General features: G+C 47.1%; 1 protein-coding gene and 2 long non-coding RNA genes across 3 annotated transcripts; 2 read left to right on the top strand and 1 right to left on the bottom strand.

The window, feature by feature from the left end:
- Window positions 1-51,982: 51,982 nt before the first annotated feature.
- On the bottom strand, window positions 51,983-87,709 carry LOC142906738 (uncharacterized). Its single transcript, XR_012930469.1, has 3 exons — window positions 86,336-87,709; window positions 81,618-81,767; window positions 51,983-52,457 (listed from the first exon to the last, which is right to left on the bottom strand). It is a non-coding gene; the product is annotated as an uncharacterized LOC142906738 (long non-coding RNA).
- LOC142906736 (uncharacterized) lies at window positions 52,393-57,113 on the top strand. The gene is made up of 3 exons (XR_012930468.1): window positions 52,393-52,483; window positions 55,432-55,487; window positions 55,661-57,113. It is a non-coding gene; the product is annotated as an uncharacterized LOC142906736 (long non-coding RNA).
- Window positions 87,710-126,345: 38,636 nt separating the features above from the next.
- On the top strand, window positions 126,346-132,199 carry LOC116938806 (frizzled-8-like). The gene has a single exon (XM_032946479.2). It carries the CDS (start codon window positions 127,071-127,073, stop codon window positions 128,988-128,990), a length of 1,920 nt encoding a protein of 639 aa, XP_032802370.2. The 5' UTR covers window positions 126,346-127,070; the 3' UTR covers window positions 128,991-132,199.
- The last annotated feature ends 11,980 nt before the right edge of the window (window positions 132,200-144,179 follow it).

Here is a 144,179-nt window from a genome sequence, read left to right as displayed (position 1 = left end):
TCGTCTCTACTATCAACTCCCCCACCTACAAACTGGCTCGTTTTCTGTCTGAAATCCTGTGGCCTTTCACTTGAAAAAAACACCTCTGTGGTACAAAATTCTACTCACCTGGTAACGACAATCAAGGGTATTTCCCTGTCCCCAGACGACCTGCTTGTCAGTTTTGATGTAGTTTCCTTATTCACCAAAGTTCCTGTACCTGACACCATCACAATCATTGAAGACTTGGTTCATCAAGGACTAAATACTGAGGTACCCCCCCTGGCGAGACACTGCTTAACCAATACATACTTCACTTGGAATGGAACTTTCTACAAACAGAGGGCACCCCAATGGGCTCCCCCCTATCTCCGGTTGTAGACAACATTTTCATGGATAAATTTGAGACTGACGCCATCCAGACTGCCACTCTACGCCCAACCTTATGGAAGAGGTACGTGGATGACACTTTTGTCATCTGGCCACATGACCGGCATGCTCTAGACCAGGGGTTGGGAACATTTTTGGCTGAGAGAGCCATGAAAGCTACATATTTTAAAATAAATATCCGTGAGAGCCATATAATATTTTTTTAACACTGAATACAACTAAAGAAATGTCAGCTAAGATTTATTTGCGAGCCAGATGCAGTCATCAAAAGAGCCACATCTGGCTTGCGAGCCATAGGTTGCCGACCCCTGCTCTAGACCAATTCTTCGACCACATCAATTCCATACACACAGCCATCAGATTTACCATGGAAGTCGAACAAGATGGCAAGCTACCTTTTTTGGATGTCCTAATAAAAAAGAGACCTGATATTTCAATGAGCCACTCTGTCTACCGGAAAGCTACCCATACGGATGCTTACCTGAAACCGGATTCCCACCACCATCCATCCCAGAATAATTCCCTCATCAAGACTCTGCACCATAGAGCCCAATTCATATCCGACCAGGAACGCATAGCCAGTGAACTCAAGCACGTTCACCAAGCTCTTAAGGCTAATGGTTACTCCGACTACACAATCCGCAAAGCTATCACTCCAACCATGAAGAAGGACCCTCTTGAGGAGCCTTTCAAAACCATCACTTTACCCTACATTGCAGGGATCACAAAAAGATCTCCAAAATCTTGAATAAACAAAAGATCCAGGTCCGATTCAACACATTACATAAAATCTGTGATCTGGTTCCGTCTGTAAAATATGTGATTCCGGACATACAGTACCCTGGCGTCTACAAACTAAGTTGCCTCTGTGGTAGTAGTTACATTGGAGAAACCAAACGACATTCCTCGGACCGCATTCGTGAACACAAAGCAGACCTAAAACACGGTAGGACCAACACCTCGGCCGTGGCAGATCACTGTTATAATTCAGTAGGTTCACATGAGATTGACTTCTCTAAGACAGAGGTTCTTTGCAAGCCACCTGGCTACCATGAGAGATTCGTTCATGAGGCTATCTACATATACAAACAGAGACAATTTCAACCGAGAAGATGGATTCTGGCTTAGCAATCATTGGAAGGATTTGATAAACCATTTCGGGTCTTAATTGATTGTTCACGCTTACGGTGGCTTTCAGACCGCACCCATTATTTTCGCCTCCCCCCTCCTCTTTTCCGAACATAGATGGACTCGTCCATCTGAACAAACTGTCAAATCGCTCTCCGTGGTGCTAACGTTAAAAATAACCGCCACTTTTTTCAAATTTTCTTGCTGTGGTTTTCACACCTGATGATGATTGCTTGTGTTGCAGTCGAAACGTCGTGAGAATTTTATTGTTTTATATTTTTATTATTTTATTGTTTCCCTTCTACGTGACTTTACCGAAAGAACCAAGAATATGAAACCCTCCAGTCACGAAAAGCTTTAAATAAAAAAAAATTCCCACTTGTTGCAAATTACAATTATCCCATTGCCTGATATTTCGCAGCGAATTTCCCTTTGCAACCAATTTCACCAAATCTCCAAGACATCCATTCTCCTCTTCTGAACATTCAGCACTGCTACTGCTGTCCTTGACTGGTTCTGACTCTGCATTCTTAGAACTCCTCTTGTGTCTTTTAACTGGAGGGAATAATGTATTGCCTTCCATCTTTTATAAAGATTCACTCTTTGGAACTCCAGTATCTTCCCCACGTGTAAAATGCTCACTTCAACATTGGCCACACACATCCCAACACCAGTGCCTCCAGAATGGGAGTCTTGAAGCTTATAGTTTAGCTTACCTAGCTTAAGGGCTCTTATCGTCAGGCAAATGGATTCATCGTTGGAGTTATGCAGTGTTTCAACTGCATCTCTGGGAATTGATATACATCCCTAGGATCACAAGTGAACTCTTTTTTTACGAAACGAGGTCTGTGGCAGTTCGTTTTGAGGCATCATAATAACTGTAATATTTGTGCAGTTTTGTTGTCATTTGTGGGAAAAAAGGCTCTTGGTATTGTATAATAAATGTGTTCATATTCAGCTTTTATGAACTATTTGCAGTGTCACGAAATCATTCTCATCCCCTTTTTATCGGAAATTGTTTGGGTATCAAACTATAAACGTAAAAATGTGCAAAGAGGAATCACTGATATGTCTTCCGTGACAAAGTTCACCAAACAGAGGAGACTAAACCTCGCCCATAGCCTCGATAATATACCAGACATCACGAGGGTTCACACAGGCCACTCTTCGGGAGATAAGCGGGCAAACGTTTTTTTGTGTGCATTAGATGCACTAGAGTGCTATCATGTGAAATCAAAGTAGCTCCGAAGAGATTTATACATTTGTCTCAGCCCAGAGGTAAGAAGAGCATCAGCCTGCAAAAAGTCCACAGAGCCACCGACACTGCGCCAGGGTAGATACGCTGCAACAACAATGGTCCGTGCAGAAGCAAACAGAACGATAAACTCTGTTATTACAGATTTATATCGCACCCATTGCAGATTTAAGCGGGTCATAAGATTGATTTGAGCGGTATTAACAAGTGGTCAACTAATTCAAACCAGTTCATATGTGTGTCTTACAGATGCTGGCTGCATCCACATGGGGGTGGGCGTTATGTTATTTAATCATTGAGCTGGATGTCCCATGTTGGTCTTAGATCCTGGAAATATATATTCCAAATTCGCACAGAAGCTCTGCATGTTTTTTTTGCACCTCGCCCTACGGTCTAAATGAACGGTGAGAAAAAAATATATAAAGCCTTCTCACTCCCTCCCCCCCCCCTTTTTTTTATTAATATTATTATTTTCACCGACCGTAAATCTCAAGAGGCAATAAAAAAAAGCCTCGCGAAACGAGAGGCAAAAAAAGCAGCGCAGGAGTTTGCTGAGCGTGCAGTGGCAACTGATGCCACAGGAGGCCAATAAGCATCAATCACGGGGCGGGCAGTCAGGGTCACATAATTACAGAGTCCAACTCCGCTGCCCGGCGAGCTGAGATGTTTGGAGAACAGATATTTGCCCCCCCTCCCCTCCACCCGCCTCTCGGCCCGCTGTCCGTATGTACATTTAACTTATTTCGCACCGTACGTAGCCAACCGTACTAATCGGAGGTTTCGGAGGGGGAAGGGCATCAAACTAAACAGTAAAATCAGCTTGTTTTAAATCTAGATTTATATCAAGTGCATGCAGTGGCGGGCCGTGTATTTTACACCGAGGCCTTCAGTGCTATCCTTCCGCAATTAAACCGACTTCGAATAACCTCACCATGACGCTAGGGCTATAGGCTATTGTCAATCGACGTAACCACCCCATATTCACAGTGACAGTAACCTTTATCGAGTGTAATAAAGTGATTTAACACGAGGCTCAACACCTACTGTATGAAAGTTACAATACACTCATTGCAGAGACATGAATACATGGTGACTGAAACCATCAAGGATGTACCGCTATTACGCAGTATGGCAGGATGCAGCATCACGAATAGACATCACATTGCCCAAATCAATGTCATTAACCAAAGAAACAAGAACAAACTCACAACAACCAGTCACATTTACTCGTACGACCACCAAGCAAGCAAAAATGCCGTAAAACACAAATCACACAATCAGGATTCAACAGGCTTCCCCACAAACAAAATCTAAAGCACTAAATCTAAAAATCTAAACGTCACGAAAGAAAGTTTAAATAAATATTAGACGATGCTACGTTACGTGCAAGATAATTTTACTTCAGTTAGCTAACTGGCCCTCCGATCACGCCACAAATGCTACCGTTGGCGGCTAGGCCAGCGAGAAGGCTCCGGCGTGTCAAAGAACACGCCCACCATGGCAAACTCGAAATCTGATTGGTTAAAGAATATGACAACAACATCGTCCCCATTTGCTTCAACAGCAGCGGGGATTCACTCGACATTCTGAAGGCACAGGTGGAAAATCTGATTGCATAAAAGCTTTAATTTATGAGCTGCACTGGAAGCAACACAACTGAGGGAGAGAGGAGCAATGAAATGACGTTAATAGACTGATGGGAACGAACTTTGTAAAATACATATAGCATTAATGAAAATATATATTAAATTCTAAAAAATATATAATTGTCTGATTCTGACAATCTCTAGGCCAGCAGAGAAGGCCTTGCTGGCCTTGACGGCCCACCTCTGAGTGCATCGTTCCAGTGGCTTCCTAATATCGGAAGGAAGAGCGTTCCAGACGGCCGCAAAAGCGCATCTGAAAGCGCGCGATGCAGTGACCGCCATATTTGTTCGATGGCCAGCTGGGCTGTGCCCGTCTGTAACTTCACGCATGCAGCACAAACCGAATTTGTATTCGATTTCAGAGATTCCAAAAAAACAATGCAGATCTAAGTGTACGTATTAGTCATGCCTTGTGAAAATGTTGTTTGTACAATCCAAATATAAACGCTAAAGCGCTGTATTATTATTATTTGAAATTAATCATCAGCCATGGTCAATCCACTGCTGGATGAAGGCCTCCCATAGACAATGCCATCTCACGCGATCCTACGATGCAAACTATTTGAAATTAAAATAATGTAAAATTATATATATTTATATTTCTTCTAACTTAACATAAAAAATCATATTGGCCAGCCAAGTTAGGTTTTTGCAAATTATAAAATAAATAAAAATGTGTATTTCAGTGGCATTGTACATCACCGTCTCGTGTTACATTAGCCTCTGAGACTAATGGATATAATGATTTGATTTTACTCTCAGTCTTTCTTTTAACCCTCCATACTCTTCGGTGAAGTGGCCGCAGTGCTCCGATGGATGACTGACCCCAGGTAACCTCTCCGTTTCTGCGGTTTATCCTTTCAGATGAAACCAGGGTTTCCCACATTTCCACCACGCCACATCTTTCAAAGTTTACCAACTTACTCACCCATTCAAATGCAAACTAACTCCTTCCACGCTGCACGCACCGAATGAGTGTTGCTGTCTTGCTTTGAGCCGATTGAAATTAAGGTCGAGATCTCAGTGTGCGTGTACACGTGTGTATGTGTGTCGGGAGCGGAAGTGTAGCGGTTAACGCGCTGTGCTGCGAACTCGGCACCCCCAGTTCGACTCCTGCTCACGGCCAAAACCAGTGACGATTATCTGTATCGGTCCTGGGCCTTTCCCCAGATAGACTCAGCCTCAAATGAGCACCCCAGAGGGGTGTGTAAACATCGCCACTAGGGAAACAAAGGCGGCAGGGCCTGGTGCTGGCAACCCACCTCCTCGTGCGCCGTTTCGGCCTTCATACTCGCTAACAGCACTTGCCCCAATAATCTGTTAAGGTTATGCGGGAGAGCTTGTCTTTGTGTATGTACGCGTGTTCCGTGTGTGTTCGTGTAGACACGTGTTGGACGTGATAATTGCTTAGCGCGTCACGTGGAGAGCAAGTTGGTCAACCTTGAAAGGTGTAGCGTGGTGGGTAACGAGGATTGGAGTTTGAGACTTCAGCGTTCCTGCGAATCCACTAACCCGCCATCATCACTTCTACGGATGCGTCTAACATCTAAATGACACTGGTTTAGGTAGTAAGCAGCGTAGTAGCCCTCCTGTCATCCATCTTCTATGTTCTTACATCTCCTGCATTCAGCATTGATCCGTGCTTGTAAAAAAAAGAAGACGAGTTTGTATCATGTGGCATGCTGGTTGCCCATTTTTTTTTTTTTAACTCTTGGCCATCCAACGTCAAAAAGACCGGAGACGAATGCAGTGGAGTCTGGGTGTCCACGTTTAGTGTTTTTTTAAATGTATTTATTTTAGAGCTGCGTCGGTTCAAATGTGCCTTGAAATATCGAAAAAACACGACCGGTTTATGATTGAGCACAGGGAAGGCTTTTTTTCACGCCGGGAGATTGTTGGCCCCGGTGGATTTAATACTTCGAATACGGACACGTGGCGATGTCATCATCCTCTCAGTTTAACATTTAGTAGGCTTTCGCGACCAATATCATCCATAATAGAGGGGTTTTTTTGTGGGGGTGAGATCGCGTAAATATATAAATGTTGTGTCGTTAAAACCCACCACCACCCGGCACAGCCAACTTGTAAGGGTTGTAACGTAAACAGAACGTGGAAAATTCGTCACTAGTACAGCACACCGCTTGTGTGTTGGAGAGCCAGGCCACAACATTTACAATCTGAGTACGACGTTTTTGACAGTAATTACAACTAGCTTCATCAGGCGACAGCCACATATGTGGAGCAGTCTAACTCTAGATTTGAAGCTTTCGTGACTGCAAGGATCCATACTCTTTGGTTCTATTCGGTAAAGTCACGTAGGTAAAAAATAAAATAACAAAAATCACGACGTTTCGGCCACAACACAAGTGGCCTTCATCAGGTGAAGGGACCATGCTGTCATGAGGACAGCGTTGGAGTGAAAACAGCCAAGCCCAGGTCGCGTCCTCTAAGCTGTGTGGGAGGAAGCAAAACGCTTTGACAAAGGAATTAGCATAAAAATGAGCACGATATACGTAGGAGGTGCATGGGCCATGATGGACCAGGAGCGGGTGGGGACCATGACGAACCAGCAGCGGGGTGGGGGGGGAGTAGAGTGAGTGAGTGGAGTGAGTGAGTGGAGTGAGAGAAGTGAGTGAGTGGAGTGAGTGGAGTGAGTGAGTGAGTGGAGTGAGTGAGTGGAGTGAGTGAGTGGAGTGAGTGAGTGGAGTGAGTGGAGTGAGTGAGTGGAGTGAGTGAGTGGAGTGAGTGGAGTGAGTGGAGTGAGTGAGTGGAGAGAAATAAGCAGCTGTGAAAGTTTGGGATACCACTACTTGAAAAATGTTTACTGTACCATTGAAAATTAGTCTAATGTTGGTTTGATTTAGAACATCTTTCCAATGATTGCTTAATTTGAAACCATCCTCTCGGTTGAAATTGTGTCTGTGTTTGTAAATCTGAAAGTGCCTCGTGGACAAATCTCTGATAAAAACCCGTGGGTTTGCAGAGAACCTTGGTATCGGATAAAACTATATCGTGATCACCCACAGCGTTGTAACAGTGGTCAGCTACGGCAGAAGAATTCCTTCTGCCGTGTTTCAAATCTGATTTGTGCTCGCGAATTCGGTCAGAGACATGTCGCTTCGTCTCCCCGATATAGCAATCACCACAAGTGCAGCTCAATTTGTAAACCCCGGGGTACTGTAAGTCAGGAATGACATCCTTCACAGATGGGATCGGGTCACGGATTTTGTGTACTGTATTGAACCGGACCAGGATCTTGTGTTTGTTTAGAATTTTGGAGATCTTTTTAGTAACGCCTGCTATATATGGTAGTGTGATGGTTTTGACCGGAGTATCAAGTGGTTGTTTCTGTATGGAGGGAGAAACAGCTTGGCGGTTGGTACGGTCAGAGTATCCGTTTCTCTTGAGGGCCAGGTGTACATGTTTTAATTCACTGGTCAAGTGGTGTTGGTCCGAAATGCAATGTGCCCTGTGGTATAACGTTTTGATGAGAGAATTATTTTGAGCTGGGTGGTGGTGGGAATCAGGTTTCAAATAGGAATCTGTGTGGGTGGGTTTCCTGTAGACAGAATGCCCCAGTGAGCCATCAGGTCTCCTCTCAAACAGAATATCCAAGAATGGTAGCTTGCCATCTTTCTCCACTTCCATGGTGAATTTGATGGCGGGATGTCTAGAATTGATGTGGTGTAGGAAAAGGTTCAAAGCGGGGAGGCCATGTGGCCAAATGACGAAAGTATCATCCACATATCTCTTCCACAGGGAAGGTTTGAGGGTGGAAGTCTGGACGACGTCTGATTCAAATTTCCTCATGAAAACATTGGCTATCACTGGTGATAAGGGAGAACCCATGGGGGTACCCTCATTTTGTTTGTAGAAGGTGCCATTCCAAGCAAAGTAGGTATTGGTGAGGCAGTGTCTAATCAGCGCAGGTGTATCGGGGTCTAGTCCATGTTATCCCAAATTTTCAATTATTTCAATGGTATCAGGTACCGGGACCTTGGTGAACAGGGAGACCACATCGAAGCTGACAAGGATATCGTCAGGGGACAGTACAACGTCTTTGACTATTTTGACCAAATGAGCTGAGTTATGTACTGCTGAGGAGGTCTTGCCAGTGAAAGGTAGCAAGGTATCTGACAGAAAACGTGCTAGCTTATAGGTAGGGGAATTGATCGTGGATACGATGGGTCGTAGTGGACTGCCTTCTTTATGAATCTTGGGGAGACCATAGAATCTAGGGGGTCTTGCAGTAGAAGGTTTTAAGGAGGGACGTTTAGTTGGTTCGATTAGGGAGGTCGAACTTGTGATGATCTTGTTTTTTTTTATAGTTAAGCTAATAGTAGGGTCATTTTTAATTTTTGAGTAACTTCCATCGTTGAGTAGGTTCTGGATTTTGTTGTTGTACGAATCTTTATCCATAATTACAGTAGCGTTGCCTTTGTCGGCTGAGAGGATGACTATATCACTTCTGTTTTTTTAATTCGTGAGTTCAGAGCGTTCATTTTTGCTGATGTTGCTAATGGGTTTCTTAGCATTCTTAAGAATAGTGGCTATTAGTGGCTATTCTTAAGAGCTGAAATAGCCACTATTCTTAAGAAATTTGAATCAGACGCCATCCAGACTTCCACCCTCAGACCTTCCCTGTGGAAGAGATATGTGGGTGATACTTTCGTCATTTGGCCACATGGCCTCCCAGCTTTGAACCTTTTCCTACACCACATCAATTCTAGACATCCCGCCATCAAATTCACCATGGAAGTGGAGAAAGATGGCAAGCTGCCATTCTTGGATGTTCTGTTTGAGAGGAGACCTGATGGCTCACTGGGGCATTCTGTCTACAGGAAACCCACCCACACAGATTCCTACTTGAAACCTGATTCCCACCACCACCCAGCTCAAAAGATTTCTCTCATCAAAACGTTATACCACAGGGCACATTGCATTTCGGATCAACACCACCTGACCAGTGAATTAAAACATGTACACCTGGCCTTCAAAAGAAACGGATACTCTGACCGTACCATCCGCCAAGCTGTTTCTCCCTCCATACAGAAACAACCACTTGATACTCCGGTCAAAACCATCACACTACCATATATAGCAGGCGTTACTAAAAAGATCTCCAAAATTCTAAACAAACACAAGATCCTGGTCCGGTTCAATACAGTACACAAAATCCGTGACCTGATCCCATCCGTGAAGGATGTCGTTCCTGACTTACAGTTCCCCGGGGTTTACAAATTGAGCTGCACTTGTGGTGATTGCTATATCGGGGAGACGAAGCGACATGTCTCTGACCGAATTCGCGAGCACAAATCAGATTTGAAACACGGCAGAACGAATTATTCTGCCGTAGCTGACCACTGTTACAACGCTGTGGGTGATCACGATATAGTTTTATCCGATACCAAGGTTCTCTGCAAACCCACGGGTTTTTATCAGAGATTTGTCCACGAGGCAATTCAGATTTACAAACACAGACACAATTTCAACCGAGAAGATGGTCTCAAATTAAGCAATCATTGGAAAGATGTTCTAAATCAAACCAAACATTAAACTAATTTTCAATGGTACAGTAAAAATGTTTCAAGTAGTGGTATCCCAAACTTTCACAGCTGCTTATTTCTCTCCACTCACTCACTCCACTCACTCCACTCACTCACTCCACTCACTCCACTCACTCACTCCACTCACTCACTCCACTCACTCACTCCACTCACTCCACTCACTCACTCCACTCACTCACTCCACTCACTCACTCACTCCACTCACTCACTCCACTCACTCCACTCACTCACTCCACTCACTCACTCCACTCACTCATCCACTCACTCCACTCACTCACTCACTCCACCCACTCACTCCACGCACTCACTCACTCCACTCACTCACTCCACTCACTCACTCACTCCACTCACTCACTCCACTCACTCCACTCACTCCACTCACTCACTCCACTCACTCACCCACTCACTCCACTCACTCACTCACTCCACCCACTCACTCACTCACTCCACTCACTCCACTCACTCACTCACTCAATCCACTCACTCACTCCACTCACTCACCCACTCACTCCACTCACTCACTCACTCCACCCACTCACTCCACTCACTCACTCACTCCACTCACTCACTCCACTCACTCACTCACTCCACTCACTCACTCCACTCACTCACTCCACTCACTCACTCCACTCACTCGCTCCACTCACTCCACTCACTCCCTCCACTCACTCTCTCACTCCACTCACTCACTCACTCCACTCACTCACTCACTCCACTCACTCACTCCACTCACTCCACTCACTCACTCCACTCACTCCACTCACTCCACTCACTCACTCTACTCCCCCCCCCCCCCCCCCGCTGCTGGTCCGTCATGGCCCATGTACCTACGTATATCGTGCTCATTTCTATGCTAATTCCTTTGTCAAAGCGTTTTGCTTCCTCCCACACAGCTTAGGGGACGCGACCTGGGCTTGGCTGTCTTCACTCCAACGCTGTCCTCATGACAGCACGGTCCCTTCACCTGATGAAGGCCACTTGTGTTGTGGCCGAAACGTCGTGATTTTTGTCATTTTATTTTTTACCTACGTGACTTTACCGAATAGAACCAATGAGTGTAGCAGTCTAACCGTTTCGTTCCCTATATAGAGGCGTAGATGTGGTGACCACGTGTCTGCGCTCTTGCGCCACGTCACTCACCCACCGGCGCGATGACTTAGATGTCGTTCTGGGCTGCGCTAAAATGCATGGCGGTCTTAAGTGTTAAAGGGATCACTATACGCGATTACCATTCGTCACCCCGGGGACATATTTGCTCTTGCACTTTAGGAACAACTAACCACGCCAATGCTCTCGGGGCAACGATGACCTCGCGTCTCGGATGCGGCTCAATTTGGTCGAGCAGCGGTGGGGGGGAGGAGAGGGGGGGCTCTCAATCATCGGGTCAGAAGTTCAAATAGCGGCCCCTCGGGTTGACGCTGCCCCGTCGTTGCTGCAGCAGGGCCGGTAATCCACTTCCGGTACCCACCTGTTGAGCACCGATGAAGGAGAGCGAGCGGTGGATTTGTTCTGCGGGGAGGGAACAAAAAACCACTGGTTTGTGAAATCAGAATGTGGGATTGCATATGCCGAACGGTGGGTCAATATTGCACATCACCGCTGGCAGGTACGCATAATGTAGTTGTTCAGGTTTGCGTGCGTTGCGATGCAATGACAACGCGAGGCAAATGAGGTGTAGTAGAACGTGAAATCACCTGACCTACACAGTCAAACAGCCGTCACTGCAATCTACATACATCTCGCTGATGCAGCATTAACATAATCTATTACCGTTCTGTATATTTCAGCAGGTTTCAGGGGCCCTGCGGTGTAACCGTGGTCCCCACACATACCGCTCATGGCATTCATGGCAGTCAGCAGCTAAAACAAAACTTTTTTTTTACATTTTATTTTACCAGGTAAGGGCCACTGAACTTATACAATATAGCTTTGTTTCAGACGCGAACTGGCCACCAATGATAGCTCAACGAAGTGGCTTATCACGTGGCAATTTAAAGCAGCCAAATACTCTAAACGCATGTTTATAAATGTGGAGGGAAAAACCGGAGGACCCGGAGAAAAATCCACGCGACCCACGGGGAGAGAATACGCAAACTCCAAATATACACGCATCGTCAGGGTCGGGATCGAACCCACGACCTGTTGTATACCAGGCGAGATAATTAACATCTTGTTACCGTGGTGCCCCCATGGTTGTTTAACGTGGCTTAACAGCTGAATACTGAGAGGGAAACACAGCAGTGCCTTGGGCCTTTCTTGGATACTTGGCATAATGAGCCGTTATTCTCACGAATGAGCCATTATTCTCACGAATGAGCCATTATTCTCACGAATGAGCCGTTATTCTCACGAATGAGCCGTTATTCTCACGAATGAGCCATTATTCTCACGAATGAGCCGTTATTCTCACGAATGAGCCGTTATTCTCACGAATGAGCCATTATTCTCACGAATGAGCCGTTATTCTCACGAATGAGCCGTTATTCTCAGGAATGAGCCGTTATTCTCACGAATGAGCCATTATTCTCACGAATGAGCCATTATTCTCACGAATGAGCTGTTATTCTCACGAATGAGCCGTTATTCTCACGAATGAGCCATTATTCTCACGAATGAGCCATTGTTCTCACTAATGAGCCGTTATTCTCACGAATGAGCCGTTATTCTCACGAATGAGCTGTTATTCTCACGAATGAGCCGTTATTCTCACGAATGAGCCGTTATTCTCTCGAATGAGCCGTTATTCTCACGAATGAGCCGTTATTCTCTCGAATGAGCCGTTATTCTCACGAATGAGCCGTTATTCTCACAAATGAGCCGTTATTCTCACAAATGAGCCGGTATTCTCACGAATGAGCCGTTATTCTCACGAATGAGCCGTTATTCTCACGAATGAGCCATTATTCTCACGAATGAGCCATTATTCTCACGAATGAGCCATTATTCTCACGAATGAGCCGTTATTCTCACGAATGAGCCGTTATTCTCATGAATGAGCCGTTATTTTCCCACACATGGCATTTACTTTGGGAGGCCTTCATCCAGCAGTGGATGATGAATTTTACGTAACAATAATACGGCGCTTTAGAATTTATATTTGGATTGTAATTATTTTTTTTCAAGTAAAATTTCACAAGGCATGACTAATACGTACACTTCGATCTGCATTGTTTTATGGAATCTGTCAAATCGAATACAAATTCGTTTTGCGCCGCACGTGTAAAGTTACATAGGGTCACAGCCCAGCTGGCCATCGAACAAAGATGGTGGTCACTGCATCGCGCGCTTTCTAATGCGCTTCTGCGGCCGTCTGGAATGATCTTCCTTTCGATATTAGGAAGCCACTGGATCTATGCACTTTTAATTCTAGATTGAAAACTAATTCATTTCGAACTGCTTTTTGTGTTTAGTTTGTTGTCCTTCCCCCGCACCTCAGATTAACACAGTTGGCTACGTATAGTGCGAAACAAGTTGAACATACATACGAAGCATTCGATATTATTTCTAGAAAATTATTTGGTTCTTTCGGTAAAGTCACGTCGGTAGAAATAATAAATAAATAAATAAAATCACGACGTTTCGATCGCAACACAAGCAATCCTCATCAGGTGGAACAACCACAGTAAGAAAAAATGCTGAAGTAGGCGAGAGAGCTGCCGTGGCAAGAGGTTATATAGGTAAGAAAGGGGGGAGGAGCAAGGGGTGGGAGAGAGGGGGGGGGTAGGGGGCCTGTGTGAGCACTATGGGGAGAAGAAGTGAGGCTGGGGAGGGGAAGTAGGCGGGGCTAGAAGTGGGAAGCTGAGTGTGGGACACGGGGGGAAAGTAACTCGGAAAAATAAACGAGTACCCGGCAGGTATGATGGAAACAACCACATCAGTTAAGGCTTTACCTGGTTAATAACATCCTTCCAACGATTGGCCAATTTGTATACATCTTCTCGGTTGAAGTTATGTCTATGTTTATATATCTGGATGGCTTCATGAAAAAACCTTTGATAGTTGCCCAAAGGTTTGCAGAGTACCTGGGTCTCGGACAAAACAATATCATGCGAGCCCACAGCGTTATAACAATGGTCAGCCATGGCAGAGGTATTGGGTCTGCCGTGTTTCAGATCTGCCTTGTGTTCGCGGACACGGTCCGAGACATGTCGTTTCGTTTCCTTAATGTAACTGCTACCGCAGGTACAACTCAGTTTGTAGACTCCAGGATATCGCGTGTCAGGAATGACATCCTTCACAGATGGGATTAGATCACGGATTTTTTGTACTGTATTGAATCGGACCTGGATCTTGTGTTTGTTAAGATTTTGGAAATCTTTTTGGTAACACCTGCTATGTATGGTAACATGATGGTTTTGATTGGATTCTCAGGGGGTAGTTTCTCCATGGTTGGAGAAACAGTTTTGCAAACAATGCGGTCTGAGTATCCATTCATCTTGAGGGCCTGGTGTACGTGTTCCAGTTCACTGGCTCGGTAGTGTTGGTGGGAAATGCAGTGGGCCCTATGGTGTAGTGTTTGATGAGGGAATTCTTCTGGGCCGGATGGTGGTGGGAATCAGGTTTCAGATAGGAATCTGTGTGGGTGGCTTTCCTGTAGACAGTGTCCCAATGAGCCATCAGGTCTCTTCTCAAACAAAACATCCAGGAATGGTGGCTTGCCATCCTTCTCCACTTCCATGGTGAATTTGATGGATGTGTGTATGGAATTGATGTGGTTGAGAAATTGGTTCAATGCTGGCAGGCCATGTGGCCAAATGACGAAAGTGTCATCTACGTATCTCTTCCGCAAGGACGTAGGGTGGATGTCTGGATGGCATCTGTTTCAAATTTCTCCATGAAAACATTCGCTATCACTGGCGATAAGGGGGTACCTATGGGGGTACCTTAATTTTGTTTGTAGAAAGTACCATTCCAGGTGAAATAAGTGTTGGTAAGGCAGTGCCTAACCAAAGTTGGTACTTCAGGATTCAGTCCATGTTGGACCAAGTCTTCAATTATTGCTAAGGTGTCAGGTATCATCATAATATATAAACATGAATACAAAATCATTTTACTGTAACGAGATGTGTACATATTCGCTATTGACGACTAATGTGCAATTGTGATCGCATGACAGAAGACAAATAACGACAATCTTGCCTGATATTCCACTTTTATTCTGCGATCGGATTGCTGTTGCTTAGCATTTGTTAATCGATGGCTCTTTTTTGACTGTTAAAATAAAAAATAAGAATAGTTATTGAAATTACATTCAATTTGGTTGAGGGACCAACCCCAATTGAATGTTCTATATGTGGGGAAAATATTAAATCAGGGCAAGTTGACATTATACAGCAAATCAAGGGACATAAAAAATGTGACATTATATTCTTGGTTCTTTCGGTAAAGTCACGTAAAAGGGAAACAATAAAATAATAAAAATATATAAACAATAAAATTCTCACGACGTTTCGACTGCAACACAAGCAATCCTCATCACACCTGATTATGATTGCTTGTGCTGCAGTAGAAACGTCGTGACAATTTTATTTTTTTATATTTGTATTATTTTATTGTTTCCCTTCTACGTGACTTTACCGAAAGAACCAAGAATATGAATCCCTGCAGTCACGAAAGCTTTACATCAAAATGTGACATTAGTTGATGGGAAAGTGAATGTTATAATACGTTATCATATAGTTTGCCTGTAATGTTGTTAGCAGCGAATGTAAATGCATATACATACATTAACAATGATGGGTGGGGTTGATGGGCTCCCTCGTGGTCGGAGGGCGTGGATACTGTGCGCTCAGACTATTAAAACTATATATATTTTTTGTTATTTTTACCAGGTAAGACCCACTGAGCTATATAACTCTATTTCAGAAGCGATCTGGCCACAAACAATTTCTCAACGAAGTAGCTTATCGCGTGAACATTTCTAGCAGCCAAATACTATAAACGCATGTTTCTCAATATAAGGGAACCCAGAGAAAAATCCACGTGACCATGGGCGGAACATGCAAACTCCAAATATGCAGGCATCAGGATTGGAATCGAACCCACGACCTCCTGTTTATCAGGCGAGGTAGTTAACATTTCGCCCGGCACTCCAACTCCACGTGTTCGCGTCTCTCTCGTAGCTCCGTGTTTCTTTTCATTGTCTCACTCCATGTCTCTGTCTCCATCTATCGCTCCATGCCAGTCTCTCCGTCTCACACGGTGTTTCTGAACTCGGCCCTCCTCTCGCCTCTGTGGGTCTCAATGGAATGCCTCACTCTGCGTCTGCCTTCTGTGCCTCTCTTACCAAGTCGTTGTTTCCACATTTTATTTTGGATCACGCTCTTGGTGTCTCTCTCGAGACCGCTGTGTCTTTCTATTTATCTGTTTCTCTGAATCTGTCTTTGTGTATTTGTATACAGACAGATCTTGCGACTCCTGTCCATCTATTCATTTCTCCCCATATTTATCTTCATATCTTCGTTTGTACGCAATTATTTTTTTCTTCTAGCTTTCCTGAGCGACTGCATGTGTATCTGTGTGTGTGGTTTGTGTATCTGTCGATGCTCCCATGCATGCGTGAGTATGGCTCCTTGGGTCTGGTCATCCTCGGAGATTTTTGGGTGAACCATCAAACAAAGATGGTCACTGCATCGCGCACTTTAAGATGAGCTTCTGCGGCCGTCTGGAACGCTCTTCCTGCCGATATTAAGAAGCCACTGGAGCTATGCACTTTTAAATCTAAATTGAAAACTCATTTCTTTAGAACTGCTTTTTGTGTTTAGTTTATTGTCCTTCCCCCGCACCTCCTATTCGCGTGGTTTGCTATGTATGGTGCGAAAGGCATTCGACATACATACACTATGTGTGTCAATGTCACTCGATCGTTGTCTGTGTGGCTACGCGTGTCTCCATTGATATGCCCGTCTGTCACGATGTCCCTTCTCTGTTTCTGTGTCTATTCCTGTGGCTTTCTCTGTGTAAATCTCTCTCTCTCCCTGTATGCCTGCACATCTCTTTTCTCACGTACCCTCTGCATGTCTCTGTACAGCATTTGCTTCGGTATATATCTGTCGGTGCACGTGTGTTTACATTTCAATTCCAGTCTGTTAAGAAAAATAATTGGAATAGCATTTCCTCCATTAGATTATTTCATTCACATTCCTCTGCGTCAATGGCTCATACAGCGATGTATAAATGAATTCCCATACCAAATGTCATGGCTATGGCTTCAAGAATCCGGTAGCAATTGGAAATTCCAACTTTAAATTGTGCTATCCCCTCTCTTCGCCTTCACCCTCCACCACCCCGCCCCGCACTAATCCAAAAAATGTTCCCCACTGCAAATGACAACAAAACCTACAAGGAGAATAACACACCTAGGAGACGCAACCTTCAAATTGTCTCTCATCCCAAGTGTCGGTCTGTCACTGGGTTCAATAACAAACAAAAAAGCCTCTGCACCCCACATTATAACGGCTTTGGACAAACGCATGAACGAGTCCACGCACCGATGTGCAAGGCCCACGTGTCCATATGCAAAATCAATCTACGGCAGGAATGTAAAAGTGAGGTACGAGTGAACAATTGGTGACCTCGCGTTTAGCAAGCACCGTGCTCTAAACCCAAGCAGCCAAGGACAAGTGCTGCGGCAGAAATCAAGTCAAGGGGGCCCATGGCGAGCGGGGGGGGGGGGGGCAGGGTGGGCGCTAACACTCGTGCCTCACAGCAAACAAGCCCGCTGGGCTTCGACGCTCGACACGAACACCATTCCGTGTGGAGTTTGTATGCTGAATTGCATGGCTCCCTGTGTTCAGGAGGGGACGCAAGACTCATAGCTTTCCAAGAAGTGCATTTTATTTAACCTGATTTTATTTTTTAATGAGTACAATGTTTGGATATCTCCCCTTGAGCGGGTGTTGGGGGGGAGGCGATAATACATTTAAAATAAAAACGTTATTTGTTCTCTCTCTGTTCTGCATGGGTTTCCTATTGGTTCTTCAGTTTATTGCCATTGCGACACGTAAAATGTTACTGGGATTGGGTCAAACCATCTCAATGCTGAAACTTACTCAATTGGAATAACACAAAGCAACATCGTCCCCTACTTCTAAATAAGTATATATTCGGACTCGGCAAGGCCTTCCTGGGTAAGCCAGCTTTGTAGTGATACTAATGATAATACTAAGGGGTCCTCTGATCTTATTGTTGGGTGCACGAATCCTTTAAGCCACTTCCGCTTGTTTCAGTAAAGTCCCGTTGGCCATTCCTGGGATACCGTAGCTCACTTTTAAATGGTTAAAGGGCGCCGAGGTGGCTAGGAGATGTTAACTCCCTCGCATGGCTATGCAGGAGGTCGTGGGTTCGATCCCGACCCTGACGCCGGCTGTATATTTGGTGTTTGCGGTGTCTTTCTCCCCGTGCGCCACGTGGATTTTTCTCCTGGTCCTCCGATTTAGTTTTTTCCCCTCCACATTTAAAATGAACATCACGCGTTTAGAGTAAATTGGTTGTTATAAATGTCCACATGACAAGCCACCTCGTTGAGCTATCATTTGTGGCCAGCTCGCTTCTGAAAAAAACTACATACAGTGAGGGAAAAAAGTATTTGATCCCCTGCTGATTTTGTACATTTGCCCACTGACAAAGAAATTATCAGTCTATAATTTTAATGGTAGGTTTATTTGAACAGTGAGAGACAGCATAACAACAAAAACATCCAGAAAAACGCATGTCAAAAATGTTATAAATTGATTTGCATTTTTATGAGGGAAATAAGTGTTTGACCCCTCTGCAAAACATGACTTAGTACTTGGTGGCAAAGCCCTTGTTGGCAATCACAGAGGTCAGACGTTTCTTGTAGTTGGCCACCAGCTTTGCACACATCTCAGGAGGGATTTTGTCCCACTCCTCTTTGCAGATCTTCTCCAAGTCATTAAGGTTTCGAGGCTGACGTTTGGCAACTCGAACCCTCAGCTCCCTCCACATATTTTCTATGGGATTAAGGTCTGGAAACTGGATAGGCCACTCCAGGACCTTAATGTGCAACAAATACTTTTTTTTTCCCCTCACTGTATGTAGATCAGTGGCCCTTACCTGGTAAAATATATACTGTAGTTTCGTTTTAAGGTAAACGAGTATTTGTTGCATTTGACCTCCCAACTCGCTAAATGTTTCGTGAGGCGGGGTGGCATGGGTGTCACTTTGTGTCTTGCACACTGCGCGCCATGCCTTCACGAGGTTGGTGTTATTGTTGTCGTGGTGGTTGTTGTTGTTGTTGATGGTTTATGTGTTGTCGTTATCGTCGCCGTTGAGACATTCGAGAGAACAAATGGAAATGACATCGCGCCGACCCTGGTGCCCACCCTGTGCACTCACTCGGTAGGGAGGGGGGGGGCTGAGGGGGTGGGGGGGGGCTGACGGGGGGCTGTAAGGGAGCTGAGGGGGAGGGGTGGGAATCGGCTGTGGGGGTGGGGGGGTGGCGGCGGCTTGGGGTTGGGTTGGGGGGCTGAGGGGGTGGGGGGCAGCTGTGGGGGGCTTCTCACCCGACTCGCTTCTCCGAGGCTGGCAGACACCGCGGAGCGATTTTGTGTTCATGTGTTTTCAAATCCTTGCCAATGCCTCCCTGTCATGCGCTCTGCCGATTATCCGCGCTCGAAACAGGAATGCCCAGGAGTGGCCTCGTGGAAGCACGTACCGTAAGGCACTTCATTCTATATGGGGGGAGGAGGGGGTGGCAGGGGTCGGCTTTGTCCCTCACATTATGAATCGCGGGTGCATATTTGTACTCTTTATTGTAAACGACTGAAAGCGCAAATAAGAGGAGTCTAAACCCTGGAAGTGACGGCAGATTAATCGCAATATCCACATTGAAACGCGCTTCTCTGCGTGGGGAAAAGGAGGAAACCCTATGGATGTGCCAATGGCACGCCTTGTTTTTGGGTTGAATGAGATTAACTATGGAAGATAATTAAAGTTTACGCAAGGCAGTGGGAATATTCAACACCATAAATACTCGAGTGCTCGCGAGTGCCACAAGTTCGGCCGTCTCGAGCCAATCTTCTGTTGGATTGTGCTGTGCAACTTAACCCCTCAATGCAGGCATTCTATTTCATAGCAGTGGACGCAGTCTTGGCAGGGAGCCTCAGTATTCAAAGAACAGCCTTGGAGAGAGAGAGAGCTTTTGCACGAATTACATGATCGTGGGAAACCAATGATTGAGTTCTACATATCAGCCCAAAACTATCGGTTACCCGATTGCGTTGCTTGCCGAATCGATAGGCCACTGGACCACAACACCGTTGCAACAGCGTGCACAACGAATATAAGATGGGCACATTAAATAATAATAATAATAAAGGATACCGTGTTGCACGCTCGAATACAAGAGGGCACGGAGGCAGATTTCAGGACCGTGGATTAAGGATGGTCAAGGAGATCCTGGTTCCCGTGGATGTGTCCCCATGACCCTCGCTGCACGTTCAGTAACTCGCAGCAGCTCATGTTAGGCGACACTGTCGCACTGCAATCTCTCACAGTTACAACGAGAGGCATGGCACTTGAGCGCAACCGGATTAATGAATGTGCGCCGACATGACGGTGGTTGTAAAGGATTAATATTAAGTCTTGCGAGTCAGGCGTATGATTTCAGGGAACGTGAGTCCTGAAAACCCACCGCATGGCATGTTTGACAGCTCGTGAGAGGGTTTTTGTTTTGGCGGCACGGCTAAACCGTGTGAACACAGAACAATGTCTGATAAATGACGAATTGTCCTTTTGTAATAGACTCATACGGAGAAATGCTTGAACCAAAGTCCATACGTGTAGCTTCTGTATCAGCTCTAGACAAAGCCATGTCGGGGTTAAGAGCCAGAGGTTTTGCTCTGGCAGCTTAGTCAAGGAAGATCAACTCCCCCTCTAAGCTGAGGTTATAACTTACAGGTTGTTACAACGGCGCTATATGATTTATTGAGTAATTAGCCTCACACCCTGCACAATTGCTCAAGTTAAAGGCACCTGCAGAATTACCGTCGTAACATTATCCAGGCATTCAGCCACATCTCTTTATTTTAAGACTGCAAAAATTATTCCGCCAGGTGCAAAAAAAAAGGCAATATTACCTACGGTTTAAATATTTATTTAAAATGGTGTAATGTGACATCTGAAGTGTAATGGCAATGTGATTGTAATACTACATCTCCAGTGTCATACATCTGTTTTAGCTTGGTCATGGCCCCGTTAACCATTAAAGCTTACGGGCAGCAAGGTGTCACAGTTTTAACGCTTGCACCTCAGAGGAAAGAGTACCTGAGTCTGATTTCCGACTGGGGCAAAGTATATTCCACTCCTGTTCTACATGGTTTTCCTCCGAGCTGTCTGATTCCCTCCCATAACTAATGTGAGTGTGGCACTGGCCAGGCATCCTAATGATGGAAATTACCTGAAAAAAGTTTTCATTTGAAGCTTTCGTGGCTACAGGAATCCACACTCTCTGGTTCTTTCGGTAATGTCACGTAGATAGAAAATAATAATAAAAGAAACACGACGTTTCGGTCGCAACACAAGTGTCCGTCATCAGGTGAGGACATTATCTGCTGTTGTGGCTTTATGCAGTTACTAATTCAAGCTCATTGACATGCTAATTTCTCCAGCCCCACTCGTCCCTGCACGCCACAAACCCTCCCCCATCTCCCCCGTTGAACTCCTGCAGCCACGACGCGACAAAACTCATCCCCCCCTCCACCCCCCCCCCCGTGCCTACATAAAGCCACGTGACTTTACCGAAAGAGCCAGCGAGTGCCTGAAAATAGATAATTTATGGGATTACCCAAATATCAAGAGACTGGGCAAGGATCCACTTGAAAAGTATTGAGACACAGTGAGGCTTTCCTAGGTAAACAAGGGTAAACACAATCCAGTAATAATAATAATACACGCAATATTTCCCACCCCTAAGTTACGGTGCCTATCCCTACCTTATTTCATTGTTTCTTATGGGAGAAGTTGCCCCGCTTTGCGTCGCATAGTCAATATTTACGTTCTTGCGGTCCCTATCTCCCCGTCATTAACATGTATTACTATGCGGGGAAAGTACCCGTTACATGTCGTTTTGTTATAAGTCGCAACTTTCCGGCCCCTAACCCCGACGTATATTGTGAACACCCTGCAATAATAAGCACGACCAGTTCTGTTGATGCCGGCACAATTTGCCTTCACATTTTCATCACTTTCTCCCCCCATCGTCACTCAATGTTCTTTTATGATGTTTCTTTCTCCAACCTCTAAACTTGACCACCCCCCTAACCACATCCTCCTCCACTACTGCTACCGCGCAACTCTCCGAGTGGTCTTGGAACGATCGCAGGTAAACTTCTGACCAGAATCTTTAACTCAATCTAAGCATCTCATACACATGCATAGACACACACGCAAACAAGTTTTACTTAATCACTTAATTAAACAGAGAGGGGGGGGGGCAGAAAGAGAGGTTGCTCTGCCCCAGCAGAGGTGGGTCTCTCTCTGCCCCCCCCCCTCTCTCTCTATTTAAGGTCTCGACACAGAGGCATTGGGTCTCTGTGTGTCTATGTTGTGTCTCTCTCTATGTGTCTGTGTTGTCTCTCTCTGTGTGTCTCTGTGTTGTCTCTCTCTGCTTGTGTGTCCGTCTGTGTGTCTCCGTGTCTGTGTTTCGTCTCTCTCTCTCAAATTTAGTTCTACCTGATGACGGTTGCTTGTGTTGCAATCGAAACGTCGTACTCTATTATTTAATTTATTTTCTTTCTACGTGACTTTACCGAAAGAACCAAAGAGTAATTAATTCCTGCAGTCACGAAAGCTTCAAATTAAGTTTTCACTTAAGTAAATTATAAACTAAACTATTAAAACTGTTTTTTTTACCAGGTAAGGCCCACTGAGCTACATAGCTCTTTTGCAGAAGCTGCCTGACCACACAATGAATAGCTCAACGAAGTTGGCTTATCATGTTGAAAATGATAGCTGCCAATTATTCTAAACGCATGTTTCTAAATATGGAGAGAAAAACCCCGGAGGACAGCGAGAAAAATCCACGCAACCACGGGGGGGGGGGGAGGGGGGACATGAAAACTCCAATTACACAGGCGTCAGGGTCGAGATTGAACCCACGACCACCTGTGTACCAGGCAAGGGAGTTAATATCTCAAGTTTTCATTTGCAAAATGCGACGGTGTCTGCTTGAACACGTGACTTCAAATGTTGTCATCGCATCCACGATTTTTTCCGGAACCACAACGGAAATTTCGCACCAAGCTGCGCACACTGAGGCCAAAGTGGGTGCTGTGAAAGGACGGTCTTGAGATCGCTTCATCAGAAATCCTAACAGCGATAACAATGACTCACACACGAGTGACATTATTAGTTTCTATTGTGAGGCACGTTATTGATTTGTCACTGCGCTAATTCCAATCAATTTCTCCTGACGTCTTTTTGTCACCAATTTGAGAATAACTTGCAGGCAGTTCTATTTCCTGGCAATGCAATATATTAAAATCATCCACTATATGTACACTGTTTTTAAACATATATATTTTACGAGGACTACGGCACTTTTCGAATTGGTTGTTTTTGTTGCCACGTTATCAAGGTAAATATTGGAACACTTTGGTTCTTTAAGCATGTGATTGAACGCAAAAGGGGTTTCCTAAAGATAAGGGAGCAGAACGGTCGGACTTTGGTGGCAGTGCTGCGCAAACAGTGTGCTTAATGCACCAACCTCCTCCATGTTAAAATGCTGTCACGTGAATGCTTTTTAATGGTGCCCTTTCGAGAGTAATTGATATGCACTTTCAGAAGATGCCTTTGGGGGCCTTGGCAAATGTCGTCTGAATCGGGAGCCCAGGCCCAGGGAGCCAAATGTAGAGAATGACAGTCATATTTCATGATTTACAAGCAGACGGAATAAACTGGTTCAAGTATAATGGAATTTGTAGACGAGCGATGCGTCGTCCATTGTCATTTAACTCCTTCAGGAATGTAAACATTCAAATAGCAAAACCAGTTTGTTTGTTCATTCTGTTGCACGCCTAGTGCACTCACTGCTCATTGGAAGACGTTGCAGAATATACCGATGCAGCGGTCACATAATAATACGTCGAGTAGATTTTCAAATGCCAATGAGCGCAGGCTACAGTACTTCAGGGCGACGTGAACATGACGCCGCCGAATTGCAATACACCGATTCGGTAAATAAAGTAGATTGGATTTCTCTTTGGTGAACTTGTCATATTTTGACAGGCGGTATGTATGGAAGTCAAGTGAAAAAAAGTAAAAATAAATAAATATATGCATCCGAGAACCCTTTACAATCCTCGCGTGCGCATCAGCATCGCCCAGAGTACAGGACGCACGCAATTACACGTGATTTGTCGTGCATCGGCACGGCGTTCTCAATTTTATAAATGTATCGTCATCGCTGCAGGGGGAGAAAGCGCAGCATCTCCATTAGAATGATTGCTCGTGCGGGGTCCTGCATTTATAAACACCAGCCAACAAGACTGGGCCCCGCTGTGGAAGAGATGCATTTGTTTTAAATGATAGAGACGTGATACCCTCTCTACATCTCCACACCACACACGCACACATCCCTCTGTGCCCCCACCATCCGTGGGGGTTATTTCCCCGTTTGTCTGTGAGGACAGCGGTGGGGGGTAGTGGTGGTGGGAGTGGTGGGGTGGGGTGGGGGGGCAGGTAAGTTCAGCAGAATAAGCAGAAACAGAGCAGCCAAAGGAAATCAATCACCAGGTCGCAGACGTGCACACGCACAGGGCCAGACGCGACATGGCTCAAGCAATCAATAAGGCCCTCGGGTACGTGACCAGACAAAATTGTCACTAAAAGCATGCGGGGATCCGGAGATGGCTTCTCCCTTTTTTTTTTTACTCCATAAATGAGTGTTATTTTTCATACGCATGCTGATAAAAAGGCTTTTAAGGGACCATTTAAGAGCACTTGGAACGGAGAACATTTTTCACCCGGAGTGTTTCACCCGATCGCATACGGAATAAGGCTCACGTCCTCCTGGAGATTAACATTAGCATTATGCTGATGACCTATAGGCTCGTCTCGAACGGAGGCGTTACATTACGCTACGCACACACTGCATCACGGTGGATCCGCAGCATGGCATATCTTGTACGTGTCACGTCACATCGCAACAATATCAATCACACTATGTCCACATTATGATTCTACTAATCCAACATCGTTAATGCCCAATCTGGAAATACTGACGCGAGACAGCGATGGCAATCTAAGGGGGCCAGGAATTGCTTCCGTATATTATGTTTGTGTTATCTCTCCTGGTTCTTCTTTTTTTTTTAAGCACGCCATAAATGTGTGTACTACACTGAAACAAGAGTATAGCTCATGTTAAATCTCTGGAATAGCGTGCCGCTATAAATTTCAGTAATGCTTCCATCCCCCGCCTGCAACACGCACACTCACCGCAGTCATTGCAGTCGCGGTGGGGGGTGGGGGGAAGCGGCGCACGTAATACAATAATATTTATGCTGTACATTAATGCAAACATAAAATGCGTTTGCATTTAAATGCTGGCAATAAAGAATTAATTTAGTGCTCTGGTGTGCCTATCCCAGTTTGTTTATTGATTATCGCCAGAGTGAATATGAGCAGGGGTGAATGATTATGCTAAGACTGAAAATAAAATGTATGATTTACTTCCTACTCACTTTCCGCAATTGTCGATAATTGCAAAGGGCAATATACTGTTTAAGCATTTGACGCTTTCATGAATTATGCAAATATTAAAATGGAAATTCACATACTGCTCCCAATGCGGACGAACGTAATTCATGATCTCAAATTTGAATTTGGGCTAATGGGACAACCCAAATATTATCTGAACGCGTTTAATTTGCACAAGTGTACCTCATGTAACGCAATACGCCGTATGACGAAGCACCGGACACATTCGTCAATAGCACTACGGCCTTAAAGGGAAAAGTATAATCGTCGACTTTGCGTGCAACGGTCCTTATTTCCGTACACGCACTTGCGTACTGTAAGCGTGTATAACATACTATTTATTTAATTTTATTTTACCAGGTAAGGTCCACTGAGTGATACAGCTCGTGTTTCAGATGTAGCCTGGCCACGAATGACAGCGCAACGAAATGGCCCATCGTGCTGGAAATGCAGAACAGCCGAATTCTGGAAACGTGGAGAGAAAAAAACGGAGGACCCGGAGAAAAAAAACCCAACACGACCACGGGGAGAGAGACACGCAAACTCCAAATATACAGCAGCAGCAGCAGGCGTCAGGGTTGGGATCGAACCCACGACCTCCTGTATACCAGGCGAGGTAGTTAACATCTCCTAGCCACCGTGATGATGATGATGATGATTGAGAGAGAGACACGCAAACTCCAAATATACAGCAGCAGGCGTCAGGGTTGGGATCGAACCCACGACCTCCTGTATACCAGGCGAGGTAGTTAACATCTCCTAGCCACCGTGATGATGATGATGATTGAGAGAGAGAGACACGCAAACTCCAAATATACAGCAGCAGGCGTCAGTGTTGGGATCGAACCCACGACCTCCTGTACACCAGGCGAGGTAGTTAACATCTCCTAGCCACCGTGATGATGATGATGATGATTGAGAGAGAGACACGCAAACTCCAAATATACAGCAGCAGGCGTCAGGGTTGGGATTAAACCCACGACCTCCTGTATACCAGGCGAGGTAGTTAACATCTCCTAGCCACCGTGATGATGATGATGATGATTGAGAGAGAGACACGCAAACTCCAAATATACAGCAGGCGTCAGGGTCGCGATCGAACCCACGACCTCCTGTATACCAGGCGAGGTAGTTAACATCTCCTAGCCACCGTGATGATGATGATGATGATTGAGAGAGAGACACGCAAACTCCAAACATACAGCAGGCGTCAGGGTCGCGATCGAACCCACGACCTCTTGTATACCTGGCGAGGTAGTTAACATCTCCTAGCCACCGTGATGATGATGATGATGATTGAGAGAGAGACACGCAAACTCCAAACATACAGCAGGCGTCAGGGTCGCGATCGAACCCACGACCTCCTGTATACCAGGCGAGGTGGTTAACATCTCATAGCCACCGTGATGATGATGATGATTGAGAGAGAAACACGCAAACTCCAAACATACAGCAGGCGTCAGGGTCGCGATCGAACCCACGACCTCCTGTATACCAGGCGAGGTGGTTAACACCTCGCAACAGTGGAGACATGCAGCTCACTCAATTGTATTGTACAATTGCAAAGGCGCAATGGGCACATCCAAAGGTACTACAGGCGCCGAATAGTGATTCAGTAAACAAGGGAACAGGAGTAATCACGTGTGTAGAATCGCTAGTGAAAATAAAAATTCAAGTAAACACGTGCCGACGAAAGCAACGCTTGACGGGCTCAATTGCGCAATGCAACGGAGAATTTGAACACTTGTCGGATTCGGAACTGCGAATTATGTTTTTCACTTTGCTAAAACACAGCTCTACTCTGAATTTAGGTGATACAGTGAGTCGAATACAAAAGATTAAGTGGCTGTTTTAATAAGTAAATAAAAAAAGCCACTCGTCATTTCGCGCACTGCGATACATTTGTATTGACATCGCGCAAACCGAACACCGCCAGCATCCACAGTCAACCTCCCGCTCTAGTCAAGTGTTTCATTTCCCTGGTTATTCCTGGAGAGCTCGCATCAAAAAGTCCAAGAGAGAGACTTTATTAAAATCGTGAAAACGCTGACACAAATGTTTCTGCAAGCTTAGAGTATAGGATGCACAGTGTAACACGACTCATAACCGGCGCAGTCGCCACTGATGCAACATAGTTCTCTTTGCAACATACCGAATGTGAGCTTTGGTGGCAAAGCACACGGGTGTCAAGCTGTGATACTCTGGAGGGGTGGCCAGGTGGCTCAGAGGTCAGAGAGCTGAGCTGGCATCTTTGGGATCTGAAATTCAAACCTGAATCCGAGAAATAAACTAAACTTAAACTATTTTTTTTTATTTTACCAGGTAAGGCCCACTGATTTACGTAGCTCTCTTTTAGAAGCGACCTGACCGCAAATGATGGCCCAACAAATTGGTTTATCACCTGTAAATTTATAGCAGCAAAATAGCATAAACGGAGGACCCAGAGAAATATCCACGCGACCGCTGGGAGAGAACACGCAAACTCGCAACAGGCGTCAGGGTCGGGATCGAACCTACGGCCTCCTGCAGACCAGGCGAGGTAATTAACATCTCGCCACCGGTCTCTCAAGTGTCGTGAGTTGACGGTCTCAGCTCAGTCCTCACCGACTCAGACGTGAAAAAACCCCCCCGGTTATAGTAAATTTGGTTTTGCCCTTCGTTTGGCTAAATTCCAGCTCTTACAATCAAAAACACCACTATGTCACGTGATGAATACTATTATTACGTTGCAGAGACGGTGGGGAAAGCAGTACCCCTTAGTTTGGATAAAAAGTTACTTGAAGAGCTTTCAGAAGCTCTTCCCTGTCATCCGTTCTGGCAGGCCTCTCCTCTGACACCTTTCTCTGTCACTTCTCTGCGAGAGGCCCCGTCATGGATTATCCGCCTCACGATGTGAAGCCGTGGAGCACGATCAGGATGACATTGGAGAGAAGAACAGCATATATATATATTTATCTGTATATAAATCATAGCTAATTTTTTTTTCTCAGTAGGAACGGATCAACAAAGACATGAAAAGGAGGCCGGCCGTGTCACTTGCCAAGCGGCGGGGGTTGCGATAAGGGATCGGGTGACGAGTCGTCATGGTGCATGCCCCATCTTGTGCGATCGGCTCACTAACCATGCGCCCTCTTCCTTTCATCGCCAAAAAGCAGAGGGAACCATCCCCTCTTCGCGGCTCGCGTATAAACACATCCCACTTTATCTTCAGCGTGGGCTGGATCTGCTCAAACACACGCGGGTCGATTCTTTAAATTATCCGCGTTTTTTTTTATTTATTTCGCGCAATAACACGGGGGATGATGTTGTCACGCGTGACACTGTTCGCGTGCATATTGGGACTATCGCAGATATTGGGATCGAGTTCACCGTCCGCCTGCGACCACAGCCAGAAAGTGGTCGCTTACTCTGTGTGCCGTGAGCATGGACGAGGCCTGTTTGAAGGAATGGCAGCCAAAGGAGATAGGTGCACCTGGCAGGATGACCACCATGCAGGCGAAGCAACCCAGTGGACATGGAGCGTTGGGCCAAGATTAGTCCAACGGTTCTAACCACAGGCCAACGTGGGCCCAACGTCGCGTGTCTCCCGTAAATGAGACCTGCGTGCTGTAACTAGATAAAGACAGAGTACTCAATTAAAGTCTCGTTCGACAGACGTTATGCAATTTCCCCATTATACAACAGTGATTGCATGTCATCTGGCTCTTGCCTGGTTTGAAGGAGAAATTACTACCATTTATTGATCGGAAAGTAGGCAAGTCACGTGCAAGGAAAAGTGCAATATATGTTCATATAGGGTACTACAGTTCATCACAGTACCGTACAGGACTTATATAAAACAAATACGCAAAACTTCACACATTTATCCATGACGCTGCCCCGAAAGGAAAATACACGTAATACATAACGGGTGACTTTTGTGGCAGTGACCCTGTTCAGGCAAAGATTACGGAGGGTTTTGCTTTCCATTGTAAGGCAGCGTTATTGATGAATGCGGAGATTTTGTTTGTTTTGTTATTTGTGCTCGCGCACCACGGCCAACGCGGTATCACGATTTAATAAAAACAAATGATGATGAATGGAAACGACTGCAGTTGAAGAATGTAACCAGGACAGTGCTGCCATCTATTGCTGCAAGTCTGCAGAGGGCAGTTTCAGGAAGGCATTATGCTGGTACGTCATTATTATTATTAAATACGGTTGCTAAACGGTAACCGCTGTTGTTGTTTTTTTTTATTGTAGAATACATTACCGGCCCAGAAAGCCATGAAGCAGTAACCATTTCCAGAGGAATTTCAGTGGGAAGAATTGGGCGAACCCAACACTTTACCCCACCACATGGGAACCTGCTGCTGATCCATTTAGCTGTGGCCAAGTCATTGATATCTCTGGGCGGACAGAGGTAGTAGGGTGGAGGTGTGGTGGTGGTGGGGGGGGGGGAGATTTAGGAAACCAGCCCCACCGTTTCAACTGCCGCGCCCGGGGAGATGGAATCGAACCGGCGAGCTCCGGGTTTGTAACTCTTAGTGGGCTAACCGTTAAAAATTATTCCTAAAACACACAAACATACACACACACACATCACTCCATAGATAGGCAAGAGGTAGCTGACTGCTGCCCCAGGGAGATTCACAATAAAGACGGCCTCACTCGGCGCGTGCTATTTTATTTTGAGGTTCTGGTTCGGTAAATCTCTGCACCTCCCCCTCACCTCCCCTCATCTTCCCCTCCCCTAGATTTTCCACGCTTTCGAACGTTGCCCCTACGTGAGTGGTAGGGCAGTGAGCCCAACCACCTTCCCTTTACCCTGCCCTGAGGGCACCTGGCCTCCTGGTTGTCATCCGCAGAATATCCGTACACCCCTCTCCCCGTCGCTCGCTCGCGCTTTGTACCGGGCTCTTGTTCAATATATATATATTTATATCTATGCAATTTATTCATAAAACAAATAATCACGTACGTATCCACGTGTGGACAACACTGGAAAAAATCCATATAGAGCTATGCTGGAGATACTGTAAATCAAATTGTTGTTGTCATTTCTGAGGTGCAGATAATAACAACGGTAATCAGGCAGTCAGATTGTGAGTTGGAAACCCACAGTGAATCAGACGTGGTAATGTTGCTTGTTTAACCGAGTAATCGGTGGAGACTGATTACATGTCAAAAGTGACGCTCACAGCACTGGCATCAGCCGTAGGAATGTGGAATTTATATAACCGACTCAGGGTCACTTCCAGAGGATGAAGAATGCCCTCCGCACACACTCAAGTTTGTGTAGGGATAGATTGATTTGACGAACAAAATCCCTGAGCAATGTGTAAAGGGGAAGGGCATGAAATGGGAATGTTTCACACACACACACTGTATTTGGATCCATACAGAAAAAAACGCACTATTGTTACTGCAGAGTAAACACATTTGATTTAAGGCATACACCACAAGGCATCATCAATCAGAAAAAAATATATCACTATGTTGACAATATCTTCAAGTGCGCAACTAAGAGCGACTTTAAAGTCCCAAACTGGCAGGAAAAACTAAACTAAAAGTTCTGTGCTCTTGGGCACAATGTATTTACGACTGCAACAACAACAGCCACCATTCACTACTCCGTAGTGGTGACGTTAATACAGCGCATGTGCCAAGCTAGGTGCACTTTTAGGCCACGTGAAGTGTCGAAGGCCTGCTGACAGATCACGGGACAAATCCAGGTGCCATGGGCTGTCTGACTGAGATGCACCGTCTGTGCTCCCTACTGTGCCAACTTGCTTCCTTTTATCTGCCCGGCACTCCGCTCGTTGTTGTGAGCGTCGCTCCTCTGCCCTCTGCTGTTGTTAGAGGGCGACTTCCTCCAACTGCCCAGTAGCGTTCTTCACGAGCCGCCTCCACAGTGATTGATCTTTTTTTTATGTTTCTATTATATAGATACCAATCTTGATGCCGCTGGTACCAGTCAATATCAAGTTCGCTCAGCTCCACATTCTCTTATACCACATTAGTCCATCTCTTCTCCAGCCCGTGCCGCACCCGTTTAGCTCCCTCTATCCGGCAAAACAGAAGCTACTTGGCCATGCGGTGGCTGGGTATGCGGGCTACATGACCCAACCAATGCAGCCTCGCCTGTCGGAAGAGCTCACTGATGGGATTGTATCCAGTTATTTTAGGGATCTCACTGATGGGACTGTATCCAGTTCTTTTAAGGATCCGTGAGCCGCAGTTATGCCCAGCCTGGGCATAACTGCGGCTGAGAAGACCCGAAGCTTTGTTCAGAGTGACAGGCCAGGTAGCTTACACACGGCATTACGCAGCATATGAAACGATAATGCCGCTCGACTGGTTCAGAGTGAGCCCTCCGCTACCAAACCGGAGCTGGTCATAAGCACACTGCGTGGTACGGAATCTTCTCCACTCTCTCTCTCTGCAACTGCCCCATCGCTCATGGGGAGTTTCGGGGAAGGGGCATTTGATGACATGAAATACTCAGGAAGGCGCTTAATATTAGTGGGGCTGTCGGTAAGTCCCCATCTCTTAGTGGCACGTTCCAGGTTCAGCAACAACGTGTCCAACTCCTTATCAGAGTAAACAGCAATTACCAGATCATCAGCATACATGACATGGTTGATCAATAGGGAACAATCCCTTGACAGCACCTGGGCATCAATCAGCTTCCCATTGTGAGCTGTACCAGATGGAAATTCGTATGGCACAGCCATGGAAAGCTTTTGAAACTACGTGATCGAAAACTTTGATAAATAATGTAGGAGCCAGAGGACATCTCTGTTCCACCCCAAGGTGAACATGGAATGGATCTGACTCTTTCTAATCACTCCAGCTCAGGTGCCTGCGTCATGACCCATTCGGGCATTAGAGTCACGCAAAGGGATGACCCTATCCTAAGGGGCCACTTTAGCCGGCACCTGCATCCCTCCACTGATGTCCATCTTTGGTGGCGACGACGTCAGCCACCAACATTCCTCACCTCCTGTTGATGGGGAGGCGAGCCCCACAATAGCCTGGGACTCTTCCCACATCTCGCTGCCACGCTCCCACACCCTCCTTCATTTCCTTTTGGTCAAAAGAAGAGCTTAGTTTGTTATTTTCTCTGTGGATTTTGCGGTGATTGAATTGAAGGTGGTGGAGTTAACAGCCCCTCGGCACCCCTTCCAGAGCCCCCGTTGGTCACTGTAGTGGCCGCGAGCGCCATGAAGAAGGGGACAGCCTATTAGGGGCCATCCATTTAGTAGGTACGCAAAAAATCTGTCAACACTCGGCCCCTGCCCTCCTCTCTGTACGCACGCGTACTTTTTACACCCCCCCCCCCCACCTGCGTACGTACGCTTGACGACCCCCCCCCCCCCTTGAATCCTATTGAACGGCCGATATTTAATCCACGCAGAAACGATCAACGTGTTTAAGCAAACAGATAGTCCACCGCCGGCTGCATTATTATTATTATCGAGGCTTCACCCCAATGGCATTGCTCACAGCCACCGCAGCGTTTCCGTTTCCGAGCGGCAACCACCGCGGAGGTGCGGCTTGTTTTTTTTTACTGTAAGTAACAAAGATAAAGATCCCCCGTGTAGCCCGTAACAGATTGTTGGGGCAAGTGCTGTTAGCGAGCACCTATGAAGGCCGGCCCGGCGCACGACGGGGTCGGTGGCCAACACCACGCCCGTGTGGCGATGTTTTTACACACCACACCAAGAGCTCATTTTAGGCTGAGTCGACCTGGGTGTTTTGCCGTGAGCGGGAATCGAACTCGAGTGGTCGGGTTCGTAGCGCAGCGCCCTAACCTCTACGCCACCGCTCCCCGCCGGCTTTTGGCTCCCCGCACACACCTTTATTATGCAGACAGCCCTGACACCTCGCTCATTCTAGAAGTCTGGCCACGTTGTTTGCGCGTGTAAAACACATCCATACCGATTCACAATTAGTTTCCTGGGTTTAGATCGCGTGTGGGTGGAATGTCATTTAGAGAGAGAGAGAGACAAATCAAGTTGGCACCTGGACAAAAGGGCCCCAAATTATGTTGTTTTTCAGCAAAAAAAACCGGCTATGTTGTAAAAAGCAAACGAGAGGGGTCTGAGCTCTTGCCAACAACGGACGACGCTGAGGTGCAAATTCTAGCAAAATGCCGCGCAAGATTGTCACGTGCTTGCTTGCTTTTCAACGTAAACCACTTTGCTGAACGACAAAACGAATTGGCGCGCGCGCGAGCGAGCAGGCGAACGCGCGTGTCCTCGTCTCATCCAGGCACCTTAATTTGTTTGGCCGCGTCAAGCAGAGGAAGGTACGTCGCCATAATTGACACCATTATACCCAAACGACGTTACCCAATGGCGAGTCGTGTGAATCGTCACACCGGGCCATGAAAGCTCACGAATTGGAATTGTCCGACCGTGCTGCTCGCCTGCAATGTCAGAAACGTGCATAATAAATGGAGCCGTTTCCCATGAAGGGTTTTGTTGTTGTTGTTATTGTCTGTATGCAGTCTTTGGCCGGATGAGCAGCAACCACCAAACCTGCGAAATATTATTTGTTTATGTTTTCGGTTGAGTCCAGCTAGCAGTCTTTCATATGAAGCCCCCAGTGTTTCTGACACGGGCATTGCAACAATCGTTAAATCAAGTCAGCTACCACCTCCCCGCCCCACAAGATGACATTTTGGTAATTTAAATGGAGAACAGTATTGAACCCAAGTCCTGGAATTCCCCCAAGCCAACCTAATTCAGGGATTTCCTCAATAATTGAAGCAATGACCTGTGGCAGAAGTCCCGGTAGCCGCCGCACTTTTTTTTAATCTGTCAATTACATGCTTCATTAAGCCCCCTTCCCCACCCGCGTTTAACCCCGCCCCTCCCCCCCCCATAGTGCCTAACACCATTCATCTTTTCCAAGTACTGCGCTGTGTAAGCCATTCACACGCAGCCCTTGGACACACTGTAACCTGGTGGTAATATTGCACCACTCCTTATCCACGTCCAGGGGCCCCCGGGGCGTAGTAAGTCAGGTTTTGGAGCAGTGGGACAGTGGTGCGGAATGGCACGTGTTGGCTACGTACGGTGCGCGACAGAAGTGCTGCGGACATACACCGAGCTAGTAAGCTGGGTCCTTGAGTGAGATTCTCGGCCACGGCTGTGGCATCGTCAGCGGTGAATGATGTCTGAAACGGTCTGAAGCCTCGCCCATTTTTTTTTATAAACCCCTACGGGACCTTTTTTTTGTTGCAAGTTAATTACTCGACCCGAGCTAAACGTGTTCCGATATCGAAATTGTTGACCTTTTGGCCTTCTCTGGCCTAACACTGGTGAGACAAGGCCATGCAGAAGGCTGTCTCCGGTGTAGGCCAATGAGTTTCAAAGACAATCCCTATATTATTATTATCAGAGCGTGTTTGTTTGCATGTTTTGCCACATGTACGTGTGGGTAATGGGGACTTGTTGCCTTGCAGAAGGTATCCATTTGGTATTCTTTGGGTCTTTCGGTAAAGTCACGTAGATAGGTTCAAAGAAAATAACAAAAAAATAACAAAAAACGACGACGTTTGGATCACAACACAAGCGATCGCCATTCCTCCTGATGACGGTCGCTTGTGTTGCGATCGAAACGTCGTAGTTTTCTGTTATTTTCTTTGAACCTATCTACGTGACTTTACCGAAAGACCCAAAGAATAGGAATTCCTGCAGTCACGAAAGCTTCAAGTGAAGATTTATCTAATTGATGTTTGAACATCTTAACGCCTCCTGTTTAATTGTCAGAAAGGGTGAAACCTTTATTCTTATAAAATAACCACAGTTTACCGTCAACGGTTGTCGGCGTTTGGAGACCCTCCACCCATTCGCGGATTGACGCGAGTCAGTGTCATGTGTTGCTTATACCAGAACTGTGCTTTTATACGGTGCGCTTCTATATATCTTACATTATGAAAGGATGAATTTGCCACCAACTCCTCTTATCCAAGCTCAATATCGTGGATAGGAGAATGTGCTCGTTATTTTAACACGTAGGCTTTCGCGACCAATATTATTCATAATAAAAGTTTTTGGGTTAGATCGCGTTATTTATAAATGTGTCGTAACCCTCCACCACCCGGCACGGTGGCAGCAATGCCTTCTGGGTGATTCCTACCCACGGGTAAGAAACAAAAAAACCCCGTTAAGTTGCCATCATCACCATCCCCACCTCCGACTAGCTCGGTTAGCTACGTACGGGTGTGAAAGAAGTTCAACATCGTTGCCATCATCATCACGGTCAACGTTATCGCCACCAGAAGGTGGAAGACATAATTTACGATGAGTGACTCATTGGTGATGATGTGCTTCTTGCCCTGGGAGTGTGGGGAGGGAGGGGGGGGATTTATCCTCAGGTGCGGAAAAGCGCGGACGACAGGAAGCATCATCCACAGGCAACTATTATAACACGATTTTTGTTCCTGGGTGGTAAATGTTACTTTTTTATGTATTGCTTATGCCTAAAAAGTATCGAAAATGGCTATTATTATTCCCCACAAACTTTGCCTTTGTGACCAGGACTTTATGTGAAGGAAAGGCACAAATGCACACCACGTTTTCTCATTGAAAATCGGTAAATTTCAAAATATCACTGTCCTGATCACAAAAACAATGTTTGTGGGGAAGAATATCCATTTTCTGTACCTTTGAGGCATAAGCAATCAGGAAATCACACTTACTACCCAGGGACACATTTTTATTTATTTGTTGTTGTTACGCAGTGTTATTTTCGGTTGACATTCATTGTTGACCGGACATCTCACGCCATAGAGAGGTTGCTGCCACCTGTGACTCGCACACCGACTCCCTGCACGCGACACTGCGTGTGGCAGAGGCAATAACTCACGGGTGTAGCCTCTGGCTGTGTCTGGCACAGGCACTGGCCCCATTATCCACCCAGTCACCTCGCATTTTTCCAATGTTGATCTTATCCCGACTGCATTGCACCACTCAACGTCTGCAGACCCACGCGCGCGGCATGCATTGCTTCACGCGCGCGGCATGCATTGCTTCACGCTCGCGCAGACTTTTCTATCACCTCTGGTGCTGTTATTAAAAAAAAGTACAATTGTTCCTATCGCTCTTATCCTGATGAAAACCTCTCTCTCTCTCGACGCTCGAGCTCGTTTTCAAACCATCACACCTCTTCCCCCCTCTATCCCCATCAACCGTCTCAGGTACATCCTGAAGGGTAACTACATCACAGGGTGATTACATCACATATCACAACGCGCTTAGTAAATCCGCGACATTAGCACCCAGCGCAGTCCGGTTTCCGTTCAGTAATACCCCGATTTGTGTCTCCCCCTTTTTAACGTCGTTTCGCACGTACGTCGTCCCTTTGTTATTAGCACCGCTACCTGAGTTGCGTCGCCTCGACCACACACACACACACATATATTCTTGGTTACTTCGGTAAAGTCACCACGTAGAAGGGAAACAATAAAATAATAAAAATAATAGACAATAAAATTCTCACGACGTTTCGACTGCAACACAAGCAATCATCATCAGGTGTGCAAACCACAACAAGAAATTTTCTTGTTGTCAATCATCATCAGGTGTGAAAACCACAACAAGAAAATTTCTTGCTGTGGTTTTCACACCTGATGATGATTGCTTGTGTTGCAGTCGAAACGTCGTGATAATTTTATTGTTTATTATTGTTATTATTTTATTGCTTCGCTTCTACGTGGTGACTTTATCGAAAGAACCAAGAATATGAATCCCTGCAGTCACGAAAGCTTTAAATCACACACACACACATACAGTTGCGTCGCTGACAGCATCGTCGTCCTCCCTTTCTCGTTATCCGTCGCCTCCTCTCCGCCTGCACCATCACCTACTACCCCGTAAGTGGCTTTGATTTCACCTCGTCTCGACATTAGTTGTCGCGTCTTTCAGGAACGCAACTCACCCCCCCCCAACCCCCAGACGCAAACCCCGGGGCATCACCGTACCGCCGAGGAGACCGCTCTCCTCCCCTGCGTTGCAAGATGTCCCGCTCCGTCTCCCTCTCTAATCGTGGCTCTTCCTCACCCCTTATCTGCTTTGACCTCATTGCTGCGTTGGCCACCGACGGTCGTGCTATCGCGCACTCCCATCTCTTAGCGCCCTGTTGGTGGCTCCGTTTACCCTTCTTGCCCTTGTTGTGTTTCGCACTCCGAAGCCTCGCGTTTCTTCTTCTCTCAACCCGACTCTTTAAATTCTGCAAAACTCATCTCGTGCTCTCGAATCGACCACTCACTTCGACACCGATGCAAGTCAGCTTTGTTTATTTCTTTAACCTGGCTAGATAACGGCTGGGACAGGGGTGGGGGGGGGGTGGGGAATGGAAGCTTAATGTTACGTGATTACATCACGAGGTTCGAGTAATGATCATAGTGTCGTCGCGAAATCGCCCAATGCTTTTGTTCAATAGCAATCGAGGTGCAGTGGTGGTGCTTGGCGTAGCGGCGAGGCTAATTGGGGTGGTTGTGTTGCTGCTGGGGGTGGTGGTGGTGTAAAACGCACAGGGGAGCGGTGGTGCAGCGGTTAGCGTGCCACGCTACGAACCCTGGCGACCCGGGTTCGATTCCGGCTCTCACGGCCACCAACACCACCAGTGATGATTAACTGATTTGGTCCTGGGCTTGCCCTAGGTCTACTCAGCCTCAAATGAGTACCTGGCGCGATGTGCAAACATCGCCACTGGGGAGACAAAGGCGGCCCGGCCATGGGGCGGGCGACCAACCCCTTTGTGTGCCGTAGCGGCCTCAAGAGGTGCTCGCTCACAGCACTTACAACAACAACAGTCTGTTGCAGCCTACACGTGGGATCTTTGTCTCAGATAATGGACATAGCGGTGTAAGCTGTGGTTCAAATGGTTGCAATTATGATGGTGGTGATACAGTGAGGGAAAAAAGTTTTTGATCCCCTGCTGATTTTGTACGTTTGCCCACTGACAAAGAAATGATCAGTCTATCATTTTAATGGTAGGTTTATTTGAACAGTGAGAGACAGAATAACAACAACAAAATCCAGAAAAACGCATGCCAAAAATGTTATAAATTGATTTGCATTTTAATGAGGGAAATAAATATTTGACCCCTCTGCAAAACATGACTTAGTACTTGGTGGCAAAACCCTTGTTGGCAATCACAGAGGTCAGACATTTCTTGTAGTTGGCCACCAGGTTTGCACACATCTCAGGAGGGATTTTGTCCCACTCCTCTTTGCAGATCTTCTCCAAGTCATTTAGGTTTCGAGGCTGACGTTTGGCAACTCGAACCTTCAGCTCCCTCCACAGATTTTCTATGAGATTAAGGTCTGGAGACTGGTTAGGCCACTCCAGGACCTTAATGTGCTTCTTCTTGAGCCACTCCTTTGTTGCCTTGGCCGTGTGTTTTGGGTCATTGTCATGCTGGAATACCCATCCACGACCCATTTTCAATGCCCTGGCTGAGGGAAGGAGGTTCTCACCCAAGATTTACGGTACATAGCCCCGTCCATCGTCCCTTTAATGCGGTGAAGTTGTCCTGTCCCCTTAGCAGAAAAACACCCCCAAAGCATAATGTTTCCACCTCCATGTTTGACGGTGGGCATGGTGTTCTTGGGGTCATAGGCAGCATTCCTCCTTCTCCAAACACGGCGAGTTGAGTTGATGTCAAAGAGCTCCATTTTGGTATCATCTGACCACAACACTTTCACCCAGTTATCCTAAAAATCATTCAGATGTTCATTGGCAAACTTCAGACGGGCATGTATATGTGCTTTCTTGAGCAGGGGGACCTTGCGGGCGCTGCAGGATTTCAGTCCTTCACGGCGTAGTGTGTTACCAATTGTTTTCTTGGTGACGATGGTCCCAGCTGCCTTGAGATCATTGACAAGATCATCCCATGTAGTTCTGGGATGATTCCTCACCGTTCTCATGATCATTGCAACTCGACGAGGTGAGATTTTGCATGGAGCCCCAGGCCGAGGGAGATTTACAGTTATTTTGTGTTTCTTCCATTTGCAAATAATCGCACCAACTGTTGTCACCTTCTCACCAAGCTGCTTGGCAATGGTCTTGTAGCCCATTCCAGCCTTGTGTAGGTCTACAATCTTGTCCCTGACATCCTTGGAGAGCTCTTTGGTCTTGGCCATGGTGGAGAGTTTGGAATCTGATTGATTGATTGCTTCCGTGGACAGGTGTCTTTTATACAGGTAACTTGCTGAGATTAGGAGCACTACCTGTATAAAAGACACCTGGGAACCAAAAATCTTTCTGATTGAGAGGGGGTCAAATACTTTATCCCTCATTAAAATGCAAATGAATTTATAACATTTTTGCGTTTTTCAGGATTTTATTGTTGTTATTCTGTCCCTCACTGCTCAAATAAACCTACCATTAAAATTATAGACTGCTCATCTCTTTGTCAGTGGGCAAACGTACAAAATCAGCAGGGGATCAAATACTTTTTTCCCTCACTGTAGACCCAGAGCGAGAGGCACAGACCGACATAGAGACGGAGGACACACGGACATGTTTACACAGTGAGACACCGCAACAGTATATTTCGAGGACATTGTGTGTACAATGTACTCCAAATATGCGGATTGGCAACAGCATCATCGCCATCAGCAGCAGCAGCAGCATCAGACACGGCATCATCGTGCAAGGGTTGGTGGAGCTCCTCCCCTGTGGGCGTCTAGGACGAACAGTGACCCTGTATTTGCCAGAAGGTGATACAGCAAGTGGACTAATCCCCATTTCATATCTGTCAACTCCTTATCAGTGCCCTACCTTATTAAAAGAACAATTCAGACCTTATTGGTCACCCCGTGCCCTTATAAATCGCAACGTTCATCCTACAAAGTCCCATCACAACAAGGGAGACACACAAACAAATAAACACAATGTGTGTTGTTGTTGTCCGTATTGAAACGGATGTATGCCGTATGGACCTGAAAACTCAATTTCACTGTACACGAATACGAGTAACCCGTATTGGTTGACAGGTTTGGTATCTGTCCCTTCTGGAATATTTTTTTTAAAAATGAAACCCAATGTAAGACCCTCTTCAAAAAGAGTAAGCTTTCGTGTTATTATTCATGTTAAACTCGGCGTGGCCGTCCTGGGTAAATGAGCAATTTTAGTAGTATCATATGTAACACGATTTTTGTTCCTGGGTAGTAAGTGTTATTTTATTATTGCTTATGCCTCAAAAGTATAGAAAATGGCTATTATTATTCACCACAAACTTTGCGATTGTGACCAGGACTTTATGTGAAGGAATGACACAAATGCACACCACGTTTTCTCATCGAAAATAGGCAAATTTCAAAATATCACTGTCCTGTTCACTAAAGTTCTTGCTGAATAATAGCCCTTTTCTGTACTTTTGAGGAATAAGCAATCATAAAATAACACTTACTACCCAGGAACAAAAGATAAAAAAAATTGTTACACAGTGTAATTAATGGAGTGGATTATTAACTTTGCTTTTGTGTCCTGGTCACAAAAGCAAAGTTCGTGGGGAATAATAGCCATTTTCTGTACTTTTGAGGCATAATCAATTAAAAAATAACACTTACTACCCAGGTATAAAATTAAATATATGTTTTATGTTTTTATCATCGTAGCAGCAATGTGCAGCTACAGATTCAGCTTCTGCGGCTCCTGCAGCCTCTGAACGTGGCGGCGGCGGAAGCAGCTGAGCCAATTACCCAGGCACACCACCCCCACCCCCCTGGGTAATGAATTCCCTCTCCCACTCATCATGTGAACATTGTTGTTATTAATGTATCATGCCCCTCCCCGCCGCCTCCCCCAGTGCGATGGGATGCGCCTGCTCGCAGACGGTCAATCATATACAAAAGGCTTCGAGATTACAAAAACCGACACCTATTTGTTATTTTTATTTATTTTACCAGGTAAGGCCCACTGAGCTATATAGCTCTTTTTCAAAAGCGACCTGGCAATCACAAATGATAGCTCAACGCAGTGGCTTATCATCACGTGGAAATTTATAGCAGTAGCCAAATACTCGAAGCGCTAAATGTGGAGGGAAAACCGAGGGACCCGGAGAAAAATCCACACGACCACAGTGAGAACACGCAAACTCCAAATATACAGGCGTCAGGCTCTGAATCGAACCCATGACCTCCTGCATATTTGGCGAGGGAGTTAACATCTCGCCATCACGGCAGGGCCCAGGGCAAAAACCCAATGTGTGGGTCCCCCAACGCCTTCAAACCAAACCAGACCTCCCCCCCCCCAAAGCTCGGGCCCAGGGCGGTCGCCCCGATTCGTCGTACCCTAGGGACAGCTCTGCCTACCGGTTCTCTTCACAACAGAACCAGTGATACTGGCCTATTTGTTTTAACTAAGGCCATAATGACATCATAGAACCGAACAACTCAACACATTGATCAATAAGGCTGTGGCCTTAAAAGTACAAAAAAGTCGACGGTTAGGGTAATGCCCCCTCTGCAGCGCACATAAAGAGAGAGAGAGAGGGAGGCCAGAGAAATGGAGTGAATAGTTGCAAAGTGCACTTTACACCATGGGGCCGGATAGGAATACTATTTAAAACACATTTCCTGATGAGCAGTTACGATTTGGCAGATTAATAGCTTCCCCTAACGCCACGTAACCATTGTGCTGTCAAACACGACTACAAATGTCAAGACTCATTTAATTGGTAATAGCCACGACTCGTTGTGTGTCTCGCGTTGTTTGCTTCAATATTTTGGCAGGAAAAATACATTTAGAAACAGAGTCGTCAAACGAGCAACGATAATCGCCATATCCTGATATTTCACAAAACGGACTAAACGATTATCGCAGGGCGTATCGTACGATGACATATCGGGGATATATCGCCATATGAGGGGGTTAACAAAAAAACCCTCGACAGAGCGGGCGATCCATAACTTTGTAACTCACAGTATTTGTCGTTTCGTATTTTGACAGCAGAGGGCACTAGAGACCTTGAAAGAGCGACGGTCAGGTGCGCGGACACGTACGGCGAGTTTGTCAATCCACTGCTGGATGAGGGCCACCCCACACATGTGTGGGTCGCCGTGGGGTGGTGGCGGTGGCGGTGGTGGGGTTATTTGACCATACTTCACCACGGTGGCTAGTGCGGGGTGATAAAGGTGGGAGAAATGCAGAACAACAATGCGTTGTGTTGCCCTGCTATGCACCTCCCGTTCTCGCTCGTACGTCCTTGTTCTTCACAGGTGGTGGGTGACGAGCCATACACTCACTATCCAGGCTCAAACCCGCTTACCTTTGGAGATCTGACACATTCTGGAGTGATTTGGGTGCTGTGCTGTGTATATATATACACACACACACACGGTAAATTGTCCGTGAAGGTGAATGCACGCTCACGGACATTAACTTGTTGTAATCATAACACCGTTGCAGGCGCCACCGTAAGATGTGTCCTGTGGGGCTGAACACCACACACGGATCATTTGTGTGGAACATGCCACAAGGTACAAAGGTTTGTGCTGTGTTGTAAGTGGAGTACTTTTCCGAGTATACCAATTTATCAGGCACCGCTCCAATTTCTTTCCCACAAACTCAGAACATTCTAGAATTCCACGAGACATGGATGGGAAAGGGGGGAGGGGTGTAGTGATGGGACGATGAGTGAAATGTGAGATACATATATATTTTTTAAATGCAATACATAATGTTCTATGTAGCATTTAAGCAGTCACAGATGGGATGCTATAATACCACGCTTTTTTTATTGGAACATTACAAATTTCCTTTACGTCAAGACTCAATTTGTAAACTCACGGTACGAGCTGCAAAATATTAAAATACGTTTACTGCCATGTCTGCAAACACATTTCTGAATGGCTTTAAATTACCAGCACGACCATAAAAAAAGGACACGTAACTCGTGTATCGTGCCTGTATAAGAAGAAAGCTGCCTCATCCCGAGTTTGCATGTCGGCTAATGTTACGCACATTGAGAGGCTTTATCCTCCAGGCCGGTGGTGTGGGGTCGCAGCGGGCCTTCATCACCGCCCACTGCTGAACGTGTCGCGGGAGGGAGGGAGGGTGGGTGGGGTTGGTGCACCCCCGGGCGGCTTGGCCTCCCGTTCATCTTCCAACGTCAACTCAGCGCTCGGCCGACGCAAATGGGGCCCGACGCCAGTGCGCCACTTAGCACGCTGCCTGCCTAAGATAAGGGCTTGCCGCCGACTGACCACCCCGGCTGCGGTGGACCATGGCCAGGATTCAGGTCGAGAGGCTATTTGGCCTCTCGTGTGCGTTTGGGTCATAACCTATTCTTGGCAATATCCCCCCCCCACCCCCCCACAAGGACGTTATTCAGTTAGACGCTGGACCTGCGAAGTAAAACACTAAGTGGATCGCATGCGTTCTGGGCTGGTCCATATTTCGCGCAGTATGTTGAGGCATTTTCATTATGTATTACTTCAGTTGCATGCTCATGGGAATTACCAGTACATGATAAAACACTGCTACCGCAATAGCTCATACCCAGAGTTGAGTTAGTGTGTCTTTATGGTCCAACAAGTGTTGGACAGTAATACTTTCTAATGGAAGCGCTGAACCAGTGGTGTAAGTTCCACATTCCTATAGCGGTAGGCCAGGATCTCCATTGTACAATCACTTTTGACTGCAAGTACAAATCATATGCAGTCCACACAGTGACATTTCCCCTACAGCAATGAGATGTTTCTGAGCCCGCACTAAATTAAGTCGCGTTTATTATGACAGCTGCCGTTTCAAAAATTCTGGGCATCCTAATCATCGGCTCCGTCGCTAATGACTAACAAGCCAATGAGTACGCTGTACGTGTATGCCCGTCCTCTATACAGTACTGCGTGTCTGTGTGTGCGTGCATAGTGTGGAGCGTGCATGTTTGCTATTACCACATCGGAGTTTAAAAATAACTTTTTTTTCCGCAAAGACACTTTGGCACACTGGCCAAGACGACCCCAAAAGACTGGGCGCTGTCTGCTGAAGCCAACCAAAAGTGCATGGGAAAGAGAGGGGGGCCTCTGGGTGGGGGGGGGGGGCACAAGTTTGATTTGCTCGTTGCGGCGCAAGTCGGGACACTCCGAGAATCCATTTGGCTCTCAAAACAACGTCGGCCAGCCCCTGGCTAAGTCAGCAAGGGCAGTCTCCGCTTAAACACACTGCGTGAGTCTGCAGCTTTCACTGTTTGTTGGTTCCGTTCTCGTGCAGAAATAACTACTGCGTTTCATTTGGCTTAAATCATAAGCCCAACACACACACACACGTACAACGCTTAAGACCTTGAGACTCTTTTTTTGAAAAGATCTCTCAAGAATCTTATGCTTTAATTCGGGCCCACCATGAATGGATTTTTGAGTGTTATCCCCTCTTCTGTGCAGGGGTTTCACTCGGTACTCTGGTACTCTCCCACTAGCAAAACATTTCTGAATGAATCTGACAAACATCCGATTGCAGATCCCTCCTGTGAAAAAGCATAAATAATCTTGAGATTGTGCGAAGCTTTCCTGCATACATAACGTATCACGGTCATTACCCCCCACGCTCACAGCAGAAAGTTGGGAATGCCCCTGCAGTCTGCGGGTGTTTTTTTGCTCAAATTTCCATCCTGGGTAAATACAACCAGCGCAATGTTGTGGGAAATCAACGGTTGATTTCCCCGGAAGACAAACCACGCCAGTGTGGAAGTCTTATGACATGCTTGGGACATGAGCACCGCAAAATGCTTAATTTAGCAGTGAGACAATTGAACTGCAAACAACAAGAACAAAAATGTCCTCCAATCCAGGGGGCCCCAACCCCCGGGCGGTGGACCGGTACCGGTCCGTGGCCTGTTAGGAACCCGGGCCGCACAGCAGCAGCAGGAGGTGAGAGCGGTGAGTCCGCGTTGTGGCCCGCCCACATTATTTTATTATTTACCACTTCCCTCCGCGCCTCTTTCCCGCACTGCGCACTTGTCTCAGTCACGTGGTGTTGGTAAGCCCACAAGCTCTAACCCCCTAGTAGCCAAAATGAGTTAAAAAAAACACGTCGCTGGAGAACTTCTTTGAAAAGGGGGAAAGACCCAATGATGGAACCCCCCACCCCACCAAACTCCGGTCCGTGACAAAATTGTCTTCCACGAAACCGGTCCCTGGTGCCACAAAGGTTGGGGGCCGCTGCCCTAACCCACGGATGACAAACGCGTGTCCGCTGTCGAGCACAAGTGCGGTGGATGCGTTCGCTCACGCCGGCGCGCAGCGTTGGTGCCAAGGGGTCTGTCACGACCCGGCTTCTCCGGGCCTAATAGTTGCGCAGTTGAGTGCTGTTTGCCTCGTGCGTTCACGGGTAGGATCCGGTAAGCGTGTTGTTGTGTCGCAGTGTGAAGCGGTTTTGTTTTTTTGTGCGCACGGCGTCGGCTGGGCGAGTTAGATGAACGAGCAGTGAGAGTACAACAGGACTCGCAGTCATTCTCGATTGCGCACATTGCTTCGACCAGTGGTTCTTCTTCTTAACCTGGGGTGCGTCATGCCCCCACCCCCCCGGGGGGTTACGAGATGATGCCCTTTCGGGGGGGGGGGGTTGCTAGACATGGGCCGATTTATTTTGAGAAGGTAAATCATCGAAACACCAATTAAGCACCGGCGCTTACGTACAACTATTTTGCCTCAGCACACCTATGCGTTTATTAACAAAAACAACGTGCGATCGAGAACCTAAACGGGCGGTGGGTGGTGGTGGTGGTGGTGCAAGGTTGCTGTGTAAAGGTTAAGAACCACTGACTTTGACGATTAAAACATAAAGCGCCCCACCCCCCCCCCCCCAAAAAAAAAATGAATCCAGAAGTTTTGTTCACCGTTGACGGAGGCTGAACGCGATCCGCACCTGCCCGCAACGCCGTCCCCTTTCCTAACCCCGCGTGGGAGAGACTCTTTCATTCCATGTCGTCGTCACCAATCTTTCGCGACCTCACACTCGGCTGCGCTTCCCCACCCACCCCCTCTCTCTTGCTTTCTTATTCCCCATCAACTTCTTCTTCTCCTTCTTCCCGTGGACACTCAAATTGCAGGTTAGGTAGCGGTTGCAGATTCTAGACACGGCCCGCGCCACAAACACGGGGAGCGATCTTCGGATCGCACTTCGTGCTTTAGGCTGCTTCCCCTGAGAATCTTTAAGACGCCAAAACAAAAACAAATCAACCTTCACGTAGACTTTCGACTGACCTTTGTGTGCGAGCCTCCACGTTCATCGACGTCGCGCACGACGCGTCCGCTGACACGTCCGCAGCTTCTTCCAACACAACCGGCTAATCGCAATTGTTTTAGTCGACAACGCGGAGGAATCAAGAGCGCGCTCCGTGTGTCTCGACTGACAGATGGTGCAACTCGACGAACGATGTCCCAAACCTGTGGCCTCAGCCGTTGACGCCCGTTGCGTTGTGCACGGATGTAAGTCATTGATTGCTTCTGGAGTGCAAGAAGAGCTCTCAGACTCTGACATGAAATTTGTCCACGTGGGGGTTTTTTTTTTCGTCCCAACACCCATTCCCCCAAAGGCTGACATTGTCGTACAACTGTTAGGTATGAATATAAAACATAGCGAGGTCTGGCGCCGTTGAAAACAACAACAAAGTTACTCGGAACAACTTACGGTTAGTCAAATGGAATGTGTGCTTACAGGGCCCCTAAATGCTGTGCGGCCTTTACTGAACACGCGGAGCTTGTGAAAATAATCTGAATAATGTACTGTTTATTCTCCAATAATTGTTGTTCATTATTAACAGTGACCATCCTGTGGAGAGATTACACCCACCATGGCAATGTGGATTCCATGCATATGCTTGACTTTTCTTCCTTGTTCACATCTACGGGGAAACCATGACATACTCTTTGGTTCTATTCGGTAAAGTCACGTAGGTAAAAATAATAATAGGGTTTTCCCCCTTTTTTCTGGCAACAAAACTGAAACCTTTTTACAAGGATTCATGTCTGCATTAACCACAATACTTGCAGTCAAAATGCAAACAAAAAACACACTCTGATAATATATTGGCATTGTCCTTGAAACTGATTGGTCCACACCAGAGACAGCTTTGTTTAGAGCCTCATCTCAATTGGTGCGAGACCAGATGACGCCTTTTGGCGCCTTTTGGCGTCCTCTGGTCTAGCACCAATTGAGACGAGGCTCAAAAGAAAGCTGTCTCTGGTGTGGACCAATCAGTTTCAAGGACAATGCCAATATATTATCATAGTATGTTTTTTTTGTTTGCATGTTGACTGCAAGTATTGTGGTTAATGCAGACATGAATCCTTGTAAAAAAAAAAGGTTTCAGTTTTGTTGCCAGAAAAAAAGGGGACAAACCCTATCATTATATTTTGGTACTGGCGAAGGAGGTCCAATGATGTATTGTACTGCCCCGTGATTCCCTGCACTGTAACCGGTAACGGCGTACATTGCCATGGGAATACCACAATGCAATGTTGATTGTTTCTCAAACATGAGAAGGTCAATGCTCACGTGGCGGTGGCCTGAGCCAGCAGGTGGAAGTTACACATTCCCGTAGCAGAGGCAAGTCTCTCTATAAGATAAATGACTTTTCCCACAATGTTGTAAGTAGAATGGCAGTCTCTTCGATAAACAAAGGAATACATTTTGCATTGGCGAGTTTATCCATGAGCATACAAATATCCATGACAGAGTTTTTTTGGGTTAGATTACGTAAATATAAATGTGTCGTTAGACCCGCCACCACACGACACAGCCAATTAGTAAGGTTTGTCACGTAAACAGAACGTGCCAATTCGTTTCTGGTACACAACACCGGTGTGTTGGAGAGCAAATCCACAGCATTTACAATCTGAGTACAAAAATAAGTTACGTAATTTACAAACATGGCAATTATGTTACGAAAATTAATGAATCATTAGTTATGGGTTTTGTCTTTAAAATACCCAAATATGCATCATTCTGTCTAAAAAAGCCTTGTGGTAGAGTGCCTCACTTTCAGCAAATGCCCGCAAAAGCTTTCAGAAACCAAGCTTCCTCTGATTCCAAGGCAATAGAAAATGCTTCAGCAGCAGCTAAAAAATACCAAATCGTAGCGTTGGATCAACAGTAGTGAGGAAATGTCCCAATAAAACAGACGCGTAGCGTGCTACTGCTAGAAAGTGGTCTGTCAATACAATCAGCAAACAGAACAGTGCCTTTCAAAGCTGTAAAAAAACACACACACACACATGAGGGCAGTGGCACGGTCACGGCGAGCGAGTAGATTGTATTTAATATATCGAGTGAAGCGAAGAGTTCCACGACTGAATTTCATTGTCATTGCGTGTAGGAAATATATCGATCACCAAATACTCAACAACACACATTGTTAGTTTAACACGGAGGCTTTCGCGACCGCTATCCATCCATGATAGAGGTCTTTTTGAAGCTAGTTGTAATTACTGGCGAAACGTCGTACACAGATTGTAAATGTTGTGGCTTGGCTCTCCAACACACCGGTGTGCTGTACTAGTGACGAATTGGCCACGTTCTGTTTACGCGACAACCCTTACTAGTTAGCTGTGTCGGGTGGTGGCGGGTATTAACTACACATTTATATATTTACGCTACATAACCCAACAAAACTTCTGTTATGAACACACATTGTTGTAGCGTCATGTATCCGTCGTGTAGTTATCTATCTATAAAAGCCACACGTGAGTCCAAATTATATATATATATTTTTTTACAGGATGGTCCCACTTTGGGATGTGTGGAACAACACCGATGACATCGCAACGTCTCAAGTTACGGGAGGAAACTGGAGGGACCCAGAGGGAAAAACCCGTGCAGAAGAGGGGGAGAACGTATAAACCCTCACGCGGTGAGGTGCCCGAGTCAGGAATCGAACCCAGGTTCCTCCACCCTGCCGGCCAAGTTAACATTCGCGGACTTTACCGACGTCGCGTTTCACGCGGTGTTCACTTCACACATCACTAATTAAGCCCTGACCATTCATTAAACGAGAAGCGAATGGCGGCAGAGTGCTACTATAAATAATTGAAACCCGTCATTATTTATAGCAACACTGTGTCAGGACCAGGGAGCACACACACACACGTACCCGAGTGTGCTTGCGTGCGAGCGAGTTTGCTCAAAATATGATTTATGGCACCGATAGCCCTTGTCTGCCGCAGTTGTACAGACCAAGGACTATTGACAGAACGGTTAATTTATAACCCCTGACACCGGTTTCCTTGTGCCACCTGATAATTTTCTAATCTGGCATGCGTGATATGACACATTGACCCCAATGGTTCTACTTTGTGTTTGCAGAATTCGTGGAGGCACTCCTGCAATGTCTGCAGACGTTAAACGACAAAGGGCACCGCAGGGGCAGTCATGAATACATAACAACAATAACCATACGGGGATACAAATGTATACAAGGTAAAGGCGCTGCCCTGCAATTGTTCGCTCATACCACTGCTGGCAGAGGGTCCTCCACCAGAGGGAGCTCCACATTGAGAATCACGCATTGAGATTCTTTAGGTTATTTTTGATGCTGTAAATATCCAAATGATAAGCCACTTTGTTGAGCTATCATTTGTGGCCAGGTCGCTTCTGAAAAAAATAAGTCAATACCTCAGCGGGCTTTGCCTGGACGGGTGGGCATAGTTTCGCGTTATATTTCTACGTGTTTGGGTCATTTGTTTACCTTTCTTGTACCTTTGCACTGCTATCAAGTTGTTGAAATGCGTGTTGTTGTAACGTTCTTACCTGCCGTTACTGGACATCTGTGAAAAATAACTTTAAAAGCTCATCGGATTCCTCCAGTTTACAATCCCTTACAGTGCCACGATGCCACAATCCATTTCCATAGTACGCAAGAACTGATCGCATCGCTCCATCTCCACAGTAGTTGCCTTCAAAAACGCAGTGCCATTCCATCAGCACTTTCATCCATCTTTCGTTATCCACCGCTAGCCTACCATTTTTTACGCGCCTCCGATTAGCACGGTTGGCTACGTATGGCGCGAAAAAAGGTTCAACATGCAGTGCATACATTGCATCCTTCCCGATCCCGCTCACGTTTATGGACGGCCAATATGTTGTCGCTGATAGTCATTTGTTCCCTTACGTGTGTCCCTTTTACCGTCTTTCCATGTCATTCCCAGCATGACCCTCCCCATGCTTCGTTGTGCACTTGTAGTGACATCGCGGATATCACGGTGGTGTGGGTGTAATACCGGACCTAAAGGGGCCCAGTGAGCGCTGAATGATAGCGCTAGGTGGCACCACGCTTTGGGTGCAGTGCCGACCCTACAGGACAGGGTGTGTGGGTGAAGGATGAGGTTACTCGAGGCCATGGCACTCTGGTTGACCCGGGAGGACACGTGACCAGTTAAGTCTACAAAGGGGCCCCAGGAGGGGGCTGGGGGTGGTCACGTGATTGGGACCCAGATCCTTCCCGACGATTCTAGAAGGTGGCCGTGGCCAAGGGCGGAGTCGGCCAAGCCGCAGATAATATAAGCCGGGTACCGAGAGGGACCGGCGTTGTTCATCCTGAAGAAACCTTCGTCAACGTTCTACGTTCTCCGAGTCTCCAACATGTGGACCTGGACGCAAGCTGTGGTCCCGGCCTGTAGTAGCAGTTACGTTGTAATCAGTGTAGTTAGCCTGGTGGTCACCACCTGGTTAACTACACCAGTTACGTTGTAATCAGTGTAGTTAGCCTGGTGGTCACCACCTGGCTAACTACACAAGTTATGTTGTAACTAGTGTAGTTAGCCTGGTGGTCACCACCATAGGTTGTCATTCTGTTAAGGGAAAGTTACCCCGTGTGTTGGAGTTGAATAAATCTGTTGCCTCCAAGTCTACGTCTGCAACTCAGTTGAACTTACTACACACTGAATCAGTTTTTCCCCCATGGCATTTGTCATCGTGTGTGTTTCTGATTCAAGTCATCACTGGGAATATGAACCGATTAAAACAAATAGATTTGCTCTAGTACATCAGTAACTCCTATTTTTCATTATCAATTAAGAGTTCCAAAAATCAATGAGGCCCTCTCTCGTTCACCTCTTAAATCACATCGTTTTGCTCAAGATCAAGCTTGTAATGATGTGCCTGCAACATTTATTGGTAAACTTGTTGTCCGTGACATTTGTTTTGCCCTTAGCTTGCGTGTGTGCGTCTGTTACCCGCGAAGTTCTTCAATGAAATATCCCGTTACCGATTGCTGTATTCGCTTCTTTTTGGTGACTGCCAATACAAGTGGGAGGGAGGGAGGGGAGGGAGGGGGTGGGGAGGGAGGGAGGGGAGGGAGGGAGGGGAAGGAGGGCTCGGGGTGTGTTTGCTTGCGAGCGCGTGAAAGGGGGCCTCGTGTCACAGGCGCACAGGCGCAAAGAGGCCTTCTTCAGCCCCCTGCACAACGTCGTTGGCAACAACAACAACAACAACTGGCAACAACAACTGGCACTAGCCCAATTGCTCCCGCGCCCCCCCCCCCATCCCTAATTTCTGCATTACAATTTTCAACAGGAATCTAACTCGCATCATCCGCTGCACACACCGTGGCAGATGCGGATAGCCAAATGCACAAATGTAAAATAACAACAAAACAAAACAACTCTCCAAGCAGTGTGCGACTACGGTGGGTCATCCAGAACACACCGTACAACCTATAGCGACGCAATGCCCCCGATCCACAAACACGAAGGTGGACACCGTCGCGCTGATGCACGCCGCTGCTCCGGACGCGGCCATCTGGCTTGGCCGCGTGAACGTAACGTTGCTCTGCGTCTGCATCAGCCATACGAAAGAAGAAGGTGAGAATACTTTAATTTCGTATAGCGTCATTCATTCTCATGGCATCGCCAAACCGCTGCACGTTGCTGCTGTGATTATATATGAGGGCCAAATCCCATGTACAGCCACTAACAAGCAAGTGCAAAACCCGGCTGCTGAGAAAAATAAAACAAAGCAATCTTGCTGACAGCATCACTGACTCCTCGTTTATATTTGTCCTCTACCATTCCCATCGAACGGCGGTGGTAGATGAAGGCGCACACCACGACTCGTGTCAACTCTTACTTAAAAAAAAGTGTATTCTTTGGGTCTTTCGGTAAAGCCACGTAGATAGAAAAAAAAATAATCAAAATAATAACAATATCACGACGTTGCGATCGCAACACAGGCGATCGTCTTCGGGTGAAAAACGAGTGGGAAATCTGTCGAGGCAGGCTGTTTATAAAGGTTTAGAGATGGGCGGTGCAGCTAATGTTGGAGAGGTCTCCGTAACCTGCAGTATGTCTGCACCTATCAAAGAGCTGTTTTTTTGTTTGCCTCGGCAGATTTACCCCTCTTTTTTCACCTGAAGACGATCGCTTGTGTTGCGATCGAAACGTCGTTATATTGTTATTATTTTGATTATTTTTTTATATCTACGTGGTTTTACCGAAAGAACCCAAGAATATGAATGCTTGCAGTCACGAAAGTTTTGAGTCAAGATTTAAAAAAAAATTTGTTTATCCATTGACGTCGTGCTGCGCACGATGGTTCCAACAAATAACGAATTGGAGGTGAATCCACAGCTCAAGAATCAGAATTGGCAAATCTTTATTTCGTACCGCAGGGAAAAAAAAAATCCGGATGAGAATTTAAAGCTCTTGTATCGCAGATGTCCATTATGGGCTGCTCGGCAAGTTACAGCCCCGCAGAGTCGTTGCGTCGCGATGAGAGGAAGGGGCTTTTGGAGCCGCGAGTGCCGCCAAACGCCGAGTCCCCCAAACTCTCAAATCCACACCGGTATCAAACTCCCACGATCGCTCGCCCCGTCCCTCTCCCTGTCACCGCACTGCGCTAAGTTTCAGTCACACCTCGCCCCGCTTACTCTCCTCACTTCTGCCACACTCTTTAACTCGTCGCCTCCTCGACACCTATGTTGAACTTCTTTCACACAACCAACCGTGTTAATCCTCCTCATCCTCCTCGCCCCCAGTCTCCTCTCTATCTGTCACCCGCTACCTGCGGCCTTCATCTGTACCACCGGTGTCGCTTACATGACCCTCTCTACGCCCTTCGCGGACCGTTCACCATCCTCGTACATACGACAATCCTTACCCTCAGTGCCGGATTCTCCTAGTAGCAAAAGTAGCTACATATGTAGCTACGGGTCCCGCACTTTCAAGGGCCCCGTGCTAAATGCTTTCAAGCTATCTCTATTACTATAGTCCTATACCGCCTTCAACTTTTATGAACGACTGGGTGTTTAAGGTTAGCGATTTGTCGTATCATCTGGCTATATAGCAAATGAAAAAAATACAATAACTTTACTATGCAAGTTCCAAATATGTGCGTTTTATATTGATGTGTTTTTTCATTTAATTTAGGGCCCCTTCATAACATATGCTACAGGCCCCGCACTAGCTTAATCCGGCACTGCTTACCCTTATCCTCACAATTGTTTCCCAGTACCTCTCTGACTCCTCCCTGCTTCCCCCCTGCATTGAGGCCTATCTCTCGGCCCTTTTAAGGTCATCACACAGTCTCAACGGACAGGTCCCTTGGTACATCCTTCATAATAACTTGTGGATTTTTTTTTTATGAACGACGCCTCCATATGCGACTGCTTCAGAATAGCGCCTCTGAATGGCAACAGCCAAGCATTTGGAGCACATTTGTCTTTCCACAATCAGATAAATTTCCACGTGTGTGGTCAAATCATTCCTATGTTCCCCTTGCTCAAGTGGTTTATAAGCTTCTAAAATGTACATTATTAATTTCTCTATGATCTGCAAGGACAGTTTATATATTTGTGTATGAAAGAATCTCGTGGGTCTGTATTTCTTAAAATCTGTTTCCTTTTGAATAGAAGGAAGCTGGAGGGGTAATTCGCCGGTTGAGGTATTTCCTTTCTGCGTAAACTTGACAGGATTATGGCAGGAGTGGACGTTTACTTAAAGGACTTTAAAGTAATTCGTCTTCCTCCTTGAAGTATAGTCTGTTGTTCTCCTATAACGTGGTTGTAGTTGCGTGCCTGAAGAACACCGCGTTATGAAAAAGTCGCGTTATAATAAATAATATATCATTTAGGGTGTAACGCACAGTCCGCGATAACACGTGGAGATGCGTATGTAGGCTGGAGAAAGACTTGAGGCGTGTGGGTAGCGTCTAGAAGCATCCAGCAGCATCCCACCTCGTGTGATGCTATGCTGAGGCAGCCGCACAACCACTTATTCCTCCTCGCGTGACGTTGTTCTGTTCACTCCATCGCGTTATATCCAATTTGTATCCGCGTTATATATAAAAAAATGTGTTCCCTATAATAATATCCATTGCGTTATATTCAATTCGCGTTATGAAAACAACACGCGTTATAGTAGAACAGACTGTATATAAAAGCACAAAAACAACGTTACAATAATGTAAAATCCAATTACAAAGTTATGGGAATGTGATATCATGAGAATTGACATTTCATGACATGTAATATCGTATAGTATAATAGAGAAAACATGATATTGCACCTCGAGTGAGTATATTAGAAGATTGATATGTGGTAAACCACACTTTATGGAGCATGAAGGAGTGATCTAGAGTTGGTTAAAGGAAACCCAGTGAAGCAACGGAAGATTTCGTTTGACGAGGCCCAATCCATGAAACCCTTTTTAGCTATCATTTCATAACATTTTGACAAAATAGTGCCCCTTTATAGAGAAGGCAGGGCCAATTTTTTTCCGTTTTCCTGCCACCTGCCGACCCCAATGCACTACAGGACACGGAGTGGAATGGTCCGCGTGGTGACATCTGACATGTGGAAACCGCGGCCAGGTATGTGGCATTACGATGGCATCTTGATGTCGATTTGTACACCGGGTGCACATGCGGTCAGCCGTTTTGGCTCCGCTATTTGCAGAGCTATTTGCCCAATGTGCACAACCATTCCACAAAGTGCACACACGCGCACACACACCTACACGTGTGTGTTTGTGTTTGTGTTTCAGAGCACTGGAGCTTCATTGGCCAGCCCCGTCTGTGGGTGGGATTATGTCATTACGTCAAGGCACTGTGGCAGAATCTCTTCGTCGCATCCGTAACTTGTGAATGGCACTCAGCGTGTGCGGATGGTTGAACGGGATGGCTGTTGCACAAAGCCAGACAGTGCTCCATTCACGAATTGGCCCCACGAAGAGTCGTCTTCTGGAAACATTCAAACACAGGATGTAGTCATCATAGCAGATGCACTGAGAGAATGTCGTCTCAGATCGATGTTCAGATGTTGACATTGCTGGTTAGCTTATCTTGGATGTGCACATTGGCCATTCGGGAAGCCGACGTGCGTAGCTAAACAACTGTAGCATTACGAGCCAAACAGACTGGGATCACTCGGTTGCTCCTCTCTCCTTTGCTGCGTTGATTTGGAACGTGCCGAGATTCCGTCGAAAATTCCTTCCTGACATGCACTGCTCCCGAACCAGGCACTCCACAAGGAGGTGGAACACAATTTGGGGTTGTCCTTAAACGTGTCCTTGTATCGCAGTGTCTGCCCGCCGCATTTGTGATTGCCTTTATCCAACCTACCGGACGTAACAGCATTTGGGGAGTCTGCTTTCAATTATTCCGTGGACCTGACCTAATGCAGCGCAGCACAGCTTTGGTCGCTACGTTATTCCACGCGGTGCGCAGCAATGCCATTCGATTTGTGATGCAGGTACAGAGGTAGGGAGGGAGGGGGTGGAAGGGGGGGGGGGGGCATGAACGCAGCACAGCGAGGTGACATTGGCGTTTGGTGGCATCGCATAACGGCTCGTTGCGTCAACGTCTCTGGAGTCCATGAAGCTATAAGCGGTGCTCCCACTGGCTTCATGGCACGATCGCTGATGTCGGTGTCGGCGACAATAGGGGAGGTCACAGTGCACTTCCTATGTGTGGGGAAACGCCGGGCCACTTTAAATGCCGAGTCGTACATCCGTATCCACGCGCAGGTCCTTTAATAGGCTGGTTTCTTGAATCGCCTCCCGTTTTCGTTACAGATGGTGATTTTTGTTGCAGTTTGCGGAGACATTTAGAGAAGAAAAAAAAAACATAATCTTTTCCCGCATCACAGTTTCTTGAGTGTGCAATTAAAACACAGTCAATATGCGTGATGTATTTTTGCAAGTTATCTTGTGTTTGTTTACTTGGTCTTAGGTTACGCGGTATCAAAACTAACCCGTCGTCGGTTCAGAACTGCACGCAGATATTCCAAACTCCCGTTGATGCTTCTTTCAGCACAGCTCTGAAGAATAAGCCGGAGAGAATCGTAGCCGGGGAACACGACTTGGCAACGGAAAGACAGGTCAAATAGAAACTGGCTCAGATCATGTTTACTTTGAAGCTATTCCATATTTGTCACACACATCGGGACTGCTGCATTGTGTTTAATTGACCCAGACATAAACCAAAGTCTGGTATATAACCAAGTATTTACTGTTAATAAACACAGTGCAATTAACTATCTCGTAGTCCCTTGTATTTTTTGGAATGAATTACCCACTGCAGATTGAACTACTTGGGAATGTATTAAAATGCATTCGTAATTGGAAAGATTTAGTTTCCATGCGTTCTATCTAAAATTGTACATTTCACTTTTAATACATCATGTTTATAGGATATGAAACCAGCCAAAACAAATGCATTTATAAAAAAAAAAAACAGAAAACCCTTTTGCTATCTCACTGTAAGTTTGCCAACTCAGAAATATTTAAAGAAATGAAGTGGCTCAAATCAATATCTCTATGATCAATTTACACATTACAAAATTACCATTTATGCTTCAATGGACAATAACATATGTAAATATGTTAATGGTAATTATAATGATGTTCATAATCCTAACAATGAATGAGGCTATACAATGCACATGCTAGACATGTGGTCACTGGGCCTGCTGCAATTAAGCATGGCAGTTCCCCAGCTGTTGAGTCTGGAGGCCTGGGAATGCAGGCATCTGTCTAGGTTATGAACAAGCTATCAGACCCCTTGCCCACACTCAAGCCAGGTCCAAGCACTCGCTGTGGGAACCATCTGCATCACATCTATGTGGCCATTTCTCTGCCAAATCCAATTAGGGGGCCTCATTTGTAGAGAACTCGGGCCTTTGTCTGCGCCCTATTAATTGTGAGCCATCGGCACAAAAGGACACAGGATTTAATTATGAGCCATTGTGCTCCTCTAGGAGAAGATGGGGGGGGGGGGGGGTAATTGTGAAAAGCTAGATTTCGGTGGGGAAGCACAGGGACACACCTGAGTATTACGGAAGATTTTCCCAAGAAGACTGGGGACCGCTGCGAAATAAAAGAAATTGGATGGCGTGTAAGGTTTCAGCTTGGAAGATTTATCTAACCCAACTCATTACCCTTTGTCACGGGGGGGGGGGGTCTCTTTGATGGCTCTTTAGTGTTAACAAAAGGCAGCCAATTTATTTAATGGGCCACCTGTACGCAGCAAAGTGAGAGCGCTATTTCAGCCACACCACAAACTGGCAGGTAGACAGTTGCGGAGCACAGTTTAATGCCACGGTTTATGTGAATGCCTATTGGGTTACTCCACTAATTAGCTCCACAAAGTTACTTCATAGCCAAGGCTCTAAGGCCTATTTCGGTCAAATTTGAAGGCACAATACTTAAACACTTATCTAGCCACGTGAATCTCAGTTTGGTTTTTACTTACTGAACACTTTCAATCTTTGCACTATATTCAGATATTGCAGTGGTATTCTTGAGTATGAGTGCATCTATCAATATGCACCGTAAGATACTGCATACTGATATGCACATCCAAGTGCCTTTTCCCTAAAACACTAAAAAGTGTGCGTGTGTTTTGTTTAAATATACTCTCACTTTCACATGAGCACACCTGGTTAAACTACACTCACACTTCTGTGTAGCTTATTTCACAAGCACAGTTCAGTGTAGAATAAATGAACGTCAAATATCGGTCCTGACCCATCAACTGCCCACAGTCAGTTCAGTATTTGTGTGCGGGGTAACATTCACTTTCCTCGGATGTTCGCTTATCTGACCGTTTCACATATCCACCTATCCCCAAGTCTCTACGACATGTGACGTTTCACCGCAGTTATTGACGTACAACACACATCTTAGCGTGTATCTGTTTGGAGGATAACCACGCACATCCCGTTCAGGGAGCGGGTGAGTAATTTACATGTTCACATCTCATCAGAATGTTTTTTTTTGTTGTTAAAATGTTACCACGTAAGGCCCACTGAGCTACATAGCTATTTTTTCTGGAAGAAACCTGGCCACACAATATAACAGCGAAGTTCGCTTTTCGCGTGGACATTTCAAGCAGCCAAATACGTTAAACGCATCCGGAATACCCGGAGAAAAATCCACACACCCGCAGAGAGAACATGTAAACTCCAAATATACAGCAGGCGTCGGGGTCGAGAATGAACACACGACCTCCTGCATACCAGGCAACGGAGTTAACATCTCGCCAATGTGGTGCCCTGTCTATCCACGAGCATTAAAAACGTTTCAGTTTTTAGTTTCATTTATTAGGTATAGCCCTGTGAGCCATGCGGCTCTTGAATCGGCTGCAACCGCAACAAACAAAAACATGAACAAGGAACATCTTAAAGTGACTACACGCAACAGAAAAATTCAGGAAATAACAGCAAAGTCTTGCGTAACATTTGTGATCGTGAGTCATGGTAAAATGAGCAATGGAATAGAGAATTCTGGGACGGCCGGCTGATCCACAAGGCGTTGTCCATCGTCTGCCCTCCCTGGTGGTCCCCAGTGGAATGTTGTCTCGGATGATTAGGGCATTTTGACGTGAGCTCCTCCTTCATGGAGATGCTCTTGCCGTGTTCCCATTGGCCGACCTCTTGTTCTTTCTGAATGACTTCGTTTCTGTTCCATGTAAGAAGTTGGTAAGTGCGCTTAACTTCCTTTACAGTCTTTTGTATCCTGGGATGAATTTCTCGCTGAATATTTTCTGGGTCGCTGTTAGACCGGAGCAGGCACCTGACTGGTAACCGCAGTCATACCGAGAGGTATTCTGGATATGGTGTTTCGGGTAAAGAAATACTTTACGGGCCACTCACCCGGACAGACAATTATACCCTCGTTGTGTTGCATTGTTGGTATTGTTACCACTTAGGTCCATTTATATCCGAATGATTTCTCGTTTATTTTTCCAGGGTGTTGCATTGCGTCACTTCCCCGAACCCTAATTTGCACATTGGCTGTGAAGAACAATGGCCCAGCTATAGGCTGGGTCTTGAGCCATTCCAGGAACCAAAGTATGCCGGCCAAGAACCCTCGCCAAAGCAACATCTGAGTCTTGAACCCTTCTCTCCTAGTCATCATGGGCAACAGATGTTTTGCTATGCATTAGCATGGTTGGCTACGTACGGTGCGAAAGAAGTTCAACATACATACAATTAAGACCGAAATAAAATCGTCCAGCCAGCAGGCTGCAAAAATAGACAAGGTTGTCCAGTCTCTGCAGCAAAGTAAGCCAGTTATCGAAGGCTGACAATCCGTCAATGCTACGTTTTCACACCCCATTAGAAATCGGGGCACACATCTCGGGAAAGTTGCCAACCATCTAACAGCTGATCTGATGTTTCCGGAGGCATATTTACATTGCCGGAGACTGCAATCAAATCCCTACAAGCAATTTCCACCTGAACAATCATGCAGCAGATGCCGCCCTCGATGTGCCCTTCTGTGGGAACTCAGCACGCTATGACTCCACTCCATAATATCTAGGGGTCATCATGGACAGAGGCATGACCTTCAAACCCTCGCATTAAACATATCTGTGAAAAGACCAAATCAAGGATCGCCTTGGCACAGAAACTTGCAGGAACGACCTGGGACGCCTCTGCCACTGATCTACGCAGTGGCAGAGTTACTGCACTCCATGCTGGTCTGGGAGCTCGTTCACACCACTGCTAGATGCACAATTAAAATAACACGTGGCCATGCAACTCAAACTATGGAACACTGTAGTCTGCGTTCCTTAAATTCAGCAGGGACAGCAGAACTACACGAACTCTCTCCTGAATCCCTCTCGTAGGCTTCGACATTGGCATTTAGTTCCCAAACATATTGCCATCATACGCAATAATACACTAGAATTTACATGTTATACAAGCTATAAAATGTTAACGTTACATTTATGCCAATTAAGCCGATAAAACTGTGCAAATTGGACAGCAAAAAAGACAGATATAAATGAAGCAGTAAACATTTAACAGAAACTTGGCTTTGAATTGTAATCCCAAACCGTGACAATCAAATGTCATGGGGGAATGAGATGTAACATATGCCTAATGAAGCATGCCCAGTATACTGCGAGTTCCACAGAAGCTGTGTATGGTGAAACGAAGGCAAATCTATCCACGAGCATTACAAACGTATCAGTTTGGTATACAAAATAAAGCCATGATCCCCGGCTTCCACTATAACTAATCACCAACATAATTGTCAATTTCTCAAGCTAGTCAAAATAACGGAACGGAACGATCTGGAATGCTCATTCATACGCAATACGTGTGCAGACACTTATGCAAGAAGAGGTTTTTTTTTTTTAAACAGTTTCCAACGCAATTAAATAAATTTCAACTAAAGCCAACAATCATGATTTGAAATCATGCCAGTTTTTTTTTCTTTCTGTTTTCACCCACTCTGCCAGCGAATTCCTCACATTCCTGCCCTGGCCCCTGCCTAATCTCATTATCCCTTGAGCATGTGTTAAATTAATTGTCCATCTTGCAAATGGATGCGCGGCAGGATTCCCGCACCCGGCTCAAATCGACGACGATGCACCAGTTGTCTCAGTGCGTCCAAACCCAGCAGGCGACAGAGGCCTGCCGGGCCTGGGCGAGCTTGGGCAGCGGCCGGGGGGCAGCAGTGTGGTGGGCAGCACGCTCCCGAGCACCGCACCGCACCGCACGCCTTTGGCGTGGTCCCATTGTCCCTGCGAATCTGGCGCCGTGCCGTAATTGCTGCGTTGCACAGCCTTTCGCCCATTCACCAGCCCACACAATTAGGCAGTAATTCATTGGTCGCTCCATTCAGGCAGCCGGCAGCCCTCTGATGGCCCTACCATTGCTTGGTCACCATCGTTTTCCCATCTTACACCACGCTTCACAAAAGGCACCTTCCCATCACCCCCCCCCCCACCACCACCACCCCTGCCCACCACAACCCCTCAGCTCAGGATGTTTAGAGTGCGGCAAGCCACACTCATATACTCTTAGAGGCAGTGTTTAGTGCCCCTGTTTTGAATAGAATTACTTCATAGGGGTTCCTCTGGGGTTGAAATTGGATTCGAACCCAGGACCTTCCTGCTGCAAGGCTTAACTATATAATTGTTTTATTTTTTTGGCCAGGTAAGGCCGACCTAGCTATACTGTATACCTCTTTTCAGAAGCGACCTGGCCACAAATGATAGCTCAACAAAGTTGACTCATCACGTGGAATGTTATCGCAGCCAAGTACTCTAAACGCGTGTTTCTAAATGTGGAGGCAAACCCCAGAGAAGCAGTAGAAACATCCACGTGACCACGGGGAGAAAGAGAGACGCGCAAACTCCAAATATACAGCAGGCGCCAGGGCCGGGATCGAACCCACCACCGCCTGTATACTCGGCGAGGGAGTCAACATCTCGCCACAAGTATAACTAACCACTGCGCCACCCTGTCATCCAAATACACACACGACTCTTCGACACAGTTTCAGTTTTCAGTTTCAGTTTATTTATTTTGGTGTAGCCCTGTGAGCCATTCGGCTCTTGAATCGGGTGCTACCACAACAAACAAAAAAAACAAAAACACGAACAAGAAAACATCTTAAAGTGACTATGTGGTGACTGTGCAAACAGAAAATCCATAGAAAAAAAAACCAGCAAAATATTCCTGAAAAAAAGCACCGCACACCAACGCTGTGTTGCAAAAAATCCCAGTGGGATGCAAAGTCAAACAACAACATACAACAACAACCACAAGGAAACTTAGATTAAGGCCATCAGTCTAACTCCGCACTACAACAAAAACACAAACATGGTCCAAACCAAAAAAAAAAGTTTTTTCGACACGAGTCTATTAAGAGTGTCAAGGTGAGTTGTAAATCAGACAGCGCATGTCTTGCTCAACAAGAGCCAGCGTGCTCGCCCCTGTGACGACTGCGTTGGCGTCATTGTTTGTGCTGTCGCACACCGCCTGGCTCTGGGTGGCCACGAGCAATGCGGTTCGGCCATTTGGGATTACAAATACCTCCCCACCACCCCCAGCCCTGTGTAGCCTGTAATAACAGACTGTTGGGGCAAGAGGCCGTCCATAAATGACGTCACGCGATTTTGGACGATTTTTTACCCCCCCCCCCCACATCTTCGTCACACGGCGTCACAAAAAGTCAGACCCCCCCCTCAAATATGACGTCACAAAGCTCTGCTCCCCCCGTCCCCCCCCCCAAAAAATAAAATAAAACTTTCTTCAAATCGTTCTAGATTTGAAGTTTCAAATCGCTTCAAAGTATTGTCATTGTAGTGCGTTATTTAATGTGGCGCTGCACTCTTATGTTGTAGGAGAAAACATTTATTAAAAAGTCTATTTAATTAAGTTAGAACGTGTTGTTTATATTTATTTAAAGTTGCGCATTTTGATGTGACGTCACATTTCTCAACCCCCCCCACCCTCGTCACACATCGTCACAAATGTCTGACCCCCCCCCCCCCTCTCTAGGTGCGTGACGTCATTTATGGACGCCCCCCTCCCCCCCCTAGCGCTGTTAGCGAGCACCTACGAAGGCCGGCAAGGCACGCGAGCGGGTGGGCGGCCCGCACGACACATCGTCTCCCCGGCGACGATGTGGGGCTGAGTCGACCCAGGGGAGGCCGATGGGCCAGCTCAGATAATCGTCACTGGTGGTGATGGCCCTCAGTGGGACTCGAACTCGGCTCGTCGGGTTCCTTCGTCGCAGTGCGCTAGGCGCTTAGGCGCAACGCAACCGCTTCCCCCCCCCTACTACGTGCACACAACCGCGCACGTGTTGCTGCTGCTCCTGCAGCAGCATCGTCGCTCGGTGCCAATAATGAACACAGTGGCACTTATTTTCCACATGAGCTCACGCCGGCTCTCTTAATCGGCCCTGCATGGTAGCCCGCCTCGAACCACAGTTGCTACTTCGCACCTTTTGTGCAGCTTTGAGAAAAGCTCGCACGCTGCGTGTGCTAACTTCTTGTTAAGCGGGGGGGGGGGGGGGGGGGGAGGGGGGTGGGGGGTAGCTTTTATTGCACAAACATGGCAACTTGCCTTATTCTCAGTATTGATTCCCGTCTTTCGGTAACAAAACAGATATGCGGACAATACGTCCACTTCATAAATATATATCTGTCCCTTCACGTAAACAAAAATAGACATGGCCTTCCGGGAGTACGTACTTTCACCAAAATTAATTTCGCACATGCACAACTCTGGACCGGTTTCAGCATACAGGGTCTCATCCGCAGGGTTAGCCTTGCTTCAATCAGTGCTGGTGAGCTGCCAGATATAGCAGGCAAGGCCCCCTGTATTTAACATATGAGTCACAGTTCGACAGGATATTATATTCTGTAATACTGTTCAATATCTTGCCGCGGTGGTAAAATGTTGACCCCCTCGCCTAGTATACAGGAGGTCGTGGGTTCAATCCTGACCCTGACGCCTTTACGTTTGGCGTTTGCGTGTTCCCCTCGTGGTTGTGTGGATTATTCCCCGGGTCTTCTGGTTTTTCCCTCCACATTTAGAAACATCGATTAGAGTATTTGGCTGCTATAAATCTTCACACGTTGATAAGCCACTTGGCTGAGAGATCCTTTGTGGCCAGGCCGCTTCTGAAAAAAAGCAATATAAAATGAAAAATAGATCCGTTCGTATCATTAGACCTCTTTTGCCAGTACCAAAATATAATAAGGTTTTTCCCCTTTTTTCTGGCAACAAAACTGAAACCTTTTTACAAGGATTCATGTCTGCATTAACCACAATACCTGCAGTCAAAATGCAAACGATAAACATACTATGATAATATATGCATTGTCCTTGAAACTGATTGGTCCACACCAAGGGACGGCTTTCTCTTGAGCCTCGACCCAATTGGTGCTCGACCAGATGACGCCAAAAGGCGTCACACAGCTCAAAGACAATGCACTATCAAAGTAATGAGGGCTCGGGGTGAGCATCTACATCATTAGACCTCCTTTGCCAGTACCAAAATATAATAATAGGGTTTTAAAAATATATTATCATAGTATGTTTTTTGTATGCATTTTGACTGCAGGTATTGTGGTTAATGCAGACATGAATCCTTGTAAAAAGGTTTAAGTTTTGTTGCCAGAAAAAAAGGGGAAAACCCCTATTATTAGATCCGTTCGTAGTTTTCACTTTTTTTTATTTAGTTTTATCACACAACGTAATCATTAACGTGGTCATGTAGAATGTACTTATATTCTCGACAGTGACCCTCATGAGTATTCTGTCTTTGGAAAGCAACTGTGGTGCATTTTATGCACGTAAAACATGGGTGTGTTTAACCTTTGCTAATGTTTTCACTCTTAATTTGACAACATTTTCACGGCACATTTTGACTTTAAAAAAATCCGTGAAAAATGGGGTAGATGTCTTATTGGGCTGCTTAATGTAAACGATTTAAATGTGTCATTGTGTTGGGTTAGTTATACTGTATATATTTAGATGTAATTTTGACTCAAATAAAGCATGACCGGCACATGGAAAATATGACCGAGTGTCAGTACCTTGTTTTATTTCCCGTTGCTCACTGTATACAACCACTCGCACCAAAATAAACATTCTAATGGCAAGTTTAAACAAAACAAAATATTAAATGGATGCCGTGCAAGGCTACAGAGTTGGGTCACAATGTTCTCTTGGCACAACATAAACGTTGGGTGGTGCGTTTTGTCCTCAGTCGTGGCCCTGAGTGCTGCAAATGCCACGCTCCTATGGCAAGGGCCAGTTTATCCATGGATAAACCACCGCCGGCTATTCCCAAACAAAGATGTACTTTATTCTTGGTTCTTTCGGTAAAGTCACGTAGAAGGGAAACAATAAAATAATACAAATATATTGAAAAAAATTGTTTCCCTTCTACGTGGTGACTTTACCGAAAGAACCAAGAATATGAATCCCTGCAGTCACGAAAGCTTTAAATCAACATTTAAAGCTGTACTATGTTTCACTAAATATACGTGCACCAAACCGTGGCCCATAAAAAACAAAGACTTCGCACTGCCCCTATAATACACTCGAAAGTAGTGGCAGCTCTCAGACAAAGCGATTGAATGGCTAAACCATTTGAACTGAATATATAATAGTTGCCCTCCTTTGGTAATCATCGCCATCGCTATACGTGTGTGTATGTGAAGGTGGATTGGTGGTGCAGTGAATTGCGCACTGCGCCACATAACTGGCGACCTGAATTCAACTCCGAGCCACGGCTCACGTGAGTGGTGACTGATATATTGAACCGGCCCTGGTTTTCTCGCCCTCACCAACCCACACTGATTAGCTCAGAGAAGTGTGATTGGCACAGCATGGGGAGGCCTTCATCTAGCAGTGGACTGACAAACGTCTGTTACAGACTCGGGTGCCTGTATATGGAATACATCAGAATCAGACTCTTTATTTATCCTGGAGATACCCGATGAGCTATGAAGCTCTTTTTCACGGATACCCAGTTGGGTCGGGTCAGAAAGTTACAACAACAAACAGCACAAAAATAAAACGATCGGAGTGCAAAGTAGAGGAAAGGTAAGCAAATCACTCAAATACATACACGTAAAATAGATAACGTCTAAAAGTTCAAATTGCTCAAGCAAATCAATTCCCAGGCTTGGGCAAGGCAGCAAAACAACAGCAAGAAGAGTCCCAGACCACACCGATACAACAGAGAACCCCTCAATATAATTCCACATTAAACGGACACATTCTAACTAAACGTCGCTTGTCTTACACGTCGCCCCGTTTATTGCTTAAACTGACGTCTGTAGGCGACAAAGCGTTTCCACCAGTGTTCCACTCCGAGGCATTGTGATTAAACACATACTGTATTCCCGAAACCTTTCCGCCTCTACTTAAAGCGCCCAATTAAGCGTGCAACTATTTGTAAAGCTTACAACTCCCTCACCCTCCCCCTCCTACCATTCCATCACTTCTCTCACACGCCCCGAATCAGACTCAAAAACACCTCCCAAACGCTCCCCCCCCACCCCACCTACCTCTCCTTTGTTGCAACTGGACACGGGCCGGTGAAACAAACGACCAAAAAAACAACAGGCGCTTCATTCTGGGCTTAAGCGCCCACTAATAGGCGAGGCGCCCCATTCAACGATTGTGCCCGCCGCTCAAATTACCACTGCTTCTCCTCTCAATCCCTGCACCAACACAAGCTGCGTTTTTTTGTTTGTTTGCGAGGGCTTGCCATGGCTTGGGCTTAGTATTCGAGGTGATTCAGCGCACCAGTGATGGGGAGGGCTCTTCGGGCCTCCCTCCTCCTCCTCATCCTTTAGCATTTGGAATTGACTGGCAAGGCTGGCGTGCTTTGTGAGTAGCAAGATGTCTCTTTTAGTGGGGAGCGCGGTGGTGTAGTGGTTGGCGCTGCGCCGCGCTGCGAACCCGGCGACCCCCGAGTTCGATTTTACCGCTCGCGGCCACCGACACCGATTATCTGAACCGGTCCTGGGCCTCCCCTAGGTCGACTCGGCCTCAAATGGGTACCCAGTGTGGTGCGTAAACAACGCCACTGAGAAGACAAAGGCGGCCGTGCGTGGTGCTGGCCACCCACCTTTCCATAGGTGCTGCTCGCTAGCAGCAATTGCCCCAACGGTATGTCAAGGCTATAGGGGAATATTTTGTCTTTACCAGTTCGCTACTCTCGACACTGATGCAACCACTTTGTGTAAATGTCGAAGGAGCTCATCAGACAGGACGGTGAGCGCAAGGCCCCAAGTTGGTCCCCATCCTGCGTGCGGGACACACGCAGTACGGTGACAGTAGTGAATCAGAATATTTACTCATCCTGGAGGAATCTGATGAGCTATGAAGCTCTTTTTCACGGATGTCCAGTAATTTCGATTTAAAGCTTTCGTGACTGCAAGGATTCATCTTCTTGATTCTTTCGGTAAAGTCAGCACGTAGAATGAGAAAGAACCAGGAAGATGTCCAGTAAGTTACGACGACAAACAATACAATGACGCGATAGGAGTGCAGTGGTAATAATTGTGCTTCGCAGGAATAAGTGTCTGGCTTTGGTTTCCGACTCGGGTGCCTTTCTGGATATCTGTGGGGAAAAATAGCTTCATAGCTCATCGGATTCCTCAAGAATAATAAAGAATCTTTAAAAAATGTTTTTTTAAACACGCTTTAATGAAATGTACTAGTAATAGAGGAACTCCACGACTACAGGAAGTGGCCCCGAAGCTTGCCATAACGTAAGGGGACCGTGGGCAATTACAGCCACCGTCAGTTGAGCGTGGACAATTAGACCCAAGCAGAAACAAAACATATGAAAAATAATGTTTAAATAGATATTTTTTTATAATAGCATATAGTATTGTCATCATTATGACATAGGTATACCAATTTTGCATTGGGAAGTGGGTTAAAATTGAGTTACAAGATTTGAGGATACAACAACAGACAGAGTGAGTTAAATGAAAGCGTGGAATAATAAATAAATGTAATGATTATGATTTCTGCGTGGAGTTTGTACATTCTCTCATCACCATGCTCTGTGCGGCTTTCCTCCGTGTGCTCGGGGTTTTCGCCCGTAACTTAAAAAGACGCACAGTGGAACTGGAATTGACCCAACATCCCAAAGCTGAAAAATCACCCGTAGATCACTCAATTGGAATTGTAACACAACGACATCCTGGCAGGACCCTCTCGAGAAAAAAGAGGCTTGAGACGCAGTGAGGCTTGAGGGAACAAGCGTCGTGTGGACAAGAACAATCAATAATAATGTGAGGCGTGATGGGAGGACCGATCCTGTGGTTGCAGTCACACGCGACTCCTGTGTACCCAAAGATAAAACAGGTTACATTTGTACTTCAAACTTTCGTGACTGCAGGAATTCATGTTCTTTGGTTCTTTCGGTAAAGTCACGTAGATAGGAAAATAATAATACAAATAAAGTGAATAAAAACTAAAAATGAAGTGAATAAAAAAATCACTTTATTTTTATTATTTTTCTATCTACGTGACTTTACCAAAAAAAGCACAGAATATAAACAGGTACGTTTAATGAGCCTAAATTAGCCACACTTAGAATGACGAATTTAATTCCGTTACGTTACGGAAATATACACGTTGTACGTAAGTGTTTGAATTATTTAGCACGCGCAGCCATCCATAAAATATATGTACTATCTATTAAAATGTTTTAAGTGTCTCCCTGAGCAAATGAGCATGGCAGGGACGGTTGTTCCCACATGTGCACGTGCACATACAGTGAGGAAAAAAATATTTGATCCCCTGCTGATTTTGTACGTTTGCCCACTGACGAAAGAAATGATCAGTCTATAATTTTAATGGTAGGTTTATTTGAACAGTGAGAGACATAATAACAACAACAAATTCCGGAAAAACGCATGTCAAAAATGTTATACATTGATTTGCATTTTAATGAGGGAAATAAGTATTTGACCCCCTCTCAATCAGAAAGATTTCTGGCTCCCAGGTGTCTATTATACAGGTAACGAGCTGAGATCAGGAGCACACTCTTAAAGGGAGTGCTCCTAATCTCAGCTTGTTACCTGTATAAAAGACACCTGTCCACAGAAGCAAGCAATCAATCAGATTCCAAACTCTCCACCATGGCCAAGACCAAAGAGCTCTCCAAGGATGTCAGGGACAAGACTGTAGACCTACACAAGGCTGGAATGGGCTACAAGACCATTGCCAAGCAGCTTGGTGAGAAGGTGACAACAGTTGGTGCGATTATTCGCAAATGGAAGAAACACAAGAGAACTGTCAATCTCCCTCGGCCTGGGGCTCCATGCAAAATCTCACCTCGTGGAGTTGCAATAATCATGAGAACGGTGAGGAATCAGCTCAGAACTACACGGGATGATCTTGTCAATGATCTCAAGGCAGCTGGGACCATAGTCACCAAGAAAACAATTGGTAACACACTACGCCGTGAAGGACTGAAATCCTCCAGCGCCCGCAAGGTCCCCCTGCTCAAGAAAGCACATATACATGCCAGTTTGAAGTTTACCAATAAACATTTGAATGATTCAGAGGACAACTGGATGAAAATGTTGTGGTCAGATGAGACCAAAATGGAGCTCTTTGGTATCAACTCAACTCGCCGTGTTTGGAGGAGAAGGAATGCTGCCTATGACCCCAAGAACACCATCCCCACCGTCTAACATGGAGGTGGAAACATTATGCCCTGGGGGTGTTTTTCTGCTAAGGGAACAGGACAACTTCACCGCATCAAAGGGACGATGGATCGGGTCATGTACCGTCAAATAATGGGTGAGAACCTCCTTCCCTCAGCCAGGGCATTGGAAATGGGTCGTGGATGGGTATTCCAGCATGACAATGACCCAAAGCACACGGCCAAGGCAACAAAGGAGTGGCTCAAGAAGAAGCACATTAAGGTCCTGGAGTGGCCTAGCCAGTCTCCAGACCTTAATCCCATAGAAAATCTGTGGAGGGAGCTGAAGGTTCGAGTTGCCAAACGTCAGCCTCGAAACCTTAATGACTTGGAGAAGATTTGCAAAGAGGAGTGGGACAAAATCCCTCCTGAGATGTGTGCAAACCTGGTGGCCAACTACAAGAAACGTCTGACCTCTGTGATTGCCAACAAGGGTTTTGCCACCAAGTACTAAGTCATGTTTTGCAGAGGGGTCACATACTTATTTCCCTCATTAAAATGCAAATCAATGTATAACATTTTTGACATGCGTTTTTCTTGATTTTGTTGTTGTTATTCTGTCTCTCACTGTTCAAATAAACCTACCATTAAAATTATAGACTGATCATTTCTTTGTCAGTGGGCAAACGTACAAAATCAGCAGGGGATCAAATACTTTTTTCCCTCACTGTACTTTACTTTAATAATACAACAACGTATGATTGCGTTCCGTTACATTTTTAACTGCCAAATTATGTTTAGCGAAAAATAAAACTGCGCGCGTGTGTTTGTAAATCTACGCTATGTGTGTTTACTTTCACCAACATATCTTGTCCCACGGTGACCTTCAAAAAGAGCAAATGAGCACTCCGTTTGCATCAAAACATATTCTAAAAGGCTAATGCACTAATGTGAGCAGACAAGCAAGAGCCTTTGTTCGGGAGCTGACGCTCGTGTAAAATAAAGGCCGCCTTCCTTCATTAGGGGAATTGTCATTATTTCGCGAGTAATTGCGGAAAGCGGGCAGGGGGAAGGAGATCTTATAAACAAGCGGCCACTTGTTTGTTGCTTGGCAGGCAGAGGATGTGGCCAAGGGGAGGGTGAGGGGGTGATGGGTGGGTGGAGGGGGGGGGCAGGTGGAATGGAGACTCAGGCTAAAATACAACACCAGTAGGCATTGATTTTTAAGATCATTCAATCGGGCATTTAGGCACCCACGTCCATCCCCTTCGGGCGCCTCTCCCCCCTTTAATTTTTGCTTCTCCCTCCCCCTCCATAAGCACCTCGTCCTTCCCCTTAGAGGAGGAGTGGTCGGCAAATCTGCGGCTCCGGTGTCGCGTGCGGCCCTTTAAGGGACTGCCGCTTTGTGGCGTTGTCTATTAAGGACCCGCCGTCTCATGCATTGCTGATCGACACTTTTCTTTTTGCCTTTTTACCGAATTGGAAAAAAGTTGCCTCTTTTTTTTATATAGTGTAAGTTGCCGACCCCTGCCCTAGGTGGTTATCCGAGTTGAGGAAGCAGATGCCAGGGATGTAGAGTTCACTGACACACACGGCATAGACAGTTTCAAAATGTGCAACGTTGATAATTAATTATCTTATTATTTGCATATATTATCAGAGTATGTTTTTTGTGTGCATTCTGACCACAAGCATTGTGGTTAAAGCAGACATGATTCCTTGTTGAAGGTTTCAGTTTGGTGTTTTAACATCTTAACACCTGTTTTGTTTCCAGATAAAAGGGGAAAAAACTATGATCATATCTAATTATTATATCTAATTATCTAATTATAATAATTATCATTGTACTTCGCATTGTGTCTATACTGGTGTCAATTCCCGCACATGCCCTCTGTGTGTTTCCTGAATCGTTCGTTCGGTAAAATACTTTCGGAAGAAACAAAATCAAAACGCAACTCACGCAGAGACGGAGGTGCACTGGAGGGACTGAGCCGGAGGGATGGGGAGAGCGTGGTGTGCCGTGAGCTACTGAGGTGTGCTCCCTGGGGGACACGCTGGACACACTTGTTGTGCAGTAGAAGTCACACCAAGACTCGTTCTCTACGTGCTCAGCCCCGCTTGGATACAAAAGTGCTCACCGTAAACTGGAAGCAATTCAAAGAGCGAGTAAAGCATTCATCAGTTGTGTTGTCTTCTTGCCGCGATTGATAACAGTGCTCGATGTAATATTTCACAGGTTTGGCGAAGTACAAAGAACAATTGTTAATGCATGTCATTAAACAGTTACAAATATATATTTGTCATTACTTTTAGTTTCTTATTTACATTGTGTTAGAGTTCATTAGTTTAATATCCCAGGCAATTTTTGCGATGAATATATCTTTTTTATACTCTTTGGTTCTTTCGGTAAAGTCAATGTAGGTATAAAATAAAATACCCACGTGACTTTACGTGAGCAAAGAGTATGGATTCCTGCAGTCACGAAAACTTCAAAGCAAGATATCTCTGTTTTGCTTTGCTGGTGTTGCATGCACAGTTGACTAGTATTATATAAGCTGTCTCCTTATGTAAAGAATATTAATATAGTCTGTTAAATTTAAGAAACTCGCCTCTACTACAAAGTGTATTTTTCCCAGAAGAAGACTGGCCAAATTCAACTTTACTTTTGAGAATTACTTTTGAGAATTATAATTTCATATTTACGTTTCGACGGTCCCACCAAATGAGAACTTTAAATCCCTTTCAGCCTCTGCTCCCTCTCACTTTGTTATTTCTCAAACGTTACGTCTCCTTTTTAAAATCCACAGTTGTTACAGGGGCCGTCCATAAATGACGTCACGCACCTGGGGGGGGGGGGGTCAGACATTTGTGACGATGTGTGACGAGGGATGGGGGGGGGGGGTGAGAAATGTGACGTCACATCAAAAATGCGCAACTTTAAATAAATATAGACAACACGTTCTACTTCATTAAATAGACTTTTTAATAAATGTTTCCTCCTACAACATCAGAGTGCAGCGGCACATTAAATACGCACTACAATGACAATAGTTTAAAGCCATTTTAAGCATGTTTTATATATTTTGGGGGGGGGGGGGGGGGGGCAGAGCTTTGTGACGTCATATTTGAGGGGGGTCTGACTTTTTGTGACGCCGTGTGACGATGGGGGGTGGGGGTCAAAAATCGCGTGACGTCATTTATGGACGGCCCCACAGCTGATAATTAGTATCGATATTTCCTTCCGCATTCTCCACCCAGAGTTGTCAGTTTGTTTTCGGTGTTGATTCATCATCGGCTCATTGTAAATAACCTTTGTTATTTTAGCTGCAATGTCTGTATTTTTACTGGCGTGTACACTCCCTTAAGATTTTCAAAGACATTGCAAATATATAGCATTTCAGTCGTGTTTTTGCTACAAACCAATTATACAACTACACGCAGCAAAAACATTGCCAAATCAGCAGACAATATCCACGATTGAAAATTTGCCACCAAATATCAGCCTAAACGTTCAACAAATACATTAACTGACAAACACCATTCACCTTAAATGTGCCTAAACCTCAGCAAATTGGAAGCAAAGCAGATTTAGTCAAAGTTCGCACTTTGACGATGGGGGGGGGGGAGACTTCCAGGTCTACTACACTAGAATTCAGATACAATAATAATAATGATCATTTGAACTTAAACACGCACAATATTCACTCACTCTCCAAGATGGACAACAACTAAGAGGTGTGAGGAACCACACACACACACGAGCGGGAAAGGCAGCCACGCAGGGTGAGCCGGTGAAAACGTATTCCCACGAGCTCTGCGATCAACTATGTATGTGGGTGTCGTCGATCAATTAACCCCTTCCCGTTCTGAGATGTCTGCAAGTTGCAGGGGATGGATGTCCCGCTCACCGCTGAATCTCGGAACGTGCAAGCGGCCCAGGGTTTATTTTATTTAGAGAGGCGTGGTAGCGCCGTCGTTTTTTCAAGATTGCACTCATCGCAAAGAACTGTAGCGACACGACCGCACTCTGCGTTAGCTGGCACCAAGCTGCGGCACTCGCCCTCTCGCATGGCCTTGTGGGAGCCTCGCTAACGATGAAGTGACTTCATTTAAGTTTTTCTTTCCCGAAAGAAAAACTGATGACGCACACGTAAGTCATCGGAATGGGAAAGGGATAACGAGTGTTTACATGTGGGAGGAAACCGGAGCGCCCGGAGGAAAAGCCACCCGTGCGAGGGAGCAACACTCTATCACATGCAAGTGTTGTGTCAGCGAGTTCGGAGACGAGGTCTGCTGAGGCACCTTCTTTGTTGAGGTACACACGCCATCTCGCCTGCCACACTCTGCAGTCGCCTGCCGAAACACAACACGAGCCGTCTAACACCGACGGCGCTCACGGAGACAGCCAACAACTTTCTAGCAGCGCAATGTCGAGCGAAGACGGCCGTGACGACGAGACGACAGCAACGCCTTTGTCTCCCCAGTGGCGACGTTTACACACCACGCTGCGTACTAATTTGACGCTGAGTCAACCTAGGGGAGGCCCATGACCTGTTCAGATAATCGTCACTGGCGTTGGCTGTGATCGGGAATCGAACCTGGGTCGCAGGGTTCGTAGCGCAGCGGGCTGACCGCTCCCCACGACATTCAGACGTACACGAGGCAAAGATATCCTGATTTTATGCCCCTGTACCCTTCCCGCTCTGCTGTAATGTGCACTGACGCGTACTTTGTTGAGGGCGATATTAGCACGTAAGATAAAGATTGATTGATGATAACCAACACCTCGCAGCAAGGACTGGGTGCTGCCGGGGCTGGCCAGGAGACTGCAGAGCAGAGAGTCACCTCCGCGTGTGCATTGGTGGGTTTTCCCTGGCTTTTCCAGTTTTGTCTCAAAATTCAGTTCAGTTTCATTTATTTGGAATAACCCTGTGAGCCATTCGGCTCTTGATTCGGGTGCAACCGCAACAAACAATAAAGTTACAAGATACATTTATAATCTGCTGTACACAAATTGAGAAATTCCCTACAAAAACAGTCAAATCTTCCAGAAAAAAGCACCATTTTTGCTAACATTGGCTAAACATTCCAATGTAGGGCCTCCCGAAAAGCCTCACTCTGTCTCAAATCTGAATTGTGTCTTGAGACTTCGTGAGGCTTTCCTGTGTAAATAATGTGTGGTTATCATTGTTATAATTCGGCCTGCACTTTTTATATTGTCACCGGTGAGACTGAAAACAGATTAATTAAATTTGTCGCAGTGTTCCTTGCATAGCAACAAAAGGTTAATTCTACAGTCTACAGTACCTCATTCACGTAACTTATTTATTTTAACAGAGCTGACTTTGTTAGAACAATATAACGTTGCGATATTAATTATACCGTTGCAATTTTTTTTAAAAGCTGCATATAAAGTACGTTTAACACAAACACCAAAGCCTACATTTGCGTTCATAAAAAACCCTACTCCTTCATGCTGCAGACGTATAGCGGTATATACAGTAGATTGTAAATTTTTCATAACCTGATTACCATGATAGCATTACGTAAATTACATATATTTGCAGACGGGTGAGAAACCCACCAGCACTTCACGTTGCTCCAGTTTGGTGGTCTCTCTCTCTATGATTGAGGGGCTATATATGTGTTGAACCCCAAAAGTGTTGGGGTGTACAACACAAGACATCGTGCACCCTATGCCTGTCGGATAAGCATTGTGTGATGGACATTCAATGCAATTAGTAAGGACGTGTTATCCAATCCGGTGTAGTGACTATGTTTAAGCACATTGGTGACGAGATATTAACTACCTCGCCTGATATGCAGGGAATCGTGGGTTCGATCAGAACCCTGACGCCTGCTGTATATTTGGAGTTTGTGTGTTTTCTCTCCCCACGGTCGTGAATTTGTGTCCGGGTCCATCGGGTTTTCCCTCCATATTTAGAAACATGCGTTTCGAGTATTTGGCTGCTATAAACGTCCACGTGGTAAGCCACTTCATTGAGCTATCACATGTGGCCAGGTCACTTCTGGAAAAGAGCTACATAGCTCAGTGGGCTTTATCTGGTAAAATAAAAATATAAATAGGTTACTCAGTCTATTTCGTGGTTTAAAGTTATCTCTTTGAGATGAATACATTTTTGTTGTCGTTTGAGGAATATCGTTGTCACTTGGTTTAAACATTTGTCCCACTTAAAATCACTGTTGATAACACGAATAAATATGCATTGAGAAAGAGACGACGGTAGTAGACATCGCAAAGCCACCACCCCCTCTTATCCTCGCCACCCCCTGCTTCCCTCAACCCCTCACCCCCACCTCCAACATGACAAAGATGTGTTCTTTAAAATCCTAGTATAGATGTAGGACTTTGGAGCATTCATTTGTCAATCTCAGACAAAAAAAAATCAGCTGGTGTAGCCAAATCTTGTGTTTAGTGACCCGTTTAAGCAGCAGTTGAAGCATAGAAGTTAACAAAAAGTCAGTGTTAAAGTCAGGATTCATGAAGGTGTGCATAGTAAATTCTAATACCATCAGATCAAGAAGATTGTGGCTAAACTGTTTGTCATGTTAAATTTCTCAGTGGCTGCCTTAAATCAGCAGAGATCCATCCCTCTTACAGCACCTCTTGGCTTCACACACATTACTCAGAATAATACAAATCGGCAGAACTGATGATAGCCGGCACGCATTGTCGGATCTCCAAAGTTGTGATTTCCTGAGCCCTATGAAAGAGGAGAGAGATACAAAACGGACACGCTCGCAAAAGCCCTTTCGGAGCCCTGTACCGGTTTGCAAAGTGAGGGTGTCTCGTGTTTCAGGAAACGAGACATGTTCAGCCCCCCCCCCCCCCCAAAAAAAAACAGCTTGGCACAAACACAAGGTCTTGTGCAAATAGCGGTGGCGGCCGAGGGAAATTCACTCCGTCATACAGTTTGCTCACCGTGAACAAAAAAAAAGATGTCATGAGGATTGCAAGATGGTCGAAGTGTATGCAGCCTGTGTGTTTTTATATTGTTTTTTTAGTTTTCACACGGAAACAAGTCTTTTGTTGTTGTCGTAAGGTCACGGATTCCGCTCACCGCGAGCCAAATGGGAAAGTACAGTAGTTGGTTACGATCGTGCGGCCAATCGCTTTAATTACGGTGTAGCAAATGGCTTTTGTTGTTGTTAAGCACTGTATGATTGGGGTAGTGAAATCTAATTTCTGTGACACTGCGGGAGAGGGATCCATTAATTCGCAGAATGACCACAAGTTGAAAATCCCAGTCCAGGGTACCTGCCTACTCAGCCCATTATCCTTGTGGGCATCGATACAAGAGGCATCAGGGTTTGGGAGATCAGCATTGAGTGTTGTATGGAGGGACTGGCCGCCGCCATACAAAATACGGTGATTAACCCCCTTAACGGTCCAGGGTCACCATCCTCATTTAAGGCCATTAAATATGGGCCCGGTAAACGTGGCAACATTGGGCCAACGTTTGGCCAACTTTTCGGTCCAAAGGTTTTCGACCACATGCGTTAGCTAAACGTTGGCATGCTTACTTGGGGGGGGTGGGTACATGGACTTTATTTGTTGTTCTGAAAATCAAGAGTAATGTGCAGTATTTAACCAAAAATAAACGAAGTAATTATAATTATTTCAGCTTGCATTTGCATAAATATAATGCGTCACTTCATTTGAACTATTAATTGTAATCTACTCGTATAAGATCAAGCTGTTAACGACTTTCATGTTGCATATGAGCATCACGTGTGGACATGGCCATTCAAGCTTTGTCCACAATTTAATAATGCAGTACAGTATATGAACATAAAAGTACAGAATGTGAATATAATAGCATGGTGCGCTTGTACAGTGTATGAATGACAGGGGCCCTTTTTTATGGTGTTTGGACTTCTCAACAAAAAAAGAAACCCCAATTCTAAAGATGGCAGGAGGGGCGTAAAAAGTTGCCGCTCCGTAGCTGGAAAAAATTTGCGCCCCTTTTTCACAGAACCTGAACAACCCCAAAACCGCCTCCGATAAAAAAAAAGAGAAATGCCAAAAAAAAGAAAACAAGATGAGAAGGGAGAGAGAGAGAGAGACCCTCACCACCACCACCACACACACACACTGTAGGCACAATGCCCATTAAACTACCCACCTTTATTTCAGCTGCCACCTCATTTTGACAGAGCCATTGAAGGCTGGCCACGTTGCCATGGAGACACCACACTGGAGCACCATGGGTCACGGGCAGCTGGGGATAATGGCATGTGGCAGCAGATTGTCCGGCGCGTGAGTCGGGGGGGGGAGGGGGCCCACAGGTGTAGCAACGGGCAGAGGTTGGCGACGTACCGGATGCGAAAGAAGTCCAACATTCATACATTCAATGCAGTTGGGTTTCACGGTTTTTGCATGGTTGTCAAAGGACAAAGGTTTATGCTTTATATGCTGTATAAACATTGAAAGGGTTATGGAGCTGCACATGAGGGTAATTTAAAGAATGGGCAGACGCTACGTTAAATTAAAATTAACCCATGCTGCATTACCACACAATTGAACAACATAAAGTTTAAAGTACAGTCAAACTCCTTTTTACCTGGGGTAAATGACAGGAGGGGTACCACGGTTACTAATATCCGGGGCCCCACCCGGGAACTCTGGATAATTGTAAGAATTTGCCGAATAACTAAATCTATCCGTGGAAGAGACAACCGGGTTACGCCAACTCCGGATAAACGAATTCACGGATAATCGTGTCACGGATTAACGAAGTTTGACAGTTGTGTCAAAATACTCTAAACGTGAATCTTTGTTGTCCAGCCAGGATGGAACGAGTGCGTGTACAGGACAATCCATTTAGAGAGGTCCCACTAAAACAAGTCAAAAAAGCGATGTACCGCTGCTCAAATGAGCATTGAGGCAGTGCTCAGCTCCCGTTCACAGCCCTAAGACAGTCGTGGAAATTCCAAATGCCTATGACGGGGGTGGGTATATCTATAGAACGACCACTGTTGACTTTTTTAAAAAGTGGTGATAACTATTTTTATTGACCCCAATGCGGGATTTGAACTCGCAGCCTTTCAAAGCCTCTACGCGTCTCCCGTCAATCTTAACACTCCCCCATGAAGCACGTTAACAATCTCCCGTGTAAGATATCGAGCTATTGCTTTCACGAGGAAGAGGGTCATTAGAAATCGGTGAGGTATCTGTAGGTTGACCACCGTGTATAAGGAGGAACAATTGGCTGTGTTACACCAAAGGACTCACACTACGCTCACATTTGAGATGTATGCATAATGCATTATTGTATGTATGCATTGTCATATTACAACACAGGCATCACTCAATTTACAAAAGGGATGCGTTCTTTAAAAAAATGTGTAAAACGACATTTCGTCAATCGGAACGGCTGTTACCATTAATTGAACACGAAACGTGCGGGATGTGTTTCGGACAGTCATCCCAACTCTACTCCAAACCTACAAATATACACACCTACATCACTTTTACCAAAAACTAAAATAATAAGGTAGTAAATATTAAAACGATTCAATAATAACTCAATAAGAAGAATCACCTTTTTAAGGAACTCAACAAAATATCTGCTGCATGTTGGCATGACTGGAAGGGTGAGATGTAGGCGCCGCTACTGTTGCACTGCAGGGATACCGTGACGCTGTCGCGGACGGATGAGGCCGCCTCCCTGGTGAAAGGTAACGCAGAAATTCCATTTCGTTCATGGAAAGGTGTCCATAATTTGCCAATTGCGTGAATGCAAAATTTCGTAAACTGTACGTTCGTAAATAGAGGGATACCTGTGTAGAGTATAGGTTGTATACCGTACTGTATATTGATTTACCCAGGTCAGTCTACTGGGGTTGTCAATCCCTCTGGAGTCAATACAATTAATACCGTTATGCAGGAAATCACATTTTTTTAAATATTGTGGATGTCCTGGCTCCTACCACATAAATGTGGAATTTCCATCAGTGGGTCAGGACTGCCAACAGAAATGAGCATTGCCTCATTGCTTGTGCGTACAATGTAGAACTGACCGCACTGATGTGGCATAAAAAAAGTAATATTTAAAAAAATACTTTTTTACTCCAGGAAGTGGCCCCAAGCTTGCCATAATGTAAGAAGGGGCCGTGGTGATTTACAGCCAACGTCAGTTGAGCGTGGACAATTAGACCCAAGCCGAACATTAGATGTAAAAAAATGTAAAAAAATATTTTTTATGATAGAATATAGTATTGTCATCAGTATGACATAAGTATACCAAGTTTGCGGTCGATACCACATTGGGAAGTGGGTTACAATTGAGTTACAAGATTTGAGGATACAACAACAACAACGACAACAACAGACACAGTGAGTTAAATAAAAGCGTCTAAAAAAGAGATAACATATCCCAGAATAGCAGCTTATACTTGCAAGCAAACTGCTAAGTAACTGACAAAGCAATGTGAGTTCATGTTAATGCCATATTGTACTATTCATCGCAATTACATAGCATGCATTGCTATGTCATAGTAGTATTCATTACAATGTGAAGGCGTTCATTTTGATAGCATGCCAGTATGTATCGCCTTGCAGTCTTTCTGCTCGTTATCATACAACACCAGTAATTACCGTGCTTAAATAGTCTAAAGGCATTGTTTGACAAATGCATTTATGTCGCAAAGCACTGAACGCAAGAAAAGTTAAAAATTAATACTGTCATTATGATGCGTGTTCTGGGTGTCCCGGAGAAGTGAAACTTCCCGGTATGTGCTAAGTGTATACAAGTTATGGTGCATAGTAAGCATTGGCACCATTGGATGTGACATTACAACTATTGTACAATGGGGACATTGGTGATTTTCAAATGCGTTGAGTAGCACATCCCTTCATTAGTGTTCTTGAGGCAGTGGTTAAAATGTTCACAATTCACTGCGTTGTGAGGTGACCAAAAACATTTGTCGTAGGTGACGTTTTGGGCAATGACCCTTCATCATAGCACACAAACGGCCTTGGAATGTGAGTGTATGATTTCCTGTGTCACATGTGCAGTCATACTGTGTGCGTTAAGTCTCGATTGAACACTCATTTCTTTAGACCTGATTTTCTTGTCTGTTTAGTTTGATCTCCTTCCTCCCGCACCTCCGATTAACACGGTTGGCTACGTAACGGTGCGACAGACGTTCAACATGCATACATACATGTGTATCCACACAGCGTAGCGTGCGTGTCTCTCATCGCTGTGAGTTTCGTAACGTTTCAACAACCACGCCATCAACATGCATCGGATGCACGCTTGCACGGACGTCATTTCGTCTCAGAGTACTTCGAACACCCTCGACGGCCGGCTACAATTGCAAGCACCGGGAGACATTGTGTCACCGAGGGCCCAGTATTTCAATGCGGCTTATTCCAACAAACACATCGGTCACTATCTAGGTCGCCTCGAGAGGTGAACAGCTTGGAAGAACACACAACAGTGACAACAATCCTGTGCACGTACGACCACTTGCCCCGCGTGAACTCCCCCGCGCCCGCTGAAGCTCCTCAGTTTTCTAAGATGCGTTTGTATCCTACCTTTTGTGTTGGTCCGAGAGCGCCGTGAAGGTCCAGACGGTGCTCTGTGCATCCCCCGGCTATGCTGTGATCGTTCTCGCGCGAGATTTGCGGCAACTTGAGCCGTCGGAGTGTCAGCGGGTAAGATTTCTGCTCTCCGCGCACCCATTGCTGTGAAAATAAATATTTTTCATTGGCACGTATGCACACTGAACTTCTTTCGCACCGGACGTAGCCAACCGTGCTAACCGGAGGTGCGGCGGGGGGGGGGGGGGGGGGAAGGGCAACAAACTAAACACAAAAAAGCAGTTCTAAAGGAATGAGTTTGTCTATCTGGATGACTTAAACGCGCATCGCTCCAGTCAGTGGCTTCCTAACATCGGCAGCAAGAGCGTTCCAGACGGCCGCAGCAGCGCGTCTGAAAGCGCGCGACGCGGTGACCGCCGCAGTCTTTGTCCGACGGTGGGCCCGAAAACCGCCGCTGCGAGGGTGACCATAGTTGGCGTGGTGGTTTAGCGAGCATACTGGTGACCTGAGTTCGAATCCCTGCCTCGTTATGCAGCCGCATTGACCAGTATGGTGAAGTATGGCCAAACAACACCATGACTGTCGTGATATGCGGAGGCCATCATAACGGCAGGATACTGACAGTGGGCTGTAAATTAGTATTATTAATATGATTGTGGAGATCTTCTACCTTTCACCATGCGAGAGGTGAACAATGTCATTAAATGTTCATTTAAACTTTCACGTCATAACCGATTTACGTGGCGCGGCACAGCTGCTGCCGCGTGATACATTTGTACGCTTGAACAATCTTCGCCCCGGTAACAACACTGTTTATCGGGGAGGGGAAAGCCTCAATCGCTTTCGAGAAATTCCCATTAGAATAACACGAATTTTGGATGGCTGATTTCCCATGCCTCGCCTCACAAAGGCATAATAGACCACAACTGCCCGTCAGCAAAGCACGACCTCAACCAGAGCCGCACACAATCTTCCAACCATCTCCACCCCCACCCCCCCTCATTCAATTAGCACCCCCCCCCTCCTTCGACTGCTAATGAGGCACTAATGAGCCTTCAATGGGGCGGCCACAATGTACGTCTCCGGCAACGGGCAGGTTCTCGCTAATTATGAGCGACCCATTTAGAGGCCGACAAAGGCCTTTTTGGCAGTGAGTGGGCTGTGTGTGGTGGTGGTGGTGGTGGGGGGGGGGGGGGTGAGCGAGGCGGTGGGGGGGTGGGGGGTTGGCTCGATCAGCGGTGCGCTCGCTCGTGTGCGATGAATGGGGGGGGGGACCGTGAGGGGGGGGGGGAATGGGACCCGTGAGAGGGGGGGGGAATGGGACCTGTGAGGGGGGGGAATGGGACCTGTGAGGGGGGGGAATGGGACCGTGAGAGGGGGGGGGAATGGGACCCGTGAGAGGGGGGGGGGGAATGGGACCCGTGAGAGGGGGGGGGGAATGGGACCTGTGAGGGGGGGGAATGGGACCTGTGAGGGGGGGGGAATGGGACCGTGAGAGGGGGGGGGAATGGGACCGTGAGAGGGGGGGGGGAATGGGACCTGTGAGGGGGGGGGGGAATGGGACCTGTGAGGGGGGGGGAATGGGACCGTGAGAGGGGGGAGGGGAATGGGACCTGTGAGGGGGGGGGGAATGGGACCCGTGAGGGGGGGGGGAATGGGACCGTGAGAGGGGGGAGGGGAATGGGACCCGTGAGAGGGGGGGGGGAATGGGACCTGTGAGGGGGGGGGGAATGGGACCGTGAAAGGGGGGGGGGAATGGGACCCGTGAGAGGGGGGGGGGGAATGGGCCCCGTGAGAGGGGGGGGGGGAATGGGACCTGTGAGGGGGGGGAATGGGACCTGTGAGGGGGGGGAATGGGACCTGTGAGGGGGGGGAATGGGACCGTGAGAGGGGGGGGGAATGGGACCTGTGAGGGGGGGGAATGGGACCTGTGAGGGGGGGGGAATGGGACCGTGAGAGGGGGGGGGAATGGGACCCGTGAGAGGGGGGGGGGGAATGGGCCCCGTGAGAGGGGGGGGGGGAATGGGACCTGTGAGGGGGGGGGAATGGGACCGTGAGAGGGGGGGGGGGAATGGGACCCGTGAGAGGGGGGGGGGGAATGGGACCCGTGAGAGGGGGGGGGGGAATGGGACCTGTGAGGGGGGGGGAATGGGACCGTGAGAGGGGGGGGGAATGGGACCTGTGAGGGGGGGGGGGAATGGGACCCGTGAGGGGGGGGGGAATGGGACCGTGAGAGGGGGGAGGGGAATGGGACCCGTGAGAGGGGGGGGGGGAATGGGACCTGTGAGGGGGGGAATGGGACCGTGAGAGGGGGGGGGAATGGGACCCGTGAGAGGGGGGGGGGGAATGGGACCCGTGAGAGGGGGGGGGGGAATGGGACCTGTGAGGGGGGGGAATGGGACCGTGAGAGGGGGGGGGAATGGGACCGTGAGAGGGGGGGGGAATGGGACCCGTGAGGGGGGGGGGAATGGGACCGTGAGAGGGGGGGGGGAATGGGACCTGTGAGGGGGGGGGGAATGGGACCCGTGAGGGGGGGGGAATGGGACCGTGAGAGGGGGGAGGGGAATGGGACCCGTGAGGGGGGGGGGAATGGGACCCGTGAGGGGGGGGGAATGGGACCCGTGAGGGGGGGGGGGACCGTGAGAGGGGGGGGGAATGGCACCGTGAGGGGGGGGGAATGGGACCCGTGAGGGGGGGGGGACTGTGAGGGGGGGGAATGGGACCCGTGAGGGGGGGGACCCGTGAGGGGGGGGGGAATGGGACCCGTGAGGGGGGGGGAATGGGACCCGTGAGGGGGGGGGGGACCGTGAGAGGGGGGGGAATGGGACCCGTGAGGGGGGGGGGGAATGGGACCCGTGAGGGGGGGGGAACCGTGAGAGGGGGGGGGGAATGGGACTCATGAGGGGGGGGGAATGGAACCCGTGAGAGGGGGGGGGGACCGTGAGGGGGGGGGGGATGAGGACATCAGGAATGGCAGGGAGGTGTTGTGGACGAAAGGTGGCGGACGGGGTAGTTACCGGTACCCACTTGGCCCCCATTTTTACTCTCTCCCCTTTTATTCTCCCAAGCTGCAGTTACTATTCGCGGTGAAACGACTGCGGCGGGGGGCGGGGGGGGGGTGGTGAAACGGAGGTATTTATTTTGTGCAGGGGTACGTGGCGGCTTCTGGAAGTTACCACTGGGAGCTAGGCACTTTTAAATCTACCACAGTGTTCTTCACGACATTTTCAGAGGTGGTTGGGTGGCTGGCTGGGTGGCTGGGTGGGGGGGCAATTTCCCCTATAAGTCATCATCGGTGCGAGTGAGGGGCCACTACACATTTGAAACAATTGGGGTGTTTGATGATGATGATGATGGGGGTGTTGTCACGTGGTTGGCTACGTACGGTGCGAAAGAAAAGGTCGGCATACGTACAGCACATCTCAGTGAACGTGCAACGTTTGGTTAAAGTAGGAACCGGTAGCCAATCGTTGGTCCAACGTTCCATGTTCACTGGGAAAGCATTTAAGACCTGGGCAAATAAAACACACGCCGAATTACCAGTGCACAGGCGGTGCATTTAATTTCCCTGAAGGCAGTCTGCCGTTGTTTACAAATGCTAAGCCCGCTTTTAATTGGTCGCTGATAACGATGTAGAAGGTGTCAAATCACCCATGCGATGGGCAGCAGCAGCATTGTGATTTTAGAAGAATTCCAGATTATGGGCCCATGAAGATAAGACCTCCAATTCACACCTCGCTGTGCTTCCTGTTTACCAGTCAATTCTGCTGATAATCTGATGTTTTAGGGGTTAAGGGGCTTTATCAGGCATTTACAAGCCGCTCGAACTGCCAGTACATTCCAAAACAGTTTATAAAGCTCCCTGGGTTTTAGACTTTTCTTTCCCCCTTTGGCAAATTTCCAATTTTCTTGGCAGACTCCAGGTCCGTGACATGTTCTGGTATTTGGCGGTGTCGCTGCTTTTTTTTTAAATGAGTATTCAAACTGGTAAAAATGGTATTATTAATCTTACATGCTTACGTTAACAGTCGATTACAGATCGTCTTTGTGGATGTAACCACTTTGCATCGTTGGTCATTCAATGGCAGATTGGCAACTTGGGTGCGAGTGTTTTCCATCATTGTAAAATGTAATGTACTCGTACAGTACCATTTACATCAGGTGATAAACGACATTTCTATGAAACAACACGTGAAGGTATACTCACAGCAATAAGGCGACAACAATCCTATAAGGTCTTTCCCAGAGGCGTATAACAATAACACGAATTAAACACTTTCTGTAAATTAAAATAAAACTCATCGCGACAGGACAAGGCTGACAGCACTGTGCATACCATATAATGATCACATGACCCATACATGCAAGGCCTGACGGGACGCGTGCCTTCCTGCTGTGAGCACACGGATGACAAAAATTGACCGTATTTATTAAGGCACTTTAGTTGTCCATGATTTATGATAACATTCGTAAGAGGTAAAGGTGCAGCGCCGACATTGCACGCTCATGCCACTGCTGGCAGAAGGGCCTCAACTGGAGAGGGCTCTGGAGACCAACTCATGAGGGCATTTTGGGGCTACTCTTCTACATTGCCCAGAGCTCATGAAAGAGGGGGGTAGCCCATAAATTCGCCCCACCAGACGTGACCTGCCGATAAACTGCTTCTGGATGTACAAAGAGGCGCCGCCGTGGCGAGATGTTAACTACCTCACCTGGTATGCAGGAGGTAATGGGTTCAGATCCCAACCCTGATGCCTGTATATTTGAAGTTTGCATGTTCTCCCCTTGGTTGCACAGATGTTTTCTACGGGTCTTCTGTTTTCCTACACATTAAGAAACATGCGTTTAGAGGATTTGGCTGCCGCTTTAAATGTCCACGTGACAAGCCATTTCCTCGAACTATCATTTGTGCCCAGATCGCTGTTAACAAAAGAGCTATATAGCTCAGCGAGTCTTACCTGGTAAAATAAAAAATAAAATAGTAGTTTAAACTCCCGCACCAGGAGATGACCTCGGACCAACAACCTCGAGGTCTCTGACAATTACCCCGCAACAGCATCCTGATAATATTAACAATAAATAAAGAGTAATCCTACGTTCATATTACATATACAGTTTTAATACAAGCGATAAAGTTACGAATAAGTACGCAATTGCCCTGTCACCATTCAAAAGTCGCATGTAGAAATAAAATTGCCACCTCAGAAAGTCCCCGTTTTCCATATACAGTCATCACAAAGACCTCGATATATAATCTAATTACTCGCACATATTCTCTGCCGCATGAGGGTACTTTTTTTGTTTAAAATGCATCTCCATCTGCAGTCAAGAGTGTTTGCCAGCGTCTACAATAAGCCACTTCAATCTGATGACATTGCTGCTTACCCATTTGCAGGCATTGCCTTCCCAGTTTGGCCGCTCTGTGTGTGTTCCATTAACGCCGACGCTGCCAGGAGTTAATTCCTTAATATGACTCCCCCCCCCCCCCTCCTTTTCCAGCGCATGCAAATCCAAAGTGTCAAGCATAGCTTAGCAGATTTCCTGTGTGCAGCGAGCGCCACGCAGTTGCGGTGATTAAGTACATGCCACAGGGGCTGGTCCAACTACGCAGAGGCCTGCTTCCCTAAACCCCCTTCACACTCAAGCGCCAACCAACAAAAGAGCTGCCTTATTAAATGCCCTAACATACACATTCCAGCCCTAATGCTGTAAGAGTAGTAGTAATAATACTAATAATACAGTCATATATTCAGGGTAATTTTTTTTGCGTGTGGAAAGGAAGCTAAATCGCCCAGGGGAAGAAGGAAACAAACAAACGCACCCGGGTGTAATATGGCACCAGACACAACAGCCATATTTGTGGCCTAGCCTCACCAGTGCCAGAACAGAGAACGCAAAAAGGCGAACGAACAGCACAAGGACAATGCACGTATCAGAGCATGCATAGCTCGGGGTGAGCAACTATATCATGGGACCTTTTTTGTTTTGTTGCCAGAATCAAAGCATGAAAAATAAGATTAGGTTTTACCATGTCTAGCAATAAAACAGGTGCTAAGAGTTTGGCTTAAAGCTTTCGTGACTGCAGGGATTCATATTCTTGGTTCTATCGGTAAAGTCACGTAGAAGTGAAACAATAAAATAATACAAATATAAAACAATAAAATTCTCACGACGTTTCGACTGCAACACAAGCAACCATCATCAGGTGTGAAAACCACAAAACCAATTTTCTTGCTGTGGTTTTCACACCTGATGATGATTGCTTGTGTTGCAGTCGAAACGTCGTGATAATTTTATTGTTTTATATTTTTGTTATTTTATTGTTTCCCTTCTACGTGACTTTACCGAATGAACCAAGAATAGGTGCTAAGATGTGCAAACAACCAAATGGGTGTAAGCCAATCAGTTTCAAAGACAATGCATATATTATCAGAGCATTGTTTGCATGTTCACCACAAGTACGTGTGGTTAATGCAGCACTTGATTCCTCGCAAAAGGTTTATATTTGGCGTGCACACTGCGCAGTGCGAGTGTTCACATTAACGCGGCGTAGTACAGGATTCAACGAAACCGCAGGAAAAAAAAACATCCTTTATGTTTATCTTATTGCGTTGGCCATCGAGTAAACGAACATCACACATTGTCAACAGAGAGCTCGTATAAGACTTACCACATGGCACTCTTGGCAGACCTTACCACCAATGCACTCTGCTGTGTAACGGCAATGCATTGTAATAATAATGTTATTAATAAATATTGCACAGTCCTATGTCGAGCCATTGCTGGATGAACGCCTTCCAGCACTGCGTTGGTTGTGGTGGTGGTTTGATCAGACTTTGATCTGCTGGCAAGCGTGGGGTGGTCACAGGGGTGAGACGACGAAACCCTGTTCAGATATCATTTATAAACGAGGAGTATTTATTATTTTACCGGGTAAGGCCCACCGAGCTGTATAGCTGGGTTTTTTTTAGAAGCGACCTGGCGCTCACAAATGATTGCTCAACGATGTGGCTTATCGTGTGGAAAGTTATAGCAGCAGCCAAATGCTCTAAACGCCCGTTGATTCTAAATGTGTGTGCCACAAATGATAGCTCAGCGAAGTGGCGTTTCACGTGGACATTTATAGCAGCCAAATACTCTCAAAGCACGTTTCTAAGTGTGGAAGGAAAGCTGGAGGACCCGGAGAAAAATCCACGCGACCACGGGGAGAACAAGCAAACTGGATGGGATCGAACCCACGACCTCCTGCATACCAGACGAGGTAGTTAACATCTCGACAACTCGGCGCCCCAAATTTGCCACTAATGTCAGCCATGGCTGGGAATGAAACTCGAATAGTCGTCGCCGTGTTCACAGCGCAGTGTGCTTACCAGTCCACCACTGTTCACGTCACGAGTAACTTCAGCATGTGTTAATACTGACTTCACATTCACATTTTCGTAATGTATCCATTCATATTTCAAGATCTTAAATACAGACGGAAGGGCAATGAATAAAACACGTTAATATCGTTTGGTACGTGCCACGATCCATCCAGTTCTGAGCAATGTGAGTCAGCCAACTTCGTTTTTTCCCCTGATGGCATGGGGGATGCCTTCATCCAGAAGTGTATCGATCATGGCTGCTGATGACGATGATGTTGATGATAGAAACTAGAATACCCGGATAAAACCATTCTCACGAATGGATTGCAATATATAAAATACTAGCTGTACTACCCGGCTTCGCCCGGGACTTGGATTCACCACACCCGGCCGCCTTTGTCTCCCCAGTGGCGATGTTGACAGACCACAGCAGTTACTCGTTTGATGCTGAGTCGACCTAGGGGAGGCCCAGGACCGATAAAAATAATCGTCACCGGTGGTGGCCATGCGCAGGAATCGAACTCGGGTCGCCGGGCTCGTAGCGCGGCGCGCTAACCACTACACTACAATGCGTTACGCTTCCACACACACAGACAGACACACACACACAGACACACACAGACAAACACACACAGACACACAGACACATACACAGCGCGCTAACCACTACACTACAATGCGTTACGCTTCCACGTGCGCAGGTCACATGACAGATTTGACGTCACAGCTCACTTGCCGTGCAAAAAATATACGCATTATTGAGCTCCCCCCCCAAAAAAGTATATTTTTTATAATTTTTGCATGGTGTACAGTCTGGAAAGTACCCACATGGCAAATTTCAAGTTTGTTGCATGTCGGGAAGTACGCTAAACATTTTGAACAGACACACACACACATTCACACCTTTGCCTTCTATATATATGGAGATAAACACGCTCTACAGGTAGGTCATCAGCCTATGGGCTGTTCCGCCACCTGCTCGACATCTCTCAGGCGCTCGCAGCGCGTGATGAACGCTGCGGCTCACGAAGCGAAGGCGCAACCGATTCTCCACGGTGCCGGATCGCAGGGTGCTCACCTGCAACGCCACCGCGACTCTCCGGCTGATCGCGATGACTGTCGCCTTCGTACGCTGGATGAGATCGGAGCTTGCTCTTTCCCATCTATACATTGCGCTCACATTAATGAGCTAATTTTGACCTCAATGGCCTCACTCCGCCCCCCGACCCGTGGATATCCGTCACTGTCATCATCCACAGTCGACGTTCAAGCCATGAAGTCACGTGTTTGCAAGTGCAGAGTGACCGCATGGGGTTTTCGAGGCAGCGATTTCCCAAAAGTGACGTCAGGCCAGCAGATGTTCAGACTTTGTGAGCTGCCCTCCTTGCTACTGGCCTGCACAGAATACCTCCCCTGTTGATAAATATTAGCAAAGTAATGGCTGGCTTGCCGCTATCATGATAGTCGCACACTGCTTAGTACAGATTCATATTGTTGGAATCAGTGCTTGTGAAATACAGCTTACTGAAAGCCTTACAAGAACGCTCTCATCTTGTTCATCTCGGTATACCTGCCAGGACGTGGCTTTAATATTCGACCAATATTATCCGTAAAAATGTTTTGTTTGGGTTAGATCGTGTAAATATAAATGTGTCGTTAACCCACCACCACCCGACAGCCAATGAGTTACTACTCCAGCACACCGTAATGAACAACATTTACAAACATTTTTTTCAAATTATATATTCTTTAGCTTCCTAAGCTTCTTCTTATTATTATTCGTATGGTTGGGGAAGCAGTTATAGTTTCATCTTGAGATTAGCAATCCAGTCAACGGCTTCAGGTGAGGCACGGTTGGCTATGTACGGTGTGAAAGAAGTTCAACATACATATACAATGGTTTGTCAATGGATCTCTCAGGGCAGGCTATGTTGTCCCTGAGTTAATCTATTTCCCAGTGGGCATTTACTGCTTCGACCGGGAGCTCGAATGCCGGTGTTCGATCGCCTTCGTGTCAGCAATGAGTTTGCAGGGGGTTCCAATTGGCAATAACAACCGGCTTTAACAGCAGGGCCACGTGAAGGTTGCGACTACTTCAAGCCACGGGTATTTGTCTACGAAAATATGATCAATCTTGCAACGCACTTCAGATCCCAGCCGCGAACAGTATTTTCGTAAATGATGTTAACTACCTCACCTGGGATACATATATATATATAAAAAACACAAGTAAAAATTGCATTGTTACAATTCCAATTTTGTGAAAAAATGTGAGAGAGTTAATATTGTCTCCCTTTATATATACGTGCCTTTATTTCTCCATTCATCTCTTTTTTTACATCTTCTAATGTAGCTGTGAACAGGTTTGGCGACAGCGTGCCTCGTTGTCTGACTCCACTTCTAACGTGAATTTTGCTACTTCACTCAAACTCTCAGCGTAGTGAGAGATGGTGGCGGCTCGGGGTGGCCTTCAAACGAGCAGCGGCTTGAGACAGAGACCGAGGTCTAATTCAAGGATCCGAACATTTTGAAACCCAACGGCAGAGAACACTGAAGAGATAAAGCGGGCGTGGTGGAAACAGCACGACGCAGCAGGCCAACTTACTGATGCACCCCACCACTCTTTCTGTCGATCCCAGATTGGTCTCTTCAGCCATCGACAGACCCACAGATATATTATCCAACTTTTCTATGGAAGACGGTCATCGTCGATTGCCAGGGATAGCCTACGATAATGATGATGATGATGACGACGCTGGATAGATAAACGTCGAAGATGATGATGATAGACGATAACGATGACGCGCAATTGGAAAGAATACAGACAAGAAATTAAAATTACGGCTTCCAAACGCTGAATGTGATTGGTAGGAGGGAAAGGGCGCATGTGGAAAATCGCAATCCAGCCAGAGTGCACGGATCTTCTTTCAGTGACGCCACAAGTGCCTTCCCCTACGACCACAAGTCAAGGCTGGGCCACGGCGTAATCTGAAAGATATTCATTGTTGTGCTTCACATCCTGCATTCTATAACATCATTTTTGGGGGTGCCGTGGTGGCATGGATGTTAACTACCTCGCCTGGTATGCAGGAGGCCGTGGGTTCACTCCCAACTCTGACGCCTGCTGCTGTATATTTATGGAGTTTGCATATTCTCCACGTGGTCACGTGAATTTTTCTCCGGGTCTATCCATATTTTTCCCTCCACAAATAGAAACACTGCGCTTAAATTATATGGCTGCTAGAAATGTACACATGATGAGCCACTTTGTTGCGAGGGAGCATTTGAGATAGCCAGGTCGCTTCTGAATAAAGAGCCGTATAGCTCAGTGGGCTTTACCCGGTAAAATGAAAAAAAAAGTATATAATTTAGTTTACTATTCTGTTTTCTTTGAACTTGGGGACACGCTTACAAAACAATGTTTTAATGTTTGTTTTTTAAGTGTTCGCCACTCAGGTCTTCGTGTCTATCTCAGCTGCTGGAGAGTTCACTCTTTTAGCACGACAGCAGCCACCTTTGCACGGCGCCAGAGGTCCAACTTTGACCCTTCCCAGGGAGGTCACCGCCTCATAAATGCGACTCAAAAGTTTGTGGACGTGAATTCACTTTCCTGTGCCTGCAAACAATCTGGTCGCCATAACGCCATTCTCATCCATTTTACACCGCCACTAGGTGCGGCATTTCGAACGGGCAAATGGGTTCATAGAGCAAGCGTCACACAGTGAGTGTCTCTCCAATAAGAATACTCACAATAAATATTTGGTGCCCATCTTGATCCGTTATGGATACAAGTGTCCATCTCTGAGCTAAGGTGATGCATGAAGACATACTTATGGTAAACGCCTGCTTTGTATTGTGTTAACTTCAAATGCTAACCCAAGGATGATACATAACACAACGCGAGTCACGAGTGTCATTGCGGATGATATAACTAACACAATAAGCAAGAAATAAATACACTTCCCTCGAATTTATGTCCGTCCACGTGAATAAAAAAAGTATGATACTTCATCATTGTGCCACACCAGAGTAAACAGCTCCACAATTCATCTCAATATAATGTTTCCAAGAACCAGAGCATTTAAAGTCGCATCACCCAAGTGCTCCTTGAGATGATTACATAAAACAGCATGCTTAGTTGCATAACAACACATTTATTTATTGATAATTCTTAACCGTACGCCATCAAAAGGCATTTTTTGTTACGGACTTTAAAAAGCAACCGTTATAACAGAGGAGTGAAAACAAACCTCACGATTGTGCACACAAGTGACATTCTGAATGTGTCAATCTGTTGTGTCAGTGCGTAATTACGACCGGGTCGGCTGGTGACACATCTCTAAATGTAAACAAACATTTCATCGGGTAACAATCTGAGAGCAACTTTTTCAGGTCAGCCTTGCATTGATAGATGAAAGGTAAACTCCTCACCCAAGCAGAGTCAGATAGCATCGACGCGGCTTCGCTGGTAATTGTCGCGCAGTTTGCCAACCCCCTCCAAGAGAAACGTTTCGTGCTACCGGGATGATTTTTTATTTTATTTTTTCCCGCGAATATAAACTGACACGATTTATTTTCAGTTGTTTGTCCTCCTGTAAATACCAGTGGATCGAATTATTATTTCACAGTGCCACTTAATTTACTTAAAACATCAAGGTAATTTTTTCCCTAATGGCACACGCAGTACCACCATTTTTAGAACTGTTAGAAACGAATGCCAAATATAGAAGCCACTGCCATACCCTCTTGGCATTAAAATATATTTATTGAAATGTGTATTTATTTCCTAAATGCCGGCAGGTTTGGTATTTATTTTTCATAATAAAAAATAAACGTGACCACTTTCGTTTGCAGATTCAATATATTTGTTGTTATGCATCTGCCTATTAAGCACCTAATTTAATTTCTATCACCATAATTGTAATTTTTTTACTTAAAACTTTGTGTGAATGCAGAAATTAATATTCTTTGGTTCTTTCGGTAATGTCACGTAGATAAAAAAAGTGAATACAAATATCACGACGTTTCGATCGCAACACAAGCGGTCGTCATCAAGAAAAGGAGTTAGCCTCTAAAGGCAAACTGTTTATGAAGGTTTTCGAGATGGGCGTAGCCCACGTGTATCAGCAGCACCAGGAGCATGGGCGGTGCAGCAGGGCCAATGCAGCAGCAATGCCAATGCAGCAACAATGCCAATGCAGCAACAATGTCAATGCAGCAACAATGCCAATGCAGCAGCAATGCCAATGCAGCAACAATGCCACAATGCAGCAACAATGCCAATGCAGCAGCAATGCCAATGCAGCAGCAATGCCAATGCAGCAAAGGGCCGCCAGAAAATCCCTGCACCCCGCTCCACACACCAGACTGCTGACGGTGGAGGTTGATTGACAAGAAAACACAAGTCAAGTCATGACCCAAAGTGGTTGATGACATCTTTCCAATGATTGCTGAGTCTAGAACCTTCCTCTCGGTTGAAATTGGGTCTGTGTCTGTATATATGGATGGCTTCATGAACGAATTTTGTTGATAGCAGCCAGTAGGCTTGCAAAGTACCATCGTCTTAGAGAAATACATTTCGTGTGAGCCAGCTGCATTAAAATAACGATCAGCCACGAACATAAGGCAGATTTGAAACACGGTAGGACCAATACTTCTGCCGTGGCTGATCATTATCTGCCGTTGCTGATCATTATTTTTAATGTGGCTGGCTTACACGACATTGATTTCTCTAAGACGATGGTACTTTTCAAGCCTACTTGCTGCTATCAATAAAGATATTTTAGTTTACACATCCTATCGGCCATAGAGCCTTCTGGGAGTGCGAAATTTCAACAGTATTGGTCCAACATAAACAACCTCTGGACCGGTTTAAATAATTCAGTGTACACACGTAAATCATTCAACCCACGATGATCGGTGACAAGAAGAGTAAGACCGCCGTCCCACTCGGATGCCCAATGTCAAACACCGGACGGGATGGACGATATCCGAGTCGCATTTCCGTACTCAGCAATGGACAGACAGAAGTGGAGAGATCACTTCAAGGAGCTATCGGATAAGGAACCAGTCCCGGTGGCATTTAGAGGATTTGGCTGCTATAAATGTCCACACTATGAGCCACTACTTAGTTCAGCTATCATTCGTCGCTTTTGGAAAGAGCTATATAGCTCAGTGGGACTTACTCGGTAAGATAAAAATAGTAAAAAAAAACATAATTTTAGTCATGGAGGCCTTGGGAAAGAGAAGACAGGAAATTTACAGGAAGGCTAGGAGAGAGATTGTACGGATTGGACATGGAGACCAAACGATGAGTATAAATTGCTTTCTCTAATAATTATATGATGTGCTGCAGTTGAAATAGTTGAGATGTTATTAAATTGGAGATGAACAAGGAGCATATGTGTTGTTTCATTCCAACTTTTGCACGACAATGAGGTCGCAAATGCACGCGAAGAAGTGCATTTAATTCGTGTGTAACGACCACAGCCACTCGTACAAAGTAGAGTTACCTACGAGAGAGATTCGTCATGCCGGCACACAGCCCAGTATTGTCCACCACCCTTTCCCCACGCTGTTGAATACTCGCCCAATATTTGCTTAAAAGTAAACATCAGCTAAAATTCTGCCAACGGTTTGAAAAAAAAAACCAACGTAAAAATTTGCACCACAGAAATTTGAACTCTACCCAATGTGCAGTTAACCCAGCCATTCAGTCTATATATGAACTTCAATTTGCGCAAAATAATGTTTGCACTGGACCAGTCCATCATGTGTGGTCTCGGGAATTACGGTGCAGTACATTAGACGTAACAACCTTCCAGCCGCTTGGATAAGGTTGCCTTTCATCAGGCTGTTTTTTTTTTTCTGCTGGCACGGGGTTCAACACAACCCAAGACTCCAAAGTGTTCTCTCTGCCGACGCAGTCTTGTCCCCTACTCCTATTCTTCCATGCCTTGGCACATGCCCTTAATGTCACATGATGAACCGGTTCTTCCAAGGGGACACCTGGACGGGGTTTTTTTTGTTATTGCAAATTCTCAAATAATAGGAAGCATTGTTCGGCGTACCCACTTACTTACTCATGGGAAGTGCATTGTGCGTGAGAAGTTTCTACACCGCGCACTCGAAGCAGGCTATATTTATAAAGCGAAACAAAGCAATGACATATGCTGAATAAAGTTCCAGAAAGAAAAAAAAATGTTCTTTCAGCTCATTTATATATATATAAAGGCCCCGTCTGTGGGTTTCATTGGCCCATTATTGTATGCCCAAATGTCAGCGTGGTAGATGGGGTTTTGCCTACGTAACGGCTGTACACGTAGCACTCCCCACGCTTGGCAAAAACACAATGTTATTATATATTTTAAAAACTACTGTAATCAAAATTGTTTATTTAAGATACCTTTCAATGTTTCCATTTCCCACAAAATGCAAAGAACAAAACCCCTACACCGGTGGGAAAACGTACCGCTGGATATGCATTAAATAATGTTATCTTAAATCAATGGCTGAGATAGTTTAAATATTTACAAACAATAATAGTATTTCAAGCTAAATCAGAGATTTGATAGATACGTTTTGCTCATGCAGTGCAATTCATGTCATGAATTGCACTTTCATTGGCGTTTGTTGGTTGCTCTATACAGTGCTGAATGTGTTTCTTTTAAAATCAGGCACAGGGCAACACTACGTCCCATTGCATGTTGGACAAGTGTGAACATTTGCTCAAAGAGAGGCAAAGATATTTAATGCAATTAACATTCTTAGCACTTAAATCCTTTTCATTGCTTTGTGTGGATGGCAGAATGAACCCGATAAATGGCTACAAGGCGCGATGGTCCAATGGTTGCCAAAAGAGACAAACCGTGCCCCGCTTGTATAAGCATTACAAATGATGCATGGTCGTCGACAAACTCGTCACAAACAGGTCAGAATAATGGCAATATCAAACGCGGGATCTTCCGCTTTTGAAACATCGTTTCTGAAGCGTTTCACCTCCGCACTCCCTCTCGTTCATGATGTGTTTTTCTCTCTCTCTCTCTCGCGACAATGCGTCTGATTAAATGGGAAGTATGTGCACGATTCGATGAAAGCAGTAGCCGGGGTTTCACCGCGGTGTTTTCTTATTATTCATTTTTTTTTGTTTCAACCCAGGCTCCCAGTGCCTATCTTCAGCTCCACGCACGCACGCACACAATAGTGTCAACACAGACAAAGCAAGGCCTCTGGCTTTGAAGTTGCGGAATTTCATGCCTACGCAGCAAATGTCATTCCAAGTACCCATTCACGGCCTTGATGTCTTTGCAATGGCACTGATTATATATATAAAAAAAAAACCTCTAGTGGAAGTGCCTCTGGGGTTTGTTCGGGCACTCGCGGGGAGGCACCGTCCCGTACCCGTGGCTCCCAGTGTGCGAGCCACTTGCACAACTGCGCCTGACTTGGGGGGAATTCATTTGTGAGCTCCACTGAAGTAATACAATGCCCATCCAAAGGGCCCTTTCTTCAGCGCGAGTCATTGTATTAATGGCTCTAATTGCATTTACGTGCGACTTTGATTGCGCGCGCGTGCGTGTGCGTGCAACGGGCCTAAACTGCGCCTTGCCATACGTCGGGTGTTGTATGAAAATGAAGAGGCGATGCTATTTACGAGAACTTCGTTACCAGCAAATCTGAGACGGTTATTATTTTGTTCTGCCTTTGTTTCTCCAAGAATTTTTTTTTTATATATATATAGAATATCTCCCAGTGGTGCTGTGAATTACTTTCGTGAAAGTGTCTCCCTGTCTGACTTCCTTCATACGCATCGTGGTGCTTTCTTCGTCTAGCAGTGAATAGAGCATGCCTTCTTATGATGATGATGAAGATGATGATGAAGAAGATGATGATGATGATGGTACTCTTGGTCTGAACAAGGCCTGCCGTAATGTAGAATCAAATAATGTGGAGATGCTGCCGCGTTGGTAGTGGTGCACAAACAAAATAAACACACAACATAATCGTTGATGTCACTGCCTTGAAAGGAAAACAAACAATAACAGGTGACATTTTAGACAATGGCCCTGTATAGCACGTGATGGTATTGACGGATGTGCTTTTATGACGTAGGACGAGGCCTTATGTGACTAAATACACGAACTTGAACCACCGTGTTGAGTAATGATGACTTATCAATGCGTGCAACGGCTTTGCTATTTTGAACCACACGTTTGTGACGACTGCAATTCGAATCCCAGTTGGCAGCCAGTGATGTCTCTGGTGAGGGAAAGTGATCCATCCTCGTCCTTCCTCTGCCCATACATTACACCCTCCGTCTGTGATACCTTGAGTGGTCCCTTGTACACCACACTTTGTGGTCTGCAATCATTGGCGAATGCTTGAGTCTCCCTGAACCCATCCTTATAACTCGGCCAGAATCAAAGGCATTCCACCTTTACATTTTTTACATACATTTCCACTGCAGTTCCAGAAAGGCATATTTTTTTACATTAACTATAGTGACTAATAATTGGAAATTAGCCTATATTCCATCCACTGTATGAAGGTGAAAAACTTAACAGGGCCTGGAAATTTAATCCAAAATACTGTATCCTCCCTGGAGTAAAATTCATCCTAAACTCTAATAAATCCTTTCGGTCGATTCACAGTACAGTATCAGCGACTACGACAGTTTTAAATTAGATAACATTTGTAAATTTGTACAGACTTCACACTCTTTAAGACGTAGGCCTTTGCGACCAATATCATCCATGATACAGGTGTTTTTTTTTGGGGGGGGGGGGTTAGATCGCGTAAATATATAAATGTGTCGTTAAACCCGCCACCACCTGGCACAGCCAATGAGTAAGATTTGTCACGTAAAGAGAACTGTACTAGTTGCGAATTGGCATGCTCTGTTTGCATGACAAACCTTACTCGCAGCAGCTTTTGGCGAGGGGCACATGTATATATTTATGCGATCTAACCCAACAAAAACCTGTATGATGGAAGACTTCACTCTGATCTGCAAGAGCATTCCTCCATGTCCCCGTGCTCTCGTTCTGAAGTGACCAAAGCAAAGTTGACCAAATCAAAAACACAATTTCTATGCCCCCTGCTTCATCAGTAAACAAAAACAAGAATGCGTGCCAAATTGTGACTGGATTTCAAAAACCAAATTCAAAAGGACATGAATTCTCGAAAAGCCCCATTCAATGCAAGTGTTTCTTTAAAATGTTTGAGTTCGTAATGAAACATTTGTAATGATGATGATAATAATGTAAACATTTTACATATCGCCGAGCTGCATTAGCTTCCCGTTGCCGAACGAAGACATTGTGAGGTCAACACTAATTGCACATGAAGTGCTTGGCACGAATTAACCACAACACCTTGCTAATCTCGTCAAGAAGCATAAACCGTCACGCAAACTCCGATCAGCCTCGCAGCAGCGTTAAGTTAGTGCGGCCGCTTCATCGCGCGCTTTCAGATGCGCTTCTGCGGCCGTCTGGAACGCTCTTCCTGCCGATATGAGGAAGCCACTAGAGCTATGTACTTTATCATCTAAATTGAAAACTAATTTCTTCGTAACTTCTTTTTGTGTTGAGTTTGTTGTCCTTCCCCTCCCCCCACCCCGCACCTCCGATTAGCATGGTTGGCTACGCACAGTGCGAAGGAAGTTAAACATGCGTACATACATACACGTGTAGTGACATCACGGATGTCACTGTGTAATGCCGGCCCGAGAGAGGCATGGCGTTTGATGTATTAACATCACAGTGAAGATTATCAGCAGGCTGCATGCGATGGGGTAAAATGTGGGTACCCCCTCTGCCACCCCCCCCCCCCCCCCCACACACACTTCTTCCAAGATATCTTACCAGCGGAGAAGTAGGCCAAATATACCCACTACTAGACGAAGGGCGCTCTCTTCTAGTGGAGGTCATTCTGTCAGCAGTTGAAAGAGGAATTAATTACGGGGCTACGGCTTTACCTGCTATCTACAATTAGGACTGTAAGGATGTTACAATCGCCTACGCAATGTAAAACAACAACAACAACCTTGACTGTTACTATCACTTAAGCCGGGCCGATGAAAGGAAGGCGGTTCCGGTCGGCACAGTCAAAATACAACGTGAGCATAAACTACATGGTGCGTATATTGTGTTACGCGTTTCCCCCAATAAATACATATTGGTGTTGTACACGGGGCAAAGGTCGGTTGTGAATGTCAGCTCGACAAATTCGACGGGGAACTTTCTCCGACGAGCTGCGTGTCGTTCGTTAGAATCGGGCCAGGGCTTCACGAAGAAGCAACTCCGTAGCGCTGGGATTCGACGTGGGCCGTTGTGTGCTGGCGTCAGGGGTCCACCTTTGTCGAGTCCTGGCTTTCTCCTGGGTGGCTCAGGTGCTAATGCAGGAGGTCGCCGGTTCGAACCCGACCACTGACGCCTGCTGCTGTATGTTTGGAGTTTGCGGTGTCTCTCTACCCAGTGGTCGCGTGGATTTGTCTCCGGGTTTTCGGGGTTTTTTTTTGTGTGGAAAAACACGCGTTTCAGTATTGTTGCCGCTATAAACTTCCACGTGATAAGCCACTTCATTGAGCTATCATTTGTGGCCAGGTCGCTTCTGAAGACGAGCTATATAGCTCAGTGGGCCTTACCTGGTAAAATAAAATACTGTATATCTATGGGACATTTTTGCCAGTATCAAAGTGTTCGTCCAGTACTTGCTTTGTAAGGGTTTGAATCGTAAGCATGTATGTATGTTGAACTTATTTTGCACTTAAATTTTGATTTAAAGCTTTCGTGACTGAAGTAATTCATATTCCCTTCAACGTTATTTTGCACTGTACGTAGCCAACCATGCTAATCGGAGGTGTGGGAGGACAACAACCTAAACACAAAAAGCAGTTCTAAAGAAATTAGTTTGCAATCTATATTTAAAAGTGCATCGCTCCAGTGGCCTCCTAACGTCGGAAGGAAGAGCGTTCCAGACGGCCGCAGAAGCGCATCTTAAAGCGCGCGACGAAGTGACCGTCTTTTGTTCGATGGCCAGTCCAAAAGTTGCTGCGAGGATTAACTCGGTTCGCGTGATGGTTGATGCTCATTGGTTGAGCCTAATTGGACATGATGGATTAGCGATTGCTTTGGCCACCCCATTGCTCCTTTGAACAGAGAGGTAACACATTTAGAGGGGAGCGAGCGGTGGCGCAGTGCTCAAAATGCTGCACCATAAACCCAACGACCGTTGTTCAATTCCTGACCATGGCTAATAGTGGCAAGTGATAGCAAACCGCTCCCGGCCCTCCTCCCTTCATCAGCCTGCACTGACCATCGCAATATGGTCAAACAATCCCATGACTGACATGGCGTGGGGGAGACATTCATCCAGCAGTGTATTTGCAAAGGCCTGTACATCATGATGATGAGTGAATTCAAATTGACTTAGCACTGAATTATACCGCTGAGTTTCCATGAAGCAATAATTATTGTATTCACCGAAGAGGAATGATGAACTGAAATATGGCCATTCCCTGAGCTAACTCTTGTCCACGATCCAGAATGAAGTTCTCTGGAGAAGTGCTTTCAAAAGCAGCCAAGACAGTCAAGTTCAAAAGTCCCTGAAGAAATCTGCCTGACCAAAAAATAAACTTTCACCTGTACGTTTAAACTCCCAGGTTCGTCAACGTATCAACGCACGCTTTTCACGCGAACACAATGGGAAAACGCCAACAACCACACCAACAAAGCACTGCTGCTGTGTGAACATGCTAACCGCCTCAAACACTCTGCAAACATTGGCGTGAATAACAGCCGGGTAATAGCAATAAATCACCTTCCCCTGTGCTGCGTTCTAGCGATCGATATCGTGGCAGTTTTACCTTGGCATGCGTGACACAGCAGCCACCAACGTGGCTTAGTCAAACAGACCTCCGACCAGCAGAATGCTTAAATATAAAACTCTGCTGATGTGCCGTGCCCTTGGACCAAAGTCGTCAGCGGTTGCACCACCTTGGAAATACACAGGGTGGAAAACAGTGCCCGTTTTAAATGAGCGCCACCCGTCAAAACATCGTTACCAATAACTAAAAAAATCTGTCAATAAATAATTGCCCTTCAGTTCTGTGTTTGACGTGCATATTGTGAAGTTTGAACCGGTTCAATAAATGTGGTCAATTATCAATTCGCACCGCAGGGAATATAATATTTAGCTTTTTTTATTTAACGTTGATATATGATCGCGATACATTCGACACCTCGTGTGATGCAGTTTTTTTTACTCTTGCAAAACCCGAGACTGTACCCTGGCCTCTTACGTTCTCAGCACCTGGTTCAACAAAATGAACGTGAAACTACGTCCCCAGGGGCGTGCAGTGGTGGTCTGTTGGTTAGGTCACTCACCGGATTATGAACCTGTAACTCTGAACTCAGTTCCTGGGCACAGAGCCAACATCAGCGGTGAGGATTATCCGAACTGGTCCTGGGTCTCCTCCAAATTCACAACAACCGCCATCCACCACTAAGTGGCGGTGACGTCACCACAGTGTTTGTGCCAGGCTACGTGCACTTGAATGCTACGCGAAGTGTCGAAGGCTCGCTGGCAGGAAGGTCATGGGGCAGACGCAGGTGCCATGGGTTGACTGACTGAGATGACTGGCAGATCACCCACCTGTGCCCCCTACTATGCCAACTTGCTGTGGTTTAGTCGTTCGGCGCTCCGCTCGTTGTTGTGAGCGTTGTTCCTCTGCCCTCTGTTGTTGCTGGAGGGCGACTGCCTCCAACTACCCAGTGGCAGCATCTTTCACGAGCCTCCTTCACAGAAGCCGATCTTGACATTGCTGGTACGAGTTATTAGCAAGTTCACTCAGCTCCATATCCTCTCGCACCACATCACTCCATCTCTTCTCTAACCCGTGCTGCACGTGTCTAGCCCCTTCTATCTGGCTAAACAAAAGCTGTTTAGGCATGCGGGCTACATTGGCCCAGCCAACGCAGCCTTGCCTGCCGGAGGAGCTCACCAATTGGACTGCCCAGATATTTCGAGGATTTGTGAGCTCCTCACACAATGCATCCTGGTCAAACCCAGGATGTATTGTAGGCAGACCAGCCTGATGTTTCCAACCAGCGAAAATGTTCCATTAGGGGGGGGGTCCACGTTTCGCAAGAATAGAGAAGACAGGGCATCACTATGACAGAGATGAACCGAAGGTTTGTGTGGAGCGACAGACCAGGTAGCTTCCACACAGCGTTATGCAATCGATTAAAAGATAATGCTGCTCGAATGATCCAGCTGGTCACAAGCACATTGCCCAGGTATGGAAACCTTTCCACTCTCTCCACAACCACCCCACCAATGTGGAGTTCAGGGGGTGGAGTGTTTGATGACACAACATACCCAGGCAGGTGCTTCGTTTTGGAGCGGCTGATGGTAAGGCCCTACCTCTTGGTAGCACGCTCCAGGTTCAGCAGCAGCGCCTCCGATAATCAGTGGGTAGATCAGCTCCACGGTAGGTCCTGATGTTAAGAACATGGACCCGTACCCACTGTTCCATCACGATAAAGTCCAAAGATGCTCTTGCTTGGACCCGGCGTACATCCATGATGTTGTGTGGATGCGCCAATGCCAGAACAGTGTTTTGGTAATTACAAGCCAATGGGCTGCTCAGAAGTCTAGCAGCCTCCTACCGTCATGCTCCCACGCCCCCTTAATTATTTTATTCAGAAGAAGAGCCACTCCCTGTTGTTTAACAGTCTCCTGCCCCGAGTAGAGCACTGTCCACCCCTCATAGCGTCTGGAACCAGAGCTGGTCCACTGGACCTCCTGAATGTCAAAGAGATCCAGGTGGTACTGGTCCAGCTCCCGACAGAGGAGTGGCAGCCTCTCCTCCGCAGTGAGCGTTCGAACATTCCACGTGGCCACTCGCAGTGTTTTTTTTTACGTTTCTGGAGGAACCCCGAGGGTGCGGGTTCAGTCTCCTGGCTCCACCACATGGGGGTTTGGCTAGGAGGCGTGATAGATACCTGTCCCCCCGGGGCCTCCTGGACAAACTTAGAATTTTTCCACGTCGTTTAGTGGTACATAGGTTTGAAGGTGGAATGGGTTACCAGCCCCTCACACCCATCCAGAGCCCCCATTGAACCGCTGTGATGGCTACAAATGCCATGAGGGGAATATTCAATTGAAAATGGCCTTCCCCCTCCCCCCCCCCCCCCATGGCATTGCTTACTGCAGCGTTACCGTCTGGCACCACCGAGGAGGCAGGACATTGTTTTATTGGCCACGCTGAGCAGCCCAGGGAAGCATGATCCAACAACCCCCCGTGATTGGGATGGCACGGGAAGGCCTCATTCATCCAGCAGTGGATTGACAAAGGTTGAAAACAATCTTCTGACGTGGGTTTGCGAAACATAAAGGCCTATCTCAACGGTGAAGTATATTCACAAACTGAAAACGCTGATTCACCTGGCCACCCAACATCATATTCATCTATTCTAGATTTAAAGCTTTCGTGACTGCTAGGATCCATACTCTTTGGTTCTATTGGGTAAAGTCACGTAGGTAAAATCACGTAGGTATTTTTTTTTACCTACGTGACTTTACCCAATAGAACCAAAGAGTATGGATCATATTCATCATTACCACTCGCAAAATACGGTAATGTAAATATCCAACCTGCCCTCCGCTCGGAAGAAAATCCATCGCCACTAATGCTGGTCTCCTGGATATGTCTGTGAGAGAGTTCGAATGACAAATTTGTCGCACTTTAAAATGTATTCATGCATTACAAATTTGGAATATCCACGGAGCAATCGTCACCCCCTGTTGCGCAAACTTGGCAGGACCTTCCCGAATAAAAGTCATGGCTCAGTGAGGCCTTCCTGGGTGAACAAGCGTAATCTTCTTCCTTCGTACGGCTGACGTAAATGCAGAGCGACAATTATAATTTCACAGGTAACCGCATCAGGATCAGCGTCGTGTATCGCTGCAATGTCTCCTTCGTGTTTGTGCATCGGGCATAATTATAATTATCATGATCATAACGACAATGGTGGTGTTTTACTTTCCTCAAGTTCATCAATTTCGGTCTGCAAATTTAACCGGTATCTTTTGGCAGCATCTAAATCAGCACCCACAAGACAACACCGATGCTGAAGTTGTTGTGTTTTTGGGTTTTTTTTTCCATTCCAGCCAGGAACTGCGCTTGTGGCCAAGGCACTAGCTGCCACGGTGTTTACGTTGTTCAAGATGGAAAATAATCTCGAGTAAACAGACATCACCGATTCGGGCCTGGGTTCCATCAGCTCCATGGGGGATTAGCTGTATAAGGTTTGCTACAGAAAATAAAGGTGCATGCCATCGTAATTACTGGAATGAATTTGCCTGGCTAGAGCGCACGTGTAGCCAAATCCATGTAAATATATGTGTATATATGCCGCTGTGTTATGTTCCTATCCATTATTCATTTTGTTTACGCAAACAGCATACAACAGCGGGTTCGTCGCATCATAAATAAAGCAAGCAGGCTGTTCGATTTTAGATGGGTTTTTTTTGGAAATTTAGTGTCCAGATGTGAGGTCTATGTCACAAATGATAGCTCAACGAAGTGGCGTATCACGTGGACATTTATAGCAGCTAAATACTCTCAAAGCACGCGTCTGAATGTGGATGGAAAAGCTGCAGGACCCGAAGAAAAATCCACGCGACCACGGGGAGAACATGCAAACTCCAAATATACAGGCATCGTCATGGTCGGGATGGAACCCACGACCTCCTGTATATCACGTGAGGTAGTTAGCACCACGCCATCCATGGCCCCTCTATCATGTTCCTATGCAGTATTAATTTTGTTTACGCAAACAGCACACAGCAGTGGGTTAGTCGCAACACAAAGAAAACAAACACGCTGTTCGATTTTAGACGCTTTTTAGGAAATCTAATGTCCAGCTGTGAGGTCCGTGCCGTGATTAATAATCCTATCTGCAGCAGGGGCAATCAAGTCTCGCGATTTTCCACAACCCTTTTCAATGGCCCAAATTTGCCAAACGTCAAAATTACTCGCAAAGGACTAATTTGGAATGCACACCTCAAAGCATCGCTCCGTCCTGCTAAAAACTCGACAGGAATCTCCTGAAAACCAGTCCAGAGACTCGGTGAGGCGTTTCGCTATTAATAAGCACCAATACTAGTAATGTTAATAAAGTCACGTAGGTAGAAAAATAATAAAATAAAACAAAACTAATACATCACGACGTTTCGATCGCAACACAAGCGGTCGTCCTCAGGCGGAAAAAAATAATCCAGCAGTGGAACTGCTGAACAAGGCTGGTTCCAGGAGTGGAACAGCAGTGGAACAGCTGAATCAGCTGGTTCAGCAGTGGAACAGCAGTGGAACAGCTGGTTCCAGCAGTGGAACAGCAGTGGAACAGCTGAACCAGCTGGTTTCAGCAATGGAACAGCAGTGGAACAGCTGAACCAGCTGGTTCCAGCAATGGAACAGCAGTGGAACAGCTGAACCAGCTGGTTCCAGCAATGGAACAGCAGTGGAACAGCTGAACCAGCTGGTTCCAGCAATGGAACAGCAGTGGAACAGCTGAACCAGCTGGTTCCAGCAGTGGAACAGCAGTGGAACAGCTGAACCAGCTGGTTCCAGCAATGGAACAGCAGTGGAACAGCTGAACCAGCTGGTTCCAGCAATGGAACAGCAGTGGAACAGCTGAACCAGCTGGTTCCAGGAGTGGAACAGCAGTGGAACAGCTGAACCAGCTGGTTCCAGGAGTGGAACAGCAGTGGAACAGCTGAACCAGCTGGTTCCAGCAATGGAACAGCAGTGGAACAGCTGAACCAGCTGGTTCCAGGAGTGGAACAGCAGTGGAACAGCTGAACCAGCTGGTTCAGCAGTGGAACAGCTGAACCAGCTGGTTCAGCAGTTCCACTGCTGGATTATTTTTCTCCGCCTGAGGGCGACCGCTTGTGTTGCGATCGAAACGTCGTCATATATTACTTTTTGTTTTATTTTATGATTTTTCTACCTACGTGCCTTTGCCGAAAGAACCAAAGAGCATGGATTCCTGCAGTCACGAAAGCTTCAAAGCAAGAATGTTAATAAAACAACGGTACAGCACGGAGTAACAAATAAAACATGAACACATCTCGAGACGCAGCAGACGAACAGGGACATGCTCATTAGACGGTCATTTGGAAGAGGAGGAATTTTATTTCAGAACATTGAGGACGGAGGGCATGGGGGAGGACTGCGCGTGTTGAGTGAGAATACCATTCTCGGATTGATGGCAACGTTGAGTCATAGGAACGAGAAGATAATTGATATCCATCGTGGACTCGAACAGTGGGGACTGAATCAGCTGGACGGATGGCTCAGAGCGGCAAGTGGAGAGCGGCAGAGGTTGATCGTGCATTTTGAAAGCTTTGCAATGAGCGTAGAGATGAAATGGGAGACTTAATAAGGGAGCTGGGCGAGTCCAACGAAAGGATTTTGAAGACAGTGCGGACGATCTCGTAGTTGATGTGAACGCTTGTGTTACGAGGCGTCGTCCGTGCGTGGTGCGATGGGGAAGTCTGACTGCTTCCCCTATGGAGCGTTGAGGCGGGAGTCACAAGTGTCAGGAGGTTGAGTTGGTGAAAGGCATGGACACGGATCGGCGGGTAAAAGATGTGGCGAAGGAGATGTCACGCAGCTGGAGGAAATAAATTCCGTGCTCTCTGCTGAAGATCTCTGCGGTCAGCAGACCGCGACATTGTAAGTATGTAGATATGCTGCACTTCTTTTGCACCATACACAGCCGACCGGGCTGATCGGTGGTGCCGGGAAGGACAACAAACGAAACACAAAAAGCAGTTCTAAAGAAATGGCATTGCCAATGGCTCCTGAACATATTGCCCTGCGCAAGGATTTAAACAGTGGAGAGATGCAAGGCGAGACGGACAGCTCCAGGTTGTTGACGGCATATGGGGATTCTGATGTCCCTGATGTCTGGAAGTAGAACAGCTCTGTTGTTATTCAACGTTACATAATTATTGCCACTCACCAAGGTAACTGCTGAGTCGTGCTTGCCGATTAAGGATGGATGGATAACCATAGTTCACGTTGTTTATTTTTTGTTGTTGAAAAAATGGAATGCCGTGGAAAGTCATCCGTGCGTCATTAGTGGATTTGAATAGTTTGCAGTGTTAACATAAATCAGAATGCGTTGCCACTAAAGCCCAGCACTTTGTTATATTATGAATGTTGAGCTGCAGACAATGTAAATATGGTGCCTCTGATCACCCAGCTTTGTTCTCGCAGTGTGCGAGACATTAAGCCTGAGCGAGAAAGAGATCCAGGCTGTGTGTTTGCTGTTTACAACATTTGTGACACGCTCTTCCACATTAGCGTAACCTTATGGGATTTGGCAATGTTAGGCCACGATACTTGTGACACGTGCGTCTATACGCTTCGCTTGTGCTCAGCAAGTCAGCATGTCTATTAACTCTCCCGCACATGGATGAATAATGGCAAAATAATCTCGTGCGAGGAGGGTTTTATTGATTAACCTGTTTGCAGTAGAAGGCATACGGTGCCACGTGCAATGTCAATATCTCTCTATGGTCTTTACATTTTTTTTAAAAGATGCCGATTTTTTTTCAGTCAACAAATCCGCTGCCAAGGGATTTAAACATGAAAGCTTTTCAACATATTTCACTCTCCGCTCCACTTTTACATCGATCTTACAATGTGGAACAATGTGGATGTTTTTTTTCCTAAAGCCTATAAATGTGTGAACACATCTCGAGACGCTGCACGAAGTCAGTCGCGATATTTATTTTACGGGGAACAAAACGAGACACCAGTAGGCAGAGGAGAAGATATTGAGCCTGGGTTTGACAAGGGGCAGGGGAGTCGACTGGGGAACGGCGTTCCGTACAATGGGGTCGCAGAGGAGAATGATCGAACACCCACTGAGCCAAGTACGACTGGAGGCTTCGAGAGAAAGCAATGCTTACTGGAGTGGGGATTGCGTGCAGCATAAGGTGAGTTGAGAGGGGAGAGGTAAGCAAGGGAGAACCCATGGTGATGACGTGCTACTAAAAAACTAAACTATTTTTTTTATTTTCCTAGGTAAGGCCCACTGTGCTATATAGCTCTTTTTCAGAAGCGACCTGGCCGCTAATGGAAGCTCAACGAAGTGGCTTATCAAGTGGTAATTTATAGCAGCCAAATACTCGAAACGCGCGTCAATTCAGAATGTGGAGGAAAAACGGAGTACCGGAGAAAAATCCACACAACCACGGGGAGAGATAGAGAGAGAGAGACACGCAAACTCTAAATATACAACATACCAGGCGAGGGAGACAATCTATCACCGCCGCAGCGAGATATTTAAAATCGCGTGATCTAGAAACGTATCCAGGACTGGATTGGGAGCCAATGGGGGGAGTTAGAGTTGATGTGGTGTCAGGTGGAGCGCCACGGTGGCGAGATGTCAACCCCCTCCTCTGGTACACAGGAGGTCATGGGTTCGATCCCGACCCTGACTGTACCTGTATATTTGGAGTTTGAATGTTCACCCTGTGGTCGCGTACATTTTTCTCCAGGTCCTCCGGTTTTTACCCTCCACTTTGAAAAACATTGCGTTTGGAGTATTTGGCTTCTATAAATTTACACGTGATCAGCTATTTCGTTGAGCTATCATTTGTGGCCAGGTCGTTTCTGACAAAAAAAGCTATATAGCTCAGTAGGCCTTGCCTGGTAAAAAAAAAGATGGTAAATAGGTGATAAATCTAGCAGAGGCGCGCTTTGAATCATACGAAATTCAGAAATGAGGGATTTGAGGGGAATTAACTCAGCTGATGGGTATGTTGTAACAGAGTGGTTGAAATGAAATGCAGTCGCAACTAAAGATCCCCACTTTCAAACCATGTTACTGTACACATGTTTTGATTTAAAGCTTTCGTGACTGCAGTAATTCATATTCTTAGTATTTTCGGTAAAGTCACGTTGAAGAGAAACAACAAAATAACAAAATATATATTTCACACCTGAAGATGACCGTTTGAGTTATGGTCGAAACGTCGTGAGAATGTTTTTATTGTTTTATATATATTTTATTATTTTGTTGTTGCTCTTCAACGTGACTTTACCGAAAATACTACGAATATGTACACATGTTGTGAACTTCTTTTGCACCCTACGTAGCCAACCGTGCTAATCGGAGGTGCGGGATAGGGACAGCAAATGAAACACAAAAAGCAGTTCTCGTCAATGTCGACAATTTAAAAGTGCATAGCTCCAGTGGCTTCCTAACATCGGAAGGAAGAGCGTTCCAGACGGCCGCAGAAGCGCATCTGAAAGCGCGTGACGCTGTGACCGCCTCAGCCTTTGTTCGATGGGCAGCCGAAAGCCGCTGGTGCGAGGATGACCAAGCAAGCTTGCGACACAACCAAGGGACAAGAGCCTGCGTTTAAGGTAAGAAGCAATCAAGAATAAAATGCAGGCACACGTGACCTGCACGCAGAGCGCGTGAGACACCTGTATGCGTAAGAGGGAGAACGCCGCGCAAAGCAAGGGCTTTGTGAGGGTCGCATTCATTACGCGCAAAGTGCTCGCCACGAACGAATCGCAATAACTTTGCTGATCTCGTCAGCAAGGCATCACTAAAACTCCGGTTACCATCGAACAAAGACTGCGGCGGTCACCGCATCGCGCGCTTTCAGATGCGCTTCTGCGGCCGCCTGGAACGCTCCTCCTTCCGATGTGAGGAAGCCACTGGGAGCTGAGCACTTTCAAATCAACTAGATGAACGAACTCATTTTCTTCAGAACTGTCTTTTGTGTGTTCGTAACCTCCGATTAGCACGGTTGGCTACGCACGGTGCGAAAGAAGTTCAACACGCACACATCCATTTTTTCTGTGACAGGCCCTCGCACGTGTCGCTCATGAGAAACGAACGGTGGCCGATAGATTCGAACGCAGCTCGTTGGACGTAGACTTCCCGGCGCTCTCTCTCTCTCATGCACGAGTGGTAAGGTGAACGGGTGATCCTGTCGCAGGAGGGAGGAGGGGGGGGGAACTTACGGACTTTTTTTTCCAAATCGACATCCGTCTTCACAAAACGAACTCTTGCTGTTAGTCGCCTCACAAACAGCCCCGGCGCTCGGCCTTGCGATCGCAAATAACAGCGCGGCACTTGGAGGCGCGCTCGGAATAACCCTTCAAAAGGGGGCTTAGCTTGCCCGTGCCAATTGATCATCACCTCTAATGATTAAAAACACGAATTTTACAACTCAATGCAGTTCAACACGGAGGCTTTCGCGACCAATATCATCCATAATAAAGGTTTTTTTTTGGTGGGGGGGGTGGGGGGGTTAGACCACGTAAATATATAAATGTGTCGTTAAAACCCGCCACCACCCGACACAGCCAACAAGTAAGGGTTGTCACGTAAACAGAACGTGGCCAATTCGTCACTAGTACAGCACTAACCGGTTGTGTGTTTGGAGAGCCAAGCCACAACATTTACAATCTGTGTACGACGTTCCGCCAGTAATTACAACCAGCTTCATCAGGCGACAGCCACACTTGCAGTCACCGCTCGGGCGCTATCCCCCGCCCTTTGAAGGCACCCCGGCGGCTGCATGTGGCGGCGTTCGCGCGTCGTCTGTGTACCATCTTGTGGTTTATTAGTCTTGCCGGGGTCCTGCCAGTTAGTGATTGATGAGGTGGTCGCCGGCCGCTTTGTCTATTCTTACCCCGACAAATCTCGCGCAGGCTGCGCGCTAAAGCGATGGCCACGCGGCTCAGTTTGCGCGTGCTCATTACGCCGTCCGTGACCAACGTTGACCCCCAAGAGCTGAGAAAATAAATATTTGCTAGCGGTGAAAGGAAGTGTCTGTGCAAATATCAGCGGGCTGCCCGGAGTTGGAACCTTCCTCGCGATAATGACCGCTACCAATTTACGCCGTAGTACACGTTTTCCATGTGTCGGGCCACCAACTGGAAATCCAGTATTGTGCAATGTCGTCATATACCGTGCAGTGAGAGTAAAACAAAAGCATTCCCATTCCATCAATGTACGGCTTGACATACACTGCGCTGCGCATCCACAAATAATAAAGAAGGCTTGCATCGGAGTTCATGTCTCAAACAACAATTGTTGAACTCGTTGGCAAAAGGTTGGTTTTCTCTAGTCGAGAATAGTTTTCAGTAAAAAAAAAAATCCGTCAAAGGTTTCATTACATCAACTTCTTAACGTCTACCGCTTCGCTTGCTCGTATTTGTTTTGGTGTTAATTCGCCTTTCCCATCACGCTGGAGGCTGCGTCGATGGAGCGTGCGGAGATCAATCGCGTGCCGTGAAACTCTGAACATGCTGAGATGAAATAAGCCCCTTAAAATGGCAGTACAGCAAACAGGTTCACAAGGTGTCTGTGTGGACATGCATGCGTGCCATCCCCTGGATACTTAAGACTCCCGCGTTCAAAGACCCAAACGCGGCCAAACAATTTCACTGCAGTCCCCAAGTGAAAGTCTCGAGATGCAATGGGACTTCATGGTTACACAAGGACATGGTAATTCTTACTTCGAGATCTGTTGACCAAAATACAAGAACTTCACATTTGAAAAAGCATCACATTTAATGCACTTGTAAATCTCAATTGAAAACGAATTTCTTTAGAACCATATTCTTGGTTCTCTCGGTAAAGTCACGTAGAATATACCGAAAGAACCAAGAATATGAATCCCTGCAGTCACGAAAGCTTTAAATCAAAATTTCTTTCGAACTGTTTTGTTGTGTTTAGTTTGCTGTCCTTGCTCCGCACCTCCGATTAGCACGGTTGGCTACGTACGGTGTGAAAGAAGTTCAACATACACACATTGCAGTTACTAAAGAAGATCCCTGAGTTTGATCTTCCACGGAGCTCATGGTCCACCCTAAACCGCATCCACCGCACAAACCGTGGCAAAATGCGGATACCTGATGATGCACAAATGGAAAGTTTAAAACGTTTCCAGTGTGCGACCGTGGTCATCCAGAACAAACCGTGAAACATTACAGCGACGCAATGCCCCGATCCACAGATAGGAAGAAGGCGACGTCGTCACAGCCATTCACTCAGCTGCTCCTGACGCGGTCCGTCTGGCTTGACCACCCGAACATGACATCGTAGTCCTTGCTCTGCATCTGCATGTGGAGGAAGACTAAAGCAGCAGGACGTGAGGTATGCGAATTTGCATGTGCATATACGGACAGAGAACTTTGGGGTTGAGCAGCGGTGCATTTGGTGCAGTGGTTAGCAGACGGAGGCGCGAAGCAAGCGGCCTGAGTGAGATTCCCCATCGTGCCCCACAAAACCGTGGCAACATTTACATCTGAACAAGTCTGAGACCCTTCCGCCCCTTTCACCAATGCCCATTGACCAGCGTGTCAAACCAGGGGGTCATACAATCGCATGGGCAAGGTCAAACAGCTGCTCACGGACAGGCCTTCATCCAGCAGTGGAGTGACGCAGAGTGGGCCGGCTGAGGTGTACTTTTAACGTGGAATTCAGAAGAGATTTTCTCTTAAATGTAAAAGTGAGATCACGACAGATGGGATGTCCAAGGTTGTTGCAGCGGGGGGGAGGGGGGGGTTGACCACATTCCACACAATGGATAAGTACGCAGGTGGTTTTGGAATTGCTAGTGCAGACGCGCGTGAACGACCCCAGTGGGTTCATACCCCGGCTGTCTGGAGCCCCGAGAGATGTCACGAATCACCACACAAGTTGCGCAATCGCCGACTCTGTGAAGTATGACTGCGCTAGCCATTTGCTTGGTAACTCGTCATTCATAAAGCTAATAGCCTTGAGTTGATCACTACTCACAGCCCAACATTTAGTATCTAATCGTAAAAAAACAATTACAATTACAACTAAAAAAATATACAATCTGCATGTCTAAGACACAACAATAGAAGCACTTGAAGGCAGCCTAAAAAAAAGCACCCAGGATATCTGGATCACTTTTTAAAATAATCAAACCGACTTGGCAGGATGTTGCCAGAAGGATATATCTTGATGGGCACTGTATTCTGATTGACAGTTGAGAGCGATTGTGCCCTCGAGGTTGCTCCACCAGGGGAAGTGGCAGCTACAACACCCGGGCACGCGTAGAGAACCAATCGCACAGAGCGATCGCTGGGTATGGTGGCAGCATCGTTGAGAGATCTTCATCCAGCAGTTCGATTTGTGAATGGACCGCGACGGTGATGATGACGATGATGACGATGTCTGCGTATGGAAAAAGACAGCGAGGCAACGTTTCCATCAGCCGCGGTCATTCACAAAATGGCTAGGCCTTCGAGGCGTGCAAATAAACAAGTTGAAGTTAACTCAAAGATAATAAATATGCACGTGGCCTAGACTGTAATTTCCCAGCATTGCGTTGCCGGCGGGGAGGGCACTAAGCTGCGTTATGGGTAGCACCGAAATCTACTCCAGATATACATTCCCATGCTGAGTGCAGACATTTAGAATACCCTACGAGTTCGTAGCCGTTTGTTTACAGAAAAATCCATTCAATGTTATTCAACGTTCGTACATACACAGAGGTGGTCTTTTTCCTGTCGGAGGTTTCTAGAGTTTGAAAGTCACCTTGTATGTGGCGTGGTGGCTCAGTGGGTTACCTTTAAGGCTCACAGCAATAAAAAAGGGTGCTAGTTCGATTCCCGACTAGGGTGCCTTTACCTTTGAAATGTGTATGTTTGCTCCCTGGTCAGTTGAACGTGTAGGCTTTCGCGACCAATATTATTCGTGATAAAAGGTTTTTGGGTTGCCCCCTCGTCTGCATGAGTTGCCTCCGGGTTCTCTGTTCCCCCTCCCCGCCATAGCTAAAGAAGTATAAACATACAATACAATTTAACTGGATTCGGTGGAAATCTTTTGGCTAGTCGTCGAACCTCTTGGCCTGCCATTGAGGAAAGAGGGCCACCGCATCGCCCGCTTCCAGATGCGTTTCTGCTACCGCCTGGAGCGCTCTTGCGTCCGATGTTAGAAAGCCACTGGAGCGATGCACCTGGTAAGCAGGAGGTTCGTGGGTTCGATCCCGACCCTGGCGCCTGCTGTAACATTTGGAGTTTGGGTGTCTCTCTCCCCCATGGAATCAACATCGCGCGCTTAGAGCATTTTACTGCTGTAGATATCCACACGACGACGATGATGTAAGCCACTTCGTTGAGCTATAATTTGTGGCGAGGTCCCTTCTGAAAAAAAAGCTACGTTTAGCTCAGTGGGCCTTATCCGGCAAAATAAAAAAAAAGTTTTAGTTTAATTCTCCTCTCCCGCTCCATCGATCGAGGCAGAACAAACTCACACAGAGGCGCGCGCTCCTATGCAACTCGTCTCCCACGCCTTGTTTTTTTTTCTTTCGCCACAATGTTCCTATGCATCAGCCGTCTCTAAAATCGTGTTGCGTCTGCCGCTTGCCTCTTGACACGCTCTTGTTATCGGTCCGCTCTCACCACCCTAGTTCTTTACTGTGGCAGTAAACGCCCGTTTAATGGCGTCCACGCTCTTCTAATCTGCCCCAACGCGCCGTTTTAGATGCTCTTTTTGTGTAAAGGTTAGTGGTAGGATCTGGGTTTACCGGGGACTGACTCATCTGGCTACGCTCTGTCTCCGCACACGTTCAGCTTTTAGTCAACCTACCGCTAGATAAAGGGAGTTTCCGCACGCCACGTCGCTCTCTCGAGGGTCGGGTTGATCACACTTCACCGCGCTGATCAGTGCAGGTTGACTTAGGGTGGGAGGAGGGGACTGGTTCCGATATCGCTGTCCACTGACGACCGTTGGCCACGGATTTTGTTCCGTGGAGTGCAGTGCGCTCACCACTGCTCTAGCGATCCACCATCCAAAAAATGTCACACACACACACACACGTGTATGTGTGTGTGTTTTACACGTGTGTGTGTGTATTTACACGTGTGTGTGTATTTACACGTGTGTGTGTGTGACATTGCATCGATGCTTTGTGTTCCGGGCCGAATAACAGCACAGACATTTTGTACCAATGTCTGTGTATTGCGACACTAATAATAATAATACGAATCCTTGTAATAAGCGCAGAAATGTTAGTATTTTTTTTATTTAAAGCTTTCGTGACTGCAGTGATTCATATTCTTGGTTCTTTCGGTAAAGTCACGTTGAAGGGAAACAGTAAAATAATAAAATATATTGTTTTATATATTTTTATAATTATTTTTTAGTTTCCCTTCAACGTGACTTTACCGAAAGAACCAAGAATATAAGGGCAGTAATGTTCGATCCAAAGCTCTCGCAGCGTGACTCGACCGAGGTGCAGGGTGAGTGGAGGGGGGGGCACCCCACAGGCGTGGAGGTGAAGCCAACCACTAGGCTGTCTGAGCCCCTCGCCACTCGAAGACTTCGCCTAGGTTGACGCTCGTACCCCCAGTTCGTAATGCCCCCTTTACTTCTCCCCTCTCTCCTCCCCTCTTCCCCCCATACCACCCCCGTGTTCTCACCTTTGTGAGAAAACTGTAACAACATGTTTTTTGTTCCTGGGTAGTAAGTGTTAGTTTCTTATTGCTTATGCCTCAAGAGTACATAAAATGTATATTATTATTATTATTCCACACAAAGTTTGCTTTTGTGACCAGGACACAAACGCAAAGTTAATAATCCGCTCCATTAATAACACTGTGTAACTGTGTAAGAAATTGATTTATTTTTGTTCCTCGGTAGTAAGTGTTATTTCCTAATTGCTTATGCCTCAAAAGTACGTAAATTGGGTATTATTCCCCACGAACGTTTTATTTTGTGACCAGGACAGTGATATTTTTAAATGTACCTATTTTCAATGAGAAAACGTGGTGTGCATTTGTGTCATTCCTTCACGTAAAGTCCTGGTCACAAAAGCAAAGTGTGTGGGGAATAATAATATCCATCTTCTATACTTTTGAGGCATACGCAATTAGAAAAGAACACATACTACCCAAGAACAAAAATCGTGTTACAAATATTTTGATTTAAATCTTTCGTGACTGCAAAGGATTGATATTCTTGGTTCTTTCGGTAAAGTCACCACGTAGAAGGGAAACAATAAAATAATAAAAATATAAAACAATAAAAGTCTCACGACGTTTCGACTGCTTGTGTCGCAGTTGAAACGTCGTGAGAATTTAATTGTTTTATATTTGTATTATTTTATCGTGTTACATAGTGGAAATCAACGCTGCGGTGCTTCTTATTCTCACGCGACGAACAGCTGGAGCCGGGCACGCAGTGGAATGCGATTATTGATCAGCGGTCGGGAATTACTGCGACCCATGCGTTATTTAGATCATGATTATTTGGCTGCTGTACATTTGCGCGTGACAAGCCACTTCGTTGAGCTATCGCTTGTGGCCAGGCGGCGAATAACTCAGTCGGCGTTACCTGGTATAATAAAAAAAATAGTTTACTTTTACTTGTACTGTTTTTATGATTTGCTCACCTTACTTATATACTTTGCACTCCTAACGTGGCTTTGTATTGTTTGTTTGTTTTTGTAACGTTCCGACCCCGTGCCCCTACTGGACATCTATGGGGGGGAAAAAAAAAACTTAATAAGCTCATCGGATTTCTCCAGTATACATACGTATTGTGATTATGTTTCTTCTGAATGAGAGGCGCCTTGTCTATTAATATCATCATTGCATCTGGCCGTTCACCATCATTGCTTCAAGCAAGCCTGGCCCTGCTGATGAGTCACTTTATGTCGAGAGCGGTCTACAGTTTTCTTGCATTGAACCAATGCTGCTGAAATTATATGCACTCTCAGAAGACAGCGTGGCCGCTTGGATGCGTAAGAATATACCTTCATTTGTTTACGTGCAGAGACGGATCTACGGAGGAGGCGCATATTCTGATAATTATCGATGTTGTCAGGATGTATGATGGGCGCAGATCGACAAACACCTCGCCACTCTCTTGCACCTGCACAGAGATCTTCACCAACCCGCACTGAGCAGCCTGACAAAGGGGCGCCGCGATGGCTAGGAGATGTTAACTCCCTCGCCTGATATACAGGAGGTCGTGGGTTCGATCCCGAGCCTGACGCCTGCTGCTGCTGTATATTTGGAGTATGTGTTTCTCGCTCTCATCACCATCACCACGGTGGCTAGGAGATGTTAACTCCCTCGCCCTGGTATACAGGAAGTCGTGGGTTCCATCCCGAGCCTGACGCATGCTGCTGTATATTTGGAGTTTGTGTGTCTCGCTCTCATGATCATCATCACGGTGGCGAGGAAATGTCAACATCCCTCGCCTGGAATACAGGAGGTCGTGGGTTCAATCCCGACCCTGACACATGTTGCATATTTGTAGTTTGCATGTCTCTCTCTCCCCGTGGTCGTGTGGATTTTTATCCGGGTCCTCCGCATTCAGAATCAACATGCGTTTAGTGTATTTGGCTACTGCGACAAATGTCCACGTGATAAGCCACTCAATAGGGGCTATCATTTGTGGCCAGGTCGCTTTCGAAAAAGAGCTCTCTAACTCAGTGGCCTTTGCCTAGAAAAATAATATTTTTAAAAAGTTTAGTTTCAAATATGGCCAAGCGAAACACAACCCGCCACATACAAGCATTGGGATTGGGGAGGCCCTCATCCAGCAGTGGACTATGCACGCACGCGCACTCATAGGGCCAGGCGCGAGGTCTCGTGAGACTCACTGTTAAGCTGCGCAACGCGAATTGAGTAAGTGGGGCATGCCGAGTGGCCAAAGCGCCACGCAATTAGAGACTTATTTCACTGGGCCACAACAGGTGCTCGCTAACAGCACTTGCCCCAACATAATGTTAAGGCTACACGGGGGATCTTTGTCTTTGTTGCGTGTGGCCGTCGGTAGTTGTAGCGGTCAGCGCGCTGCGCTACAAACCCGGCGACCCGAGTTTCGATTCCCGCTCACGGCCAACACCAGTGACGATTATCTGAACCGGTCCTGAGCCTCCCTTAGATCGACTCAGCCTCAAATTAGTGTGGGGGGAGGCGGGGGTGGGTTGTGATGAGGCTTACACCCTCTCTGCGGTGGCCTGTTGTTTCAACGAATACGAGGAATAAACAGCGGCTCATCCCTCCTCCTTCCCCTCCTCCCTCCCACTACCGCAAGGCTCCCTCCACCCTCCCCCAGTCAATCCCTCCACTTCTCCACCCCCTAATCCAGCGCCACCACCACCGTCGCCGCCTAATGGGGCGCTAATTGCGAACGGGCAGTGGGGTGGGGATTATTACTTAGGAGTCCCCGTCTCTTCCACCCCCTCCGCGCACCCACAGGCGACGGGGATGCGTGGGACGCGTCAGGACCCGACTGTGGCACGTTGCTCGAGCATGCGAGCGCCTCTCGAAACGCAGTTGTCATTTGTCACTCGTGACAACATAGCAGTGGATTAACGTGTGTCTGTGGGTGTGTCTGTGTGTGTGGGTGTGTGTGTGGTTGTGTCTGTGTGTGTCTCTTCTCCTCTCAGCCACGGTCATTCCCTCCCTTCTCTACGCTTGCGAAACGTGGACCCCCTTAATGGAGCATCTTCGCCGGTTGGAAACATTTAGGCTGGCCTACCTACGATCCATCCTGGGTTTAACCAGGCTGGATTGTGTGAGGAGCTAAAAAATCCTTGAAAGATCTGGGCAAGGTCCCATCGGTGAGCTCCTCCGGCAGGCAAGGCTGCGTTGGCTGGGTCATGTAGCCCGCATGCCCAGCCACCGCATGCCGAAACAGCTTTTGTTCGGCCGGATCGAGGGGGCTAAACGGGCGCGGCACGGCTAGAGAAGAGATGGAGTGATGTTGTACGGAAGGACGTGGAGCTGAGTGGACTTGCCGATGACTGGTACCAGCGGTGTCAAGATCGGCCTCTGTGGAGGAGGCTCGTGAAGTACGCTATTGGGCAGTTGGAGGCAGTCGCCCTCCAACAATAACGGAGGGCGGAGGAGCGACGCTCACAACAACGAGCGGAGCGCCCGGTGGCTAAAGCACAGCAGGTTGGCACAGGGGGCACAGGTGGTGCACCAGCCAGTCATCTCAGTCATCTCAGTCAGTCGACCCGTGGCACCTGGGTCTGCCCCGTGACCTCCTGCCCACGGGCGTTCGACACTTCACGTGGCCTCAAGGTGCACATGACCTGGCACAAGCGTCGTGGTGACGTCACCGCCACTTAGTGGCGAATGGCGGTTGTTGTTGTGGTCTGTGTGTGTGTCTGTGTCTGTCTGTGTGTGGCCGTCGGTAGTTGTAGTGGCCAGTGCCCTGCACGACGAACCTGGCGACCCGAGTTCGATTCCCGCTCACGGCCAACACCAGTGACAATTATCTGAACCGGTCCTGGACCTCCCTTAGATCGACTCAGCCTCAAATTAGCACCTGGTTGCGGTGTGTAAACATCGCCACAAGGGAGACAAAGGCGGACGGGCGTGGTGCTGTCCACCCACCCGCTTGTGTGCCTCGTCGGTCTTCATAGGTGGTCGCTAACCGCACTTGCTCCAACAGACTGTTTTTTCAAGGCTATACGAGGGATCTTTGTCTTTGCGAGTGTGTGGTCGTCGCGGGGAGCGGTAGTGCAGTCGTCAGCGCGCGGCACCACGAACCCGGCCACCCGAGTTCGAGTCCCGCTCACGGCCACCAACAGTAGTGACGATTTTCTGAGTTAAATGGAAAGGATAAAGGATAGTTCTGGATTTGAAGCTTTCGTGACTGCAAGGATCCATACTCTTTGGTTCTGTTTTTTTTACCTACGTGACTTTACCGAATAGAACCAAAGGATGAAGGATAGCATTAGTGTTCTGCATACTCGCTTGCCGTTGTTAATCCACTACTGGAAATTTAACCTTTTTCCACGCCTTTTCGGTCACAGTAGTTGTCGGCCATTTGACCATACTTCACCATGCTGGTCAGCGAATGTTAGTCAAGGCGAGCAATCGAGTTCAGGTCGCCGGGTTCATAGCACGCGTCCGCTAACCACTGCTGTGCACCCCAAATGTATCATCAGCTGGCTGTTTTTTTGTTCGTTTTACACTGGTAACAAAAAATAATAACCCTTGTTGAAAAAACTGTACTGTAGTGAATGCGTAAACACGGGCATTGTCAACTGCACGGACGGTGATTGCAACAACAATGCAATGCCCGGGGCAGGACACACGTGGATTGCAAGCAACGATCATCTCCCAATCACGTGACGCAGGGGACAACGTCGTCGATCGTCTCCGAATCACGTGACGCCGGGGACAACGTCGTCGACCGTCTCCGAATCACGTGACGCCGGGGACAACGTCGTCGACCGTCTCCGAATCACGTGACACGGGAGACAACGTCGTCGACCGTCTCCGAATCACGTGACGCCGGGGACAACGTCGTCGATCGTCTCCGAATCACGTGACGCAGGGGACAACGTCGTCGATCGTCTCCGAATCACGTGACGCCGGGGACAACGTCGTCGACCGTCTCCGAATCACGTGACGCCGGGGACAACGTCGTCGACCGTCTCCGAATCACGTGACGCCGGGGACAACGTCGTCGTGCCGGGTGACGCGTCGCGTGAACGTTGCATCGCTGTGGCGCAAGTGGCGCGTACACCACGTGGCCGCCACGATTGACAGGCGTAGATGTTAACTACCTCGCCGGGTACACAGGAGGTCGTGGGTTCGATTCCGAGCCTAATGAGATGTTAACTACCTCGCCTGGTACACAGGAGGTCGTGGGTTCGATTCCGAGCCTAATGAGATGTTAACTACCTCGCCTGGTACAAAGGAAGTCGTGGGTTCGATTCCGAGCCTGATGAGATGTTAACTACCTCGCCTGGTACACAGGAGGTCGTGGGTTCGATTCCGAGCCTGATGAGATGTTAACTACCTCGCCTGGTACACACAGGAGGTCGTGGGTTCGATTCCGAGCCTGATGAGATGTTAACTACCTCGCTTGGTACACAGGAGGTCGTGGGTTCGATTCCGAGCCTGACGCCTGCTGCTGCTGCTGTATATTTGGAGTTTGTGTGTCTCGCTCGCATCATCATCATCGCCACGGTGGCTAGGAGATGTTAACGTCCGTCGCCTGGTGTACAGGAGGTCGTGGATTCGATCCCGAGCTTGCTCTATATTTGGAGTGTGCGTGTCTCTCTCTCTCCCCCCGGTGATCGCGTAGATTTTCATCCGAGTCCTCTGGTTCCCCCCCACCCCCTCCTCCGCATTTAGAATCAACGTCACGCGTTCAGAGTATTTGGCTGCTACACACTTCCACATGATCAGCCGCTTCGTTCTCACTTGTGATAGCCAGGTCGCTTCTGAAATAAATAAAAAAAGAAGCTGTATTGCTCAGTGGGCTTTACCCGGTAAAAATAAACAAAGGTTCATAGTTTATGGACAGCGCGAGTTCTACTCGTGGGGAGCGACGCACGCAGAGCGCGGGGGTTGGTGGATCACCGACAGATGCTGTTGTGAAACCCCCCCCCCCCTTCCCCCAGGTGCCGTACCCTGGCCTTGGCAGGAGAAGGCGGTATGGTAACAAAATGCCGACTCCATCCTGTTCCACCTGTACGGGGCAGAGTGCGCGGTGTTTCCTCTGTGCGCTCCACTTGCCTCCCACACGTAAACACTCATTGAATGACCGAGAACACCGTTGTATATAGAGGACCGCAGAGCTTTGGGGGCGGGGGGGAGGGGGGGTTGGTGCCGGCTCATACCACGTGGACGCTGCAGCGGTTCCTCCCCGCGCCTCCGAGTCGTCCTCTCTTTTCGAGAGTGATCAGATAGTGTGCGCCGGATCGTTACAAGTTGACATTATTAATGTTACTACTACCACCTTAATAATCATAGTAGTAAGAATGAACTCGACCTATAACGCGCACGGCATCTGCGCAGCGAGTTCTCTTGCCGGCCGCGGATAGCAACAGCGGTGTTCTCTGGGTTCCCCCAAAGCCTTCACGAAACCACGCAGGGAGGCGTTCGTAGCAGCGGTGGATAGACTTCAGGTTGTTCTATTCTTTTATTTCAGCAGCGCAGCTCCACGCTGATGCGCGCGCGTGCGTGTGTGCGTGTAGACTCGGGCAGTGGGGAGCGATAGTGTAGCGGTTAGCGCGCTGCGCTATGAACCTGGCGACCCGGGTTCGATTCCCGCTCACGGCCAACACCAGTGACGATTATCTGAACCGGTCCCGGGCCTCCCCTAGGTCGACTCAGCCTCAAATGAGTACCTGGTGTGGTGTGTAAACATCGCCACTGGGTAGACACAAGGCGGTCGGGCGTGGTGCTGGCCACCCACCCCCTCGTGTACCGTTCCGGCCTTCATAGGTGCTCGCTAACAGCACTTGCCCCTACAGTCTGTTAAGGCTATATGGGGGATCTTTGTCTTTGTAGACTCGGGCAGTGGGGAGCGGTAGTGTAGCGGTTAGCGCGCTGTGCTATGAATCCGGCCATCCGGGTTCGATTCCCGCTCACGGCCAACACCCAGTGACGATTATCTGAACCGGTCCTGGGCATCCCCTAGGTCGACTCAGCCTAAAATGAGTAGCCGGTGTGGTGTGTAAACATCGCCACTGGGGAGACAAAGGCGGTCGGGCGTGGTGCTGGCCACCCACTCCCTCGTGTGCCGTTCCGGTCTTCATCGGTGCTCGCTAACAGCACTTGCCCCTACAGTCTGTTACAGGCTACAGGGGGGGATCTTTGTCTTTGTCGACTCTGGCAGAGAGATTGCTCGTGGATGCGTGCGTGACGATGCAGGGGCGAGTGTCGACGTCACTCGACGTCACCGGGCGCGCGGACACTGCCCGTGATAACCGTGCCAGCCACACGCGGCTTGTTCGAGCGTCTCACAAGCCACGGGCGGGATACACTTGCTCCGTATTATGCAATGGGGCAGCTATTGACGTCAACAGGGTAGAGTCGTTTCTTTGTTTACTGTCTATTGTTGACTCGTTTTAATGCCGTTTCAACCGGCCTTGGCACTGCACGCTCGGGGCTTCATTTCAGCATAAGCAAAAGTCTCTCTTCCCGGAATGTCTTCGTGTCAATATATATTTTTACTTAAAAAAACAAAACCTCGTGCATGCATCTATCGAGATACAGGGCAGTGGTTCTTAACCTAACAACAAATCGTTAAAAAAGAAGTGTAATGTTAATAAATACATAGGTTTGATGAAGCAAAGTAGTTGAACTTAAGTTGTATGATTTACCTTCTACAACAATCTGGCCATGTCTCGCACCCTCAGAAAGAAAGGGCATCTCGCGATGATTGGGCCCAAGGGCCACTGATGTAACGTGTGTTATTACGGACAGCCGTACCTTGTACGCTTCTGGTATTAGTAGTTGCCTTTGGGCCCAATCATCGCTAACTCCAAAGCCAACTCCGAGCAGAACTTCGGGAAAACATCGACAGTGAGAAATTCATCCCCGAGTACGGGAGCAGCCCACATAACGTAACAATGGTATTAAGTTGCGTGTTAAACAACCCCTATCTGTGCCTGGAAGTGCGGTATAGTAACAACACGAATGCACTGCAAACGTATGGAATTGAATGAAGTCTACGCATTGATTGTTCAACTCTCCCCCCCCCTCCTCCTCCATTTAAACAATGTTTCCATGCAGCGCTACATTACGGCCAGGTTAATTCCACGCCTAATTATCTCGGTGGCGGAGCAGCTATAAACACCTGCGGGACATCTGAACCGACCCTGTGCCTTGCCCCCTTAGGTTCACGAACACGCACACGACAGCTTGGTGGAGTATGGCCAAACCACAGTGGCGCGGTGGTGAAGCTTTCATCCAACGGTGGATCGCAAATGTGCCGTAAGTTGCTAGGGGCCGTCCATAAATGACGTCACGCGATTATTGACGATTTTCGATCCCCCCCCCCTTCGTCACACGGCGTCACAAAAAGTCAGACCCCCCCTCCTCAAATATGACGTCACAAAGCTCTGCCCCCCCCCCCCCCCCCAAATTAAACATGCTTCAAATCGCTTTAAACTATTGGTCATTGTAGTGCGGATTTAATGTGGTGCTGCACTCTGATGTTGTAGGAGAAAACATTTATTAAAAAGTCTATTTAATTAAGTAGAACGTGTTGTCTGTATTTATTTAAAGTTGCGCATTTTGATGTGACGTCACATTGCTCAACTCCCCCCCCCCCCCCTCGTCACAAATGTCTGACCCCCCCCCCCAGGTGCGTGACGTCATTTATGGACGGCCCCCTACAACATATTACAGCAGACCTAATGCACCGAATGTGGATTTGCTATGCTGTACATACGCGCATGCCACTGCCATTTGCCCATGAGTAGAGTTCGATCCCGACCCTGACGCCCGCTGTATATTTGGAGTTTGCGTCTCTCTCTCCCTCTCCCTCCCCGTGGTCGAGTGGAATTGTTTTTTTCCCGGGTCCTCCCGTTTTTCCCTCCACATTTCGAAACATGCGTTTGGATTATCTGGCTGCTATACATTTGCACGTGATGAGCCACTTCGTCGAGCTCTCATTTGTGGCCAGTATAAGAGCTACGTAGCTCAATGGGCCTTCCCTGATAGTTTTAGCTCCAGCCTGTACTCTCACTAGGCATGAGAATCAAATAGAAAGAAACAAAAAGCGCATTGAGTTGCTAAACAAATTCTCATATCCTGACAAATTCATCTTGCCCTGCAGAAGTTTAGTTGTGCAAGCCGTCGTCATCATTGAGCAACGCGTTCACCGTCTAGAAAAAAAATTCGTGCAGTTTATTGGAACAAAGGTTAAGTTTTTTTCACATCAACAGGATGGAATAGACGGGTACAGTACTTCCTTGCAAAGACTGAGTCGTACTTGCGAGCAGGGTGAAACAAATTTACATCTCGTATTGGGTGAAGAAACTGCGATTTGAACTTCGGTGAATGAACTGTAGGTCAGCCGCACGCGATAAGTGTCACCCAGTGGGTGTCAAATTATATTTAAAAAAATCTTGCCTATACTTGGCACTCCTATCGTGCTTTTTGTATTGTTTGTTGTTATAACGTTCTGACCTGGCGCTCAACTGTACGTCTGTAGAAAAAAAGCGCTTTATATATCATCGGATTCCTCCAGTATTAATAAATATTCTGATTCTGATATAATAAAAAAGCAACCACCCCAAACGACGTTAGAGAGGAACCGATCACACATTGGGGATGAGTGAAAGTTCCTCGGCTTATTCTGCGTAGTTATCATTGTGAGCACTCACCCGAGTTTCACCAAATACCTCACTGTTAGCCACCTCGTGAAAGAGATTACAAACGGTCATCTCTCATTGCTATATGCACGACGTCTCAATTCCGAAACGTAGAAATCGTTTGACCAAACCCAGGGGGTCAGCAAACCGAAAAAAAGAGCTATTTTTTTATTCGATATATATTAAAAAAAACGGAACCCCACTCCCCCCCTCCACTTAAAATGCACGTGGTGCCTACGAGACGGTGGTGGTCCTTAACAAACAACGGTCACGAAGCACTCCTTAAAGAGCCACATGCGGCTCAGGAGCAGCAGGCTGCCGACCCCCCCACCCCCGTGACTAAACACAAAGCGTTATCTCGCTCGCCTGACGATAAGCATATCGCAAACAGCGTCGTATCGTGCGCGGCAAAAATATCGGCGTGACATCGCGCTCACCCAGTGGTGGGCGGACCCCGACGCAGGCGCCTCCCCGCACGGCCTCGCTACTAAAACCCCGCGGGCGAGACGCGAACCCGGCAAACCCAACATGCGGGCGCCCCGCGCGCGACTCCTCGCCGGCCTCTCCCCGCCGCTCTCCCCCAGGGGCTAAGAGTCTGCGTAGCTTCGCCTCAATAAGCGTCTGGCACGCCGCGTATTACAGCCACCCTCCCACCCGCCGCCCCTCGCCACTCCCCACCCCACAACTGCCGGGGCCACTTCGTTCCGTGCGCGAAGTTCCGTCGATTGCTACGCCGGAGACGTTTACTGCGAAGTTTCTGACGCGTCCGCGGTGCTGTTCTCCTTCCTCCTCCTCCTCCTGCCGCCTCCTGCCGCGTGAGTCGGGGCCGGGCGCTCCTCACGGCGTTGGCGTCCGGGCGGGGTGGAGGAGGCGGAACGCGCTGTGGCCACGCGCGAACCCGGGGAAGAGCGACGCCGGGATGGGAGCGCGGAGGAGACCCCGAGGAGGAGGAGGAGCCGCCGCCGCCGCCGCCGCCGCTCCATCGCTCGGGTCGCTGCCGCTCGTGGCGCTCCTCGTCGTCGCCATGTGCAGGAGCGTCTCGTGTCGGGAGATGCTGTGCCAGAACATCACGGTGCCCATGTGCCGGGGCATCGGCTACAACCACACGTACATGCCCAACGACTTCAACCACGACTCGCAGGACGAGGCGGGCCTCGAGGTGCACCAGTTCTGGCCTCTCGTCGAGATCAAGTGCTCGCCGGACCTTCGCTTCTTCCTGTGCAGCATGTACACTCCGATCTGCCTGGAGGACTACAAGCAGCCGCTGCCGCCGTGCCGCTCGGTGTGCGAGAGGGCCCGCGCCGGCTGCGCGCCGCTCATGCGCCAGTACGGATTCGCGTGGCCCGACCGCATGCGCTGCGACCGCCTGCCAGTCCTGGGTGACCAGAACCGCCTGTGCATGGACTACAACAAGAGCGACACCACGCCGCAGCCGCCCGAGGTGAAGCCCACGGCGCCGGTCAGGTCCTTCAACCCGAGCAAGAACAGGGCGACCACCAGAGTTGGTGGTGGTGGTGGCGGCGGCGGGAGCGGAGAGGCTTGCGAGTCCGGCTGCGCGTGTAGGGCCCCCATGGTGGCCATCGGCAGTGACAGGCACCCGCTGTACAACCGCGTGCGCACCGGCTCCGTGCTGAACTGCGCAATGCCGTGCCACGACCCTTACTTCACGCAGGACGAGCGCACCTTCGCCTCCTTCTGGATCGGCCTGTGGTCCATCCTGTGCTTCGTGTCCACCTTCACCACGGTGGTCACCTTCCTCATCGACATGGAGCGCTTCAAGTACCCGGAGCGGCCCATCATCTTCCTGTCGGCGTGCTACGCCTTCGTGTCCATGGGCTACATCGTGAGGTTGGTGGTGGGTCACGACGGGGTGATCTGCAACCAGGAGCACAGGCACGTCCACTACGAGACCACGGGCCCCGCGCTCTGCACCGTGGTATTCCTCCTCACCTACTTCTTCGGCATGGCCAGCTCCATCTGGTGGGTCATCCTCTCCCTCACCTGGTTCATGGCTGCCGGCATGAAGTGGAGCAGCGAGGCCATCGCGGGCTACTCGCAGTACTACCACCTGGCCGCGTGGCTCCTGCCCAGCGTGCAGTCGGTGGCCGTGCTGGCCACGAGCTCCGTGGACGCCGACCCTCTGGCCGGCATATGCTCGGTGGGCGCCCAGAGCCTGGAGAATCTGCGCGGCTTCGTCCTCGTGCCGCTCACCGTCTACCTGTGCGTGGGCGCCGTCTTCCTGCTGGCCGGATTCACGTCGCTCGTGCGGATACGCAACGCCATCAAGCAGCAGGGCGGCACCAAGACGGACAAGCTGGAGAAGCTCATGGTGCGAATCGGCATCTTCAGCATGCTGTACACGGTGCCAGCGATCGCCGTGGTGGCCTGCTACTTCTACGAGGAGCGCTCCCGCGACGGCTGGGCCAGAGCCCTCATCTGCCCCTCGTGCCAAGGTGACGAGGAGCCGGGCTCGCAGCAGCAGCAGCAGCGACCCGACTACGGCATCTTCATGCTCAAGTATTTCATGTGCCTCGTGGTGGGCATCACCTCGGGCGTGTGGATATGGTCGGGCAAGACCGTGGACACGTGGAAAAGGCTCTGCTGCCGGTGCTGCGGTCTGGGTGGCAAATCGTCGGGAGCCGCGGTATACAGCGAGGTGCACGGCGGCAGTGGTGGTGGAGGAGGAGGAGGAGGAGGGCACCATCACCATCACCACCACCATCATCACCTGGGCACGGCGAGCGGTGGGCCCGGGACGGCTGCTGGGGCGGCGCGGGCCGCCAGCAGCGTCGCGAGCTCCGTGTCCTGCCACAAGCCGGCGCCTCTGTCGCTCGTCTGAGGAACGCCGTTTTGTTGCCAGCGACACCACTCTGCTGCCCGGGGTCTCCCACCGCGTGGGGTTTTAAATTTAAAGTGCAACTCGGCGTCACTCGCCACCGCCACACGCACGGCACACAGCGGACTCTCGGTGTGTGTGTGTGCGTGACGCCGACGACTCCCCCTGAAGCACAACCACCAACCAGCAGCAACAAGCCATGTTTGTTGAATTTCGATCGCAGAGATATACGTGTCTTGTGTAGAGTTTCTAAAGGAAAACAATTGGACATTTGTTCTTTTCGAAAGGATGCACGAAGGTGGGGGAATCGATGCGCTCCTGGATGCGATGTGCACTCAAACGTTTACCGATAACTTGTAACTGTTTGTGAAACTAAGTGGCTGCTGGAGCTCGTGGTGCGCCTTGGTGAAGCGACAAGCGGACGGGCGGGCGGGTCCCGCTGGTGCAGGAGGAGGAGGAGGTGGAGGGTTCTGAGCGTAGCCTCATTCCTGCTGCAGACGTAGCTGTCAACGCCGAGTTGCCTGTAACAACCAGCACGAGCACGCCACACTTCGTCTCGCGTGTGTCTGTGTGTGCGTGCGTCTGTGTGTGCGTGCGTCTGTGTGTGTCTGTGTGTGCGTGCGTCTGTGTGTGCGTGTCTGTGTGTGCGTGCGTCTGTGTGCGCGTGCGTCTGTGTGCGTCTGTGTGTGCGTGCGTCTGTGTGTGCGTGCGTCTGTGTGTGTCTGTGTGTGCGTGCGTCTGTGTGTGCGTGTCTGTGTGTGCGTGCGTCTGTGTGCGTCTGTGTGTGCGTGCGTCTGTATGTGTCTGTGTGTGCGTGCGTCTGTGTGTGCGTGTCTGTGTGTGCGTGTGTCTGTGTGTGCGTGCGTCTGTGTGTGCGTGCGTCTGTGTGTGTCTGTGTGTGCGTGCGTCTGTGTGTGCGTGCGTCTGTGTGTGTCTGTGTGTGCGTGCGTCTGTGTGTGTCTGTGTGTGCGTGCGTCTGTGTGTGCGTGCGTCTTGGGGAGCGGTAGTGTAGCGGTTAGCGCTGCGCTGCGCTACGAACCCGGCGACCCGGGTTCGAATCCCGCTCACGGCCAACACCAGCAGTGACGTTTATCTGTGCCGGTCCTGGTCATGCCCTAGGTCGACTCAGCCTCAAATGAGTACCTGGTGCGGTGTGTAAACATCGCCACTCGGGAGACAAAGGCGGACGGGCGTGGTGTTGGCCACCCACCTCCTCGTGTGCCGTGCCGGCCTTCATAGGTGCTCGCTAACTGCACTTGCCCCGACAGTCTGTTAAGGCTACACGGGGGGGGGGGGGGGAGAATATTTGTCCAACTCTAGTGGAGCCCGCAAGTGTTTTTACCTCGGCCGCAAGACGTAAATGGAAAGTGACAATCGCGTAACGTTATTTTCTTTGTAATTCTCAGTATTTAACAGTCCGCATACGTTCTGATAAGCTTAATACATTGACCGAATTAGCCTGACTCCCAATTCACGGCGATGTCTTTGTCTCTGCAGGGAAATCTCTGACACCCCCCCACTACCCGCCGCCCCCCACACACACACACACACACTTTTGAACGCCACAACTTACCCAAGATGTATTTATTATATTTCGCCACCGCAAATTACTGCTCGCGTGACAATTATGCTTCTCTAGAGCAGTCGATCTTCACCTGGGGTGCATCTCGCACTCCCTTGGGGAGGTGCGAGGTGGCCCTTCCCTGCCGGGGTGTGCGAGGCATGGACAGGTTAATTTTTTTCGAAGGTAATTAATCGCAAACAAATTAAGCACGGGTAAGTCAGTACACCTTACTTTTCCGATTTAAAGCTTTCGTGACTGCAGGGATTCATACGCTTGGTTCTTTCGGTAAAGTCGCCAGCACGTAGAAGTGAAATAATAAAATAATAGAAATAAAACAATAACATTTCCAGTGAGATTTTTTTTTAAATAGTTTTATTTGTATTATTTTATTATTTCCCTTCTACGTGGTGACTTTACCGAAAGAACCAAGAATATGAACACCTTACTTTGTTTCATCAAACCTATGTATTTATTAACATTAATACTTTATTAACAATTATGAACCACTGCTCAAGATCAGACACCTCCCCCCCCCTCTCTCTCCTCCGCCACGTGTTCGCAGTGCCACGCACACCAGCGGCAGTCGTCTTTAAGATAAGTTAATGACAGTACAGTACTGTAATGAACTACACGTACGGTATATATAGACGTGACATGTGTAATTATTTGTACAGGTAGTTTATATGTATATACCGTTCAACGATTACATGACCCGCTGAGCATAATTGTACATTAAAGGACTGTGCGTGCAACTATATATATTTTTTTGACGAGAGTTCCAATATTTTTTAAAAACGAAGTGGAAATAAACTTTGGAAGAAAAAAAACCGCTCCCTTTGTTTGTTATTGTTGTTTTACGCCTCTCGAATTTCCCAACGACGTGAAACTCCGATGGAGAGAGGCTGACGCAAATGTTGTCCTAGGCAATGGAACGACGCCGAAGTTTCGCGACCAGCAGGGTTTTGGGTGGGAGGGATGGGGCGGCGGTGGGGTTGGAGGAGGCATTCATTGCAAATCCAGCAGCCACGTACGCACGCCAACCCTCTCGGAGACGTTCCAACTGTTTGTATTTCACTCGCCATCGGTGGCCCGTTGTTGTTTGCGCGCTTCGTCGGCCGCGGTGTTTTCCGATCGGCCGGCCATCGACGCAGCGACTCAGCGGCCCCTTCGAGCGTAACGCGAACGGACACCAATCACAACGATGATGAGGAGGAGGGGGAGGAGGAGGAGGAGGAGGCCGCGTGGTCGGAAGCGGCGCCCCAGGCTAACGAGTTGTCAAACAGAACTATTTTCTAAAGCCCTGTCACATCTTATTATCGCGCGTGATGAGAGGGGGGGGGGCGCCGCGTACCGACGTTTTTTGGGTCTTTTTATAATGAGCAATACTCACAGACATCACTCTTACCTTACGTGAGTGCCGAGAGTTTACGGGGTCTTGCGGTTTTTTTTTTGCAGAAGGTTTGCCTGTCCGCACGCGTTATCTTATTTACTAAACTGAACTTCTTTCGCACCGTGCGTAGCCTTCCGTGCAAATCGAAGGTGCGGCGGCGGCGGGGGAAGGTGACAACAAACTCAACACGAAGAGCAGTTCTGAAGAAATGAGTTCTCAATTGAGATGTAAAAGTGCATAGCTCCAGTGGCTTCCTAACGTCGGAAGGAAGAGCGTTCCAGACGGCCGCAGAAGCGCATCTGAATGCGCGCGACGCGGTGACCACCTCAGTATTTGTTCGATGGCCGGCCAAAAGCCGCTGCTGCGAGGATGACCAGAGTTGGCGTGATGGTTTATGCCCCTTGACGAGATCAGCGAGGCATCGTGGTTCAGTTGTGACACATGTTTGCAGTATTGCGCGGATGGCGGCCGTGGAGCTGCATGCTGTTGATGCACTGCGCTGAACCAGGCAAACCTGAGTTTGATCCACGGACACGGCTACTGACATCGGCAGCGAGTGGTATCCACCCCCTCTCTTTTTCACCAACCTGTGTTGACCAGCGTGGTGAAGTATGGTCAACTAACCACCTCATTACCGACGCAATATGGGGAGGCCTTCGTCCAACAGTGGAATGACATTTGACTATCTATCAATAGGATAATTACTGAACTCGCGTGTGGTTCATTTCAAAGTTATGCACGCGAGACAGAGACTGCATGCGCCTCTTGTATTGATGTCTGGCAGCAACACAGGAAATGTTTGCTTTATTGAATTATAGTATAACCTAGGTAGGGTTTACATTTGGACCAGAGAACTGGCAAACACAATAGTCAAAGCCATTCAGTTATGAGTTCCGTAGGGATTTTTGTAAACTCTGGGAATTCCCCACGCGAATAGCTACGTTAATGCTGAAATTGCGCTGTCATCCCATTGAAAATTGGTCCATTGATGAACGAGCCGACTGCTGGCTTACCAGCTGCTTAGCTTTCAGCCACCTCGCAATGCAACCATTATTTCACGCCTCGATTAACCCTACTTGTGTAATCTCCCAATGACCTTTTGATTACAACCTCACAACGCCGCGCGTTCCCGAAGAGCATCACTGTTAATAATGGACCGCATCACAGCAATCACATATTCCTCTCCAATGTCGCGGTCCGTTATTATAAGGAGTCAGTAAGTGTATTCATTTGTCAATTGCTACATGCGGGCAAATATCTCCCCGTGTTCTTGCCTCTTTGTCTATCGTGTCCAGCATCAATTCTATAGTCGACCATCAGCCAAAACAACCTCTTCATGAAGTGAACCTTATGGTGGGACCCCGGGGTCCCGAATAAACAAAAGTCAAAATCGTGATTAATGCATTTTTGGCGACTCCGTCCCACCGCGCACATGAACGCCGTGACCCACCTGGCGCGGATCGTTCTGTTGTCGTGTCGTGTCCAAGCGCAGCAGCAGCGAGGACGAATGTGCAGAAGAGCTGAACAAGCGAATGCACTCCACGCTCGGGTATGTGCAGGATCATAACAAGTCTCATCCAAAGCTGCTCAAACTGCCTACACGACTGAAGTCCTTTATTTGTCATAACGGTATGCATAATAATACAGTGAAACTGCTCTCTTGTCTTCATTATTATTTGTGACCTACCAATGTCTGCAGCCAGGATAAATCGATGACAATCCTATTACCTGCAGATATTTAACAGATGAGATGCGTTGCACCGTTAATTCCTCCTGTTTGATTATAATACTTCTCTTGTCCGTATGCATCTGTGCAGATAGGTTTTTTTGCGGTTAAGCCATAGTCCCCACATACCGCTCGTATCAATGCGGATAAGAGGAGCGGAGACCCACTACTCTGTAGAGTAACATTGGTATAAACGCTACTTATAATATGAACAGCACATTGAAAACGCGTACTATTTTACGTACTGTTTACGAAGTGTGCTCACAAATCCACACTGAGAAACGCGTTTTAAAGGCATCGTTTAACAAGACAACACTTACCACCATCCTTCAAACCCATTGGTGAAAAAGAGCAACGTTTTTAGTTTACATTATAATATGTTTATATATTATATATTATAATGTAATACATATTATAATGTTTATATATATGTAATATATTATAATGTTTATGCGAGAGCCGGGGGCTTATGGGACCCTGGGGTCCCGCCATAAGGTTCAAGTGTCCAATTGCTTACGGTTATGGACACGTTTCGCCCGTGCCATCTCATTAGCCCAGCAGCCACTGTTGATCCATCGATAAGTTCATGCCTCCCTATTATTTTACCATTTGTCTTTTTGCCCCTTTAGTCATTGCCAGCACATCATTGGCACCTTCAAGTGCAGATGGTGACCGGTCTCTATTCCGTGAATAACGATGATACAAGTCTTCCCCTGTGCTGTGATCGCTGTTTATGCAACAATGCATCAATTAATCGACTCAAATTGATGCTCGCACTCACAATACATGCACGGCAATGCACGAGCGAGAATTAATGTTTTTTTTATTGATGCAAATTTAGTTTTTGTGTGACGTTTAGCACCACGGAGCGATCGAAACAGTACAAATAAAATCCAAAATACAACACAGACAAGTTAGGCAAGAACGGGTGGCTATGTGGCTCAGAGCTCTGATTGCTTAGCTGACACGGCAGAGACCCTGGGTTTGATATCTGGTCAAATCGCCAGGCATCAAACCGCCTTCTCAAGCCTATTGTGAGATGATAATCTCACCAATGGCTGCACACACACACCAAAAAAAACCCCTCGTCACATTAAATATGAATGAGCACTTAATTGTATCTGAATTACAGGTGTGAGAGTTAAGTATCAGTTTTGACAGCGACGGACATCACACTCTTGTGTGCAGGGCAGGTGGGAAGAGGTCCTTCGAACTGCGTGGCCAAAGAGGTGACTCGAAGGGATTTCAGAGGCATTGCTGCGTTGTCCGCTTCCGTGGCTCGCTCTACAGCACAACAGAATGGACTGCCGTGTGAGACATCGTAATTGGCATTCATCTCGTGACGATGATGCCAATAGCGCACAATCAGGATTCCTTTGGGGGAAATGACAGAGACGAAGAAATATCGATTCTTCAATCGTGACTCTTTCGACTGCCGATCGTTCAATTACCAGTTACTGCCTCCCCGCCAACACGACTGCTATTGCGAGTATACAAGTCATGCTTCGCGGTTCTCCGTCGCCTCCGATTAGCACAATTGGCTACGTACGGTGCGATAGAAGTTCAACATACACACGAGCAATAAATAACTCCCCTATTGTACACCATCTTGAAATGAACTTGTGACATTGGGGAAAGACGAGACCTCGCCAACTCCATCGAATCTCCCCCGTGGCCGCTCTCCGCCTTGTATGTATGCGTGTGTATGTTGAATTTCTTTCGTACCGTACGTAGCCATGGTAGGCTCCTTGCCTACCATGTTCCCCATCCTCTGTTCCCTCTTCTTCAATTTCACAAACGACCCTTCTTCCTTCGACTCCTCAAGTGTTCGACCTTTCTCCACCTTCCCTTCATATCCCTTCCGATATTAGGAAGCCACTGGGAGCTTAAGCACGTTTAAACCATCTCGATCGAAAACTCATTTCTTTAGAACTGCCTTTCTAAACGGTTTTATTTAACTTCACTTGTGTTTGTCGTGGTCAAATCTTGTAATCAAAAGTTAGTCTACTTCCTGTTGTCCAATCAATTCTAAATTGTGCACACGTACTCAGATCCGGTGACGATGCATGCCTGTATCAAAATTGGCATCAAATCATCAATGAATTGCCTCCTTTCAAGCAATAACAATTTTTGTATGGACGGCTTATTAATTATATATTTTTGTGTACGTCAAAAAGGCCACTGTCCCTAAACTGTGGAATCGGCTCGCACAAGAAGCAGGCGCTGCGTATCTCGGGCGCCACTGACGTTCTTCTCAAAGACCGTGAGTTAATAAAGAAACTTTTTAAATGAGTTTATTCGTGTTCAGTTTGTTGTCATTCCCCCCGCACCTCCGATTAGCGCGGTTGGCTACGTACGGCGCGAAAGAAGTTCAACGTATACATTCTCACTTTTGAGAATATCCCTTTTGCCTTCTTGACATTTATTCTCATCTCGTATTACGTTGCCACGATGTGCAATGAACTGAGAACGAAACTATCTGTTTATTCTGCCAGGTAAGATCTCGCTATCAACAAAATGATAGCTCAGCGAGGTGGATTATCACGTGGACATTTATAGAAGTCAAATACTCTAAACGCATGTTTCGAAATATGGATGGAAACCCGGAGGACCCCGGAGAAAGTTCATCACACAGGGTGGTAGGGACTTGGTGGGGGGGTGTGACGTCAGCACGCACATGTGCGCGGTGACGTCACTGAAGCGCGCGCGAACTTCCGCGCCAGCCGGCCAGGCGCAAAGGAATACAGGCAGGTTCTTTTTTGCTCCCTCATATATTATATTTTGAATGACAAAGAGTATAGTTTTGATTGAAAGCTTTCGTGACTGCAGGTATTCATATTCTTGGTTCTTTCGGTAAAGTCACCACGTAGAAGGGGAACAATATTTTTATTTATTATTTTATTGTTTCCCTTCTACGTGACTTTACCGAAAGAACCAAGAATATAAAGAGTATAGTGTTTCCAATCGCCATCACAGGACAGCTGTTACATATGAAAACATAGGCCATCGTAAATGTTAATACGGCCTATACCACACACAAAACATTATGCATGTGTAATCCAGTGACATGGGGGGCAGGGTTGGTGAATCGCATAGAGATCGCACAATATCTCACGCGATAGCCACCTGCAATCCAGAAATGTGATGCTTGAAAAAAATCAGAACACAGCAGTAAGTACATTATTTGGTGATGCTGCTGCTGCAACGATCCGTCTAGCACACGGGTCAGCAACCAAGATAGCAATAAGATGCTTTTTGGTTTTGTTTTCGCTGAATTGGGTACAAAAACTCAATATGTCAAGAGCCGCAATGCACGTGAATACACATGTCGAGTAACAACATGCGTTACGTCACTAAGCGAGTTCCGTAAGGAGCCGCATGCGGACCCCCGGTCTCGCCACCTGTGTAGTGACGTATAATGAGTCACTAGCGCCAACTACTGAGAGAAGAGTGCAACTGTGCGTGTTAGAGCCTCTCTCTGCCACCAGAGGATGTATGGCATGGAAGGGGGCCCTAGGGGGCATGGTTCTGGTGACAGAGAGAGGGCAGTTGAGGACGTGACAGTCTGGGTGAACCCGAGAGGGCACGTGACCAGGACAGGATAATGAGGGGGGGCAAAAGGTGGCGAGAGGGACACGTGATGTATGGCCCAGAACCTTCCAGGAGGATCTAGAAGGGGGCGTGGCCGAGGGCGGAGCCAGGCCACGCTCAGGGGCATAAAAGGGAGGTCCCGACATCCGATCGAGGCTGTCTGTTGGAATGGAACCCGTCGGTGCTACGTCTCTTCGATCCTCGGACTTCGGTCTTTACGCTCGGCATCGTGGGTCAGGCAGTGTGTTAGCTGACTGACCCGGTTATGTAGTTACCCCGTTGTGGTCTGGTTAACCTGTTGTACGTTCATGTAGTTACCCTGTTGGTGTGTAAGAATAAACGTGTTGTCTCCAAGTTCAAGTGTGTGCCTTCGTGAAACCCACTACGCCTGCACCATCGGCTGCAGCTCCGAGATCGACTTCCTCTCAGACGTGTTCCATTCAGTGCCGGATTATCCTCGTAGCAAAAGTAGCTACATATGTAGTAGCTACATGTGTGGTAGCTACATGTGTGGTAGTATCTACATATGTAGTAGCTACATGTGTGGTAGTATCTACATATGTAGTAGCTACATGTGTGGTAGCTACATGTGTGGTAGTATCTACATATGTAGTAGCTACATGTGTGGTAGCTACATGTGTGGTAGCTACATGTGTGGTAGTATCTACATATGTAGTAGCTACATGTGTGGTAGTATCTACATATGTAGTAGCTACATGTGTGGTAGCTACATGTGTGGTAGTATCTACATATGTAGTAGCTACATGTGTGGTAGCTACATGTGTGGTAGCTACATGTGTGGTAGTATCTACATATGTAGTAGCTACATGTGTGGTAGTATCTACATATGTAGTAGCTACATGTGTGGTAGTATCTACATATGTAGTAGCTACATGTGTGGTAGTATCTACATATGTAGTAGCTACATGTGTGGTAGCTACATGTGTGGTAGTATCTACATATGTAGTAGCTACATGTGTGGTAGCTACATGTGTGGTAGTATCTACATATGTAGTAGCTACATGTGTGGTAGTATCTACATATGTAGTAGCTACATGTGTGGTAGTATCTACATATGTAGTAGCTACATGTGTGGTAGTATCTACATATGTAGTAGCTACATGTGTGGTAGCTACATGTGTGGTAGTATCTACATATGTAGTAGCTACATGTGTGGTAGCTACATGTGTGGTAGTATCTACATATGTAGTAGCTACATGTGTGGTAGTATCTACATATGTAGTAGCTACATGTGTGGTAGTATCTACATATGTAGTAGCTACATGTGTGGTAGTATCTACATATGTAGTAGCTACATGTGTGGTAGCTACATGTGTGGTAGTATCTACATATGTAGTAGCTACATGTGTGGTAGCTACATGTGTGGTAGTATCTACATATGTAGTAGCTACATGTGTGGTAGCTACATGTGTGGTAGTATCTACATATGTAGTAGCTACATGTGTGGTAGCTACATGTGTGGTAGTATCTACATATGTAGTAGCTACATGTGTGGTAGCTACATGTGTGGTAGCTACATGTGTGGTAGTAGCTACACGTGTAGTAGCTACATGTGTGGTAGTATCTACATATGTAGTAGCTACATGTGTGGTAGCTACATGTGTGGTAGTAGCTACATATGTAGTAGCTACATGTGTGGTAGCTACATGTGTGGTAGCTACATGTGTGGTAGTATCTACATATGTAGTAGCTACATGTGTGGTAGCTACATGTGTGGTAGCTACATGTGTGGTAGTAGCTACACGTGTAGTAGCTACATGTGTGGTAGTATCTACATATGTAGTAGCTACATGTGTGGTAGCTACATGTGTGGTAGTAGCTACACGTGTAGTAGCTACATGTGTGGTAGTATCTACATATGTAGTAGCTACATGTGTGGTAGTATCTACACGTGTAGTAGCTACGGGCCCCGCATTTTCAATGTCCCTGCGCTAAATGATTTCAAGATATCAATTCCGGTTCAGTGATTCTGCACTTTCTCTATTACTATAGTACTATACTGCCTTTAACTTTTATGAACGACTGGGTGTTTAAGGTTAGCGATTGTATTATCTGGCTGTATAGCAAATGAAAAAATACAATTACTTTTACTATGCGAGTAAATAATTCGTGTTTTAATATTTACTTGTTTTTTATTTTTATTTAGGGCCACTTTATAACATACGCTACAGGCCCCGCACTAGCTTAATCCGGCACTGGTTCCATCCTTTCGCTGCCAACTCCGTTATTGCTCTTGACCATTGTCCATTCCTTCTTGGGGACGCGTCCTGCCCAAAGCCGCGCTCACCGTGCCTTGCGCCCGTTCATCCTCTCAGTGTTAATGTCGAAGCGCAAGGTGGCGTTTATCTCTCTGGCCGAGGCCGCGGTCAGCGACAGACATTCCACGCTCATGTCGGGAGGGCTCAGTCAGTATGTAGGGCACAACTGTTGACTTCTCACAGAACGACGATAACTCGTTCATCAACCCCTCCCCCCACCGCCTAAGGGGGTGGGGGGAGGGGGGGTCACATCATTCGTCAACTCCTTATCGGGATTTTAACTCGCGTGGTTTTTTTTTTAATGGACATTGCAACTGACTTACCATTAACTTCTATTACGTGTGCATCACATTAAACAGCACCATTGCATGATAAAACTTTATAAAGGAATAAACCACGAACTTCGCTTACGAATCCACGAGAGAATCTCATAAAATACCATCGACCACTGCCTCTTTATTTCGACATGATGAGTATAATGGATAAATAATGCAGCTCTCATGAAAATAAATCAACCGTGATGCATGCTCATGAGTGTGTCAGAGTCCCATAGACATTAAACACAAGGTACTAAGATGTTGCCTGTCTGCATTAGTAACCTGGACAACGTGCTTCGGTTTTGAAAATACAGTCCATGTGACGAAGCCCGTTGGGAAATAGGCTCGATGAAGTGGAGACATTATACAACTAACATCTGATGCAATAAAAGAGGCGAGGCAATACATGTATGAACGTGCCAGTGTCAACACGAGATGTTTATGACACAATCCACACAGCGCATGCCTGCCAAACGAATGCATTGCAAGGGTCGCATTCATTACGCACAAAGTGCTCGCCACGAACGAATCGCAAAACTTTGCTGATTTCTCGTCAGCAAGGCATCAAGAAAACTCCGGTCGCCATCGAACGAGGACGGTGGTCACCGCATCGTGCGCTTTCAGATGCGCTTCTGCGGCCGTCTGGAACGCTCCTCCTTCCGATATTCGGAAGCCATTGAAGCTATGCACATTTAAATCTAGATGGAAAACTCTTGTCTTTAGAACTGCTTGCTTTGTGTTTAGTTTGTTGTCCTTCCCCCGCACCTCCTTTTAGCACGGTTGGCTACGCGAAATAAGTTCAACATACAAGCCGTACATGTAGTAATAGGTTTTTACCCTTTTATCTGGCACCAAAACTGACACCTTTATACGAGGGATCATGTTTGCAATAACCACAACACAAGCAGTCAAAATGCAAACAAAAAGAGACAACTCTGATAATGATATTTGGCACTGTCCTTGAATTTGATTGGTCCACACCCGAGACGGCTTTTCTTAGAGCCCAGTCTCCACTGGTGTTGGACCAGATGACGCCAAAAGACGTACATACTGCCTGTGCTTTTACCCTAAACTGTTGGTGCACGCCCGCGGATGGGTGGATCACCACGCGCATTCATGAAGCTCTCTCTGCCTGTGGGCATTCACATTGCCATCTCCTGGCTTAGCAGGGTAAGGCAGTACAGCGAATCTTAACATTATAGACGTTAAACACATTGTTCGGTGATGCTGCTGCTACGTTGACAGTGGCGCACAAGCATAACTAAGGACACAAACTTAAATGTACGTATGTTGAACTTCTTTCGCACCGTACGTGGCCAACCGTGCTAATCGGCGGTGCGCGGGGGAAGGAGAACAAACGAAACGCAAAAAAGCAGTTCTAAACAAATTACTTTTCATTCGATTTTAAAAAGTGCATAGCTCCAGTGGCTCCCTAATATCGGGAGCAAGAGCGTTCCAGACGGCCGCAGAAGCGCATCTGAAAGCACGCGATGGGGTGACCACCGTCTTTGTTCAGCCAAAAGCCGCTGCGAGGATGATCTCTGTATTGAATGTTTTAACCGTTTATTTTTTTGCTGTATAATTCTTTACCGTTCCTATAGCTTGTGCATTACTGTGTTGCTGTAATTAGTAAAGCCCCTCGCTGTAATGTGTACTGCGAATGGCGCTGAACCAAACACAGAATGAGTTAAAACTAATTTCCCAGAAATGAGGCGAGGTTTCCCCCACGTTATGCGCATTGTGCTGACGGATTGTGTCGCATCAACGTTCACCGTGCACACCAACTACAACTGCACACCGCCGTGAAAGGCATACTCCGTGTCCTTCCTTACATTTAATTCCTCGTTAAGTCTGACCGACGTTAGCTACTGCCAACTGGTAAGTTGCCACATTCTGCGCTGGTCAACCCGGTGTTTTAAACTCCACAACCCGCGAGAAACATTTCCCACGTGCTACGGGAGAGTGTGCCAGGAACTGAGTGAGTGTTTTTTAGAAAAGCCTAAATGTAGCTTGTGGCAGTCGCTGTCAGATCGTGAGTCCATTAATCCCCACGGTGCTCCGCTGTGAAAAATCACGTTTGCAAAACACTTGGATTTGGCATTCACGTTTGCAGCATGAAGATGTAGACGGGTTGCAGGAGCTAATTAAAAACATGCTTATTACATGCACGGCACTGTATGTCTTTCAAAAGTAATCGCATTTAAATAGTATGTATTTATTTTCTTCTGGATGTATGTCAACTGGGCAGCCATTGGGCCATATTCATTAATTAACATTAGGCAGCGTCAAGCACAGTGGCTGCAAAGACGTAAATCTAAAGTAACGCGTATCCACTCTGTTACGTGGGGTATATGTAACCGAGTGGGTATGCAGGGGGCCGCAGTGGCGTGATGTTAACTACCTCGCCTGGTATGCAGGAGGACGTTGGTTCGATCCCGACCCTGACGCCTGCTGCTGTATATTTGAGTTTACGTTGTCTCCGTGGTCGCGTGGATTTTTCTCCGGGGCAACCGGGTTTTTCCTCCACATTTAGAAACGCGCCTTTAGAGTATGTGGCTGCTCATAAATGTCCACGTGATAAGCCACTTCGTTGAACGGCCAGGTCGCTTCTGAAAAAGAGCTATATAGCTGTGGGACTTACCTGGTGAAATCACAAATCATTTTGTTCAGTTTAATATGCGACGAAAGCCAATGTGGAAAAGTGTACACTCCATCGGATTTGTGTTCGATCCTCCAAGGAACTGCGTGGAGGAAGCAACAACCAACGCATACATGCGTGGTTGATATGGTATATTGCACGCGTCTGTTTATAACCCATTGCTATTGCGACTCATGAAGTTGAATTAAAATTCTCTAGCAAGCAGTTAACGATTTAAGCAACATTCGGCAAAGGGTTTATTTGGCATCTAATAACTACGCCTAGGGAGGGCAGTGTGACATGGAGCATTGCTTTCTACACTCGCTCATTTCCTTGAGGCCACATTGAGACTTCTGACCGGAATAAACGACTGGCAACGGTGCATACGCCCAACATCTGCTGATGTCATACGCAACGAGGGCCATTGTTTCGCAGTATTTGGCAGGGCAATGCGGTTTTGTGTAGGAGGTCCCTCTATAATGAACTTAGCAGGACGTCAATTCTGCCCAGAGCCACCAGCTGCCCAGCTCCAACACTCAGCCACATGAAACCTTCGCTCTAATGATTAACCCGCAGAGAGGAACTTCAATCGGAACCGCGACACATCGTTTCAAGGACCGCTGTGTAGGTACTCTGATAAAAAATATATATAATTATATATAAAAAAAGATATTTAAAAAAAAACTTTTTTTAAGGAATCAAACAACATCACCGCTTCGCTGGTGTATTAAAAAAAACACTCCCGCCACACACTTTTGCAAGGCTGCGAGTGAATGAATGGAACTGCCATCACGGTTCCCACGAAAGGCGAGGGTTTAAGAGCCGTCATGCTGGTGGGCCCGGCATTTAACCTCGACCATGCTGGAGAGTCCTCGGCTCTTTCAGCGGCATTATTATCTAAAATCACAAAACGCGCCTCGCCCGCCCTAATTAGTGCGGCAAATGGTAAGGGAGGGAGGTGGGAGGTTGGGTTGGTGGACGTGGGGCGCACGGGAGAGGAGAGGAGGATTCTGGGGTTTTGTAGCCGCCAACACAATGCGCGTGCAGGCGCCGCGTAAATTGGTCGAGTTTATGGAGGAGGGGGGGGAGGAGGAGAGGGTGGGCGATGAGGTGACCTCCAGTCGCCTGGTGCACGCGCTTGAACGCGCGACGGTTGAAGCCAGCAGAACTGCCGGGATGTGCTTTGTGCATGGATGTTGAACTTCTTTCGCACCGTACATTGGAAAACCGTGCTGATCGAAGGTGCGGGGAAAGGACGACAAACTAAGCACAAAAAGCAGTTCAAAAGAAACGAATTTACAATCTACAGCGTGGTCCACATGTCTTGTGACCCACAAGTATGAATATTAATTTGCTTTAAATAAACCTTTCCCGAAAAATGAGGTTTAGATCATTAAACGGGGGTCACGCGACATCTGGGCCAGCCTGTAGATTTAAAAGTGCATATCTACAGTGGCTCCCTAATAGCGGTGGGGGTGGGGGGGTTGAAGAGCGTCCCAGACGGCTCCAGAAGCGAACGTGATAGTGCGGTTAGCCAAATTCCGCCGAGGATGACCGAAGCTGGCGTTGATGGTTAAATGCTCCCTGACGAGAGATCAGCAAGTTATTGTGGTTCATTGGTGTCAAGCACATTGTGCGGAATGAGTTCGACCCTTTTATCGGGCGGCCAGGCACACGGGGCAAAAAT

The sequence above is a fragment of the Petromyzon marinus genome, chromosome 4, assembly GCF_048934315.1.
Source record: "Petromyzon marinus isolate PM22_M1 ecotype Great Lakes invasive population chromosome 4, UKy_Petmar_22M1.pri1.0, whole genome shotgun sequence".
Classification (NCBI taxonomy): domain Eukaryota; kingdom Metazoa; phylum Chordata; class Hyperoartia; order Petromyzontiformes; family Petromyzontidae; genus Petromyzon; species Petromyzon marinus.
This window is presented reverse-complemented; position numbering and strand designations above follow the sequence as displayed.

Excerpts from the sequence above, each read along its gene's own strand:
- LOC116938806 (XM_032946479.2), top strand. The coding sequence starts at position 127,071 with ATGGGAGCGCGGAGGAGACCCCGAGGAGGAGGAGGAGCCGCCGCCGCC.